Consider the following 129499-nt stretch of genomic DNA (forward strand, 5'->3'; position numbering starts at 1 on the left):
AGAGAGGAAGGTTGTGTCGGCTTTGGCGAGGTGGATGGTTGAGTTTTAGAGGGGTTTGTCTAAAGCTTAAAAAATAAGGTTAGAGTTTGAATTGAAATCAAATTAAGAAAAAGAAGGAGGAGGAGGAGGAGGAGGAGGAGGAGGAGGAGGAGGAGGAGGAGGAGGAGGAGGAGGAGGAGGAGGGGTACTTTTTGATTTTATCTCCTTTTAAAATTTTTGATAAAGATTCTATCGGGAATTCTGTCGTTAATTTGATACATCAAAATATCTACAAAATTGATAGTGAATTTTTCAATTGTTTTCTCTAGAAATTATAAAAGAAATTTTTTTTTTATATTTTTCATTGATAAACAACAACGAAATATTTTCTATCGATGTTTTCATTGTTTTTTTTCCTTTAATTTTATAGTAGTGATCTTTCCAAATACACTATACATATATAAATTATATATTAGTTATAATTAAACCAGATGTGAGGGGGGAGGGGGGGTACCTTTTGATTTTATCTCCTTTTAAAATTTTTGACAAAAATTCTATCGGGAATTCTGTCGTCAATTTGATACATCAAAATATCTACAAAATTGATAGTGAATTTTTCACTTGTTTTCTCTGGAAATTATAAAAGAAAATTTTCTTCTATATTTTTCATTGATAAACAACAACGAAATATTTTCTATAGATATTTTCATTGTTTTTTGCCCTTTAATTTTAAAGTAGTGATCTTTCTAAATACACTATACATATATAAATTATATATTAGTTATAATTAAACCAGATGTGAATTTGCAACAATGATTAATGGTTTCAATTTGTCCTGAATTTCGACTTCCGTGATTGAAAATCCTCATTTGTTTTTTTCCTCCGAGTAGAAACAATAAGGGGTTTAGATATAACATACATTAATACAAAATAAATCAAAGAGATAATTAAATCCAATTAATAAATAAGGATTTCTTGTAGGAAAGGGATAGAAACCAATTAGAATTTCTTAGAGAAAAATAAGAAAAAAAATGAAAAGGTGGGTTTTGTAGCTATTTAAGCAACCATTGATAACCTTGAGATTTTAGGCATAATATTAGAAAATTCAAGCGACAAATTAAGAGGGCATCCTTTTATTCCGAAGGACGACACACCAAGAGGGTTTTCTTCTCGAATATTTTATTACACAACAGCAATAGCAGGAAACTAAGACACGATCGAGCTGCAAGAACTGGGAACCCCAGGCTGAAACTGGCTACGACATGCCAGCAACAAGAAAACATGTGCACGTCTGACATTCATTCCTTTAATGATTAAATTCTTCTTCTTCTTCTTCTTCTTCTTCTTCTGCTTCTTCGCTCTCTCTCTCTATGATAATCCAACATTCCTCGATTCAAATCTCTTCATGGTACCTGGCAAGAGCTTGCACCAGGCTTTAACTTCTGCTCATATTTCTGTCTGTTTTTAATGGATGAAAATCTTGCTCATAAAATTATTTAATTCATTGTGGTGCTTCAGATTAGATTTCACCAACTTTAATTCCGATTGCTTTAAGTAGTTTGATGCGTGTTTTTTGTAAGTTAGTTTTTAAGTTCGAGTCTCATAAATAAAATATATTATTATTAGGAGAACTTTATTTTTTAGTAGGTTCTTCCAGCTTGACAAGATTAGTTGGAATTCAGTGAACTTCTAAATACCAAAGTTTAAATAAATAAAAAACATTTTTTATTGATTTTATGGTTGCAAGAATATACAGGCTCTCGATAATATTAAAAATAAAAAAAATATTATTTTAATATATTTTTAAATAAAAAAATATTTTGAAAAATAAAATTTATCAATTGTCAACAACACGCACCCCCTTTAAAATTGATTTTTATTTTTTTTCTTGTTATTACTCGGATATATACTGCATGTCTATAGTCTCGTTAGTCGTTACTTATCACCCAATGAACAACAAAATATTTTATAATTTGTCAATAATTATTTTATTTTATTTTTGAAGAATTATATAGAATTATTCAACTGGCCCAGGAATGACAAACCAATAAGAAAAAAAAAAATTAAACTGGAAAGCCTAGATTTATTTATGAAGAATTGGGCTAAAACTCAAATCAAAATCCATGTCAGTTCAGACTCAGCCCAAAAGCCCACGTTACTACATCTCAAAAGGCCCAAATAAAAACCGGGCGCGGAGTCCCTGCTCTTGCCTTGCCTGTTGAACAAGAAAAGATTATAGCTTTAATAAAACCCAGCAATCCAATTCTTAAGCTTGAAATCCAGTAGCCAGTAATCTTTCTCGATCTCTGCACAGATTCTTCTCTCTCTTCCTAAGGTACATTACATCAATTTCTTAGGGCTTTGCACTCCTAATCACATTTTAGCAACGTTCAATTCGATAATTCTTAGCTTTATATGTTTTTGAATTGATAAAATCTATCAGATATGAGAGATTAAGGTTTGTGATCTCATGTTTCATAAATTATGTGGTTACTTTTGACGGATTGGTTTTTCAAAACCGAAATTAGGGCTAGGTTTTCTTCTTTTCTTTGCTGTTAAATAAATTATTGAATTGTCGTGGTCCTTGGTTTTTTAGATAATGAAGTTTGATACTAGCGGTCTCGAGTCCACTGCTTCGGTCTTTGGAACGGCCGGCAGTGAGCTTGATGATGGGTTTTCTGCTGCTCCAGCTTTTGAGCTACCCACTACTACAGATGTGAGTTTTAGTTTTGTTTGTTATGCTTTGCGATTTGTGTGGGAGGGAGAAAGTCAGAATTGTTTATGAGTTGAGTTTTATTTGGCGTTTTGGTTTCAGTTTGATGGCTTCCAGAAGGAAGCTGTACAGATGGTGAAGCCGGCCAAGGGGACAACTACGCTTGCCTTTATCTTTAAGGATGGTGTCATTGTTGCGGCTGATTCTCGTGCTAGCATGGGAGGCTATATTTGTATGTTTATTTTATCTTTTTTTGTTTCTGGATAAGTTTTTGGTTTATTGTTTTGTTACGTGGTATGTGTGGGAGGCTATGTTTGTACGTTTATTTGATTCATTTTTGGGTAAATTTGTGGCTTATTGTTTTTTTATATATATGTGTGCGGCGATGTGCATGAAATCGTATGTTATTTTTCATATTAAATGCTGCTGGTGTAAAGTGCTCAATCAGATCAACTGGCCTGAGTTATAGGAAAATCTGGACATGTTGCAATTGTTGTTGCAATCTGGATATGCGTTCCACTTAGTGTTGGTCCTTGTCATGGTTTATCAAGTTATGTTGTGCAGCCGTCTTCATCACTTGCATTGGTATTAATCGATGTCTGGAGCATTAATATTGCTGTTTTACATGGTGTATCCAGCTCTACTTTTTTAACCTTTCCTCAATTTTTTTCAGCATCACAGTCAGTTAAAAAAATCATTGAAATCAATCCCTACATGCTTGGTACAATGGCTGGAGGAGCTGCTGATTGTCAGTTTTGGCACAGAAATCTGGGCATTAAGGTAATATGCTTATGTTGGTCTTTTTACTGTTTTCGCTGCCATGCTAGAATTATTAACTAATATTAGATATTCTCGTGGGCAATGCAAAACCTATGGGCATGAAGATTTCTTAGGAAAAGTGTTCCCCTTTATAAAGAATTTGGAATTAAGTCTCCACTGACCAGGTAGGAAACAGCATATGTGGTATTTTATTTTAAATCTTAGGCACCAGAGAATAATCAGGCCCTAATGGCCAAACCATCTCTTCCCTTTCTCCCTATTAGATGCATTGAGTACTGCTTGCAAGATTGCTTGGTGAAGTCTTGACCGCTTCAGGGCTGTTTAATTTATGTGACATTTGCACTAACATATTTTCTCTTGTTTGCACATTCGATGGTCTTACCTTTTGTTATTAAATTCTTGTTCCTCAGTCACCCAAGGACTGACAAGACTGTAAAACTAATTCAAAATATCTTCTGAAATAAAGTGTGAAATAATAACAATGCAGCTAGATGTTCTCCACAACTAGGCAATCTATATGTCAGGAAAAGAGGGAAGTCAGTGGAAACTCTTATTTGTTGATGTTGTCAATTCAATTGCTGAAAATTTTTATCAATGCCTAATGCAATTTTTTCTATGTCTAATGCAAATGCAACTATGTTATGCTATAAATTCTGAAACTAAGGCCTGCTTTATTTCTCTAATACATTCCTGTGTCATACTAGATGAAGTGAAGTTGTATGACAAGGATATATGTTTTTAACTGAAGTGAGTATTCCATGTTCAAGTAAATTATCTATTGCAAGACCTTAGGGCAATGATTTGTAAGGCCAGGCATAGGCATATCCTTTCAGAATAATCATTGAGTGGTTAAGTCTAATGAAGTACAATTGCATGCTCATCAAGTTGTGGAAAATTAGTTTGGGTCTATGTGCCTGGGTATTATTTTCTGCCTGACATTGATTCTGGGATTAACCATGTAAATTCTTTGATGTTCATTTGTAATTGTGTGCATAATGCTCAGTGCTAATGGAAGTTTTTTGGTATAATTCAGTGCCGACTGCATGAATTGGCAAACAAGCGTAGAATATCAGTCACAGGGGCATCAAAGCTTCTGGCAAACATTCTGTACTCTTACCGTGGAATGGGCTTGTCTGTTGGGACCATGATTGCTGGTTGGGATGAAACGGTAAAGACTTGTGAATGTGACCTTTCCATGTTTTCCTTTAATAAATTGCATAACCTGTGTTTATCTTTTCTATGTTGCAGGGTCCAGGACTATATTACGTGGACAGTGAAGGTGGAAGGCTGAAGGGAACAAGATTCTCTGTTGGATCTGGTTCTCCATATGCATATGGTGTACTAGATAGTGGGTGAGTGCACTTTCTTTTTAATAATTTTTTCCTTACATTTGTGAATTAGATAAGAAACAAGCCCATTGCTTGAGTCTGTCTTTGTTTGAAACATCTCATGGAAACACTTGGAAAATTTGACAATGAAGAAGAAAGAAAGAGCAAAGAAGCACAGGCAAATAGTGAAATAAATGCTTAGATGATGTTGAATACATCTGTAGAATTCATGTATTTTCTATAAGAAAGAAAAATTTGTAAAGATGCTTGTTTGTGTGGACAGTTTTGAAAAACAATGATTGGGAAGTGGATTGTCTATGGCCCGACACATTTTTCTGAAGTTTTATACCATTTCACTTGCATTGCTTTGCTACAAAAATATAGTGCACAGTTTATGTTCAACATATTCTTACACTTATGCCAGGTATCGATTTGATATGTCAATCGAGGAAGCTGCAGAGTTGGGCAGAAGAGCTATTTATCATGCAACTTTCCGTGATGGAGCCAGTGGTGGAGTAGCAAGCGGTACGCTCCCCACCCCCTTCCCTTTCCCCCCTCCGTTTGTTTGCTAGTGCATGTCTGTGTACATGCATGCTTTCATGAGCTAATTTGCGGTATCAATTTGTGCTCTGTAAACAGTTTATTATGTGGGACCTGATGGATGGAAGAAATTATCTGGTGATGATGTCTCAGAGCTCCACTACAATTATTATCCAGTTGTGTCAACTGAAGCTTCAGAACCGGACCGAATGGTTGAAGCATAAAAGAGGGCCTTGGTGCTCATCTTTCCAAAATGTAGCTCTGTTTCTTCAGCATTGTTTTTCGCTGATGACATTTCAAATTACTAATTAAGCTCTCCTTATGGAAGCATTAGAATTTCAAAATTCTCTTGTGCTTAAAACCTTGAAGATGAAATATATTGGATTTGGTACTTGAGGAATGGGATTTTAGATATATGCCTTGTATACAGTTACAAGCAACAACCAGTGTAATTCCTGCTTAGAATGCAGGGGCTCGAAACGTGGAGATAGGAGGTTAAACCGTGTGCATTGGGGGTCTTACGAGGGCTGTTCTTCTATGTTCCTATTTTGGTATGTGTGAACTGACGACTGTTGAACTGAACCTATTTTGGGGTATAAATGGCACCAATGTTTTTTTCATGATCACATTGAATAAAAACCAAATGCTCGTAAGGGCAAGATTTGACATCATGCGACATCAAATGCTTTCCTTCAATACAAAGCAAAGGATCGTGTGATCCTCTCTCCCTCTCTCTGTTGCTTCAGGTCGGAAATTGCGTTCGTAGGCTGAAACAAAGCGTTTCTCCTTCCCGTTTCAAAAGGTAAGTGGTTTCTTACTATTAATTACTCATCTCTACTCTACTCTACATGTCGTGTGTATAAAGGGACCAATTGGTAAAAGTCAACAGCCACATTTTTTTTTTTTTGAGTTCTGACACTAGTACCTGACATGCAACAAATTATATTGCAATTGTATTCAAAATGAAGCTCAATCTCTCTGATTCTTTGAAACAAGCCAGAAGGAAACATTGATAAGCAAACAACAATGGGAGCTGGAAAGAGCATCTGTCTCTCTCTTTGTTAGCTTCTAAGCATGTTTTCATGATTGGGGGTGAGGTGTAATCACTCTTCACTTTCTCACAAAAGAACTGCGAAATATTATTAATAATTAAAACCACTCAGCCTCCACTACAAGTTAATAAATCGGACGAGTACATGAAAACATGAAACAGAAGTGTCAGGCAAGTAATTATTATGCTATTATGCTAGTCTATGTTAATGGTCGAAAGTGGCGTTGGTTACATGAAAGAGATTGATCTGAGAAGGAATGCAGAGGTGGGAAGTTTTGGTTAATTATTGGACGGATTAAGGATTATACTTTGATTAGTGTCCCTTACTAAATGCATCTATTTGATGATAGGCGAGGCCAACCATCCACCAGTCAAATCAAATGTACATCTGGCTATAGTAATTGTGTTCGTTAAGATCAATCTTAATAACTTAATGACACACATTACCTCTCAAGGTCTGAATATTGACTTATCTTGCAAGAATGTATCTGGATAATCGCCTGCAAGCTCATGAACTGATCTTGTCCATCTATTAGGAATATGACTCGATGAGATCCCCAGGCGATCGATGGATATGATCGATTCACATTCATCTGCGTGAAGTATCTGTAACTTAACGAAAATTCCTGCACCCTGTAGATTTAGTCACTTGTTTGAGTCTTATCTCTTCTCTTCTTGACAATGATGGGAGAGCAGAGAAGGTCTTTGTCAGGAAATATACACAGAGACACGGAAACCTGATGCAATGCCATTTTCCTCAGGAAAGAAGACTCCAAAATTCTTGCAAACCCCATCAACAGTGCTTGCTTCGGCTCATTACAGGAATAATGGAGACCGGTACTTCAAGCGACTTCAGAGTGCAGAGAGAGGAGTCATCAGGTTCTGTTCTTTCATATTTATAGCTAATGTTTTTAATAAAGATCTATTCACCAAATAAATGTAAGATAATTTTAAAGTGAATTTTTGTATTTTTAAAATGGAAACATGTATCCACTCTTCATTTTTTTTGTTATGAGATGAATAAAGAAAAATTCTATAAATCTTTTACTTGTTGCTAATAAACTTAAATATGAGAAACTTAGACCGGATATATCTAAATCCTCCCTCAATTCTCATAAAAATGGACTCTTTTTTTAGCTCCATTAAGAGATTAAAACAATTAATGATCAAAACTAATAGGAGATCGAGCAATCAAAAACAGCAGCTGCTCATCAAGAATTAATCACATCTGTAGTCTCTTAACGATCGCCTTTTAAGGTTTTTTTCCGGATGAATTCTATCAACCAAGTCACTCGAGGACAATCCATTATTGAAGCAACTCGTGATTGTTTAATATTATGATAATGATTATTTTTAAAGTATTTTGTGTTTGTAAATATATTAAATAATATTTTTTATTTTTAGAATTTTAATCTTAATATTAATATATTAAAAAATTCAAATTAAAAAAAAATAATTTTTAAAAAATAAAAATATTCAAAAACACTTTTTAATAAAAAGCAAGCCATAAAAAAGCGGAAAGACAACTATTCCAGTTATAGATTATCCGAGAAGAAAGGGAAGTTTCTAACGTTGCCGAGGTTATATAGACAAAAGGAAAGACATTTCAGCGTAAAAACAAACGTCAACATCATGCATAAGACCAAACTCTCCGAATCACTTGCAATTACTTTGCTTCTACTCCCCTCCCTTTCTCTCTTATAGAAACTCCCTTTTCTGCTCTCTCTCTCTCTCTGTTGGCGGGAGGTGGAGCCCATTCTGATCAAAATCTCGTCTTTCTCAAGTCTCTTTCCCCTCATAAATCTCTCACACCCAACCACCCCACACCTTCCACCACCACTTTTCTTTCCTTCCTTCCCATATCCTCTCCTCCTGTAAATCCCCCTCCTCTCTCTCATTTCTACTCTCCAAAACAATAACAAGCACAATGAAGAAAAACCTCTTATTAACGCTAGTCTTTCTCTTCTTTCACTTCCTTGCTAACACCGAACCAAGCCACTCCCTCACACCTGATGGACTCTCCCTCCTATCCTTAAAATCAGCCGTTGATCAAACATCAACTGGCTCTGCTTTCTCTGACTGGAACGAAGATGACCCCACTCCATGTCTCTGGACCGGAATCTCCTGCATGAACATAACCGGATTGCCAGACCCTCATGTTGTAGGCATTGCAATCTCCGGCAAGAATCTCCGCGGCTATATTCCATCAGAGCTTGGGAACTTAATTTATCTTCGGAGACTTAATCTTCACAACAACAACTTCTACGGTCCAATACCTGACCAGTTGTTTAACGCTACTTCACTTCACGGTCTCTTTCTCTACGGTAACAATCTCTCTGGTTCTCTCCCTCCTTCAATCTGTAACCTCCCTCGTCTCCAGAATCTTGATCTTTCCAACAACTCGCTGTCTGGTTCTTTGCCTCAAAACTTGAATAGCTGCAAGCAGTTGCAGAGATTGATCCTTGCGAAGAATAAATTCTCTGGTCCAATTCCAGCTGGGATTTGGCCTGACTTGGATAATTTATTGCAGCTTGATCTCTCTGATAATGCTTTCAATGGATCCATTCCTAATGATGTTGGTGAGCTTAAGTCTCTGTCCAACACTTTAAATCTTTCTTTCAATCATTTATCGGGTAGGATTCCGAAATCACTGGGAAATTTACCTATTACTGTCAGTTTTGATCTGCGAAGCAACAATTTCAGCGGTGAGATACCTCAAACAGGGTCTTTTGCAAACCAAGGACCGACTGCTTTCCTTAACAACCCTTTGCTTTGCGGGTTTCCGCTTCATAAATCCTGCAAGGACTCTGCAAAGAGCTCATCGGGAAATCAGAATTCAACTCCGGTTTCTGATAATAATTCTAAAAAGGGATTAAGTCCCGGTTTGATAATATTAATCTCAGTAGCTAACGCGGCTGGTGTAGCGCTTCTTGGTCTCGTAATAGTATACATTTACTGGAAAAAGAAGGATGATTCTAATGGTTGTAGCTGCACTGGAAAAAGCAAATTTGGTGGCAATGAGAAATCACACTTGTGTTCGCTATGCTATTGTGTTAATGGACTTCGAATTGAGGAGTCTGATTTGGAAGATCAGGAAAAGGTGGAAAGAGTGAAACCAGAAGGAGAGCTTGTGGCAATCGATAAAGGTTTCACCTTTGAGCTTGATGAATTGCTAAAAGCATCTGCTTATGTGTTGGGGAAGAGTGGGTTGGGGATAGTGTATAAAGTAGTGCTTGACAATGGCAGCCCTGTGGCTGTGAGGAGGCTTGGCGAAGGAGGAGAGCAGAGGTATAAAGAGTTTGTAGCAGAGGCGCAGGCTATTGGAAAGGTCAAGCATCCAAATGTTGTCAAGTTGAGAGCTTATTATTGGGCTCCAGATGAGAAGCTTTTAATCAGTGATTTCATCTCCAATGGCAACTTGGCTAATGCTTTTCGAGGTATTCTTCCCTTTCTCTTTGTTCCTATGTTCTTTTGCAGAATCTTTTATCCTCCATGAAAAGCCATTGACCTTGTATTACACCAAAGTTTTTATGGTCAAACCGAATGCTGTAACGTTCGGTTCAAGTTGAATTATCCTGTCTAAGTTTGAACCATGGTTGCGAATCCGGTTCGAGCACTAACTCGATACGTTTGTCTTTGAACACGATGTGCTTGCGGGCTAACCTTAAGGCTCACTGTTGTCTTAGCCAATAGTTATTGTTCCTTTCTCTTGTGGGAATTTCAATTAGATGTCATAAACGGGCTTAGTTAATGGACGTGGGAATGGTCATTATGACTCTGGACATTAGTGGGTCATGTGACCTACCTGTTATGATGCATGCCACTCCCTCAATCAACCATAGCCAGGTCCCAATTGTGGTGCTTTTTCTGGACAATGCCTTATGTAGTCAGTACCTCTCACTCACCAGTCCCTTTCCCTTTTTAATGCAATGCCTGGTCTTTCCTTTCCTTTCACAAATAGAAGGGGGAATTTCGTTTCATTGCTATACCAAGCCAGGCCCCGACTTGCTGGATTTATAATTGGAAGAAGAATTTATTTAGGTTAAAAAAGAGGGGTTGCAGGTTTTTTTTCGTTCTCTATTCAGGTACATTTTTCAGCAGTCAATGGAATAGGGGAAATCACAGATCTTGGATCTGAATTTAAAAAACTACTCCATAATTGACTTCGTGCATTGAGCTTGGGGAATTTAGGGAGAAGCCTAAAGGAAATGATTGGACTGCATACTACTACATTTAGTACTTGTATTAGTAGGATATGATTGTCTTCACACAAAGTATTTTTATTTATCGTGAATGTCCAAAGTCAGACTCGAATTACTAGCTGCTTGGCCTGTCAGATGATTATTTTAATTCAAAAACTTAAATTACTGGGTAATGCTTCAATAATGGTTTTATATTACTCGCGAAAGCTTAGGTTAGTTTGACACTGTAGCTTCCGAACAAGATGCAATGAATTGGTAGGTCCCTCATCATTGGCCACCCATTACCTGGACCGGTGCATGGTGAATTGTGATGATGATGGAAGGTCTTGTAATTCCTGGATCTCCAATCACAATGAGAGGCATTAGTACAGTTTGTCCCCACGAATTCTTCTCTTAGGTGAGCATTCATTGAGATGAGTCAATAAATGCTAGCTGCAGGCAAAACTACAGAATGTCCTTGCTTTTTACCTCCCTGTGCCCTGTAGGATCTTTTCTGTTCGAAACATAAGCGTGTTTGTTTAGGGAAATCAATCTTGATGCCTCAAGCTTCGTTCGTAGGTGCACGTTTCAACTTTTTCCCTCAGTTCTCGTTCACTTTCATCTGGATGTTAAAGTTTTACAAAAAGAGTGAGCTTTACAATCTTTTTGTCTTTTCTCCAAAAAATTGATAGAAGGCCCCTCACTGTAAATTTTTTTCTGTTTCTTAGTATCGATCATTTTCTGAATCCTTACCATTTAACCATGAAGGTATAGCCACTAATAAACAGCATTTGTTTACAGGGAGAAATGGACAGCCATCAAGTCTTTCATGGTCAACCAGGCTGAGAATCGCCAAGGGAACAGCCAGGGGCTTAGCCTACCTTCACGAATGCAGCCCAAGAAAATTTGTCCATGGAGACCTCAAGCCATCTAATATTCTCCTCGACAACAAATTCCAACCTTACATTTCTGATTTTGGCCTGAACCGACTGATCAACATCACCGGCAATAATCCCTCCTCTTCAGGTGGCTTTATAGGTGGAGCACTCCCTTACTTAAAATCAGTTCAAACAGAGCGACCAAACAACTACCGTCCTCCAGAGGCCCGTGTTTCTGGTAACAGACCAACCCAAAAATGGGATGTGTATTCATTTGGAGTTATTTTGCTTGAATTGCTTACTGGAAAATCTCCAGAGCTTTCACCATCAGCATCCACTTCGATAGAAGTTCCAGACTTGGTGAGATGGGTGAGGAAGGGTTTTGAAGAAGAAAACCCTTTATCAGACATGGTAGATCCATTGTTGCTCCAAGAAGTGCATGCCAAAAAAGAGGTAATAGCTGTTTTTCATGTTGCCCTTGCTTGCGCTGAAGCTGACCCTGAGGTCCGTCCAAGGATGAAAACTGTATCCGAAAATCTTGAAAGGATTGGAACATAGGAGGAATGCTGGCTTTTCCAGCAACTAGCTGCCACATTCTTCTGGGAAAAAAGTTGATTTCTCAACAGGCACTCCATTTTTGGCCATGGTTGAATTTTTAAAAGGTCAGGTGGCTCAAAGATTGCTTCGGATCAGACTCACTGGCTCCGAAACCTAGCCTAAAACTTTTGGACAGGTCCAGCAAGTTTTCATGGTATAGCTGGAATGAGGATACAATTTCTTTTCTTTTGTGGGAGGTACGGAAGTAGCTTCGTTTGTAACTCAAATTTCTATTTCCAGTTTCCATGGGAGATCTCTCTCTCTACTTTTCACAGCTTTTCTTCTTTTCTGGGTTCCTTTCTTGGTTGAGATCAAGAGAATTTAGTAGTGATAGTTGATTCGTTTGGTGTCAGCGTTGGGTTATGTAATAAGCACCGAGAAAAAATCAATCCATGCAAGCCTTCAATACCAGAGGCTGTGCTGTCCTATAATACTATAAGAGTATCAAATCTGACGCGTATCTGAGATTTTTTACGCTATTGTTTTTATTGTATTTATCATTTATTATTAAGATTTTATAACATTTGTCAACTTTTTATTTAACAAGGGAAGTGGTTTAATAGGAAACTAATATTAGTTTAAAAAACTTTGTCAAAATTAATTAAACAATTTAAATGGATTGACGGATGCAATAAGAATTATGTAGTGTTTGAGATTTATAGTTATTAGTTTTTTCAAAGTATTTTTTGTTTTAAAATTTATTAAAATAATAATTTTTATATATTTTAAAATTTATTTTCAATATTATTACATCAAATTATTCAAAATTATAAAAAAATTAATTTGAAATAAAAAAATTTAAATTTTCAAAAACTATTTTTAAATATAAAAACAAACACTCTCTTAAATAAGGTCAAATAAACATAAATATTTTAAAAACATAAATGTTTCTTCCCGTAGTAACATATATTTATTGTCTGGATTTTACCTTTTTAATTTATTCCTTAATTCAAACATAAAAAATCAATATAAAAAAAGAAAAGTAAATTGTCATAAAAATCAAGATAAAAATAATTGATATATGATAAAAATAATTGATACATGATAATGTAAAAATAAAATAAAAAAATTGAAGTAAAACAGTTCATTAATAATTAACCTACTTAGCATGTTTGAAAGTGTGATTGTAATTATTTTTTAAAGTGTTTTTCATTTGAAAATATATTAAAATAATATATCTTTTATTTTTTTAAAATTATTTTTGATATCAGCGTATCAAAATAATTTGAAAATATCAAAAAAATATTAATTTAAAGCAAATAAATTTAAATAAAAAATTATTTTTTTTCAAAAACACTTTTAAAACACAAAATAAACAAAAACACAATTTAAACTTCACAAAATCAAGTCTATAAACTTACTCTTCCACAATACATGAGCCGATCAATCCACCTTTCGAACCCAATAATATTAACCACAATTATAAAAAAATTCATATATATTAATCGATCCAATTAAACAAAAATTAGCATGTGAAAAAAGAGTTCAAGGATTCGTTATCGAAATTAAGAAGATCATGGACCAAGTTGTTATTTTGAGATAAAACTAATTTATTGTAATTTTGTTTCTTATAATTTCTCAATTACAATGAATTGATTCCACACATTTAAATTAATAAAACAAAAACTCAAGTTTCTCGAGAGTGACCAGATATCAATTACCAGCTGGAACGCTGGTTCAAATTTTACTACCATCTACATCAAAATTCAAAAGAAGAGTTTAAGAATAAAGTATAGGGACTAGAATAGAATAAGAATGTAACTTCACGGACCAAAATCTCCCTTTCCGTTTCTTAGCATGGACTATTTACTAATATTTTTCTGCTGTAGTGCAGAGCCAACAATCTTGGCTCGAATCAAAGCAAGAAAAGCGGTTCTTGGCGATTTTTCATTGGCGAATCCTGAAGACCCAAAATCTGGAAAACTTGCAAGGTAATTTTAACTCTACTTTCTCTTTCTGACGAAAACCTAATCTGTCGAAGGATTGATTCGATTTCCTTATGCTCTTCGTTCCTTGATTTAGTTTGCTAGGCAGGTGCATTGTGACTTGTAGATTCGAAGGAAGAGAAGCCATCTTCATCATAAGAAGAAAGAAATGGTAAAAATTAAATCAAATTCTGTTCTTATTAATCTATGATTGTTTGTTTTCTTGACGTGGGTTTTTTTTTTCATTTGCCTTTTGCAGTCGGCACTGTTCAATTTCCATTCGTTTCTGACAGTTGTGCTACTGGGGATTTGTACATGCACTTTTGTGAAGATGCACTTTCCAGCAATCCTTGAACAGAGAAATGGGTATGTCCAGTTCTTCCCTTAATTTTTTTCAGTGGATCCATATGTGTAGCAGATGATTGGACTTGAAAGAGGGCATTGCTGATTGCTTATAACAGTAAAACAATAGTTGCACTGTACCACAACGTTGGTTTGCTATGTTTATAGTTAAGAAAACTTAGCTTTTCCCTTTCTTTTTCACCATTTTTTAGAAATCCAGGTTTATGCATGTGCTTTTTTTTTTTTTTTGGTAATGAGCATTTCTATTTTTGCTAATTAGTCTCAAGTGGGTGGCATTAACATCCTGAATTCTATGAATTGTCCTCATCAATGGCATAAAATTGTTTGATTTCAATGTTTATGAAATAATACCTAGGTTTCCACCACTCATTTTATGCCGTATAAAATAGATGATGCACACATAGGTGAGATTCTCTAAGCTTTGGATGCTCTTTTGTGCTAAACCTTTTCATTTAGCATACGATAGGATTTGGAGAAATTTAGCTGCACCAATCTTTTCTGTAGTTTTAGCAAGACCCAAACCATTGATAGCCCGCTAGATCTTCCAAACTCAATGATGTTACCGGCTTTACAATCTAACCATCCCCATCTTGCCGCTGTATACTCTTGTGCTGCTATTAGGTTTTACATGGTCATCTAAGCTCACAATAATCATGCTGGCACTCCAACAAAAATAACAAGGGTTGAAGAGGACTTTTAAATCATCTAAAACTACGCCTCCTGAAATGCCAAACACTATGGCTTGTCATGTTTGCATGCACAACATCACTGTTGAACCTTGGAGATACCAATTCTATGAGGTCACTGCCTAAGGGACTTCTAGGTTCTAAGATCCACAAAGAATTTATATCTGTGGCATCACTTTGAAAATGTAAGGCCTTCCCAGTGTTATTTTTTAAGTTGTGCTATGTTCCTCAGTGAAATATGTTTAGTAGCATTGGTCAACCTGCTGATTATCAGCTCTTGTGTGGAACACTTTAAATCTTCTCTTCAGTAGGGTAAGTTTCAGTGAATGGAAGCCCCATTAGTTACTTCCTTTCCACCTGTCCATAGAACATGAAAAAATAAGTGGGTTTGTTCACATGTTGTGAATGGTCAGAGGCGGCTCTCGCATCCTTGCTGTGAATCAAAACAAGAGGTGAAGTAGGAAAAGACATTTCTTTTTTAAAACACTGTGCATTAATCTGTGCTGTTCAAGTTCATTCATGTATAGCGTTGTATGAAAACGGGTATAACACCTTGTCCCCCCTGATTAAAAGTCTACCAATGACCACAGTAAAGAACAAAATAAATAAATAAATAAAACTTGTGACAACATCAACCAATCATATACCACCACTAAAGATGGTCTGGTTATTATCAAATCTGTGACGAGATTAGAGGATTGCTACTGCAAACAAAGCAACAGCCAAAGAACATATTTTATGTGACTGGCTTCCAATTTTCTGTCATTATCAACAACATAGTGATCAAAGCATTTGGAACCGCATAATCAGGCATGTGTCATGGGAATGAATGATTACTCTTGTTTAAAGTTAAGTCATAGTTATCCATGCTTGGCTTTGGAACATTTAAACCTTGCCACCCCCACCCCCCCTAACACACACACACACTAGAATTTAGGCATGCTAGCACCCCTGGGAAAAAAACTATCTTCTTTATCTCATTGTTTAGCTAAATGTATAACTTTGTGAAACCAGTTATCTATAATCCTTCCAGGTCATCATTTGTTTGGCATGACTTGTGAGTTACTATTAACAAGAGATATTAATATAAACAGGACTATTGTTGGTGTGTGACTGATATGTATTGATGATTATGGAACTAACTGTTGTCATATGCCTTTTGACAGATTTCGTGGTTTCTTTTGGAAAGCAGCCAGAATTGGTAGGCTTTCTTACCAATATTCTTTGCCATCAACACAACTCATTTAGCTTCCTTTGGGCATATCATCTAATTCCTTTTATTTTCCTCCCTTTGAAATTAGTTAACAGTGTGGACTTAATTTGTCAAGAGAAGTTCCAGAACACACACATACATATATAACTAAGGCCATAAAGAAATTACCGTTGTTATTACTTTATTCTACCAAAGATGAACTGTAACTTGCATCATGTGCATATTGGACTTTGGATGTGAAAACAAACTGCCCTATCAACATTTTTTTAATTATGAAAATAATCGAAAGATTTTTATTTTTGCAATAAATAAGAAGGGGAAAATTAATTTTGCGGAGGGTGACAGTCCCCGGGTATTGGTTTACCTGGTAACAGTTGGGTGTGAGTAGGGTTAGGACTGGTAATGAGGATAGAAAGAGAGACAGACACTTGTAAGATTGTGGTGGGGTGACCAAGGAGTCTTGGACCAAAAAAGAGTAAAAGGGGATTCCTGATATATGGATCTCTTAGAAGTTTGTGTCAATTGAAGCAGGTTTTTAAACATGGTTGTTAAAATTTATCACGTTAAAAGCATTTGGTGTGGGATTAAAATTAAATGTCAAATTTAAAGGTTTTAACTTTGAAGTTAGTTACTGTGGAGTTGTACATTTAAAAAAGAATGAAGGAATATGACAACATAATTCCACTTTTATTTAGTGTTGCTGTCAAACTAACACACATAAACCATGAAGAAGAAAATTAGAATGGAAAACATTTCATTATAGATCTTTGGTAATTTAAGATGTGATCAACTATCTGACATTCTGGTGCTTTCTCATTTGATTGCTGAAATAGGTGAACGCTTGAGCCCCTGGGTTGCCGTAGGATGCTTCACAATGGGCGTGTCGATAATTTTTTTCTGAGATAGAAATTTGTTGTCTCTGTATGTGGAAGTAAGCTCCATCATTCTTTCTTGTGGTTAAATATGTCACCCATGTGATGAAATGGTTTGTGTCATAAAATTGAATTGATAACACTGTTTGGCATCATTTTATGAACTTGTTTTCAAGGCATTTTTTGGCAAACATGTTTATAGATGGTGCATTCTCTTTCATGACCTGATTGATCACCAGATTCCAAAGGATTCTCTGCTGGAATTAGCTATAGAAAAGCATCAGTGTATGCCATATCACCTCGGGCTCTTTCTTTTGTTTTGTCGACATTATGCCTTGCCTGAGCAGGAGGGGATTGGAGAAAGTGACTTCACCTGAAAATTTCATCTTCTGATGCTGTTAGGTATATGATAGCTCATGTATGTTAGCCAAACGTATTCTGAGATTTTCTCTCACTGAACCATGCTGATGTGTGGATTTTCTTTCTTTTCCAGTTTTCTTTTCATCTATACATGAACGATTGAGAGAGAGTCTGCTAGTAGTGAATAGAGGAACCCTGTTTTCTGCCTTTTTTGAGAAATTAGAAATTCTGTATTGATATATGTAACTTGTTGCATGCATATTATATATTTTATGCGAACAGTACAGTTTTGAAGAAGACAAAACAGAAAATGCTGGAGTTAAATAGAAATTAGTGCCGTAGGGGGCTTGAAGCTGATAGGCATACAAGCTATGATATAAACCTGGAGCTTATGCTTAAATTTCCTCAATATTAGAACCTTTCCTTCGCCCCAGTGAATTACTGCTAAGAACATCCTCCTGATGGGTTTCCTCTCAGTATCCTTTTTTGTGGCGCTGACCTTCTCTTCATTAGTGTTCTCATCTTCTGCTCCAAAAGGAAGAGGATAGCTTCGCAAGCCACCCTTCTATTGTTGTAGTCTTCAAAACGAAGGCTCCTTGTTTTCGTCACCTGGAACTTATCCTTAAATTTCCTCAATATTAGAACCTTTCCTTCACCCCAGTGAATTACTGCTGAGAACATCCTCCTGATGGGTTTCCTCTCAGTATCCTTGTTTGTGGCGCTGACCTTCTCTTCATTAGTTTTCTCATCTTCTGCTCCAAAAGGAAGAGGATAGCTTCGCAAGAACACCCTTCTATTGTTGTAGTCTTCAAAACGAAGGCTCCTTGTTTTCGTCACCTGGAGCTTATCCTTAAATTTCTTCAATAGTAGAACCTTTCCTTCACCCCAGTGAATTACTGCTGAGAACATCCTCCTGATGGGTTTCTTCTCTGTATCCTTGTTTGTGGCGCTGACCTTCTCTTCATTGGTTTTCTCATCTTCTGCTCCAAAATGAAGAGGATAGCTTCTCAAGAACACCCTTCTATTGTAGTAGTCTTCAAAACGAAGGCTCCTTGTTTTCGTCCCATTTTCCTCCATATCTTTGCAATCCATGCTTATGATGTTAATGGCGGCAAAGGTGGCTTTTATAGGGTTTTCATGAGAGCAGGGTGAAAGTGGGAGAGGGAGTGAAATGTCAATAGAGGACAGGATGATTCTAGGAGTCGAGACATGGGAGTCCGATTAACTTATTCAAGCAGTGAAAATGATGGTGGATTGTTGCATCTCTCTTCAACGTTATCTTATCATCGATAATGGCTGCCTTCCGTTACGATATTTTGGTATAGCGTCCACTCTGAATGTCTTTATTGATAGGCTTTCCGTATCGCCGACATCCTGGGAGTCCTAGGTTAGGACCTGCCTGGATTCTGCTTCAAGCTTGTCATCATGCAAGGCAGAATGACATAGAGACAACGCTTGAATTATTTCTTTAATTTACTTTTTTTTTGTCTGTAATGGAAGTTTATCTGTTGAATATGCTCCCTCATTGACTCTTGACAAAAGCTAAGCGAATCACTCTTGTTTTCGTGGAGATGGAAGTTAATCCAAGAAAAATAGAGTGGAGATTGAATAGAGTCCAAGGTTTGAGATATTTTCGTGGAGATTGTTTTTTTTTAAGTGTTTATTGTTTGAAAATAATATGTTTTTTATTTTTTAAAATTTATTTTTAATATCAATAAATTAAAACAATTCAGATATGTAAAAATAGTATATTAAAACAAAAAAAATAAAATTTCATTTAAACTCCTGTGCAAATCCAGCTCTAAATGAGCATAATAATTTGGAAAGTATTATGCATTTAATAATTTAAATTACTCAATTTATGCAGTTATGAAAACTTTAGCTACATGTTGAAGAGATAAAAATATAAAAATAAATTTATTTTAAAAATAGTTTTAAAGTTAATTTATATATTTTCAAAACATGAGGTATAAAAAAAACATATCTTCAGATATAATATTTATTATTTTTTATTTTTAAAATATTATTATAAAAAACTTTCAATTCTAAAATTATTCAATTAAGACGTATAAAAATAAAAATGATTCGGAACAAAGTTCAAGTCACGAGTTAGGTTGACCCGAGCCATATTATAATTTTAAAATCCAACTCGAGTCTTGTAATTTTATTTTTTTGTTCTATTGTTTCAAATACAATATCTATAATAAAATACAACAACTTACGGGCTCATGTATTGTTTAAATTTATAAATATTTACAAAATTTAATACATTTTTATTTTGTTTGAAGTTACAGTACCTTTACATAGACGATGAATAAACTACTTTTGGCTAAGTTCTAATAGGTACATGCTCTTTACTCAACAACTAAACTTTCTAAAACTCACCCTTCAACGGTGCTTGCAAAAACTAAATTAATTTTACCTGCCCCTCGTGTTTATTTCAATCATATGTATTATTAAGAGGGTGTTTTTCTTATAAGATCTTCAAACTAATTTGGGTTTAAAGATCGGCTCCATATCTAATTTGATGAAAAATTCTTTTTTTTTTAAAGGAATTTGAAATATCCACAAGTCATAATATAATAAACTAATTATATGACCCGCGCGATGCCGCGAGTTAATTTTTTTTATATAAAAAATATCAAAAAAAGTTAAGATTTAAAAGTGTTAGGTTTTTCTGCAAAGCTATACCTAAGAGTCTTGGGTTTGACTGCAACGTCTGACCTGGTAGTAATATTTATAATATTAATAATAGCATTAAACTTGCATGACTTAAGTTTAAATGGGTTTGGCTGCAATACCAGACCCAATAACCTTGGATGTGGGTCTGACTAAGATCGTGTCATAAAAGTGTGATAATTAAATAGATTAATTAAAAAGAAAAAAACAAAAAAAAGAAACCAATAGGAAAAAAAACTAATGAAGAAAAATAAAAAAATCTGAATTAGCTGGGTTAATCCTTCAAACCAGGTAAACCCGTCAAACCTGGGATTCGCGTCATGAAAGTTTGATAACTAAATAGAAAAAACATTGACGGGTTTACCCAAAATTAACTGGGTTAACCCGTCAAGCTCAGAATACGTGTCATGCAAGTCTGATAATTAAATAAAAAGAAATTTAATATTAACAAACTAAACTAAATGGCAGAAATTAAATAAAAAAAAACACAAATTTCAGATTAACTTGTCAAATCAGTTAACCCATCAAACTCAGAAACTGTGTCATGAAAATCTAATAATTAAATAAAAAAAATTCACATTAAAAAACTAAATTAAAAAATAAATCATTAAAAAAAATTAAAAAGAAAAAAATTACAGTATTTTTTAGGATATGTTATAATAGAATAGAATAATATAATATAATATAATTATGATATAATAATTATAATAATATAATATATTAATAATAAGGAAATAATTATAGAATACTCTAAAACGCGTGGGATATTCACTGTAGCAGCAGTTTTTTTTTTTTTTTGCTTTTGGTTTTTTTACATGTTTTTTTTTTCTTTTTTTTAACCCAAAATTGATTTCTTCTTCTTTTTTTTGTTTTTTTTTTAAATTTTTTTGTTTCAAAATTATCTTTGCTAATTTTTTAAAATATTGAGCTGGTTGAAAATTTAACTATATAGTTTTTTTAAAAACATTGTGGATTGCTATAATATTCTCATACAATGTTTTTTTTTTATGATTTCTTTATTATTATTTTTTTTAAAATGGTCTTTGTAGATTTTATTTTTTTTATATTAAGTTGGTTGAGAATTTAGATTTGAAGTTTTTTTTTTTAAAAAAACAATATGGATTGCTATAGTGTTTTCCCTACATACTTTTTGCTTTGCTGCAGTGTTTTCCCATATATTTTTTTTTAAATTATCTTTATCGAATTTATTTTTTCAATATTGAGCTAGCTGATAATCTAGCTTTAGCTTTCCCTATATGTTTTTTTTTTCCAAAATTGTCATTTTTTACATATTTTCTTTTTTTTGTTTTGTTTTTTTTTCAGAATTATTTTTGTTGATTTTATTTTTTACTATTGAGCTGGTTTAAAATTTAGTTTTTTTATTTTTTTTAAAACACTGTAGCTTTCCCCACGTGTTTTTTTCCGCTTTTGTTTTCTTTTTTGTACATTTTTTTTCATTTCTTTTACCCAAAATTAACTTTTTCTTTTTTTTAGATAGCCTTTGTCGGTTTTTTATATATTGAGCTGATTGAGAGATTAGCTTTACAGCTTTTTTTTTTAAAAAAATACTATGAATTACTACAGTGTTTTCCTTACATGGTTTTTGTTTGGCTACAGTGTTTCCCCCACAAGTTTTTTTTTTTAAATTATCTTTGTTAAATTTATTTTTTCAATATTGAGTTGGTTGAGAATTTAGCTTTAGCTTTCCCCACTTTCTTTTTTTATTTTTTTAAATTTTCCCCATGTTTTTTCATTATCATTATTATTATAATTATTATTGTATTATATTATATTATATAACTGTTTTTTTCTTTTGTTTTTTGTTTTTATTTTTTTTAATGAATTTTTTTTGTTTGATTTAGTTTGTTAATGTTAATTTTTTTTATTTAGTTATCAGATTTTCATGATACGAATCTCGAGTTTGATAGGTTAACCTGAATTAACGAGTTATTTTTTTCATTTAGTTTATCTTGTTAAAGTTAATTTTCTTTTTATTTAATTATTAGACTTTCATACTTTCATGACACCTATCCTAGGCTTGACGGGTTAACTTGGTTTAATGGGCTAACCCGGTTAATTCCAGGTAAACCCGTCATTTTTTTTTCTATTTAGTTATCAAACTTTCATGACGCAAATTTCAGGTTATCCGGGATAACCTGGTTTAAAAGGTTGACCCAATTAATTCTATGTTTTTTTTTTCTTTTTCTTCATTAGTTTTTTCCTTCCTATTGATTTTTTTTCTTTATTTTTTTTAATTAATCTATTTAGTCATCACACTTTTATGACACGACCTTATAACCAACCCCACATTCAGTATTCTTGGGTCCGGTGTTACAGCCAGATTTACTTAAACTTGAGTCATCCAAGTTTAATTTTATTATTAATATTATAAATATTATTCTTACGTCAGGCGTTGCAGCCAAACCCAAGATTCTTGGGTATAACTTTGCAGAAAAACCTAAAATTTTTAAATTTTTTATATTTTTTTAATATTTGTTATGTAAAAAAAAATGATTCGCAGGATCGCGCAAATACCAAAGCTAATAGAGAAAATTAAAAGGCATGGGAAACTACAATGCTTTTCCATGCCTTTTAATATTAATAATTTACCCCAATTCTTTAGTTAATTAACATAATAACAATAATAATAATAATAATAGAATAGATCATAGATCTCCCACTGGATCTATTGTTTAGTTTGACACCAAAGTCCAAAATGAAAGCGTGGGGCGTAGGTCAAAATGAACCCTAAGGGACTTTCTCGGAAAGGCCGAAAGAAAGGAGACCTAGCAAGCTAGCTCCCTCTCTTTCACGAACCGGAATTAATTTGTTAATAAACGAACCCCTAAATCGGTGGGCAATTTCGATCGATGGGGACACCTGAGACTTCTAGAGAGCCGTGTCCAGACCGGATTCTGGACGACATCGGCGGCGCTTTTGGAATGGGAGCTGTTGGCGGCTCGGCTTTCCACTTCCTAAAAGGCGTCCACAATTCTCCCAGCGGTGCACGTCTTATGGGCGGTACACAAGCCGTTCGAATGAATGCGCCGCGTGTCGGAGGCAGTTTTGCCGTGTGGGGAGGCCTCTTCTCCGCCTTTGACTGTTCGATGGTTTACCTCCGCCAGAAGGAGGATCCTTGGAACTCAATCATCGCCGGCGCCGCCACGGGAGGCTTTCTCTCCATGCGGCAAGGGCTTGGCGCCTCCGCTCGGGCAGCTGTATTTGGTGGCGTTCTTTTGGGTCTGATAGAAGGAGCTGGGATTATGCTCAACAAGGTTATGGGTGATCAACAGAGCATGCCTATCATGATTGATGAAGATCCTATCCCTGCTATGGCTGGTGGTGGGCCAGGAGGGTTCCCCATGGGCCAGGCCCAAGAGGGTGAGTCGGGTTCGTGGTTCGGTGGGTGGTTCGGTGGAGAGAAGAAGAAGGAATCGACGGCGGCTAGTAGTAAGACGGAGGTTTTGGAGAGTTTTGATGCACCACCTGTGCCAACTTTTGAGTACAAGTGATTTTTTTCCCTCCTAATTCCCAATTTATTGTTATGTTAGTAGGTGATGAATTTTTTTTATAACGTGATGAATGCATTCTATTTGCTGTTTTTATATCCATCCATGAATTATGAATGAAATATATATAGATAGTAGCATCAATATAATGTATGGTATTTAATTATTTTTTGATTTTATGGGATAGCATCAATATACAAAAGGTCTTGCTTTTTTAGTATCTCATTTACTCTCTCTCTGTTTTTGATTGTTTGTGTCATTGATTTGTTTGTGTTAGCTGTGTTGGATTCAATTTGGTTGCATGTTGCTTCTATGTGAACTTGAATGAGTGCTTCTTTGGCAGCATTCCATCATGTTTGTGCATTGCCATGCATATTAAGGCTCTAATAAGAGAATATGTTTGTGGTTTAAAAGTTAATTATTTTCATAGTTTAGGCGTGATTTCATTTCTTGTGTACCAGTGGATTTTGTGTTTCCCATACCAGGCTTGGTGCTGTTGTCGCCTTCATTGAATTAGGACTTGGTTAGGGAAGATTTTTAAGCTCTGTAATGATAAAAAAAAAAAGGAGCGGGTGGGTTCAGAGTAGCTGGGTTGCAAACCATACTCTCTGCCCTATCTGTTTATATTAACATGGATATTCTGTAGTGAAAGCTACTAGTAACATGATAAGAAGATGCATCATGTCATGAATCTTCTTTAAGATCCCTTGGAACTCATGCATAACTTGCCCTAGAAATTAGTGTCTGCTTTAGGATGCTAAAAATCATGATTTTTGCTGCACTGACTCGTGCCTAACTGTCTGCTATTTAGCCTATAGAATGTTTTTCATGTCGTGCAATTGTGATAATTTAGCAAGATGATTTTATGGGTCACGAGTCAAGTTTTTGCATGATAACAAGTCCTAGTATCAGAATAAAGCACCGAACTTCCACCATTGGGTGCCTGCCTGACAATTGCCAAGTGGAGGCAGAAAAGGTGGAATCTCAGCTGAATTAGGGCCATAGGGGCATTGAAGCTGACATGGATACAAGCCATGATATAAATTCTGGAGCTCATGCTCTCCTCTATAACAGAACCTACCCTTCACTGCACTCCAGTGAAATACCGTTAGGATTACCCTCTTGTTAGTGGTGCTGACCATCTCTTCAATGGCTGTCTTGTTTTCTGCTCCACAATGAAGAGGATAGCTCTTCAAGAACACCCTTCTGTTATTGTATTCTTCGTAGTGAAAGCTCCTTGCCCTTATCCTAATCTCAGCTATATCTTTGTTATCCATACTTGCAAGTTTGATTTCTGAACAATGTTGACTTTTATGGGATTGTGTTAAGGAAATAGTTGGGAAAGTGTGGTTGGAGGAGAGGGATAGAGATATCAGAAGAGGACAGGATGATACTCAGAGATTCGTAGTATAGATTAAAGAGTAAGAATTGATAGTTCCATTGTTGAAAATGATGGTGCATGTATTGGCTTTTTATATGGTTCATGTGAATAACCTCTCTTCGATTACAATTTCAGCATTGATAGTTCCACTCTAAATTTCTTGATCGGTAGATTTTACTTACACTAGTGCTGGTGACATCCTAGGACCTGCATGTTGCTTCCTTGCTTCACTGCACGCCATAGCAACGACTAAATTATTTCTTAAGTTTTTGTATGCGAGGGAATTTTCCGCTGAGTGTGTTCCTCTTTTTCTCCCCACAAAAGCTTAGAGAGTCATGTTTCCATCCAAGAAATATAGAGCGCAGGTTAAACCAAGTGGCGTTTTAGGTAACAATTTACTATTTTATAATTTAAATGATGGTCTCAATCTGCATGCTCTGAATCAAATTTTGGGTTATTTAGGTTCACACAGAAACTCATTTAAAATTAGGTAAGGTGCTTTTCTTCACTAAAGAAGGCACACAGCCACAAGTGGCAAGTTATCCTATCACAACGTGTAGAAGTGTGTTGGTATCCTATCAGAACGGTAGGAATCATTAAAGTTAGCTTATCTGCACTTTTCAGCAATTCTTACTGTGATATTACTTCCGTCTTTTATATGGCTGTGCCTTTAAGGCAAAGAGATCCATATAAGACAAAACATTGAAACAGAGAGTTTGATGATACAGTCTACAGGAATCCAGATCCAAATAAACTTCCATTCCGAAGTTATGCATAGGAACACAGGTGAAGGCAAATTAGTAAAATAAAAAACTCAATTGTTTTGATAGATTAGTTTGGATGGAGCATTGAGCATTGATTGAAAATCTTAGTATCATGATTCCTTGTTGAATATTTATGTAGTCATCAGTATTTTATGTTCATGTTGTGGATCTTTATGCTCAATCTAGACTAGCTCAGCAGGGTTCGTGAAATTAAAAAAATAAAAATAATGAGACTGAATCTGAAAAATTATTGTCTCTCAAGATTGAAGAGCAAGCCAGAGAAATGGACTCGTAAGATTCGGGATTTTGGGTCTGGAACCGCATTAGATATCCGTTGGTATCAAGATGTCATATGATGTCTGAAAACTTCAATCATTGTTGATTAGCTTTTAACTCAAAATATGTCAACATGCCGCATGCTTTATGCACCAAACCTCCTTCCTTTCCAAAGCAAACCCAAAAGACGAAAGGGAAAGAACAATATTGGGACCAAAATTGGCTAACGACAGAAAAGGAGGACAGCAAACATCATTTTCATCTCATATATATTTGAAGTTATCTTTTCCACCGGAAAGGAATGGCATCATCACTTTGTTGCGTGCTCTTAAATTTCATCACCACCATTCAGGGTTTAATTTGTAGACCAGGTGAAGTTAAGATTAATCTATCCCATATATTAATTCATCCTTCCTTCATCACAATTTACATTGCGTCGTGAAAGACATGGTTGTGTTCTTTTTTTTTAGTAATAGTAGATGTTCGAGTTAATTTACACGTATCTTGACTAATCTCATTCTGAAGTTAATGACTATGTAAGTCTCCAGTGATCTTGAAACTTGTGGCACTTAAACTAGTGACCTCTAAGAAGCAAACTCAATACCTAACCAGTTGAGTTATACCCCTTAAGATTTTCGGTGCTCAATTCTTTTTTATATATATATATTTAATATGAGTGTCCGGGTCAGTTTGCGCACACCTCGACTAATTTCACGGGCCCTGAAGTTAATGATCATGTAAGTCTCAAGTGACTTTGAGATAGGTTTGTGAGACTCGAACTAATAATTTTTAAATATAAACTTAAAATCTGATCAATTGAATCTCCCTCGAGGTTTTTAGTTTTTTTGGTGCTAAATTCTTGAACAGTTAAGATGTGGATCTCTTGCGGACGCAGTCATCACCATTAGCAAGATAGTTAGGTCTGTATTTAGAAATGGTAGCCGACAAGCCAATAAGAGATCCCACTAAGAAAATGATTATTTGGAGCCTCATAACAGGAAAACTACGGCGTGATCTTGGGATTTCTGAATGCCCTGTTCATTTTTTTTAAATTCAGCTAGCTCATGATTGTCATTTCCAAATCCAGATGAATTTCAAGTCAATAAGCGTTCAATAATATAACACCAAAAAAGATCAATAGTAGCAAAAGGGTCTGTTCATTTCAAAGTTAAGATCATGGGAACCACCAAAAAGCAGCTTTTCTTTCCTTGTCTTGCCGCTGCCACTAACAAATAGTGGTGGTGGTGATACACAGTAGAACTAGAAAAGGAAATTACAGTAAAGGGCGGGGTCCCTCTGCAAACGCCATCACTTGGCTTTCAAGACCAATCAACTTTTATCTCAGACTCTAGTTGGAAAGTGACTACCCTTTTCCCCAACAACATTAAGTCCAAATAATGCAAGTTCGGTAATGGATTTATAGAGTATTGTTGCAGACATGGGCAATTGTGCTTCAGTTCAAAAGAAAACAGGCCCTGCTTTGAAACTCAAATGCACCTTTGATTCTCAAGGAAACTGTATCCATATTGAATCACCTGTGAAGGACAGCAGCACAGTGAATGGTGATCACTCCATGACTGAACAACTCAATCCCAAGCCCCAGTCCTTGTCGCCAGTGCCTTATCAAGCCAGTGTTAATGACTTGAGTAAGATTTTAAGTTTATTTTATCATGTAAATTTTCATCTTTCGTGTATACCAATATCCTCTCTTGACATTCTTACCCCCGTCCCTTACACATCCTTTTTTTCTAATCCTGATTTGCTTTCCAATTGAGTGGTTTGTGAGTATGAAATGTTGAGATAGATGTTGATCCTATAAATGTTGAAATGGAATGCAATAGATGTCCCTCATTTGGCTGCGACCTTAATTTTGGTGGCTGCAGCTGGTAGCATCTTGTTTATTGTTAGTGATGGAATCCTTGGCAGTCATGTGATTCGTTGATTTACCTCTTTTCATCTATCCGATGATGAAAATGAAAAGGAACGTTTCAGCTGCAGACTACTTCTTTCCTATACGGGAAATGTATGAATTTCCTTCATGATAACAGTGGGGTTCTGCAGTTTGCTCGTACGAGGACTACATTTTAACAGTCTGAATATATGCTAGGTAGTCTTTCCGAAATCTCCATGTTGTCTGCAAAGTATTCAGCAAACTGCAGTTTAAACTTATGATTTACTCTGAAGAAATGTTGAAATGCATAAATCAGTTAATCAGGTAAAACCTCCTAGAAATTATAGAACTTCATGCTTGAAGATGTTCGTTCGAGGCCAAGGTATCCCAAGGACATTGTCCTTACAAAGCTCTCTGGTTAATATGAACAACCTGACGATCTTCTATTAATCTGTGCCCTATTTTTGTCTTGAACATGAAACACTGATTACCCATTTTCCATTAGCATATAAAATTGAACATTTTACATGTTTACTCATCAATATGCAGCTTGGCATCAATTAAGATCATTATTCTTTAAGGTTCTCGCACCGTGTGCTAACTCCAGCAGTTTTTGTATCCTGTTTCACACCTCGTCTGTACGTGTGTTGCTGTTACTCTTGACCTGCTCTCCTAACCTGCTTTTCGTGTCTCTTGCTTGTTCAGGTAACCGAGAGGATATGTTTTTTGATTCTCATCCCTGGATAGAGTCTGATTGTGAAGATTACCTCAGCGTCGATGGTGGTGAGGTTTCCTTGTATTTCTTTCTGTGGCTTAGTTTCTTCCAAGAAATTTATGTGTTTTAACATAAATCATCGTTAGCATTTCTATGCCTACATCTTTGGTTTAAGATTAGGTTACTTCATTTATGTAGATTTCACTCCATCATGTGGCACTACTCCTATTCACCAAGGCAGCTATATAGAAACTCCTCTTCCATGTGAAGAGTCTCTCTGTAGCAGTAGTTCAGCCAGGTCAATACCTGAACCTTCTCCAGCTGATAGGAAGAAGCAACTAATCGAGCTTTTTCGAGAGAACATCAACGACGATCTGGCTGATGACAACCAAAGTTTCCAAGACACAGTCAACGGCAAGCCTATTGCTGTTTACCTCCCTTCAAAATATACAAATGGAAGTCCATATCAATATGCAGAAAGCTCTGTCCGCAGCAATGAAACAACTCCACACAGTGGTTCCAAATCTGGAAAAGAGAAACCAACTCATTTTTCACATTGCTGCCTTCCAAATATTGTGCGGAGCCTGAGCTTTAGTGAGAGGAGGAAGAGGCTTAGCCCTGCCCATAGTGGTTAACGGTAATAAGCTTATCCACTGTCAAACTTCTTACAAGAAGCACTGTATCGATGCAACTGTGAGGAACAGAAGTCTAAGGTTATTTCACAACTATACTTTGATTTCTTCTGAAGAGAGCAATTCGTGAACTGGGTTCTATATATTAATACATTGTGCAAGAGCTTATTGAGCTTTTCCTCTTGTTTTCCTGTGTTTGTTTTGTTATAAAGGGAAAACAAATCACTGAACAGCTATAATTACCAATAGAAAGAAGCAGGACAGGCATCACTGAATGTCCAACATTTTTCCAGTTTGATTTTAAGTCTTATCCTCCCTGGAAAATAAAGTCGGTCTCTGTAATGTTCAATGAGAGAAAAACACAAGAAGTAGGAACATGACAAGGTTACATATATTACAGATTTGTATCAGCTCCCAGTACAGCAATTTTGTGTATACATAGTAGCACAAATGCAACGAAATGCTCCAGTTTATTCACGACTCTTCCATCACAGTTCCACCCCCCTCGAACAAGTTGCACTCAACATCATGACCAGTAAGACAAAATACAACCAATAGAAATGTCGCCGGAAGTACACACAAACAACCTAGCGAGGAATGATTTGCCTTCCTTTTAGTTCACGTTCTTTCCTCTCAAGCTTGATCATCCATATGATTCGCGTTCTCTATGGTTCTGCAGTACTAACCAAAACATTAACATATTTATAACTTTCAAAATACAATGAAAAAGAAGAAAGGCAAGGAGAAGAAGAGGGTCATTTATTATCTACCTTTGCCTCCTAGTTTCTTGCCATCTTCATTTTAATTGCCAGTGAGCTGTGTGTAATGAACATAAATAGCTTTTCTTCCACTCCATAAAGAAATTTGAAATAGGCATGTCTCCAAGACTTCTTGATGGCCAAGCTTCCACAAACATCCCAAAATCCCACTATAAATCCTGATCCAATGCCCATGTAAAACCATAGATTTTCAGGATCATCTTCACCTTTCGCTTTGTAACTGTTGAATCCAGCTTTCCCATTGTTGGTGATGTCACACATGATTGGCAATGGAGGTCCACAAAGATATGGGTTACCCTCGTAAATTGATGGATCATTGAAGGTATGGAACTGATTGGTGGATGGAATTGTCCGGACAAATTGTTGAACGACAGATTCAGGTTTTTCAAAAAAGTCAACGAAGTCATGCTCGGAGGAATAAGCCAGAATGGTGGTTAGATGAGAGGTCAGGATCTTCTAACTGCTTCAAGCTTCCAATATTCTCTGGTATCATACCAGTTAGCTGGTTCCAGGACAAATTCAGGGTCACCAAAGTTGAGAGATTTGTTATCTCCTCTGGCATCACTCCTGATAGATTGTTGCATGACAGGTCTATGATATTTACCAGAGAAATTATGCTTGTATATTCAACGAGCCTACCTTCCGCGTTCAATTCTGCATGACTAGAGTATGGCACATGCAGGGTTGATAGTAGAAATTTGAAAAGTAATCCTGGCAATTTCAAGGCAGTTAAATTGCGAAGACATTTGTGGATGGGCCCTGATAAATTATTAAGTACAAGGTCCAAAATGTGTACACTGGAGAGGTAACACAGAGTTCCAGGAATATTTCCAACCAACATATTGGCTCTTAAGCCTAAATATGATTAAAAAAAGGAAGAAGAAGGGTTTTTAGCAAACAGATTTGGGATGGCCCCAAAGAATTTATCTCCTCCAAGATCAAGTGCAAACAAGCCTGTGCAATTCTGTAAGGTTGATGAAAGCTCACCATAAAGATTGTTATTTCTCAACTTTAGCCAGATTAGAGACGGTGATAGCCACACGGAGCTAGGAATCCTGCCAGAGTGCCAGATAGATTGTTACAGGATAGATCTATCACCGTCAGACCTTGCAAAGCCTGCCAGTTGGTGGTAGGTAGTGCTCCAGATAGATGATTGCTTGACAGGTGAAGAAAACTTAAACTTGCCATTCTACTCATGGATGGCGGAATGCTACCGTTCAAGAAGTTTTGAGAAATATCTAGTTTTTCCAACAATGACATCTCGTGGCCAATGTTCATGGGAAGTGGTCCAGAAAGTAAATTCTTTTCAAGATTTGGAGGTCCTGATTCTATTTAAGCAGGAAACAAGTGGACTTCATACTCATTCTTTTCGGTCAAGTGCATTTGAATCTTTCAACCACACTTTCTCTTTGTTCTTCTTATTGTATATTCAATTATCTACAGTTTACTTGTAATCTTTGATTAATCACAGCAATCTATCAGGTATCTTTGATATGCTAAACCTAAAGAATGGCTTTTGAAAAGAACAAATGCATCTAGGAAAACAAAAAAGAAAATCAAAATGTCAGGGAAAAAAGAAAATAAATCATTTAAATAGCTATAGAGAAGATAAAAATAGGTTGTCTAATCTTTGATTTCAGCAAACGGAAAAACTAGAATGAATATACAAAATGACAATTGAACTTTCAGTGAACATCATCAAGGAATTAGGTGACCTAGGTTTTTGCAGATTCTCATATACTTGGTGGTTTGGACCTTATAAAAGCAAAGGGAATCTTCCTACCCTAGTCCTCTGAATTTGCTATAATTTCTGCAGATTCTCATTTGCTTGATGGTTTGGACCAACACCATGTTGAGTTCATGGTACAGAATTAATAACATTTTTATACAGACAGTACTATTCGACTAGCTACAGAGCCAATTAAATTTATTGGCAAAGGCATGACGACTGAAAGAAGGATTGTTCTACCGTGGTGGTCCTGGCATTGACCGAGGCCTTAAAGAATGGATTGATATGGAGCCAGAGCTCAGGTTATTATCAAATAGAAAAGGGAGTAAGAGTTATTGGACTTACATTATGAGTAGGTAATGAAGTTGACATCAGGATATATGTTGTTCAGTGATCTAGGAATGGCCACATAGATTTTTTCTTTCATTTCGTCTATGAACTGGAAATTAATAGGCACGTCTCCAAGACTTCTTCGTTATCAATGTTCCCACAAACAACCCAAAACCCCACGGCATTTCACAATCATCTTCATCCTCGACCTCATCATTCTTGATTTCTGGTGCTTCATTACCAGGCGTTGAACATTTGGTTGGTAATGGAGACCCGCAAAGTCATATATAGATGGATCATCGAAGGTTTGGAATTGGTTGGTTTATGGAATTGGTCCTGATAAGTTATTGCGGGACAGATTCAGGTGATTCAAGAAAGTCATGGAAGACATGCTCGGAGGAATAAGACCTGAAAGATAATTGTTTGAGAGATCAACAGTTTCTAACAGATGTAGGCTTCCAATCTTGTCAGGAATCTTTCCAGTCAATTGATTCCGAGATAAATTCGAAGCACCCAAGTATGTGTGATCAGCTATCTCTTCTGGGATTTCTCCCTCCCAAGTATGCAAGATTAGCTATCTCTTCTGGGATTTCTCCCTTTAAATTATTTCATGTCTTTGCAGTAAGGATTGCATGTTCCTGTTGTGTGTGGACGGATAATAAGAAAGAAATGGCAAATAAAGAGCGAGCATTCTCTATATCAGTTCATTAGATGCTAGGAGATCTCTATCTTCTACTCTTATCTTGTTGAAGTGATGTTTTTCTGCTTTCACAATTCATCTAACTGTTTTTTCTTTTTTTAATGTATGATTTGCTTGCCATCATTTTTTGTGCCTGACAGAGTCATACAGTCGGCCATTTTCCTTGCAGATATAATAATTTTATTTCATATTGGCCAGCTGAGCTGCATACGGCTGTTCCAAGCCGACCATTCTTTCCTAGGGGATTTTCATGGGATGAAGGTTTTCATCAACTGTTGATCTGGTCAGGTCTAATTTCCAGTTACATTATAAAGTTACTATATGTGCTGTTGCCAGGCTAACCAAACATGTTTTTGCGGGCATAAGCAGGCGTTGGGATATCCGAATATGTGTGGATATTTTTGGCCACTGGTTAGATTTAATGAACATTGATGGATGGATTCCACGTGAGCAAATTTTGGGTTCTGAAGCTCTAAGGTACTGTGAGTGTATTGTTCAAGTTTTTTAACTGAATTGAAATCTTAGAGTTTGGCTGGCTCCTTCAAAAAATTCTTAAAATTTGGCTGGAAAGAGTGTTTGCCAGATTCATCCTTGAAGAAATTCTGCAATGTCTTTTCTGCTGTAATTGCAGCAAGGTTCCAGAGGAATTTGTTGTTCAGCGCCGAACTAATGGAAATCCCCCCACCTTATTTTTGGGTTTTGGTGGTAAGGCTTTCTGAGATTTCATTTTGATGTTCATATCACTTTATGGTACAAAATTTGCTGCTTCTTTATTGTGTGATAGAATGACTTCAGCTCTGCAAGTCGTAAGTAGATGTGTAATTCGAAGAGACCAACACCCTATCCTTCTAAATGTCAAGAAAATTCTTCTCACTTAATGACAAGTCATCATCCTTAAAGGTACAAATCCTGCAACAATGAAGAAACTTATCCTGCAACAATGAAGAAACTCATCTTCTTCCGCCTCGTATGCTAGATTCTGGGGTTGTTCAAACAAGTTATTTTCATTGTCTTATAATATATGATGTGCTTCTCTATGTGCACTTGGATTTGTTGTTTGCTTTCTCCCCTACCCTGGTAACTACAACAATTACATGCTTCTTTAAAATTGCTGCTCAGTTTAGCTGTTGATATAAAGGAAAAGATAAATATGCCCATAGCTTTCCAAATATTGAAACTCGTTCATGACAAATTCTTTCAGGGTGCTGACACGCTGAGATGTGTATTAAGACATACTTTTAAATGCAAGGTGCTTACTTTGGGAGATTTGTCTTCGTGGATGCAGGGAGAGAGATGAGCAGCTATTGTTGGCACGGGAGAGATGATAGAGCGACTCCTAAGCTTGCAATTCCTCACAAAAGCATCAATCACATTACATGAGCTTGCACATGGTTGAACTACAAACTATTCTTAACAATCCACGAAATAAAGAGCCCTATTAGGGAAACTCCTTCAGACCCTGGCTCCCACGGGCATGAGCTTTACCCTCCGTTGATCAATTGAATCCCCCTCGAAGATTGAGTGGCAGCTGACATGATCCATTTGGTGATGACACCATCACTCCTGATGATGATCCCACAAACAGGCCCCCTAGCAAATTTAAGCCATCAAGGATTGATGAGGAGGGGATAGTGAAGATGGAGGGAGAGAATTTGAGTATGGTTTATGACAACTCTTGTCAGAGTTGGACTGTATTAATCACAGATCACTTGCTAACTGAACCAGTGACAAAATTGCAGCTTGTCAAGGAATGAATTAATCAGCAAGTGCTCCTCGTATCTCTAGCTCAATTATTCTGTCATTTCTGTGCCCTCGGCCATCATAATTTCCATGTCCCTGATGTCTCGCTTCAACACATTGCCAAGCCTTGCAATAGCTTCAGTCTGCTGTTGTAAAACCTGCCCACAAAACCAGTCACTTGTTATCTATTACATGTAAAAATACTATGAGGATCAAACCAAGAGCATTATAATTGTAATTGCAAACTTTATAGGGCCATATAATTCATCGAAATAGAAAAATAATACTCTTCTCTGCATAAAAAAACAGTATCACTGCAGATCCATTCCTTCTTTATTTTTATTGTTATTAACAATTAGTACAATTTGAAGGCTGGTAATTAATATTTTCCCTCCAGCTAAGGGTTGGTCTGGCAATAAGGTTGAAACGTAAAATGCTTTTAGGTGTGCAACCTAAAATAAACAGGCACTAAATGTTACTATATCATGTTGTTCACGCATCACTGGGTAAAGAGAAAGAAACAACGAGCTTAGCAAGAAGGATCATAACTAATAAAGTAATGTCTATATCCCCACATGAATTCTAACTTGTCCCCCTCTTACCTCCTGCATATCAGCAAGACTTTGTTCATGTATTTTGGTTGATCCTGGAAGATAAAGAGAACCTCCAGCACCAATTCCATTTTCTTGAACACGAAATACAGTGAGTAGGTTTTGAACCCTCCTAGAAAGTTCTGTGCCAGATCCTTTTAGCTGAAATGGCATCTACTCGTTAATATCATCCCCTGATGCAGGTTAAGTGATAATGAATAGTGTACAGATCAGAGAGAGGACAGGAAAGACATACCTGTCTAATTATTGCAGCTAACTTCTCAGCCAACTCAGCTTCCGCTTTTGTTAAGGGCAATCGGAAACCCTTACCCTCCAATGTCTCCATTATTCTCATCACCTTAAAGCATATGATAGGAGAAAGTAGATGTTAGAACAAGTTAACGAGAACTGAATGCATGAATTTCCTATACAGTAACGCTCTGGAGCAGAAACAGGCATTATGAACTCCACAGTTGGATTAAAATATCACTTTGGACGTTGTCTTTTCAATTTGAACAATTTTGAATTAAATATAACTTAGTCCCTGTAGTTTATTGGAACTAATTCCCTTCAGTATAAAAAATGACCAAAGTTGAACATCGTCTATTTAGTAGTTTTTTGTTCCAACAATACACTCTTTTCCAATCAAATTTTCTAATCTCATCTTTATTCTTTTTTCTATTTTTCAAAAAAATGAAATTTTACGGAAAAAAAAGAAGGTTGAATTGACTGAGGACTAAGTTATTTAGGGATTTAAAAAACACAAGGATCAAACAATACTTTTTGAAACCTCAAGGACCAATTATTTAATTTCATTAAACTACATGGACTAAGTTACAATTCACTTGACATTTTAAATCTTGTAGCAACTATTGATGCAATGTTAATCGTCTACCAATTCACATAAAACTTGTGGACAGAACAGTTGCATGGAGTTGTGCATCCAAATCAATAGGATTTCTTAAGAAGATTATGGATAAAAGGGCAGTTCAAGGAAACAAACAGTGTCTAATGCAAAAAATAAAAAAAGTTCACCAAACAGCCTGCTCCAATGAATCTAGGGAAGGAAAAAACCCTTGACCTTTCCTAAATTTCTCTTGTCTAGTGCATACTCGCTTTGATAAACAGGTGTCATGCAACTATTTTATGCACAGAACTCAGAGTGGAAATGAAAATAGTGAAAATATACCAAAATGCATTCTCCGAATGTAAAATAAATGTAAAAGCTAAAATGGAATTTCAAATTCTGAAAGCTTATCTCACAACTGTGCACCGTCTATGTTGTAGACTATTCAGAAAATGACAACCATACAAACCACATGGAAAAAATAAATTTAATTTTGTGATTCAGAGAGTGGAGAGAGAGCACTTGTTCTCACCCTTAAAAGATGCCTCTGAAGACTTTGCTCTTTCTGTCTCATTCTTTCAATCCTTGGAAGAGCCACAGCTTGAAAATGCCTTTGAAGCTGAAAAGAATACTTGCATGTCAAAACAGTATCCAGAAAATATGATGTGTCAAGTGGAAAGCAGGAAGACAGTACCATTTTTATGTTGCTTTGGGTCATTCGCAATCTCTCTGCATCTGAAACGATTACTTCATCTTGGAGCTGCATCAAATTAGCAAAAAGCATTACAATGTCAGAAAATTCAGTTAGCACAGTCCATTAGCAGAAAAATCTGATTGCAAGGAAACGTGCACAAAGCACAAAACCTTCCAAGATAAAACCTTAAATGTTTTCAGTTGCATTTGCCTTTTACAAGGAATTGCAATCTGCAGTGGGGAAATGTAGGCCACCTAATCCAGAATGAATTAGACTACACATTCTTGATATATAAATGCATGACCTCGCACTAACAGTCATTAAAATGATGATCCATGTCAGTTCTCCTTCACAGAAACATCTCTTGAGCTACTTTAGCCTTTTCTACAGGAAATTTCAGCATCCGTTTACCTAATTTTTCTGCATTATCCAGCGTATAAATAGGTATACAATCATTGATTGATATTGGTAGGTAGAAACCAATCACAGAACCTTAAACCAACTTTTACATTATTTGAACTCAAAATCCTCTTCAAGTCACAAAGGACAAAGGAGCTCCATGAAATACAGAGCATATTCTTAATAGGAAAATCTTGGTAGAGCATATCAAATTATAACTATCACTAACCACGTTAAGGAAGGTAAAAAATCGAAGTGGATGGCCAGCTGTTAATCACTCAAAAGACAAACTGCTAGATAGCAAATCCAATTCATAACATACACCAATGCCTCAAATTCAGAACAACTACCTTGAGGCGGTGTGAAAGATCTTTGAAACCTTGAACAAGCTGAGGCCAGAGGCGTTCTCTAACTGTACCTTCCATACCCTCTAGCTTCGCCATAGACTCCGCCCACATGATCTAGCAAAAGCAGACTATTCACCAAAATTAGCCAAACACAAACTCAAAGACAATCACAAACAAAAACAGAATAACAAAGTAGCAATAAAAGTAAACTAAAAGTCAAGTGGTAGACTCACGTCTGATACACCAGCAAGCTTTCGTCTATGCTGCGGGTCAGTTACACTTAACAACAAATACTGTCAAACAAAAATGACCGACACAACAGCCATGTCAGCTTCAAAACCCTAATTCATTAATCAAACCATTTTGAAACAGCAAGAAAAATCAAGTAAATTATCAACTCAAATTCAAGAAAACAAAACACCACAGAATTCTACACCTAAGAAACAATTTTATTTCCTTATCTTGTTTTGCAGCCAAACACACAGAGTCGTAAAAAAAACATTTAAAAAAGAAGAGAAAAGAAAAGCAAGGCAATAAAATGAACCTTGAAAGCATACTTAAGGTTCCCAGGGTCCTCTTTATAAGCATCCACAATCGCCTGCAATCATCACTTGGAGTTTTATCTACATATTAAATAAAAAATGATCTTAATTAGGGTTCAGGCCAAGAAAATGGGGGAAACAAACCTGAATGTCGCGATCGGCGAGAGAGAAAGGAAGAGGAGCAACGAGAGCCATCTGAGTACTCAATTGAGGAGGAGGAGGAGGAGGAGAAGGGAACGGTGTCGTTTGAAGCGGCGTAGCGAACGGAGTCTGCTGCTGTTGCTGTTGAAATCCGAAACCAGTAGTAGACGGTTGCTGAAAAAGCGAGGTTTGTTGCTGCTGCTGCTGCTGAGTTTGAGAAGTAAATGGAGTAGAGAATAAAGAAGAACCGAATCCTCCATTAGCGAAAGCTGGCGTTGAAGGAGTGCCGAATAAGGGAGTAGAAGAGGGGGTGCCGAATGGCGGGGTGGAAGACGGCGTGCCGAAGGCGGGGGTGGAAGATGGAGTACCGAACATTGTAGCTGTTGTTGTTGTTGGAGAGAAGAGGTTTTTTATTGATTTTTGTGAATTTTAAATGGATGGCGCCCTGTAGTACTTGTAGCTCGATCATTGGATATCTAAATCTTTTTATTTAAAACTCATAATAATTTGTGATTAGTGTTTTGTTGAAAAATCCAAGTTATATATATATATATATATATATATATATATATATATATATATATATATATATATATATAATTTAGATAATGAATAAAATATCGATATATATATATCTATATAAGTGTAAATATATATAATAGATATTTACATTTTTTTATTTAATAGATAATGAATAAAATATCGATATTAATATTATTATCTACTCTTAACTTCTGAACTGAACTGAAACGTACAGGGGTTTGGACTGTGGAGGGCGAGCAACTCTACAACACTGCTTGTGTATACAAGAAGACTATAAACGTACAGATCGATCCTTGTAAGAGCATCATTTCATGCCTTGATGGTAACGCTGCACAAGCAGCATCCAGAAGGCTTTATCTCAGAAGTACACCATTCGGAACCTGGAGAAGCATTAGGATCATACAGCAGAGTTCGATAGCCTGGCTCTTCCTGTAGAGAGAACAACAGAAGTTTCCCATCAAGGATTCCAAAACGAAAACCAATACTTGTGCTCCCTGTCAATGGAACAGCTACCGTTTTCCAAGAACTATCCTCTGGATTGAATATTGCTAGTTTCCGCTGGTTCTTCCACTCCATACAGAAGAGTTTCTTTCCCAGAACAGCATGGGCAGTAACCATCACACAACCATTCTTCATCTCACACCAGCTGTGCCTTTCTGGATTGTACACGTCCACAGACCTTGAATTGCCTATGCTGAAGGTTGACCTTCCTCCCATGACATAAAGCTTGCCCTCAAAGCCACAGGCAAAGCAACCCCATCTTGGGCGGCGAAGACTCTCTATCACGGTCCATGTGTTAGTGTCAGGATCATACATCTCAACACTGGAGAGACTATCTCCATCCATTCCATACCCCCCAGCAGCATAAACCTTGCCGTTAACCTCTGCACAGGCAAAATCATACCGGGCAACATTCATTCTTGACAATTTACTCCAACTGCAATTACAAAGAAAGTGTTCTGATGGAGAATTCAACTATAGGAAGTTACTGCATTATAAAAATCAGGTATAGACAAAGACAAAACACTGCAAAAGAAGGTACCAGGCCATCTGGCCCACCAGGTACATGCCAACCGCCCTGACCCTGCCCACATTTACGGGGTAAATCTCAGACTTAAGTCTGCAGAGGTGGCCCAGACAATGAAATTCTTTGCCTGTAGCAGTGTTTGGAATCAAATTTAATATATGCCAGGCTCTTGACCCTGACATGAATTATCAACTTCTTTGTTGCGTTCTAGCTCTACAGTTACTTTAATTAGAACAACCTGATAAGGGAGGCCAGTCAATCAGTGAAGTACCTCATTTGCAACCACATGCAAAGGGTTCTGTAAATTGTACAAGTGTTTTGTTGGATTTGAAATGGCAGTTTCTTCATATATCAATAAAATCACTGACCCTGTTGATATCTTAGTGTGTGCGAGTGTGTGGAAGATCCCGGTTCTCAAGATCACAGAAATGACTATAGACTTCAAATGAATTTCCTAGTGAGCAAAACATTTCATGAATCCACCTAATTTAAGATCTTAGAACTACGGAACAAAAAGGCTAGCAGTATATCCACTAGGCTGAGATATCAATCTCAGAGAAATCCAAATGTATTTGATGATAATTTTGAGAGAGAGAGAGAGAGACCCATGATTGACAGAAAACAAACCTGTTGAGGCAGCAATCATATTCATAAACATCTGCTGATGCAGTGCCGGTCCCATCAATCAATGAATGACCAGCCATAACAAGAAGCTTTCCGTTTAGAACAACAACCCCAAACCCAGCCTTCGTAGGACCAGGCATTGGTGGAAGAAGCTGGCGTTTGTGTCCCAAACGGTCCAAAACCACCCAGTGGCTTTCTTTTCCTTCAGAATCCATAGTTAAGACATATAGCCATTCCTCAAGCAAGCCAGCTAATTTTCGCACAGTTATGAACTCTTGGCTTTTAAGAAATGACCTCCATTTCTTGCAAACAGCACCCACAGCTGGGAGATAGCGGCGAGGAACAAGTGCAAGGCAATACTTTGCCACATCATCGGGCAATCCAGGTACAATGAGGCCATCAATATCATGAGCAACCCTTGAATCTACTACAGGGTTGCTCTTTGAATGCACTGGAGGATTATCTTGTGTGATCAAAGTGAAGAAAGACATGCTTGTGTCTAAGAATTCCTTCTTACTCGCAAAACCAGGCATTTTCTATAAATAAATCGACATGGAGACGATTCTTGTAATTCATTATATCTCCGTAGAATCTAGCACAGGACCTTGTAAACAATGAAGACTCGATTAAAGAAATCCATGATGGCTATCACTTATAGGGATTTTAAGGGACCAAGGCATAAAAGAAGTTGCAGATCGAATCACTTGATCGGTAAATGCCAAGGGTTTCCTGTATTTTGTCCAGTTTGATTCCATACCAAAAGTTCTCTTGTAGGAGTTTCTCTCAGTTCTCTTACGTAGAGTATTTTGTATGCCTCTAAAATAGTATCCTCTCTCACAAATTGCACCAATCCCTGCAGGTGATGAGGAGAAAAAAAATCATTAATACTAAAAACACAACACTCATCCATGAAATCAAAATTTGAAAAGCCAAGTAAGTAGTAACAACATGTGTGTATATCTTTTTATACGTACCAGTCAAGGCCATAAAACCTAGGAAGCCTCAGCCTGCTGTGACTTCCACTGTTGTTGAATTTGATCATTAATTACCTGGATCACATATAAACAACATTAGTTGATTCAAAAATTACCGAACATGAACTATTATAGTGAATAAAAGATTATAATAATCCGCGCCTGGAAGCAAGCTCCTTGATGCAAACGCTACCACAGTTTAAAAGAAAAAAAACTTAAATAGAGCAAGTTTACTCTCAAATTCGGTGCAGCAGTTAAATGCACACATCATATTTCATCACCTATAATCGGAAAAGTAGAGAACTGAAATGGAAACAATTAACACTAATCCAAAGACCTTATCCGAATCCATGTATCTTCTAGAAGCACAAGTTTCATCTTTAACTTTTAACAAACCAACCCACCAATTACTTGCTGACAAAACAGTTGAAGGTAAAACATCTATACCAGGAGGGGAAACAGCAATCAGAAGCAGCCCTGATCTCAACAAAATCACTGTATCAAACCCTTCAATCATCATGAAAAGAAAAAATAACAAACAAGAAAGACATTTAAGCAGTATGAACAGATCTAAATATATATCCATCCTTGAATGCAGAAGCGTAAATAATCACAGCTCAAAATCAATAGCTAGAAGATGATGAATAACAGAGCATGAATAGATAGAAAGCAAAGAAATAAACAGAGAGACAACAAAAGCAGGACATGCAGAGGGCAAATGGGGCAACGAAAACCACGTTTTTACCTTAGCTTGGTAATTTAGAGCAGCATGAGATAAGCTAGCTAGCTAGTGTGAGATAGCACATGCAACGAGAATGGAGAATGAAGATAAATATGAAAAGATAAAGGAAACATAACGGGATGGATAATCCAGGATCAAAAGAGGGAAATGCTCGCTAATCTAAGACAATAATATCGGAACCAGATGTGCAGCAAGTGTACAAACAGGTGTTGGACTGGGAGAGAGGAGAATTATTACCCGGCGAAGGAAGGAAAAGGGAATTATATATCGTGGAGAGTAGACAGGGGAGCTGGTTTGAACAGAAAGATTTGGTCTTGAGAAAGAAGCATGAAATGAGGCTTTTTATGCAGAGAGACGCCCGCATTGTCAGTTTTCAAGATAAAAACCGATAGGGCGCCACCACGTCAGGATCAGATTGCCATGCGGACTCACACTGACTACAGGAAGAAATAAGAAAGGACACGGAGACGACTTGCTCTTATTACTGTATCACTCTGTGTGAGATTGATTTTTGTTTGGGTTTTTTTACTAAACTGTGTCCTGCGACCACGGGTTCTTAAATAACGCTAAATTTTATTACATCATTCATTGCATATGTAAGGTGTTCGGTAATTTAATGGGTTGTTTTTAAAAAATATTTATCAATTAAAAATATATTGAGGTAATGATTTTTATATTAAAAAAAATATTTTTAATATTAATATATTAAAAACATCCAAAAATATCAAAAAAAAATTAATTTAATATTTTATAGGCAGCAGCACATTTTCAAATAAACACTAATTAGTTTATGGTGGCGGGATCTATCCAAAAATTGGAACCAGCTTTAACAAATATATTTAATAATTCGAAAAAGATAATAGTAAATATCCTTTTAAGATCAGTATCTAAATAGGTTTATTGAAAAAAATTAAAAGTAGCAATCATATATGAATCGGGTTTTTTAAATTATTCAAGGAAAATATTTATTCTCAATTAATACATACCTGAAAAAACCTTAATTATCTATAAATAAATAAAAATTATTTCTAAAGACTTTGATGAATTCTTTATCAGTTATATTTGATTAGTAAAATAACTCCAAGACGTACATAATTCCAAAAAATACATAAAAATATATTTATTTTATATCTTTTTCTGACCAAAATTTTTTTCTGTCGTCAATTATGTCCTGATTAACCGAATACAATCTATGGTAAAGATTAATTATTAATTCTAGCTAGTGTCAAAAGATTCTAAAATAATTTTTAATATATATATATATAAAAGGAATCTGGGTAGACCAATGTGGAAGATGCGTATTGGTGGACCTGGGCAGGAGATGCCATGGTGCTGTAAATGTCATGGACCACGAGGAGGATTTGTGGTCTAGTTAGCCAAGACGGTCGATTTCGGTGAGATCCATGGACCGTTGCAACTTGCAAGTGGGTGGAGCCAATGGAGGTTGCCCTCTTACATGTCCTGCACTATTCAACGTCACTGACGTGTCTGGTCAAGGATCAATCCCGCAATGTGAGCCGTTGGATGTATCGTTTGGGTTTTGCAATGGAGGGATGTGGCTGCTACCTTTTCAGGCCATGGTTGTTAGATCAAATAATGGCTGGGAGTTGGTGATGCAATATCTTATATTCCAATTTCCTTTTATATTAATATGGTAAAGTGCAAAAGCTTATGTTATAAGTTTTAACTGCGATTTCATGTAAGATTCGAGTGTTTTTTTCTAAGTTTTTATTTTTATTTTTATTTTTATTTTTATTTTTAATGGTGGAGCCTGCCACCACAAACAAAAAAAAACATAGCTTTTGCATTTTATGCCGTGTAAGGTTGTACCCTACAGCAAACACAAGTGTAGAAGTTTAGACAAACACACCAAGATCTGAGAGCTACCATATTGTGTAATTAAATATATTTCAAAGCTTGTATTTATGGATATAGTTGGGTGGAGTTTTGATGTATAATTGTATTCCACTTAACTTGTATTTTATAAATTGTAAACTTCAATCTATTAAAAAAAATGAAACCGAGATAATTGGATATATTAAGCTGGAAAAAATAATGAATATTACATGTATTCATAGATTGAGGCTGCATTGTTAATTTTCATGGATTCGTATTTAGAAATAGACATACGACATATACTATAAGTGTCTTGACACCCCAATGTTGGATCTAATTTTATCACCATTTAAATCTAGTTACTTATCTCTTTGTATGAATGATAATTTAATCTAAACCTGATAAACACAGATCTGAATAAATGAGTTTTTTTATGAATAGTTGTCTTATCTTATAGGCAATAAATGAGGTATGAATATTGTCAAACCTGACACAAACCAACCTAAGACATGTATTTGTGTTTCGTGTTTGTGTGTGTATTACTATTTATTTTTTTGTTGAATAATTAATAATATTCATAAAAGATATCCATTTGGACACCCAAAACATGACGGATAGCATGTGAATATCTAGATTTTTTCCTTGATGAATAATGAGTATGGTGGATGTGCGCGCGCGCGTGTATAAAAACTTTATAGTCAGCATATCTATAAAAAAAATAAAAAAATATCTAATTTACAAATATTAAATATAAAGATAAAATAATTATATTATATATAAGTTGGGTTGGGTTGATTGGGTTTCAAAAACCCTAACCTGCTACCTGACTCATTATATTTATTTCTTGAGTTTTTTTTAACTTACTATTATTTATAATATTTATATTATTTAATTTTGATGGATTAAGTTAGATGATATAAATATTATCTTATCATTAATTAAAAAAAAACTCAAATCACAAAAATAGAATTACTCTTATCATTAATTAAAAAGATAATGCTCTCCACAAACCTAATTTTTCATTTTTTTGGGTAAAGACATGTTAATCCAGCTCATGGTGGATTTTAAAAAAGCCCATGGTGGTGCTGATGATAAGTATGTCTGGGACAGAATACTGTGGAATCGGGCAGAAGTTGACGGCTAGAATAGTGGCTGTCTCCCCCTCGAAATTGAATCTTGGTGGGACACAGACGGTGGATGGAGGAAGGGGAAAGGGGGAAACACCGCTGAATATGGGCAGATTTTTATCTGCATTTTCAATAAATTAAAGAGGCTTGCATCGAGAGGGTAAGTTTCGACTCGGAAAGCGTGATGGATACGTGGCACCCACATCTATAAGCCCCGTCACTTGACTAGATCCAAGGACCAAGTATCCACCTCCATACCTGCATTGACAGGTGTCCGATTGTCAGCGAATCAATCAGCTTATCTTCACTTCATTGGTCATAGCAACCCTCGACCTCCTGCACAAACAATCAATTCCAGCAACATCAAGGCAGCGTACAGAACCTCTTCTGGGAAATTGTAAAACAAGATCAGGATAGATCGGATGGCTATGAAATTTAGGTTAGACTTTTTACATTTTCTTTCTCTCTTTTTTTTAGCTATAGTTTACTATGAGTTGCATTAATTTTAAAAATATTTTTTATTTAAAAATATATTAAAATAATATTTTTTTATTTTTTAAAAATTATTTTTAATATCAGCACATTAAAATTATCTGAAAATATGAAAAAAAATTTAATTTAAAATAAAAAATTTTAATTTTTTTAAAATTACTTTTAAAACATAAAAGTAAAAAAAATCTAAAAATATTTCATCAACCGCTTGCTTTTTCTTTGTAAGTTTCTATTTTTGTATGTAGTTGATGATGGAGAAATTGATTACAATATTATATGAGCGATGCCACATGCTCACTCCATGCAATAAATTACATGAAAAGATGCTAAATTGTTTATTGCTATGGAATTTATCATCCAGAATTATTGAAAAAGGCTAAATGAACACGTTTAGAAAAGTCATAGGAAAATATTTAAATAATCTATTTAGCTATATATAACTTCAAGCTTAGAAAAATATTTAGAAAAAAAATCTGTATTTGAAACGTTCTTCAAATTCCAAAGTGGGAAAAAGTTTTTCATGTTTAGCAAATGAACACATTTTTGGGCAAGATTATTTGGAAACAAAAATAAATACAAAATTTTATTTAAGAGTAAATATGATATTAACCTAATGACCAAGTCACTATCTGTTTTTGCATTTAGATGTATATTAAAAATGCGTTCGGCTTAAAAAAATATAAAATTAATGATATTTTTGTATTTTTAAATGATTTTGATAATATAAAAAATATTTTAAAATAAAAAAAATACTATGCCCCACAATAACTAATGCACTCGATCCTTAACTACCCTGTATCCGTTTCCCCCCTTCTATTACGATGAAAGATAGCTGCATGATCCAAAGCATTCTCTTCTACCTCTTCGCTGGCATGTTATGTTATGCTGTACTCTAGGTGTGTGTTTTTTAATGCAATATAAAGTTTTTTTAAAAAAAATATTTTAAATTAAAAATATATTTATTTTCATAGCACATCAAAACTATAAAAAAAGCACTGGAATAAATTAATTTAAAACCTTCCCATATAAAAAATAATTTCAAAAACATTTTAAAAAATTAATTTAATTGAAAAAAAAACTAAAAAAACAATATATAACGCAACAGTCAATTCTTTGAACTAGGGACGCGTGGTGTGACCATCACAAAGTAGTTACAACATGGAAATAGTAATTCACGCGCTAATCTTTCATTCTAAACCGGAGATGTCAATCATTTATCCACGGCTCTTTTTAGACTCGTGTTCCAGTGAAATTTTTTTTTAATATAAAAAATATATTTAAATGTTAATATCTTTCTAGTACAAAAAAATATATTTAAGTATTAATTTGATATAATCCAATTGATTTTAGGAGTCTAAAATCAACCTAGACTATTCATTAATATATCAAATTCGTGACTTGAATTATAAAACTATAATAAATCCATATAAAACAAATAAAAATAAATTATAAAATCTAATTCTTAAATAACCTAATATTAAAAAATAAAAATAAAATAAAAAAATCAATAAAACAACATAAGTTTATCTATCAAATAATTGACGCAAATCATAAAACCAAAATATTCTTATAAAAAGCATATCTTAGCTTGCAATAAGCCACTGTTGAATGAAGAACAATCCTTTGTGACTGGAGGTCCAGTAAAGCCCTTGTATGTGGCACAAGCAGGCAAAACTCCATACCAGGTCAATGAATTTACATCTTTATACTTATGTTTTTCCTTAAAGTGGTGTGAAAAATAAAACGAGTAGATAGTTGAAAGTATACTCTGCCCTAAGCAGCAAACTGCAGCGAGTTACCGGTTAGAGAAACCTTGCATTGTGTGTTTTACATGTTTAAAATGTTTAAACGCCTATTTTGGTACTTGAACTATAATCACAGACAAGATACGGAATAGAAACAAAGGCAGCCAGTGCCATGGTGATTCCTGTGGCAACTTGGAGCTTATCCGGCAAAAGCTGAACAGAGGCCACACGAGAAACATTCATCTAATAATGGGCAGCTTTTACAGCTGTTGTCTGTGCCTATTCTATGGGTGACCTTTGGGACCAAATACCTGTGGTGGGCTTGGTAGCACATACTTCACTCACCTTGAGGTCATGTAACAATTTACAGCCCGAAGGAGGTTCAAAAATCTTCTATTCTGCTTTGAAATACAAACTCTTAACAGCCTCCTATATCAACTTCATGGGAAAAAAAGGGAGAAAAGTTCAGCTCGACTAACGATTTGCCAAAGATGACGCAACTCTGGCAGCCAGGAAGAATATAGCAGGTCCACGTACAAAACATGGACAAAAGGTTAAACACAGATTGACAAAAATAAATGGGAAGCATCCCCTACATCAATTTTAGACAAATTTTCATCGCACATCACCCAATGTTGCAGTCTACGGTTCTCCACTGTCATTACTTGATAGGCTTTTGCTTCTCATACCATGTATAACCCACTAGTGTCATCTTAAACCATGGTAATCCAAACAATGAATCATGTAGGGGGATTTCGTTGCTTATTCTGGTATCATTTTCCCTTCAGAAAATTATACTGGTAAATGATCATACATTTTCAACCAAACACAACAACCAGTTTCAGCATTTCTTAAAACTATCCAGGAAGACAAATCCTAGAGAGAGAACAAAAATTGTTCAATGTGCTATATGTAGTGTGTATAGTATCCATCCATGTGTATATGTAACAAATCACGATGTATTGCAAACTGAGTGATGCAATTTTAAATTTATAAATCAAAACGAGTTGGATGTCAATACCAGAAACGGAAATCAAATGAAAGAGCAGCATCATGATTCTTCTCAGAGAAATTACATAGCCCTGCCGGACCAGACAGAAGGCATATGACATCATCCAACTATTACGAAAATCAACATTTTCATCACAAATGAAGCTCAAAGGGGCAGTATATGAAGTTAACAAGAATCCAATCTTTGCAACTCTGCTTGGATGGTTATAATGCAACACTTTGTTTCTCAGTTTTCTGTTAATAGCTTCAACAGCTTACTCTTTTCTTAAGATTCTTTAACTGAGATTTGTATCAAACGGGCACCCATTTCAGCCATAGCAGTAGGTTTAGCATTGCTTCTTTCTAGAATGAAAATTTACTCATCCAAAAACTAGAATCAAACAAATTATATACCTCAATTTCATCATTAGGATTCTGTCTTGATAATGAACTCAATTATGTTTAAAAATCAATAGTATTACTTATCAACAATAGTAGCAAGTCCACATAAAAAGCAAACCCACTTCATCCAAAACATAAACAGGATGCATTTCATGCATAACTCTAAGGATCTGTCTCGTATAACACCCCTTTCGAGAGCCATTGGATAAACATTGTCTATCATTTTTTAATACATTTTAGTGATTAGTTTTCAGAATCCAATGGCTAAGAAACATCTGCGCACAAAGGAACTTGTGTTCCGTACAAAACAATAAAATGAATTCAGTCTCATTCTCGTCTATTGAAAAAAAACAAGAAAAAAAGAAAAACTAAATGCAGTACTCTTCACATTGTCTATCCATTCTGGTGAGCAGATTAACCTACTTCTATCACTCTAATAAACCAAGAAAATTATAAGCAGAAAAAAAAGTAAAAAAAAAAAAAAAACTAATCGAAACTCGAATGTAATTGTCCAAGAGGTCTAAATTAATAGCAAAGCAAAGTTATTATATCATCCAATTCATCAAATAACATTTCATCTCATCAATTCATTTGACCAATTAAAAACCCTAGCAAACAAATGCTAAGACTACAAAACCAGTCAAAATCAATAAAAAAAACCTACTTCTTGGATGATTTCTTCTTGTCCTTGGAAGCCACAGCCTGCTGCTGTGGCTTAGGGTGCTTCTCGGCTTCGCTTGGGTCCAACCACTTGAGAGGATGGCGATTGAAGAAAGGCCAATTAGGGACAGTAACAAGTGAGGTGAAAACCACTCCACCGGCGTAAATTAGCATCATTGTTCGAAACGATCCCGTAATATAACCGATAGCGAAAGCCACCACAGCGAAAACTATCAGCAGTACCTGCATCCATAGCTCCGCCAGTTTCTGCCCTTGCCAATCCATCTGATTACCAAAAATTCAACAATCACCCAAATATAATAGTACTTTTTCATACCCTAGATTATGACTAAGAAATTAAAACGCATATCGGATGGAAGCATGACTGAAGGAGAGAGAGGAGGAATCTTACTGGGAATGTGAAGAGATCCCGAAAGCGAGAGGGAGAGAGGATGTCTGAAAGAGGATCGGATCTGCAAAATTACGAAAAAGTGATAGAAGTGAAGATTTTATTTTATATATTAGGAGTATGATGTAATTCCGTTCTTTTTTGACGGATGGAATGTCTTCGTCAAGATGTTTTGGAAACCTTGGGATCAGACTCACGGGACACGTAACGCATAGAGGAGGATGTAACTGAATAATTAACGGCGGAGATGAGGCCGCTCATTGAGAAGGACCCGAAAATTCGAATAATTAATAATAATTAGATTCATTTTTTATACCTAAACCCGAAAAAAGAAATACACGATAAAACGAGAAAATTATAAAATTATTTTTACTTAAGTTGAAAATAATTTTATTTATGTTTACCTCTATTATGAATTAAGTATTAATAATGACTATTCCAACAATCTAAAATTTCTCGAGAAGAGCCCATCATTATATACTAGTTTCAACGCACAAAATTCTCGCGTTTCTTATTTAACTAATTTATTATATTATTTTCTCCTTTTTATAAAGTAGTGTGTACATACTTAAATTAATTTGTTTAGATTCTAACAATACATAACGAATTTTAATGGAAATAGGTAAAATACAAGTCTTAATTTGAATTATCTTTTAAAATTTAATGACTAAATTTGTAAAAATTTAAACTAGAGTCATATTGTATTATTTTCTCCTTCATATGAAGTAGTTCTCTTACTTATAACAAAATAGAGAGCACAGAGCTATTAAACTTGGGAACTAGAATTGTTGGGCTTTACCCCGAGGGGAGCCCTTCCAGAAATTCTCAATGGCCTGAGCCAAACCCAGGCCAATGAGGGGGTTTGGAAATAGTTTTCAACCAGCAATTGACGCGCCTCGGTTAGAACCTCACTAGCTGCGTCATTGCCCCAAGCGCAAAGATAAAGAATAAGGATGCGTTGAGGCATGTTTTATAGTCAGCGCCCCCTTTGACAAAGCTCTATTTCTTCGATGTGGGACACTTAGGAAAGATACGGTCGCCTCCAACACCCTGATGCAAGATAACAATAGCAGGTGCACGAGAGAGTAACGACGGAATGCTACAAGTGCTCTTTAGGTAGATTTACATCAAATATGAAAATAAAAAAGAAAACGAAGATCAAAGCTCAATACTTCATAAAATTAAGCAGATCAATAACCTTCGATGTGACGCCTCGCGACTAATTAAACATTCATCGTGTCCAAATTCTATGTTTCTTAAATGTCCAGTCTTTGGGCCTTCTAGCTTTCTGTTGTTCAAGTTCCTAGATGTTTCAGATTCTGTGGACTTCGCAGTACTGAGAAATCTAAATCTGTCTCAACAAGTTGATGTCCCAGTTGTTAGGATTGGACAGTCTTTGTTTTTTAAGTTAGACTTCGAAGATTTCGTAATATAATGCTAGGTAAGTGACAATCAGCCCAGTTTTAAATTTACACCAGCAATACAATTACTGGAATATTTGATCCAGAGGTTAAACGGATTGTTCCGTCCGGCCAGATAGAAACAACGACAGTTGCATAGCAAATCTTCCCTATTTCTTCACAGCACTGATAAGCATTTTCCTTTAGGAAAGACAACGTCGTAGCAAGTTATATATTGAGAACAAACCACCAGCCATGGATTCCTAAGTTTCAATTGGGTCACCAAAATAAGGATTCACATAAACTTGGCCGGTGGCCAATGTTCTTATATGTTTTTGGTAACGAAATACAAAACATGGAAATCCTTCAGCAGCTCAGGCTTACACTTATTAGTTTAAGTATAGATAACAGGAAAGACGTCAACTATCTTCACATACATGCAACAAACATCTTACATTGCATACTTGTTATAAAAGGAAGCCCGTTAAGTCAGCTTAAGCTTTGCAGCACACATCTCCATTGCAAATCCATCCTTCCTTTCCCTTTTGAGTCCCAGTATTTTCATCATCCTTCAAAACACACTTGGGGTGAAGATCAAATTCACATCGTTTGCAACAGAAAGACCAACCAGATCCCAGATCCCATATCCCTACAGCCATCGCAAATATATACATGTACTGTACAGTTTAGAACGTATAAGCTCATGTTCAGCATGAAGTTCGTGTTTCACTTTCTCTGGCCACCCCTTTGCTTGTTCCTCAAGCTTCTCCTCCAATTGCTTTAGATGTTCCTTGGTGAAGGGAAAAGCATCTGCCCTGTAAGCTGTCAAGTGCATCCGAGCTTCCTTAATAGCGGTCCGGCCACTGGGACCAATTGCTACAGCTGCAGGAATCCCTTGAATTTTGAACTTCCGCACCAGGATTTGTTTCCTTACGTCGCCAAATGGAAGGGCTACCGAGGCATTTCTGAATAGAACTTATCAAAGGTCGGTCACGGTCGCTTGAGATGAAGATCACCTCAAAGGCATTGTCTTTTGCTTTAATTGTGTGGTATGCTTCAATTAGCTCGGGTAAAAAGGAACGACAGGGAGGGCACCGTTGATCTGAGAAGTGGAGAAGAATGTTCTTTCCAACTAGCTCAGACACGGGGACCTAACCAAGAGTAAACCATGTATATGATCAGAAAATACCTTTGCTAATACATTCAATTTGTGATAATATTCAAGTTATTGGTAGCATGTATACAGTAAATTCAATTACTAGATAAAGGATAAGCTTAATTAGAACAAAAAAACATTACCTTGGAACCGCTTTTGTCAGTCACAAAATCATTTTCCCCATTAAGCAAAACTGCTTCCAGTTTTGCCTTGTCAATCACAGCTAACTCATCGAGTTTCTCCAGTGTAAATGGATAGACTTCAAGACCATGGTCTTCAATAACTTCAGCCACACTTGGGTTCAAAGTCTTTCCATCCTGCCAATTATGACTAAAGTAGGAAAGGTTCTAAGCTCAAAATACTGTGCTAGCTTCTTACGGCTCCTGTTCTTAAATGGCAAAGCCAACCAAGGCATTGTCTCAAAACTTTGTTTGAAGTCTTATTCTTCATTGTCTAGAGATATCATAACTACTTCAAAGTTCTCTCCTTTTTCCTTGAGCACCTTATAGAATTCCACTAGTTTAGGAGTGAATTCACGGCACATCCTATGACCATGCGCTGAAAAATACAAGCCAACCAATTTTCCTTCAAGGTCCAACACAGGGATCTGTAATTTCAAATAGCAAAAATCGTGAATTATGGAATCATCAATTTAATATCAAAAGTTGCTAATTGAATAAACCATCTACCTTGCTTCCATCTTTTGAAATCATGTAATCACGTGAGTTTGAAACCAAGAAAGAGCTTATGGTTTGATTCCTCTTAGCGTCCTCCTCTTGCTCCTTGAGGAAATTCAGCCTATCAATGGTGATCAAGGGTGAATGGATATCCATCCACACCATGTTCCCTGATGGTTCTGACACCACCATCACATGAAACCTTCGCATGAGCATCGAATAAAATGACAAGATTAGGAATCCCTCTTACTTTGAACACTTCCTTGAGATGTTTGCAGGTCTCCGTATCAGAAAATGGAATGGCAAGACATGGCATTTTGGAGAAGTACGTATTGAAGGACTCGTCATCTCTGTCAGAAGAAATGAAAACCAATTCATAGTCCCCTTTGGATGAGAGCTGTTCATAGACTTGTATCAACAATGGGGTGAAACTTCGGCATGGTCCGTACCATGCACCAGAGAAATAGAATCCCACGATCCTCCCAACCAAATTGCTGACTTTCACATAAGTAATAAACAATGTCAAGAGTAGAGCTGCATAAAAGAAGTGCCTAATCACCGTTGTTGCGGATGAGCATGTCCCTCTCTACTGAAGAAAGAAGAGATTAAAGGTAAAGAGAAACGTCTTCGTTGGTCATTTTTTTTATTTTTTTTCCTCACTCTCCACTACAAATTCAAGGTGCTATGTAATTGAACCACTTGCAAGCTAGAAATCAAGAATAATTGTGTAAGGTTACTTCCATTTATTTGGACAGCAAGCTTACTTTATTATAATATAATATTGATCAACGATAAGTTCATTGATTGATTGGTGATGACGGAAACATTATCATTTTTAACTGAAAAGGTTACTTTCAACCCTTTAACTTGTGTTTCCAAAATTACATTAACACCATACTAAAATTTTGAGGAAAAAAAATAAAATACCGCTTAATTATTAATTTCTTATTAAATTCTCAACTTTATGCTTACCTTTTCCATTCCCCCCTTTTCTTTTCTTCGTCCTCTTTCCCCTCTCCTCCTACTTCTTTCTCCTCTCCCTCTACATCTCTTCTATCTCCTCTCCTATATTCATTAAAATCTTTTTTCGAGTACGAGGGGAAGGAGGTTAAGTTAGGGATGAGTAAAAAAACCGAAAAACCGAGAAAACAAAAAAAAAATAACCAAAAAAACCGAACCGAAAAAAAAATCGAATTAACCGATTAAAAAATTACAAAAAAATTCCGGTTCGGTTTGGTTTCGGTTTCTAAAGTGTAAAACCGATTAAACCGAACCGAACCGGTTCAGCTAAGCCAGCACTTAAAAAAAAACAGGTATAAATAGCATGTTTTCCTAACCCTAAACCTAAATTAACTTTCCTCTAAAAACAAACCTAGTTGCCCCCTCCCTTACTCTCTGCATCTCTCCATCTTTCTTTTTCATTTGCTCCCTGCACCACCATCTTCACTTTTATAATTTTACCTTTAATTGTTTTATTCCTCCTATAGTTTTATTCTTTCTATAGGAGACATGTCCTTTATTTTTGCTTTTAATTTTTTTATTCTTCTTTCTATTTCTCATATAATCCTGTAATTATTATATAATTTTTCATGCACATGTAACCAAAGAAGATTTTTTTGTGCTCTCTTTAATGTTGGTATTGTGAGAACAAAAATTCAAAATCAGTTTTCATCTGAAGATTATTATGGCAATCCTCGATAGATAGTGAGGAAATGAGGATCTATGAAAACTATTTTTAATCTTTTTTGATCTTCCTTTTATTTTTTTTTTAGTTTTTTTTAGTCAAATGACCTCTGTTCTTTCCTCTTGTTCGTCATACATATCCAACCATTTTAAAAAAGTCATGTTGAGAAGCACAAATATGTGAAAATGAGCACAGATGTGTGAAATTAAAAACAAGACAAAGATAGAATTCCTGAAAAAAAATGATAAGTGAAAAAACTCAGAATAAACACTCAATTGAAATAATTTAATTTAAATTGGTTTGAAAGGAAAAAAAACCGAACCAAACCAAATCGAATATGATCGGTTCGAACCATTTTAACTGATTTTGATTCAAAACCGGACCGAACCGGACTATTTGTTAGGCGACGCATGGTTCGTAAACAAGATATCAGTTAGGCCGATCATTGCAATTATCGAGGACTATTTGTCAAATTATGATACAACAAAACCCTGATGAAAACAGACTTTCATCTAAGCTCTCCAAGAAATTTTTCATGGAACAATGAGCATAGCTCGAAATAAAAAAACAAGCTGTCCACTCAAGAAGAAGCTTGCGACTTCTTTGATTTGCTGGTTGCTATCTGGGTCTCAGGCTGTAATGTCAGTATACATAATTAGAGAAGAAGAAATAAAAACACAAGCAATAAATCATCATACTTTGCCGTCTAGATTACCTCTTTCTTAACTGGCTCTTCCTTCTCAGACAAAACCAACTCAATGTGGCAAGGGCTGGACATGTAAGCTGACGCGAGAGAGAAAAGGATTCTAATGAATACAGAGACAGAAGTGTATGTTTAACCGGTATAGTCTAATAAAAACAAACGTACGATTAATTCTTCCATGTGCCCTATATGTACGACGCCTCTGCTTCTGTGCCTGATTCACCTGGATGTGAGATATGTAGAGTGCATCCACATCCAAACCCTTGACCTGGAAAAGAAAGTCATAAAATCAGCAAGTGAAATGCAGAAGATGATAAAAAAATGAAGATCAAACAGCTAATAGTGATGTACCTCGGCGTTGCTCTCAGCATTCTTGAGCAAGTCCAGGATGAACCTTGCAGACTTGGCAGGCCAGCGTCCTTGGCCGTTTGAGTGCCTGTTCTTTGCTTGAGCAGTTCGCCCAACTCCACCACAGAAACGTCGGAATGGAATGGCCTGCTTGTGAGCCAGGACATCTTCCAGGTACCTCTTGGCCTTGGCCAAAGGCAACTTCCTCAAAGCAAAAGCTGCCTCCCTTGTATTCTGCAAAAACATTAAAAAGGATGCACAAGTCAAAACAAGGTAAAAAAATCTCTGAAAGTGAGAAACACAAAAGATAAAAACAAAATTGCAATCACACTCATCCAATACATGTTGGGATAACTGTACCATCATTTACTGAACCTTCAGCCACCAATAACAACAGAGGTTCACCCAATAACAATGCAATTAATTTCCCTGAAGTTTACGAGAGCCTTGTTCACAAAAGGCAACAAGGCCCTGCTTTTTTCATCAGGTTAACAACTAGAATAGAAAATATGTGGAGCAATTTTGGTTGGTTAAAACGAAAGGATAAAGTGAGGAAGAAAATCATCCAATGCTCTTCATTTCTTACTACTGAAATCCACAAAACCTCATTTAGATATAAACAAAATCGTAACACCAAAATGTGTCATCATTTACTGAACCTTCAGCCACATAAAATAAAACAGAGGTTCACCCAATAACAATGTAACTGATTTCCCTGAAGTTTACGAGAGACCTGTTCACATAGGCAACAGGCCCCTGCTTTTTTCATCAGGTTTTACTAGCAAAATCAATAACAAGCAACGGTCATACAAAAAACGAAACCCGTCTAAACCTTAAACACAATACCTTAAAATGAACTCTGAGGTCACCTCCCCTTGCTTTGCAGGCTGCAACATAAGCATGGACACGTCAATATAAAATTAAGATCTCCTCCAACGCACAGAAAATCCAAAAGGAAAAATATTAGAACACTTACACTTAGTGGGATTATCAGGCTCTCTAGAGTACTTCACCTAAAAAAGAAAGAGCAAGGGACGCAGTGTGATTTAGAGATTAATGCAAGAAACAAAGGAAGAATAGGAAGCAAAAAGCGGAGATGTACCATGGTGGCTTATGCTGCAGCACCTTCTGCCTTGTTGAAGCTAAAGACGTTGATGCCGGTGGCTCTAGCATAAGAGAAGATTTGACACTGCTGAGTGCGGTTTATATATAGGGTTGCTAAATGAGAGAAACCCTAATTCTTGCTGCAGAGACTGCCTTCGACGCTGCTCTTTGTTTGGGCTGGGTTATTTGGGTTTTCAGCTTTTGTCATGTGAAGCCCACAACTCATTTTCAAGAAATAAAAAATAAAAGAAAAGCAGGAAGGGAACTTTCATTGGTCCCTAATGGGCTCTACAGCCCAGCTAAGCTGCAAGATAGGTCTTATTTAAATGACCCAATAGCTGAATAGATAGTTTTTGGTATGATGAACAGTATTGATCGAAAAGAACTGTACAAGCAGCTGACTTATTTTGTGTTCAGTAAATATTGGATGACATCCGATCAATTCAAGACCTAGACTTGTTTATGTTTAAGAAAAAATAAATAAAGAATTGATTATTTCAACAGGTGATTGGATTAACCCGAGATAATTCTCATGATTCGTGACTTGAATCTTATATCGGATTAACTTTTGAGTTGAATTTTAAAACTATAATAATATTTATTTTTATTCTTATGTTGTCTCAAGTTATCCAGGTTGATCATCCCGACTTTTAACTTGGGCTTGGATCCTCTAGTTAAATTTAAAAATTATAATAATTATTATTTTTATTTTTATATTGACTTGGGTTAATGATCAATCTCATTCGTGACTCTAGCTTTGCACCAGGTTGATTCTCGAGTTAGGTTTAAAAAATATATCAATAACCATTTTTATCCTTATTAACCCAGTCCTGACTTGGGCTTGTTCCCGGATTGGTCTTCAAATTGGGTTTAAAAACTATGATAATAATCACTTTTATTTTTATATTGACTTGAGTCAATGGTTAACACAATCTATGACCTAAGTCTGACTTCGAAATCGACCATCGAATCGAGTTTTAAAACTATAATAATAATAATAATTTCTATACTTAATTTTCCCTAGGCAATGATCAACCTAGCTCAGGCTTGGTCCTAGGTCAACTCCAGGTTGAGTTTTAAAATTATGATAATAATTATTTTTATTTTTACATTAACTCAATGGTCAACCCGACTTGTGTTCTTGACCTTACCCCGAGTCAATTCATAAGTTGGTTTTAAAAATTACAATAATGATCATTTTTATTCTTATGTTGATTCGGTTAGTGGTTAACCCAATCCGTGTCCGGGTCATCTCCCTAATCATGTTTTAAAACTATGATAATAATCACTTTTATCTTTATGTTGACCTAGACCAATGGTTGGCCCAACCTAAGACTGGGACCTTGTCTCGGATCGAACCCCAAATCAAGTTTAAAAATTGTAATGATAATCATTTTATTATTGCATTGATCCGGTCAATGGTCAACCTGATCTGTGACCCCATGCCTTGTCTATAGTCGATTTAATAGTTGGGTTTTAAAATTACGATAATAATTATTTTTTTTCTTACATTGACCCAGATCAACTTGGGTTAACCCTTGTGTAGATAACTGAACAAGTTTGTCTTATCTCTTTTAATGACACAAAAAATTCTTCACTAGAACATTATTAATATGACATAAATTAATTTTTGTATCATCTAAAGATACACCAAACAACTTCACATAAAAAATTATATTATCTAATTTATCATTGTTCAACATATTAAACACTACCTTAAGGAGCATGTATTTTTATTATTAAATATTTAGTCGTGGTAATTTATCAAAATAATTGCTTATTTCAGCATAAAAAATAAAATAAAATATATTTTTTAAAATATTTATCACACTTAATTTAGTAGTATTTTATTCTAAAAAAACCTTATTTGTTCAACAATCTTTCTATATTATTTACTTTTTTTCCTTTTCTATTTCTTAAAAGCAAAAAAAGTTTAAAAAATACAAAATGAACAAAAAATAATAATATATATATATATCACTTACTTAGCACTTGCGCAGACAAGCTCCTGGAAGGATACTAGCGAAGCATCCTCTTCAAGAGATCTATAACTGGAGTAGAAATCGATTGAAAAACTGTATCAGGAAACCTCAAATCCTTCCTCGAAACCCCTCAGAATATCCTTAACCGTTTCCCAATTGAATGGAGAAAACCCCACCAATCAGGAAAGAGATATGGCAGTGTACTTGAAACTTGCTCATCAAGAAAACTGTTTTCCCCCCTCTCATAATTAATATCTCTAATCTTTTTATTACATAAAATTCTTTCTAAAATATTACTATTTTTTTTTTAGTTTTTATAGTAATTAATGAGAGAAAATTATCAAGTTCAAGTAAGAAATCAATGCTGATGACGTGAAGAAAAAAAAAAATATTTTTTAACTTACATTCTTTTTAGTGTAAAATAATTATATATATTTGATATGATATATTAACGTAATCAAATTATTAATATAATGAAAAAAATAATATAATGTAATTAATGGGATAATTTATTACATTGGTTGTAAAATAATGAAGGCTTCGGTAAAGTTTTATTTTAGTCGTTATAATTTTCTAAATAATTTATTTTAATCCCTATAGTTTACTTTTATTCACAAATTGCCTTATTTGAAAATATTTGGTCATGATAATTTATAAAAGTTACAATTTAGTCCTTACAATGGGATTTTTTAAATTAGGTCCCTCCTTTATATTATTATTATTTATAAGTCATGAATTTTATTTTCTTTTTCTCACTAATAAGATACTAATACTTACTCCATCAACACTGAAAGATTTTCCCTACTTTTTTGAGAGCCAGGTACTTTAATTTTCTATTTTTACCAAGTGGCAGAGGCTCAGGTTGCAGAACCTGAAACCACTTGAAGCAGATTCTATTCATGTTGGTGCATATAACATTGTTGACATGATATAAATCGTGTTTTTAAAAACTTTAATTTTTTTTTGTTAAAATTTAATATGTTTTATATATTTTGAATCATTTTGATATGCTGATATCAAAAATAATTTTTAAAAAATAAAAAAAATTATTAGTATGCATTTTGACACGAAAAATTATTTGAAAAACAACCACAACTACACTGTCAAAATAAGCTCTACTGGCTTTAGGATTACTGTCATGCCACTTTGCAATCTTTGCAGTTCCAAAACTGAATAATGAAACAATTTAAATTAAGCTTTCAAAAAAGTATGCAAATTGAACTACAGTTCCCATGAGTGTCAGTCATCTGGATCTAAATAATTTTCAAGCCAATGTTTGGGCAAGTTTATGCATTGGCAGTCAGAAAATGTAGCTGGACATAAAGGAAGAATAGGCAATGACATCAGCCCACTCTGGGAAAAGGCCCTTCAACCTCCTTGCTTCATCATCTAAAACTTGGTCTACCACAGCAACTTCCACCCTTAAATCATCAGAACTGCTAGCCTGTACTTTCCAAAGAGAATTTATAGCTCTTTAACAAAATTGAACTATGTCTAAAAAGAAACATCCTCGTAGACTAAGCTAATCAAGGACAGAACCTTACCTCTAACCAGAAAGTCCAATTTCGTTGGCTGTTTCCACTAAGTCTTAGAATGTAGGATGGTGGACCACCATCAACTGTCTCAGGAACTGCCCGATTTCCAGAGTGATTAATTACAGAACAGAGCAAAATACTCACAGACAAGTGGAATCTTAAAATTTCGTACCTGAAAGCATATTGTCTGCAAATGACCAGCTTGATAAAGGACCGGTTATGTTAAGGACTGCTACCCAAACCTCCTCCAAGTCACTAAAAGACACAGCGTATGAAGATTAAAACGATATCTATGTTTTATGATATAACATATGCACACAAGTATTCCACGCGAATTAAAATTAAAATTTTAAACTGAGCTTTTCTTAGTTGTTTCTCTCCTGTGCAGTCAAATAGCATTCCCGATGTTGATACTTCAATTTTTGCCGTGTCTTGGATCTATAGAACATCTACCAATTATCCATTAAAAATACAAACTTCTAAAAGCAAACACGCATATTTTCCACGATATATGTATATGAATGATAGATTTATAATTAATCAGGCAAGAAGCATGTGGACAGTTTGCTCATTAAACAGAGCAATAATCTTGTTAAAGTAACACCACAATCTTCTAACATCGTCCTATGGTTCAAGGCAAGTGGGTGTAGCTGAGCTAGACAGCACACCCTCACCTGGAATAATCCAGGTTTGAATTCCTACCCTAGCAACACTGTGCGCTACTGTCAGAAAATGTTCCAACAGTTTCTTGCATGAGCTGACAGTTGAACCGAGTATTCCTGTATCCTATCCCTCCAAACCGAGGACGCAAAAAACTCAAAGAAGTATATTTTTTAAGCACAAGACAAGTTTTCGCGCACTTCCATGAAGATCAACAGTACATTCTACTCACCCCAAATAAAATTCCAAGTGAACTCTCCGAGATTTGTCGCTGGAGACGGTATGTGGCTTGTAATTAGATATGTGAGGGAAATATCTATAGCGTTTCAAAATGCCATCACTCCTTGCCGGGAACTTTAAGCTTTGAGAAAACAAGAAAGGCACTGGAAAAATTCCCTGCCAAATAAATTTATATAAAAAAACAGAAAGAAAGTTACACAAAATAAGGTTTATCAATGAATTTGATTGATTTGCAACCACTTTAGAACATATAATTCAAGATGAAGTAACTTGCCCTTGATGGGCACCAAAACTAAATCTACCACTCCATTGAAAGATGAGAAAACCTGGCACATGATAGGAAATCAACCCCCCTCCCCCCTCTCTTTAAATGAGGCTGTTATGGAAAATGCCCAGGTTTGGGAGAGAGGAAAGATTAACAAATTGAAAGAAAATTATCACGTGCTTCCAGATTTGAATAAAAAAGGGAATGTTGCCTAAGGACAGGTGCTTGTGATTCAAATACCGACACGAGAAACCAGCCATCTGTTGTGATTGTGAGTTATATAACATGTTATGTCTAGAAAAGGCAAAAGAGCAACCTCAAATCATAGATTTGAGGTAGCATTAGCTACTGATATTAAATGTGAAATTTGCTTACCATCCAAGTCTCTCGGTGAGACATAATAGCAGTTTCAAAAGATAACTCTTGGCCAATATGCAATTCCTTTGCCACTTCGGGAGCATATTTGAAAAGAAACAATAAAGAATTGGAATCTACAACAGAAAATTCGTAGCTGGAGTCCACAATCCTATTTACACCTGTCAATCCACAGAAGTAAAATAAGTTTTCAGACAAGATGGCTGAGTAAGGGGGCTTAAAATCAGAACGAATAAAGAAGCCCATAACAGAGCTAATAATTGAACTGTGTTCATAATTCACACATCAATGCAAAATCTATCTAGCAGTTATAACTAGCTAGAGTTTTAAAAGGCTTTAAATATCAAGTGCTCTCTTCTTCATACCTGTAGTAACAAGTGTATGCTGAAAAACAACCCTCTTTGGTGCAGCATTGCTGTATGGAAAGAATTGAGATGAGAGAGCCAGAGCAAGTACACTAATATGCGACAAGAGCTGCAAGATCGAAGACCGAGCTAACCAATGACTACAAACAGGTATTAGTGGGCCCACACACCAACCAGTTACAACCCCAACTGATGCTGCCACTACAACATCAGGAACATAATAGCCTGCAAGAAGGGATCTGGTAATCATAATCCACACTTTACTTCAGAGCATATAATTGATTGCTCAGTTATAACTGTACAAAACAATCATAATGGTTCTGTATATTATTGACTACTGGAAATCAATATCTATCCTACAGCATACTTGAAAGTCATCGAGAGAAGAGTACAGGCAGAACTTTTAAAGGGATATAAGTACATCATCCTCTTTTAGCCATATCAAAGTTGAAAATACCACCATATGACACATAATGAAGGCAGTCTATATAAAGTCGATCCAATAAAACGAAACATCACATCAAGTATTTTTAACATTTGCACCTCAGATAAAAAACAAATAGAAAGGATAATTCATATAAGAATCGGTTGGAAGTATCTGACAGTCCAATTCTTCTTTTTCCCTCTACACCTGTCCAAAAGTTATCAACAACCAGCAGTGGAAAAAAAAAAACACTTGCTGACAATATTATTTATACAAAATTCAATTTTCCAGTTAAAGTACGGAAATGAGCATATATTGATGCCCATCTCACATTCAGAAGAACAACCAGAAAAAATCCAATTGATATAAACAGCATCAGAAAAAATAGTTCAGGAATACTAACCATAGGGAGGTGGGACGGCACCCATCATGCCCATCTTCTCAATCAAAAATTGGGTAAGAAACCCCCCAAAATATACTGAGTATGCGAGACATGGAATTAGAGGTATTACATAAAAAATTGCTGACCTGAAAGAAAGAGCATCAGTCATACCACTTCTGTTTTTTTGGCTACCATTTGCCACCTTTCTTCAATTAGAAAGTGACTAAAATGCAGCAAAAAAAAAAGAATTTAATGTGAGAAAAAAGAGCAAAGAGACAACAATCTATGTTCCATTTGGCATGTTATCACCCCCATCTCCTGCAAGACTGTTTCAAGTCTCGTAAACAAGAAGAAAAAAGAAAAGAATGAAAACACTTGAAAAAACAATAGGAAAGTGCACAAAAAAATTGTGCTCCCTCAAAATGTTCCAGAACTAGCTAAGACAACAAGCTGTGCTTTGGATCCAATTAACAACACTCCAGAACCCTGTGCAGCAGAAAAAAACATATGATGCATTTCAACAGTCTATTAAGAGGATCACAAGGAGTGGTTCTTGAAAATATTCAGAAGTAGCAAATTCGATGTTATCTTTCAATTAATTGAGGAATCTTTTAAAAAAGTTAAGGACAGCTTGATGGCGGCTGTTGTGTCAGAGTTCAACATGACATGTCTTGAAGAAATCTAAAAGACATTCCAAGTCAACACCTATCTTTCAAGGAAGGCTCCAAAATGATGCTATAAGAACACTAAAATGGAGGTCCAGCATACTTGAAAGGTGGAAAATCAGCCAGAGTAGATATTTTGAGGCAACAAGAACTTCAGTGTATCAAAGTTCATTAAAAAGTCACCAAAGGATAACACCTCACGTATATGGGATATATAAATAGACACAAATCACTGAACGGCTGATATTTTGCAGCATGCTTCAACTATTTATAGCAAAGATAGCATTATAAAGCAGTTCTAAGAGACATTAAAATAGAAGTCTCCATGCACAACATCACAAACCAGCAATGCAACACATGCAACTTCAATATAATAACCAATTGAGAAGAAAAATCCAGCCAACATTCACAAGAAGGAATTTGATTGTGATCCATCGAACCCAGTACCTTAGTGATTGATGATCACTGGACTTGATAGATAGGGAAAAGAGGATCCATGCTGGAAGCATAGATGCAGACACGGAAAAGGTCAAAAACCCTCCACTGAGCCCAGCTACAAGATAAGCCTGTCTTTACTTTAGTTAGCCGTTGAAAATTTTAGAAACTATCAAAATCTAGAAGGCATGTAGATTTTTTCTAAAATAGTAAACTAAAAATAGTGATTACATACTGAAGTTAAGCAAGCATAAAATCCAAATGCTCCCCAAAATCTTGCTTCTTCAGCTAGTGCCTGCAAAATATACTCCATTTCAGATATCTGCTAGCTTCTGTGATGGATGATGCAACTGGACTAGGTTTAAAACACCCAGAAGATGCATGCGAAACTTCATCAAACTCCAAGAAAGGCATAGTGCTACCAAACAATTTAAAAAGGATGTAGAAAAAAATTAGGATTAGCCGCACAACACAAATCAAAGAGTCCAATGAATCAAATCACTAACAGTTGTGGTGGAATTGCATATTTTATGGAAAGTTTGTCTTGGCAATTTGGACCCTTAAAGGGGAGTCTTCGAAAGAGAATTTGGAGGCAATCTTACCCTTCTACCTTTTAACATGGAGTTGCTTGCTGATCTCAAGGCTCAAAACAGCAACCTTGAGGTCGCAAGCCAAAAGGTTTACCTTTACATTGTGCCAAGCAATAGCCCATTGTAAACATACTAAGGAAAGAAGAAAAATTTCTATGAGAGAGAAGTGAAGCATGTCCACCATCCATATGAAGTAGCTGACGTAATTCAAGAAGATAGTTTTCAGCAATTGGTTTTTGGAGAACTTTTCACAATTATCAAATATCCTAATTAGGTCTGCTATTACAATTAATGCTTTACTTTTCAATGAGGCCCTATTAAAGGAGAAGCTCAACAATATAGTAATCAAAGTAAAGACAGTGACCAAAAATTGGTCACCGAACTCTACTAAATGCCATGCATATCAAATGTTTGTCATCCTTATCAACTAGAGGACATCTTGCCCCATTTATAAAAGCAACCCGTCTTATGATCATGTTTGTCTATTGGTTTTCAATTCCTAATAAATTGGTTTTCTATATTGTTTCCTCATATTCTAATGCAGACTTGCATTTGAATCAATTATTTTGAAATTTCTTCTCATTGGTGAAGTCAGTAAAATGTAGCACGACTTGAACACCATATTAAATGGTATATATACTCATTATTATTATCAGTAACCAAAGATGTTCCATATGAATATCATTGCCTAGGATGTACAAATTCCAAGAACTCCTGATTTGCAAACGCTTCTAGCCATGTGATTAAAGAAAATGTAAAAAGCATGCCCTGAGTAAGTGATTTCTCAAAAAAATATATGCTATGTAATTGTACCTCCTCTGATTTCTTGATAACTGAAACATCTTGAGAGAGGGGGAAACAACCCCAAACAGTTCTTGGAATTAGCAAACCAACAAGTGAGCAGGGAATGAACATCAAGAATGCCAGGTATGGATGTGCAAACCTGCATTTGGATATTGCATGTCAATGTGAACCATGACCAACAGTTACAACATCATCTCTCTCTCTCTCTCTCTCTCTCTCTCTCTCTCTCACACACACACACACACACACGCACCCCTCCTCTCACAGTTGAAGCTACAGCTACTCCTAAGATACAGAAGAGATTTATGATGTCTCCCATTGAAGTTCATCATTATAACATCATCATCCAATTGAAGTTCATCTTGTTGCTGAATACAAGGAAACTACTGAAAAAAACCATGAGCCACGGTTAAAGCAGACTCACACCTTGTGAACTTTTTCCCATTCAAAATACCAGGGAGAATAAATCAAATGAACCAGAGAACAAACTCACCAGCTCAAAGCATAACTAGAGAAGAACAGTTGCAAAATAGAAAGGATAATCGGGAAAATAATTGCCAGTATAATCCCAGCAGCATGGAAAAGCAGTCCTGGAAAGTAAACAGGTTCTGAGTATTATCGACAAAATCTTCAATGTGCATGTCTTGTGTCTATTAACTTATCAATGTGGAGGTGGTGTGGGGTATCAAAGCATGGAGATTCAGAAGAAAAAATTCAAATAATAATCAGCAGTAGAGAATCAACCTTTCACAAAATCATAGAAGATTGCAAAACATGAACGTGACCTAGAATCCCAAAAATGCAAAAGGAATGGCATTACAAAAAAGATGGCGATGGGAATACTATGGAGTACCACAGCTACCCTTCTTGAATAGAAAATCTGAAAAAAAAAACATTATAGATAAAAGGACGATGTTATGCATTACTCAAGGTCATAAAAGGTCATATAGTGAGTCATAAATGTGTTAAAATTTAAGAAAGAATAATGAAACATCGGATAGAGAAGATGTCATAAATTTTGCAGCGTACAAGGAACCATGATAAGTAATCAAAGAAAACAGCCCTCTCATCCTCGTAGCCATTGGTTGTGGCTTTAGATTCTCTTTCTCGAGCACTTTGTAGCTTGGAAGAATTTGTGAAGGCTTTGAGAATGCTAAGCAAATTGTCTCCACGAGCTTGAATGCTCCCAGGTCTGGCATGAGTACATTCAAATGTATCAGAGGACACACTCAAGAATAAAGCGACAAAAGAATTCCAATGAAGTATATATATATATACCAAAATGTAAAGCATACAGTAATTTGTCCAATGTATCATAGGATGTATGGTAGTAATAACCACCAAGAAGAAAGATGATATCAAGGCTTGGAATGTTCCCATGATCTTGGGAAAATATTCTGTAATCTGTATCTCCAGGAATCACAGGAAAGATGTCCTACATAGAGAAATAGATCATTTAGAACTGAAATAATTAAATGCAAAGAGAGGACATGCACAGCAGATGGGTATTGGAATAAACCGCACGTATATGTTAGGAGAATTTTAAAGTGGCCCAGGTGAATATGAAACAAAATCATGCAAAAAATATTTGTTTCTTTGTTTCCTTACAAGTAACCACAAAATAAAATACTCATCAGAATGTTTTGAAGTTAAATTTAAAAAACAAGAAAAAGAAAAGAAAACCTGCGCAGCACTATGTGCCATGGGATATACTGCAGACTCTGCATAGACTTGAGAAGGCCAAGACCCGGGTCCAGATTGGCAGACTAAATCTGTTAATACAACAGTATTCACATTAGCATAGAGCAGCAGGACCATTACACAGAACTCTGAATCATTAAGAAAAGTCAAAAACTTATGTTCCCAACTACCAACAAATAAAATTTTAATTCATTTCTTATATTTTCATATCTGGCAGTTTTGGGAGTGATGTTGAGAACATGGTACATTTATTCTGATATAATGTGAATGTATGTTGAGCTAACTTTAAGAGGCTGCCCCCTGGATCAATCATGATATAGGAAAGAAGTTGTATGTTCTGCAGATCACAGGCTGCTTTCTGTTTTCTGCTCTAAATCCAGTTCCCTTTTCCCCAAATCATTGAGTCAATGTTCCATATGCATTCTAAAAAGGTTGAGAAAAGTAACATTGGAATTGGATCATATCCTACCAGGACCAGCAGTCCCGGATGCTTCCACATTTATAGAAGCTCCAACTGAATCACGCCATTTATGTGTCGTCATGAAGCCATGTGAACCCTGAGACATCATAATCAACCAAACGCTTTTAAGATTATAGTGAGAGAAGTTAAATAGAAAATAACTTGATAAATAATGGTCCAGTAAATGTGTTTTGACTGCAAGGAATTTGTTGCGGTTGTCCAACAAAGTAGGAAAAAGAAAGCTGCATTCAGTATGTTCAGAAATATGACTTGTCCATGATGGAAATGTCAACACAACAAACGTTATTTTTTTAACAAAAGTACTCAAATAATAATATTGCTTACAAACGGATACTATACCAGCATAAAAAGTTCTTCTGCGCCATTAAAAAGAAAAATAATTGGCCGGGGGGGGATCCAGCCAGATTCTACCGTAACTCTAGCTAATTCCAGCATTGATGCTGCAAAACAATGAAAACATGTAAACTAACGTCTTTAAGGCAGTCCAAGTGGTTACGAGATACAATGTACTCACCAACACATGAACCACAATCACCAGCTCCTGGTGAACCAAGAGGACTATCAAAATGGCCATTAATTAACACAGATGGGTCAGTTTCTTGCAAATCAGCTGATGATATCCTGTTATCAAGTAGAAGTTAGTCCAAATGTTGTTTTCCAAAAATCTAAGATAAAAATACACTCTTTATTATCAAATAAGGCATACATTATAACCAATTATAATACTGCACATGCAAGATAAAAGCGCAAAGCATATGACACAATCTACTATCATTGTTCTCCTCATCCAATAAGGCACCATTTCCTTATTAGTCGTTTCCTATACATCACTTAGAGCTTCCCTCTAAAATGTAATGCAATACCTTTCTTAATATTTTTTCCAAGGTAAAAAAGAAATGGTTCAGCATTTTCCCTTTCCCTTCACAGGATTCAACTTCCTAGCTTTTGTTCTAGCAGTGAACAATAAAGTTTCATACGACACTTCAGAATGCAATTAAAATTTCATGTGCTGAATAGCTTATATGTAACAAGTCCAGAGGCCACAATTTTTCGACGAAGTTGCGAAGTCCAGTCCTTTCAAAATGGAAGACACATTCTTCTTGGAGGATGTATCCCACCTCCAAGTGAAATCTCCGATCATGCTTTCAGGGGAGTTCCATCTAAAAATAGTGGTCCCAGTAAGCAAGGGAAAAAACACATCCCATTCCTCGATGGTTCTAGCACGAATCGGACGTCAGCACATGAACACAAACTTGAACAGGCAATACCATTTGAGCAAGGAGTAAGGAAATTACCTGGCAACAATATTTATATGGTCTCTATAAGCAAAAGATATGCCGTGGCCTAGAAATATCATATTGAAGGAACCATTAACAGTGGTCTCCTCAACCTCAATCCTGCAAATAAATAAAAATTAAATAAAGTAAAAACCAAAATCATAACTAAATTAAAAATTATCACTTAAACGGTCGACCATACCACCAGCATTACTGAAGAGAGAATAACAACCTGATATTGGATTCAGCTCTCTCCTTCAGCATTTCTAACTGCTCTTTAATATACGCCGCGGCTTTTCTTAATCCAGGACGCCCTTCCTTTTAATTTATCAACATTAAAAGCCAATGAATAAATAAATAAGAAAATTGAAAACTCCGTAACAAAACAAGAGGGACATGCAAGCACATAAATGAGGGCGGGACTGACTTGACGATCGTCTGTGGTTAGAACTGCAACATGGTGGATGGCTCTGGCCTCGGAGAAGCGATCGAGAGGGGCGTCGATCGAGAGGGGCGTAATGAATTTCATGTGAAGTACGGAGTGAACAAGAAGCGATATGATAACGTACATAATCGCTAGAAAGAAGATGAATTTGAATCCAGATACGTCTCTTGAGCTCAGCCTCGACGCCATTTCTGGGTCTCTGTTTTTTCTTTTTTCCTTTCAATTTCCAAGATTGGAACGGGAAATATTATATAGTATGTTGGAGGGAGAGTAGAAGAAATTTTCAGCTCAGAAGAGTGCGGGCGCTGAGTTTTGTATCGGTGCATCAAGTGCCAGTCGATTTTAAAGAACTCCCTCTCCTCTCCCTCCAGTTCACGCTTGGGTGGGTGGGCTCCTTCTTCTGAGCCGAAGCTAAGCTTGTCTAGTTTGTTTGGGCCTTAATAAGTAAATGGACTCCAAACGGAGGTATCTCCTGCTACCTTTCCTTAAAGCTTGATATGCAAATTGCAAGTTGCTTCCCTTTCGTTCACCTTAGAGCCAAAACCCAAAGTACATGTTGCAAGCTTGCAACCACACTACCAGGGAGCGCAAAGGCTTTACAGTGAGGCCTGGACATTCTGATTGTAAGTATGTGAGAATTTCTCGCACAATGCCTCATATGCATGTTGATTTTTTTCTAATAAATTAGTATATATTAATTATTATGATGACATGTGTCTACACAACATGGCAGGCACTCCAAAAGGTACAATTGATGTGGGTTTAGCCACGTAATGAGTTTTGTTATTGAAAAAACATCTCCTGAGATGAAATGAGACTTGTATGCTATACAGGCGACCCATTGTATAAAGTGGTGACAATGATCCTCGTTTCTTAACTAATATAGGATAGTGATAATATCGTAACCTCTCAGGCGAGGGTTTAGATAGCACAACATGATTGGCGTTTCAACAGATGACGCCAATAATGATGTTTGTCCATATCTACACAAAATGAGGTCTCAATAAGTATTATCCTAGTTTCCACATATTAGGTTCTGTTATTGAAAATAAATCTTTTATTGAGATAGGTGACCCTTATGCTATATAAGTGTCTAAAGCCTTTACATCTTAGTTGGTGTGAGATAATGACATCACCATAACTCCCTAAACAAGAGGCATGGGTGGTGCATAATGGTTGGCATTTTCACATTAAACGTCAGTAATGATATGTGTTCACATTCACACATAGTAAGCTTCCCGAGAGATATTTTCTCAGTTGACATAGACTCATCCACGTAGTGGTTTTTATTATTGAAAAAACATCTTTTGAGGAGAGAGGCAAGACTCTCATCCTTTAACAAATATAAGACAATGACAACATCATAATCCCTTAAAGGAGGAACTTGGATAGCGCAACATGGCTGACTTCTCCACTGACAACATCACTGATAATGTACACTCATATTCATACATGACCAACCCCTGAAAAAGTATTGTACCATCCAACATGGGTCTAGACACGTAATGAGTTTTGTCTTTAAAAATGTGTCTTTTAAGGAGAGATGATATTCTCGTACTAAATAAATGACTAACTCCCTTGTTTTTCAGCCGATGTGAGACGGTGACATCTTTATAATCCCCCCAACGATGGCCTTAGGCAGTACATCATGGTTGGCGTTTCTATATACAACATCAATAATGATGTATGTCCATATTCGTACATGATAAGCCTTTAAAAGATGGCCTTATTCCTATTTGATATGGGTTTAGAAACGTAATGAGTTTTGTTATTTAAAATACCTTAACTATGAAGAGAGAGAAGACTCTTATGTTATATAAGCGACGAGAACTCATGTCTCATATTCAATTTCAAAATTATGGTCAAGATAGAACACTATTTTAATCGTAACTCAGCTACATTACCAAATAAACTTTAAAGCAACATTGAGTAATAAGCACTATACATATGAATTAGTGTGTTTAGTATTACAATACAAGATATTTTTTAAACGTATTTTTCAATTTAAAATATATTAAAATTATTTTTTTCTCATTCTTGACATCATTATATTAAAATTATTCAAAAATACCTAAAAAATTAAATCTAATATATTTTTAAACTAAAAATAAATTTAAAAACACCTTTTTAAAAAAAAGTGTGCAACGACAAAATCAAACACACTCACTTAAACTTTCTAATAGCTCCTCTGCGGTCCAGGGTAAAAAAATGCACTGAAGCTCGAGTTTTTTACCTCGCAGTGAAAAGCGTTTTTTATCTCCTATATTACCCGTGACATGCATGTCTTTGTCTTTCTTATATGGCGAAACCAGGGGACAGCATCGAACGAAAATTAAAAAATTACCATTCTTATCTGATGGAATCCACCAATCAAAGCTTCAGACAAACCAGTTCGGACTTCGGAGTATGACTTTGTGAAATTTATCTCCAGCCCAAAGAGACAGGGGAAGGCAGCAGGATCCCCTAGCGCTCTTCTTTTCTTTTTTTTATATATATATATAAAAAAAACTATTGTATACATACAACCCCTCTTACTTTTTCAATCAATTCAATTTAATCCCCATGCCTCATAATTTATTAGAAAGTAGATCTTTTATTTATTTATTTTTTCAAAAATAAAAAACCCCTCTCCCTGTGCGTTATTTCCAAGCAGCAAGATACGCATTATTGAAAATAAACAATATATTTTTATAGCAAGTATAATATTTAAAAGTCACTACAGTGTGATCGCTACATTAAACCATTTAAATCAAATAAGAAAATAAAAAAAATAACTTAATTTATTACTATAATTATTTTATTCTTGATAAAATCAAATCATTGATACATGATCTTGTAAATACCAGCTAGTATTTTTAAATTGTAACTGAAAATATTTTTTAAAATATTTTTTTTAATTATAAAAATAAAAATTAACACAATACTAGACACACCATGATTAATATTTTTATTAATAATTAATATCCTTAAAAAAATAAAAAAAAGTTTCCGAGCCGGTGAGTTACCTAACTATGGATACAATTAAATACTAACACAACATACAATATTATATACATTAGATAATATTTCAAAAACTATTTTTTTTAAAAAAATTATAATCATAAAAATTATCGCTTGTTTTTTTATATATTATTAATAGTTAATATCCGTGGAAAAAGGAACAAGAAGAAAGTTTCCGAGCTAGGAAGTGGCGAGTTGCATTGCTACTGTTATAGCCATGTGGGGAGTTAGGTAGCGTGGGTGACATCCATGATTCTCCGTGTTGGCTTGTTGCCATGCTTTCAAGCCTCCAAAAGTTCCCTCCTCTAAAAAGTTCTTTGCAAAATGCCTTTTCTGCCCTCTCGGAACCCTTGCCACGTGGCAGTTACATAAAATCTGCGATCAGAAGACCAAGCAATAAAGTGTGAGGTAGCAGACTCCAAAAACATAACGTAATTATCCTTGTTTTTGTAGTCGGCCGAACTCCCATTTATCTAAGGCGCTATTCAAGCTCGTGGAACGCACAGCTGCAGTTACTTTTTACCTCAGCGAGGAGGGTGTCGGCATAATTTTGTTAATCGAGTCAAGTTATTTTTTTTAAATTTAAGATTCATAAAAAAATTTAAAATATATTTAGTTATGAATAACTTGTAATTTAATTTATTTATATATAAATACTATGCATAGCTTTTATCATAATTTATTTATAAAAAAATAACTTTTGAATTATGATTCAAAATCAAAAAAATCTAAACAAACTTTTAAATATCTTATGCAATTATCCAGTCACATATATACTCCCTGGTAAAATTAAAATTAATTATTTGATATATAAAAGAAAAAAGGTTTGAACTATGAACCATTTTGCCCTGCTGTGATATTGGATTTTAAATTTAGTATAAAAAAATTATATATTATTATTAGCTACGCTAATATCATGTTAACTAGAAATCTAATATTCTGGTTAATAAGTGATAAGTTTTTTATTTTTTTATTTAATAATTATTATTTAAAAAATTACAATAAACAACTTGTGGTGATCATATCACCTTAGATATCCACCACTTGTTTTTAAACATGATCAGTGAGTAAAAAAAATTGCTTTCACTTATTATGAATAAAAAAAAAACTAAAAAATCTTGACGATAGATAAAATTATAGTAATAATTATTTTTAAAGTATTTTTTATTTAAAAATATATTAAGATAATATTTTTTTATTTTCTAAAAAATTATTTTTTACATCAAGACATAAAAAATCTAAATATATATATAAAAATAATTCAAAATGAAAAAAATAATTCAAAATATATGAAATTATCGTTTGGAATCAGCTCCAAATGTCCCCTCACCAGGAACTCAGAATTTCCTGCTTTTAGCGCGGGGCTTCCACTCTCTTGAACGAGACTGGGCATGGCATTCCCAGATTGTATAGAGATAACACTGATAAGTTTACTCGGGAGTGTTCCGAAAACAGTCTGCCATGTGGAATCTGAAGACTGCTTTAGACTTTTTGTCACCAACCACAGAAGTCTGCCGAGTTGTAGGTTTGCCAAACTACAAACAAGCTAAAAAGTCTGTACTGCCCTTTCGTTGTTATCTACAAATGATGAATCATCCGGATTTTTCTGCAATAATCCTCTTAGATTTCCTTCTCGGCTCGTGATAAATTCTAAAAATGAAAGTACAGGAGCAGCAAAACGAGAAGGGAGAAGGATCTAAAATCATCAGGCATGGGAGGATTTCAAGGATTAAGGGTTCAATTATTTGGTCCTCTTCGAAGATCTGGTTGCTCGAAACAGCAGTAATTGAGATGCTTGGACTATGCACTCCCTCGTGCATGGAACTGGATAGCCATTTTTTCGAATGATACTTCGTAGTGTAATATGATTGGTGTAAACCATTACCTAAAGCAACTAAAAGAGATCCGGGAAAGCTCGTGGAAAAAAATCTAAGTTTTTTTTAAAAAGATAAATGATATCTTTATACTAATCAAGTTAACTTAATCATGTTAAATAATTTTTATTTAATTTAATATTAAACTCTTTGACTTTTATTTAATTTAATATTAAATCCGAGCCATATATAAAGTTGAGTCATGAGATTTATTTCTATCAATTTTATCTTTAAATTTTTTTTGGTGATTGGGTTGTGTTTAGACCGACATAGTTGATCAAGTCACATTAGATCAACTCACATGTGATTTAATTTTAAACTCAAATTAGATAAAAAATTAGATCAGAAGATTTTAGAATTAATCAACAAATTAATTGACGGGTTTAATAGCAATATCAAATAATTATCAATTATAAATATATATTTTTTACATTTGTTTTTTTTATTCAAATCACAACATGTACTTGACATGGTAAACTAATAATCATTTAAACAACATTAATTATATACGACCTGTTTATTTTTGTAGTTGTAAAGTATTTTGTATTTTTAAATCGTTTTGATGTATTATTATCAAAAGTAATTTTTAAAAAATAAAAATATATTATTTTAATATATTTAAAAATAAAACTTACCACGATCCAAAACGGGCCATATTAGATAACTGTCGAGAGCATAAGAATTCGTAATTGATTAACAGCAATATTTAAAGAATAAGATAATAATGTCAATTGAGTTACATGGTATCGACAAGCTGACCTCTCTCTGGGCAATCCGTAAATTCGTCTCCATTTGTGAAACGGGACGAGGAAGGGGCCGGGGTGTTCTCGGCATTTGACAATCCCTTTATCACCCCCCCCCTCAATCACCAAAGTCGGGACCAGAAGGAACCGCTCCCTCCCTCCCTCCCTCCCTCCCTGTTTTGTTTTTTCCTCCACAGAACTGGGTGTATTCAGTGAATTGGTGGATTTCAATAATTTTGAGATGAGCGTGGTTAGGAGTGAGGGCAGCTGCGTAGCCATCCGTAATCTCTCCCCTTCAACATCCGTCAACCGATCATGCGCTCACGGTTCTGCTTCTTCAGGTATTCTCTTTCTCCTCACTCTGGCATGGCGACCTCTACCATTTGATCCCCTTGCATTGATTAGCTCCTCTGTTTCTATATAGCTTCATGTCCCAAGCACACACTGCCATCAACTGCAGTATCAACTTCAATTGACTCGTAGTGTTTTCGATTTCCAGAGCTCTGCGTGTGTTTAATTCTCCATTCATTTGTATTGCAATCAGACACTCTGGATTGTCTTCTCTGTCAAATAATATTCTCCTCCTTGATAATGCAATATCTGATTTGTTTTTTTTTCTTTCACGAATTTTAATCAATGAATTCTGATAACAAAAAAAAAAAAAAAACTCTCTGCCAAGTGTTTGTGTAATTGGATCTAGATCCGTGTTCTACGAGAACATTACTGGCAATATACTAGTGGTGGACACGGTTTTACCATAAATCTATGCATTGCATGCATCGGGAAATGAACACATGCTAAACCACTTGATATTTTAATTTAGGCCAGTTTCTTTGCCGGAAACTTTCTTTTTTTTTAGAAAGTAGTTCCTATGTAAAGTAATTAATTTTTGGTGGATAGTTATTTCATAGAAAATTAGTTAGAAAATAGTTTTTTTATATTTGATCATGCTATGCCATGAAATCAAGCTAAAAATCACTTATTAATTTAGTTTTAAAAAGATAAAATTAAAAAAAATAATCTAATTTTATAAATTACTTTAAATAAATAAATAATAATTAAAAAAATGACCAACAACTAAAAAAGCTATAGGATAATAAAATAAAAAAATCTAATTTTAGAAATTATTCAAATAAAATAAATAGTAATAAAAAAATATGAACAAAATCAAAGAAAAAATAAATTTAAAAAATAAATAAATTGAAGAGTTGTTTTGAGAATTTAAAAGGCTAAGCTTGAAAAAAAAAAAAAAAAGACTATCGACACTGAAAACTAATAGGCCACACATGTTGCTTGGAGATGAAGTTGTCGGGACTATTCTAACCCTATCAAGAAAGGCTATCTTCGAAGACTGCACAGTGTCTAAAGTGTTGTCTAGATGTTGCGGCACGTCTAACATGCTGGAGTGTTCAATGTATGTTTCAATAAATTTTTATTTTATATTTATCAAAATATTAAATTGTTTTTTAGTATTATGAATCTTAGTTTAATAGTTGATTTTAATTAATCATTTCATTTTATTTTTTTTAAGATACAAGAAGTGTTTTTCAAGTTTCAAGAAGGAAAACACTTTCCTATTAAAAAGGCTTGTTTTTTTTATATTGAAAACTATTTTTTATTAATTAATTTATTTAAAGTTAAATAATTAAAAAAAATAGAAAGTTTGGAAAGTGTTTTTTTTATAAATGTGTTTTATAAAAAAAATGCCTCTTTAATAAAATATAATTATTATGTAAATATGATAGGTCATTACAGCAAATTTGGGATTAACGTGGAATGAACCGGTTATTTGTATCTGTCCGGATTCGGCGCAATTGAGACTATCGGAGTAACTAACTGTGAGCGAGGGAGAAGGGGACCAAAGTGCACCGAAAAGGGAACCGAAGCCCATTCTCTTGCGGGCCAGTGACGGTCCTTGATTGGACGGGTGTACTTCCCACTAAAAGGTCGCGCAGGTATAGTATAATTTTTTTTTTGGTAAGTTCAGGTATAGTATAATTGCCAAACAAAGACCTTCCGTTAAACAAATGACCACCTTTTTTTAAAGGAAAAAAATTATGTTTGGGGCCCTTTTCTATTTTTTTTTTACTTAGGTTATTTTTTAAAAAAATACACCGTAAACGGTGGCGGAGAGTGGAGGTTTGTCTCTATTTGCAACTAGGCGCAAAGGAAAAACAACAGCGAACCAGTGCTTTGAGATGATTGGATGGTTTTTTTTTTTTTTTTTTTTTATAAATAGGGCACCTTGACGCACTTTCCATTATTAGTGCGTGTTGGATCGAGTGCTTACATAGTTACATGGATACCATATGTTCCCCATGTGGTCGGATTCGTGGTCCCAGATTTCCTGCTCAGCGCGTGTCTACACTCTCTCTACTGTTTGACTGGCAGCAGGCATTGAGACGAAAAAGATAGTAAAATACCACTGGACTCTTTGTATACGCACGTATTTGTACGAGGACATAGCACAAACCTCCCTAGAATCTCGAGCAAAACTAGAAAAGAAGTTTTTTTAAAATATTTAAGAAATATTATTTTTATGTATATCTGTGAATGGAGTTTTGAGCAATCTTAATTTTATATTTGAATTTTTTATTAAATAAAGATAATTTTTATTTTACAAAGTGTAATTGATAAACTATTACAGCTTTTTTTGTCAAGTGAATCTTGTATCATTGCTAAAGTTGCCCATAGCTTAAGTCAGCTCTAGTTTGTAGGTCCCCACTGCCATTTCAATGACAAAACTGGTTAGGTAGCAGACTGCTCCATGCCTATCACCAGAAATATGTTTCTTTTCATTGTCTTGTGCTGTAATAAGCTTATGTTATGTAGGATTCATCACCTTCTGAAACTTCACTTTTTAGAATTGGGAGCATTGCCTTTCCGTATTGCTGATATGAAATGCTTTGGCGTGGTTGTGAAACCAGGTGGCTAAAGATTGTCTTGCTCTGCGTGTTGGTAGCTTTTTATTTTTCCTCCTTGTTCGTTCTTGTATTTCGGCTAAAATAATGGCTGGAAATATCTTACTAATCGTCATTGGTTGCTGAAGTGATTGTTGTACTTGATAATTGAAGCAAGGATTTTTATGGTTGTATGCAGATGATGATGCAACTTGTGGGACACCTACTTGGATCGGTAAGGGCCTCACCTGTGTTTGCTTCAAGCGAAAGGGAGCATATGAACGAATTTGCATTAACTTGACCCCTCGACAGGCAAGTGAACACCTAATAAGAAACATTTTGTATTGAAGGAATAAAAAGGATGATTTTTGTTGGTTTTTCCTGTTGTTTTTGGTACTATTTTTCTTTTCTTCTAACAGTAAACTCTAAACATCTGGCTTATGTCAAGCCCTACCTGTAAAAACGCCCTCCTTTGTCATTGATGGGCCAAATGGAGCTGAGCTATGTGATGCTCCAACTTGGTCTGCTCTGTCAAACTTGGAAGTTCAGCTTGATAAAGCTTGTTTCAATAGTTTGATCAATCATCCTTCACTGCAATGCTTCTTGACAAACCTAGAGTCCTAGTCCTTGTTGTTTAAGTCTCTTGTCTCTGTCAGGGGTTGCTTGCTCTTCGCAATTAGTTAAGAAGATCAATGATATACGGTCACAAATGCAGGCAAATAGAAGTATAGGACACACTGAGATTTGCTCATTGTCCTCCCATGTCAGCCATATGTGCCGTGCATTACCAATTTCATTTGTTTATTCTTAGAGAGTTTTCCATGCTTGCATTGTCACTAAAATGCCTTTGATTATACAGGTAGTGTAGAAATAGGGCTCAATTTTACCCTAAACTATACCTTTAATCTGGTTTATCCGCAATCATGAAATTGAGAGCTCATAGAAGTTTATTATTGCTTTTCCAGTTTTGTGATCTGTTGCACTCCTCTCCCTCTCCCTCCCTCCCTCCCTCCCTGTTTTTTGTTTATGAAAATCCACCATGATAGATTAGTTTTAAATTCCGCAGGAAGAAAGATTCAAAAGGTTGAAGCATAGAATGAAGGTTTATTTTGATGCGTCCAGACCAGATCACCAGGTATGGTTTTATTTCCTTTTTTAAGTTATTGGAATTTGCATAGGAGCACCTAACTCCTGACTTGACAACTTTGTTTCATATCTTAAGCCAGAGATATGGAATGGGATATCTCATAGAATTAAATTGGTAACTTAGATGCAGTGGTTAAAACTAAAATCCTAAAACTGCATCCTGCTTTTAAATTTTTCTGCCAGAAAACTTGGCCAATTAATAAGTGAAGTTTCATGAGAACAGGATGCTTTGAGAGCTCTATGGTCTGCCACGTATCCTGATCAGGAACTAAATGGATTAATATCTGATCAATGGAAAGAAATGGGATGGCAGGGAAGAGATCCATCTACTGATTTCAGGTTGTTTTTTCTGCTTGTCATCCATTCAGCATATCTAGTGTAATTATTTTCACTTATTTAGCTGAGCATTTTTCCCTGGTGAACAGAGGAGCTGGATTCATTTCTTTGGAGAATCTATTATTCTTTGCAAAGACATTTTCAGTAAGATACTTATCTGGCTATCCAGAGAAGTTTGAATAAATTGGCTGAACCCTTAGCTACATCAGACTGTGTTTCGCAATAACATCTTCTTCTTCTTCTTTCTTTCGTTACAGACATCATTTCAACATTTGCTAAAAAAACAAGGAGGAAAAAGATCTGCTTGGGAGTATCCATTTGCTGTTGCTGGTGTAAATATCACATTTATGATTATGCAGATGCTCGATCTCGATGCCTGTGAGTGTGAAATGACTAGTTTTTCTTCAGAATATCACATCAACTGCATCTTGACAAACATCATGATTATTCTCATCCTTTAATCTCTTCCTAAATCTTGATCTTCCATGGCCTTGTGCTCCTAGAACATCTACACGAACGAACGCATGTCTTTATTTGACCTTAATTTCCTGTATCTTTTACACCCGTTTTAATTTGGCAAACTTATTTGTTTGCAGTGAAAACTAGAAGAACATTTGTAAGATCGGTTTTCTTACAGATGCTATCAGGTAAGAAGCAACAGCTATATCCAGTCAAATATTAAGGTCATACAATCATATATCCCAACAAACCCTATGCAGCTTCGATACATTAGAAAGGCTAGGAATAGGTGTCTTTGTGTAGAGGACAGTCATTTAACCCTGTGATGGTGAAGTGGCTGAAAGTAGAATTGGCTACTTAGCTTTGTCAGTAACCCAGGGACATATAAATTCACTTGTTTATATGGCTGCCTAGTGACTAGTCCATGTGTTTTCAGAAAATGAATGGGCATTTGACCTGCTCTATTGCGTGGCGTTTGTGGTCATGGACAAGCAATGGCTGGAGAGAAATGCTACATACATGGAGTTCAATGTGAGAATCTATACAATCTACTTTGTTTCTTTTGTGTTCATAGAGATACATGGTTTAGTTCTGTTTACCAGTATACCAATACTTCGTGGTCACTTCAATTCAAATTTCATGAATGCCTCAAGACATTATCCTTGCATGTTTATGTATTAGGATATCTTAAAATCTACTCGAGCTCAGGTGGAGAGAGAACTTCTAATGGATGATGTCTTGCGGATTGAAGACATGCCTTCTTATAGCCTTCTTATTTAGCATTAACCTCCTTCAGTTTCAGGCCATGCTGGTTCAGACCACTCATGTATTTATTTAACATTTAAGTTGCAAGTCCTTGTCTTTTTACCTTCATCCAATCCATCTCCTCTCGTGTTAAGTTAATTTGCTATCCCGTTTTTTCGATACATATCAAAATCTAATGGGTATAATCTGTCACTCCAACTACAACATTTTGTTTTAAAGTTGTATGAGTTATGATACTGATGATTAGATTTCTACTAGATTTTTGTCCACGCTGTGGGTTGAATCAAAAAATTTTAAACACGGAAAAAATACATACAAGTGTTACTAACATTTTTTTTAATAGAAAAACCTTGCAGAAATTGATCCAATATGATCTACAATGATAATTGGTAAACTCGAAAAAAATTTTAAAAAAACATTTTTTTTAAATAAATTGAGTACTGAAAGCATAACTTTGAATTCCATCTGTGACATTTGTATTTTCCAGGAAAAGAAAAGAAAGGAAAATTGAGTTTTGGGAGTCCCAGGAGGGATTCATAGACACATTGCTGGGAGAGAGTGACCAGAGATCTCTGATTGAGTATTTGAAATACCATGAATGATGATAAAAAGTAAACTAGAATTAAACTATAGAATAAAGTACAATTCTAAACCTAATTCCTGTATAATTGGTTTTTGCCAATATCGTTATGGAAGATGAGCAATCAAATTAGATGAAAGTTCCGTGAGCAAATAACATGATGCGACCCCAAGGATGTAAAAGAATAAGAACACGCACTATACTGTGAAAATCGCATGCACCAGACGGAAACAATTCTTCTTTTGTACAGTACAGAGAAGCTTTAGGGTCAAACATGTAATCATGGCCTATGTATATCCCTTGAACTCTTCAAATCTTACCGAAAGAAAAGTTCATCCTATTTTTATGGATACCTATGATATATTCTGTACAACGCACAAATCATACGTCTCAAGCATGACTTACTAGCACTATGTTATTCACATAAACCTGTATAAAAAAGCTTGCAATTTCAGTTACAGTTTCAAGCAGGGTGCTGAATAGAGGAAGCTAAAAACAACAATTATATATGAGGAGAAATATTTACATAACCAAAAATAGTGGACCTGTTCCACCTTCCTTGTAGGCATCTGGAACACTGGAGTAACAGTAGAAGTTATTGGACATTTCCCAGCTCCAGTCCTGTTTTCTGGACACGGCAAGAGGAAGCCACCGGTTTATCCGAACATAGTGCTCCCTGATCTTTCCTCCACCAATCATACTAGTCACAATGGAATAACAGCATTCATGACCACCCCAGACCTTGTCGTCAGGATCTGCAGTTTGGCTTCCATCTTGATGAAAGTAGCGGTGCATTGGAGGGCCATTGCCTTTCCAGTAGGGATCAAGATTGCGCCAGTATTCTGGAGCCACCTGTGGGCGCATTGATATTTGTCAAACTAAATGGGCTAATAAAGAAAGGGTAGCAATGAGACTCAAGCAAGATATGAACTAAACTTGAGAAACCAAGTCAAAAGGTTGATGATTGTCCAAATTGAGAATTATTGGTTTAGATGTCATACACAACATTAGATGCAGAAATTATTGGAATGATTGGAAAATCCACCAGAGAAAAAGGCTTTGAATTACCAAGAGCTTTCACTAAGTAGGAAAATGTAGTAAAGCAGGTTATCACATAAACAAGTGAGCAAGGATTCCAAGGATTAATCATGAGAACATGTGCACTGAAACATGACATCCCTCAGAATTGGAATGACAAGGCTGCTTTGCATGCAGGTATTTGTAATCAAACAATAAACAAAATGGCAAAGAGCTTTGGCTTTGTAAACTATAAAATCCTTCCATAATTAACACTTTTTAAGGCCAGCAAGCTTCGCTTTGTTGAATCATCAATGCACTATACTACGAAAATTTAGGCACCATATTGATGGCAAAAAAATTCACAACCTGACTTGGGTTTAACTCTTCCAAAGAGTATAGAAGAAGCATACCTTGGTAAAATGAAAATCCCAGACATGATCACACAGATCATCCTTCGCAATTCGAGTCTGACATAACAACAAACAAAACAATCACTTTGGTCGGGTCTTCCCAAGCACATTCACATGTAAAACATGTATGCACAAGTTTCTGCTTGAGTGAGGACTGTATGAAATGGAAAAGGAGATAGAGAGTGGGGAATAGGGACACAGGTTATTCGATACTCACACGTTTACCGTCCATAACAGATAGTGAATAGGCATCTAACTTAGAAACTCCCCCGACAAGAGACAAGCGCGGTAAGTGTGCCTTCCCATGCCACAATTCCTCACACTAAAACAGACAGCAAAAGTGGAAGTCAAATTTCATAATGGACAAATAAATTATTCCCAACAAACAATACAACAGTTTTTCATCATGAACACAGACAGTAACATGGACCATAGAACTAGAATGGAAGCTTCCTGATAGCACAGTAAAATTCTTTGCTCAGAAAGGAAAGGATGTTCAGTTTGCGGGATTAGCAAAAGGCACCGAGACCCATCAAAATTTCATTGGAAATGGTAGCCTTCTCAACCCTGCATCGAGGTGCTAACCTCAAGGCCCCCCCACCACCACCAACGACTTCGTTCTGTATACTATTCGTTCCACTTACCTTAACTTTACATTCTCTCTACCTTCCACTCTAACTTAACAACACATTAATCTTTTGTTTATTAGCATAAATCATTGACGAAAAGATCAAAGCAAGCAAACTAACAAATAATAATTAATTAAAGACTTAGCTACAACACCTCAAAATTCCCCAATTAAATAAATGATAATCAAACCCATCACAGTATCGGAACAAACATCAATTAAGAAGGAAAGACAGAAGAAAAACACCTTGGAGGTCCAGAGAAGATCACTAGAAGCAACACGGTTCCAGCTACGAGAGACGACGAGGCATCGTGCCACGCTGCGTGCATCGAGGTTGTTCAAAACCCTCAACATCAAGTCCCTACCAAGCAGATCCAATGGGTCTTGACAAAGGGGAAGGCCTCCTTCCTCTCTCATCTTCTTTCTTTTCCTTTCCCGTTCCTTTCCCATCGTCTCCATTGCTAAAGCCAATCCCTCTTCCAAATCCTTACTTTGGTTCTCCTGTAATTCTTGATTGCTGGTCTGTGCCATCGAAGTGGAAGAAGAAAAAGGAGGAGGAATGCGAATCATATTTGTATTTTTTTCCTTTTTAGCATATTTGTAGGTTTTCTTTGTTGTCGTGTTGCCCAATCTCAGTGATTTACATCGCTTTGTGAGTAAAAACACCGTGGGTGGATTCAGACAGTGTATTTACCGTTTTATCTTTTATTCCATTTACTGATTGCCTTAGCATCATATTTTTCATGTGATTTAAATTTTATTTAAGAATTAGTCAGTGATAAAGTTTTTATTCTGTGTTTTGTGTTTTTTATGTACAGTAAAAATACTTTATTACTCTTGAGAGCTCAAAAAATTAGCCTTTGATCAGGGGCTTTGCATCTTTATAAATTTATCTGTACAATTAAATTAAATAATATTTGTGCTCTTCAAGTTTAAAAAATATTAATCTTTAAAAAAAAAAGTTGTTTTGTTTTTGTATATTTTATATACAGTAAAATTTCATTTTTATTCTGTCTTTGAAAAATAAAAAATTGTCCTAGGAGGGTATTTTTGTACTTACATCATTGTTTTTTTTATAATGTTCGTATGCCTTTAGAGTTTTTTTAATAATTTGTATTATTACAATATTAATAAATCAATAAAATAGACTTACGCATGCCACACACGTATAGACGAGTCATCCCCCCTTACATCATTCTAGTGGCGTGTAGGGATAAGTACCGTGACCAAAAAAGGTTGATTGTCTATTTACCCGTGTCGATGGTGGCACATCTTTTAGGGTGGTGCATTTTGTTATTTGAATGGCATTTTTGTTATGATTGGTCTTTTTCATCCCCTTTTTCTTTTTTTTTTCTAGGCTTTGGTATACATGCAAAGCTTTGCTAAATTTAATTGTGTCCTCCAGTTTGTATTTGTTCAGAGCCTAATTCTTATTCTTTTAATTTTTTTTTAAAAATTTGATACTTTTTTAAGTTTGTTTTGTTTTTAATTCCGTCCCTCATCATTTAATTTTATTAGATTTTTTTATCTAATATGATTTTTCATTCTTTTGATAGCTATTTTTTTATCCTTTTCATTATTATTATTATTATTATTATTTCCTTAGGAGTTTAATTTAATTTTATTTAGTTTTCAATTTTGGTACTTATTTTTTTTATTGCTTTTTTTTATATAATTTTCTTCATTTAATTTGTTTTTCAATTTAGTCACTAGTTAATTTCTTTCAATTATTTTTATGCATTGTTTAGTCCTCATTGTTTTAATTTTAATTTTTTATGGTTTTTTCACATTTGTCTTTTACAGGATAATCCTAGTCTCATAATCTGGTCCACTAGTTTCGACGATGAACCTAGTTTAATTTTGATTTTTTTAAGGTCTTTTTTTTTTTATTTTCATCATTTGATATTGAATTCTAGAGCCTTGAGCTTCTTGATTTGTTCTGTTTTTTTTTATTGGGTTATTCTTGCCTCTTATCTCATATCACTAATTAGTTGAATTAACATGAATTGATTCTTTTTAAAAAAATATTTTTTTTTAATTTTATCCTTTGTCGTAGAATTATTGACCCTTGAGTGTGTTTTATTAAGTATTATTTAAAAACAAATGCATGATGAGTTATCTCTGGTACGATACGGTAAAGTTAACCCCAGTTAGTTTGCATTTTTTTATTAAGTTTTTTTTTTAATTTTATCATTTTGCATTGAATAATTTACCCTTGAGTTTTGTTATTTTCTTGTTTGTTTTTCTGTTTGGTCATCACAATGTCGAGTTGGTAAAGTTAACTCGGGTCAACTCAGTTTTTTTTGTTGAACTCTGTATTTTTTGCTACGTGCTTCTTTTGATTTTTTTTTATCTCGATCTCATATCGCGGGTTATGGATTTATAAAGTTAGGCTGAATTGACTTGAATTTACTTCTTCGACATTGTATTTTTTGATTTTTTTTCATCATTGACATTGGGTTATTAGATCTTGAATTTTATGATTTATTTTTTATTTTTTTCTTTGAAATATTTCAATTTTATATTCGAGTCTGACTTAATAAATTTAATCCAATTTATCTTAAATTATCATCCTTTAAATATTATTTTCTGAAAAAATTTGAACTGGTATGCAAAATATAACGAAACACCTATCTAGTCAAGATCTAATGAAAATGATACGTAGTGATGTTATAGATTAGCCAGCACTCTCCATCAAAAACAAAAACAAGAATAAAAAAAGCTAATATTATTTGGATTTAGAGGATATTTGATATTAAGGTGCATAAAATTAGTATATTAAAATCTTTTAAAATATCTAAAAAATTAATTTAATATTTTTTAGATAAAAAATAAATTAAAATGTAAAAACAAATACTCTATCAAATACTCTACACTATATGTTATTTTACTATCCCTTTTGATTATTATATCAAACACTTTCTATTTCTGATTTTGATTAAGAGAGTGGTTGCTTGAGAATATAATATTAGTTGGTTTTTTAAAAAAATAAATTAAAATAATATTTTTTATTTTTTAAAATTTATTTTTAATATCATAAAATCAAAATAATAAAATATATAAAAATAAATCTTAAACAATTTTTTAAAAAAAATTTAGAAAAACTCCGTTTGGAACAAACTGCCCCTAGATTGAAGACTTGTTAATCGTCAGCACAAACAAGAATCAGAAGCTATGGAGTCCTCTATTCCTTGTTATTTCACGCATGTAAGGTACAAAACGACCACACAAAGGAAACGGAGGGCGAGACCCAACACAAGAAAGAACAAACCACAAACAGCTCAAAGATGACACGAAGGCAAGAAGAGACTGGACACAGATCCAGAACCCCGGAACACTGAAGAACACAGATTTTATTATTGCCAGTATAACTGCGATCAGGCGGATGCAAGCCTCTCTTCTCTGTGACTCTTAAAGTAGGAAACAATCCAATCCCAATCCGGAAGGTTTTCTTTAACTGCAGGCAATTGCTTGAAATTTTCAATCCATTCATGCAGGCGAGGAAATTTATGTGCTTCAAATACTTTTATCCCTACTATTTCTTCAATGATTTTCAACCAGTGAATAACTGCACCAAAAGCTATGTCTGCTATCCCTACGTTGTCGCCACCAAAAAATTTCTTCTCCCCTAACCCGTGCTCTTCTACAGTTTGCAACAAATCCACGGTTTCCTTCACTCTCTTCTCAAGTTCTTCACCTTGAGCGAGAGAGATTTGCCACACTGAAGAACACTGCAGCCAGAATTAATCATGACATTAATTGATAGAAACTAACGGAGTAGAGAAAGTTAAGCATGGCAAGTCCGGTTTCATAGTAATATTATATGTAATGTAAAATGATGCCTGTACTCTTTACCTTATCCTCGGTAAATTTGACCCAGAAACGAGCCAGAGCTCTCTCGTAAGGGTCATTGGGCAACAAGGGATTTTGGGGCCATATCTCATCGATGTATTCGACAATAATCATGGACTCGCAAACTGGTTTTTCGCCATGGAGAAGCACTGGGATCTTCTTAAGAACAGGGTTATTCTTCAGAAGCAGAGGACTTTTGTTGGTAACATCTTCTTCTATGAACTCATATGGAATGCCCTTTATTTTTAGTGCCCATATCACTCGGAAAACAAATGGGCTGGACCATGCTCCAAGCAGCTTCACTACCTCCGCCATGACCAAGGGATTTGTATGGTGATTGTTCTTTACCTGCCATAGTCATTTATAGTGCTGATTTAATGAAAGAGTCTTGCTTGGGCAATGGGCAGTACACATTTGCTATTGAGGGCAGCTGGGAATGCATTTCAAACGGTATTTTTTAAAAAAAATATTTTTTTATTATTTTAATGATTCCAAGTTAAAAATACATTTTTAAAAAATAAAAAATATTATTTTAATACAAACTTCCGACCATCAATATTCTTTTGCCTTTGCTTTTTTGTGTGATGGGTCAGCAAATTCAAGATGCAAGAAACATTTTTTTCTATTGCAAGTATTGACTTGACTTGGTCCATAACTTTGATTCCGAATTTTTTTTAATTTAACTTGGACATCGTGATTTGCAAGTAATTCTTGATTAATCTCGGATGTGCACATGATGATGAAACGAGATTCATCAAACAAACAAAAAAACAAAGAAAAGAAACAAGATTCATTTCAAACAAATTTAAAGAAATGTTAAAATTAATGAATATCACAATCTGATTAACTTTTAAAAGTTTTTTATTTTTTTAGTTGAAAATATATTAAAATTAATGGATATCGTTGAAAATTCATACTATGAACCTTTTTCTTTTTCTTTTTTGTCACGGTGTGCAGTTTATTTTCCTGGCAAGAAACACTGACTACTCTGTGGAAAGTTACAGTCTTTGAACGTATTCGTGCCTAGCCTTCGGATTAGGTGGTGGATAAGGACAGACGTAGTCATGAACCTGTCTGGCTTTCGAACTTCGAAGAAATCTCAGTGCCCGTCTCCAAGACCTGACATGCCTACCAATATCGTGATGTTATTGAATTAAGCAAAGCAGGAAAAAACTATCCCTGATTTGACACCCTTTTTCTCTTGTTAACCTCCTGCCAAATAATCCATCGACTATCTGAATTGATCACTAATTAACTACAAACTAAAAGTATCGCTTTTTTTTTTAATATTGATGGTTGTAATTTAACTTCTAAAACTTTAGATTTTTTTAAAAAACTTTATTAGTTTTAATGTTATAAATTTTAAGATTATTATAAATTTATCTTGTTAATTTTAAATCCTCATAAAATTAATTAAAATATACATAATTTGACTCGAATACTTATTATTAACAAAATATATATATATATATATATATAAAATGTGCTGGCAATATTTTGCACTTCTTTATAATTCATTGGAATTGAAGTAGTGTATTTTTAGTAATTTTTATTTTGTGCAATTTAGTTTTTTCAAGTACAAATTAACTTCCAATCACATATTTTTTTAAGAAACAAAAGTTGAATTAAAATAAAGCGAACTAAAGCAAAAGTCTCGGGTGATACAGGGCAGGTTAAAAGTTTCGTTAAAATATTTATTTAATTCTCTCATGTTTTTTAGATATTAAGTGATCAATTTTTTAAATTTAAAGACAACACATTGTGATACCTAACTTTATTTTTCTTTTTTCCAATCATTTTCTATTGGGAGGGGAGAGAGGGAGTCGTCAAATTCTGACTTAGATAGAGAAAATTATCGACGGGAGAGATTCTGACCACTAAAACGATTGATTTTTATGTCAACATATTTTATATAATGAGGGGTTTGTGTTTAGGTGTTTGTTTACTTTGAAAGCACCTCAAACAAAAAATTTAAGCTCGTGAAGAATTTTATTTCTGGTGTTTTCGAGTTTTGTGGTGGTTTATTGGGTTTTTGAAGATCACGAATTGGTGTAATAAGGTTTTTAGAGTGTTTTCAACATGTTTTGGATCAAAATAGGTTGAAAATTAGATTTTGGATGAAAAAACAAATGACCTCATTTTTCTAGCCACCATAGTAGTCGGATTCTAGGTTTTGCATGCAATGCATCATCTTTTATATATATGCGAGATGACATGCCCGCGCGCTGCCGTGGACTTATAAAACAAATGCACTTTATGGTGTTGTAATTGTAAACCAATGCTAGATAAGCAATTGAAATTAAAGGTATGATAGAGCAAATATTTCATGACGGAAAAAAAAGTTGTGTTGGTGATAAAAAACTTAAAGACTGAACAAAATAATTTGTAGCAATCTACAGTGTTTTGTGAGGAAATATACAGTGCTTTCGCCACATGATTTAGCTTTTCAGTTAATAAAAAACAAAAAAAATTACAAAGCTAAATTCTCTACCAACTTAATATTAAAAAAAACCAACAAATATAATTTTGGAAGGAAAAAAACCCAGGAGAAAAAACGTTGCAGCAATTGAAAATGTTTTGTGAGGAAAACTATAGCGTTCTTCCCAATAAAATAAAATAAAAAACCATTTAGAGAAATATTGTAGCAATTCACAGTGTTTTGTGATAAAAACTACAACGCTTTCCTCATATGATTTAGCTTTATTGCAATTATAATTCTTAACTAACTCAATATTAAAAAAAATCGACAAAGATAATTTTGGAAAAAATCATAAAAAAAAAACACACGGGAAAACACTGCAACAATTCACAGTGTTTAAAAAAAATTTACAAAGCTAAATTCTTAATCAGCTCAATATTAAAAAAAAAATTGACAGAGATAATTTTAGAAAAAAAAACAAAACAAACACCAAAAAAAGAAAAAAAAATCATGATGGAAACACTGTAGCAATTCGCAGTGTTTTATGATGAAAACTACAGTGCTTCCCCACATGATTTAGTCTTATTTGTAATGACTTGTAATTGTAATTTACAAACAACTCAATAATAAAAAAAAATTAAAAAGATAATTTTAAAAAAATTATAACAAAAAAAAACTATGCGGAGAGACACTGTAGCAATCCACAATGTTTTATGAGTAAAGCTACAATGCTTTCCCTACATGATTAAGCTTTATTACAAAGTTAAATTTTAACCAACTCAATATTAAAAAAAATAAAATCAACGAAGATAATTTTATAAAAAAATATTAAAAAAAACACAAAAAAAACTGGAAAAAAACCATGTGAGGAAAAACTGTATCAATCCATAGTGTTTTGTGAGGAAAAACTTGTATTTACTTGTAATTGCAATTCTTAACCAGCTTAATATTTAAAAAATAAAATTGACAAAGATAATTTTAGGGAAAAACATAACAAAAACATAAAAAAACCATGTGGGAAAAAACACTGTAGCAATCAACAGTAATTTTCGAGGAAAGTTACAGTGCTTTCGTCACATATTGTAACTATAATTTTTAACCAGTTTAATATTAAAAAATAAAAAATATATAATTTCGGAGAAAATCATAAAAAAAAAATCATGCGGAGAAACACTATAGCAATCAATAATTTTTTAAAGAAAAAAAATTACAAAACTAAATTCTCAATCAACTCCATATTAAAAAAAATCGACAAATATAATTTTAAAAAATAAAAAAATAAAATAGAAAAACTACGTGGAAAAACATCGCAACAATCCACAATATTTTAAAGAAAAATATTACAAAGCAAAAATTTTAACTAGGTCAATATTTAAAAAGTAAAATCAACAAAAATAATTTTGAGAAAAACAAAAGAAAAAATTGATGAAAAAAAAAAGAAAAAATAGGAAAGTTGAAAAAAAAAAGAAAAAAACAAAAAGAAAAAAGAAAGAAAGGAAAAGTTACAAAAAAAAAAAGAGGAGGAGGAAAGCAATGTGGATTACTGTTGTAATCCACGGTGCTTTGTGTGTGGGGGAATAATGATTCCCCCACACCATTTAGATAGTGTTATAATATATATATAGAATTGGAGCGGACAATACATCGTTCGCCTCATTAAACTTTTTTAAAAATAAAGGCCTGCGCGCGGGGCGCTGCTTTACTAGGCCATGCGCTAGGCCTGGCCTGGTTCCTTTTTTTTATTTTTAGTTTTTTAAAAATAGTACATTATTCGTTTATATATTTTTTCAAATAAATTTTGGGTTTATGTTTTAAGAAGATTGCAATTATTTTAAAATGATATTGGGTGCGTTTAATTTTTAGAGAGGTGGATATGATTTATTTGTGGTTTTTTCTTAATTTTATATAGATTAAATTTGTTTTTTTTTTAATATGATTTTTTTATAAGATTTTTTTTACGTGTAGCTTTTTATTTTTTTTTATAATTATTGTTCAGTAAATTTTATGTGTGTGTCGGTTTCTATTATAAATTTTATGTGTTTTTCTTTTACAAATTTATTTTGATAAAGGAATTCATTAGATATAACCAGATAAATTACTCTTATTGTAATTTTAGATATCTTGATTTTTACTTTTAGCTTGGTTTTCTCAAATTCATTTTTGTCCATTGTTGATGATTTTTTTTCATTGCTTTACATAATAGTTACTGGATTATTAAATTAGATGTATGCATAAGTTATTTGATTTACACCTATAAGTTTTTTTAGCATAAAAAAAACACGTTGAAGAACTCTGTATATTCAATTTTATTTATGTTTTAATGTTCAAGATTTGATGTTTATTCTTATGATTTTTTATTTTTTATATTTGAATTTTTTATGAAAGTTTCATTATTTTTAGTTTTATTATTCAGTCAAAGTTTATAATATATTATTTTTTTGCCTTTTTATCTATGTTATTTTGATTTTTGTTCTTTTATTAATGTTTTGATTTTCTTTAATTTAGCTCTCAAAACTAAAATCCGTGGTTGCCTTTTGATTTATTTTTATTACAATTTTAACACTCATTGTTTTTATTTTGGATTTTTTAAGTTGTTTTTATGTTGTGACTCTAACCCTTGTGATTTTTTCATATACAGTGTTTTTAATCTTGTAACCCGGGTCATGGTTTAAAAAGTTAGTAGTGATTAACTTTTTTTGTTTTATTTTTTTATATTCATATTTTTTTATTTTTTTCTATGAAATTATTTTATTCTCATTTAATTTTTATTTTCTTAACAAATAAAATCATTGAGATATTTTTGGAATATTGTGAAGATATATATATATATATATATATATATATATATTTTTTTGATTATCGTGGGGGTCCGGGCCAACTTGCGCGCACCTCGACTAATCCCACGGGCCCTGAAGTTAACGACCATGTAAGCCTCCAGTGGCCATCATATGAGCAGCCACAGGGTTTGAACCTGAGACCTAAGAGGGAGCAAACCCTTTAGTCCCAAGCTCTTACCACTAGGCCACCACCTAGATGTGAAGATATATCTTAATAATATTGGTAAGTGTTCATTTTTTACATTGAATTGTTATTTTTTTTATTTGTTGTTGATATTTTATTTTCTAATAATATTATTAAATTAAAGAGTTTATTAAACTGATAAGCCAAGTATTTAAATATTATTATTTTTGTTTATTTTTATTTTATTTTTGTCATACGATCAAAACAAAATAAAATTGACGACGACTTTAGTTTTTAGTGCCCAGATAACCCGCTGGCTGAATGGGCTTGGACTCAACCCGAAGAACTTCACATCTACCATACTGATAACTGAACTGTGACTTGTGTTCGGCTAAGGGGGCTTTAAATTATTCATTGCAGACTTTTCTTTTCCTTCTCTCTTTTTATTGCAGACTCTGTCCAAATAAATGGAAAATTAGAAGAGGAAGAATCAAAGTCAGGCTGCATGATTTGACGAAGGTTTTTTCCTGCCCCCTCTTATCCATGTCCGCCTCTGTTCAAGCTGAGATTGCCCTTGAAAATCCTAACTAAGATGCACAAATAGGAAAACTCAATTCCATGGCGCTTGAATTTACTCACTGGTCTTTCCAACAGACAAGGAGAAATTGAAAAACAAATAACAATGATCACAAGTTTTATGGATATCACCAAAATGATCTAACATCACTGGATATTCTAAGCTTGCAGTCTGATTAAAATTTATTGACTCCACAACATAAAAGGTCTTGCTTAGATAACCCTGGTCAGGAGAAAAATCCATCCAGCGTTCTCTTGGTCCATACATGAATTTTGGCTAAATGTTTATACGAAATTCACATACAAATTCATGAGCACTGTTATTCTATTCTGGGTGTCCCATTCACAGCAGACCCCTCCCCGTCCAACCAAAATTAATGCCCTTCTGGTCCTTCCGTTTACCTTTCTTGGCTGTCAAGAGGCGTGGCAAAGAAGATCAGCATCGATACCGTCATGCATGGCGTATATCAAAACAGCAACGTCCAGGAGATGATATGTATGGTCAACATTATTAACATTAATAATGCTTATTTAACCCAGAAAAACATGAAGTAAATCTCAAATTGTGAGAAATTGCTGAGAAACTTCTATAGAAAAGAAAGAACATGCATCGCATTTCTTATCTCCATAGTCAAGTCTTCTTTCGACAGAGAATTGAAGTGAATATGATTATGTAAGCAAATATATCAATAATGGAGGAAGAAAAACTCCTTTTCGAGGTATATCCCTTTCATTAACCAAATTCTTCTGAATTTGCTGACCCATCACACAAAAGCAAAGGCAAAAGAATATTGATGGTCGGAAGTCTGTTTGTGTTGTATTAAAATAATATTTTTTTATTTTAAAAAAATTTATTTAATTTTATATCATCAAAATTATATAAAAATATAAAAAATTAACTTTTTTAAAAATACCGTATGAAATGCATTCCCAGCTGCCCCCAATAGCAAATGTGCACTGCCCATTGCCCAAGCAAGACTCTTTCATTAAATCAGCACTATAAATAACTATGGCAGGTAAAGAACAGTCACCATACAAATCCCTTGGCCTGATTGGCTATATTTATTGGCTTGGGCAATAAGTTCGAGTTTGAAAGTTTTGGATGCAAGAAACATTGGGGGGCCATATGTTTTTTTTTTTTTTGGCTTTTGTTCCTTTTTTTTTACATGTTTTTTTTCTTCTTTTTTTTTCTAAATTGACTTCTTGTTTTTTTTTTTAATTTTTTTAGTTTTTTTTCAAAATTATCTTTGCTAATTTTTTAAAATATTGAAGTGGTTGAGAATTTAGTTATGTAGTTTTTTTTTCAAACATTATGACTTACTACAATATTTCTCTACACGGTTTTTTTCTTTTTTTTTATAATTTATTTTTTTAAAAAAAAAATATAAAACGTGTGGGGAAGCACTCTAGCTTTCCCCACGTGTTTTTTTTTTTTTACTTTTATTCTTTTTTTTTACATGTTTTTTTTCTTTTTTTTTTAAATTGACTTCTTGTTCTTCTTTTTTTTGGCTTTTGTTCCTTTTTTTTTACATGTTTTTTTCTCTCTTTTTTTTTTCCAAATTGACTTCTTGTTTTTTTAAAAAAAATTTTAGTATTTTTTAAAATTATCTTTGCTAATTTTTTTAAATATTGAAGTGGTTGAGAATTTAGCTATATAGTTTTTTTTTCAAATATTGTGAATTACTACAATATTTCTCTACACGGTTTTTTTCTTTTTTTATGATTTATTTCTTTTAAAATATATATATATATATATATATATATATATATATATAACCCGTGGGGAAGCACTCTAGCTTTCTCCACATGTTTTTTTTTTTGCTTTTATTTCTTTTTTTTACATGTTTTTTTTCTTCTTTTTTTAAAAAAAATTGACTTCTTGTTCTTTTTTTAGTTTTTTTTAGTTTTTTTTTCAAAATTATCTTTGCTAATTTTTTTAAACATTGAAGTGGTTGAAAATTTAGCTATGTAGTTTTCTTCTTTCAAACATTGTGGATTACTATAATATTTCTCTACATGGTTTTTTTCTTTCTTTTTATGATTTTTTTCTTTTTTTTTTCAAACTGATCTTTGTCGATTTTATTTTTTTATATTGAGCTGGTTGAGAATTTAGCTTCATAGTTTTTTCAAAAATAACATTATGAATTGTTATAGTGTTTCCCCAACATGGTTTTGTTTTGCTGCAGTATTTCCCCACATGTTTTTTTTAATTATTTTTATCGAATTTATTTTTTCAATGTTGAGCTAGTTAAGAATTGAGCTTTAGCTTTCCCCATATATTTTTTTTTATAATTTTTTTTTTCCAAAATTGTCTTCTTCTTTTTTTGTTTTATTTTCTTTTTTTTGGCTTTTTTTTTCAAAAATTTTTTTGTCAATTTTATTTTTTTTACTATTGAGCTGATTGAGAATTTAATTTTTTTTTTTAAAACACTATGGATTACTACAGCCTGCAGTGTTTTCCCGTATTGTTTTTTTAATGATTTTTTTTTCATAATTATTTTTGTCGATTTTTTTTTCATATTGAGCTAATTGAAATTTTAGCTTTGTGGTTTTTTAAAACACTGTGGATTGCTACATTGTTTCCCCATGTGATTTTTGCCTTGCTACAGTGTTTTCCCACATGTTTTTTTGAATCGATTTTTTTTTTAAAATTATCTTTATCAAATTTTATTTTTTCATACTGAGCTGGTTGAAAATTTAGCTTTCTTGTTTTTTTTCCTTAAAACATCGTTGATTGCTATAATTTTTCCGCACATGATTATTTTTGTTATGATTTTTTTCAAAATTGTCTTTATCAATTTTATTATTTTTAATATTAAGTTGGTTGAAAATTACAATTGTAGATTTCCTCATGAAACACTATAGATTGCTACAGTGTTTCCTTGCATGGTTTTTTTTCTTTTGTTTTTTTTTGTGATATTTTTTAAAATTATCTTTATCAAAATTGTTTTTTTTGTGATATTTTTTTAATATTGAGCTGTGAGAATTTAGCTTTGTAGTTTTTTCCTTTAAAACACTGTGGATTGCTACAGTGTTTCCCCGCATGGTTTTTTTTTCTTTTTTTATGATTTTTTTTCTAGAATTGTTTTTGTCGATTTTATTTTTCTCATATTGAGTTGGTTGAGAATTTCGCTTCGTAGCTTTTTTCTTTGAAACATTCTAGATTGCTACAGTATTCCCCCACGTGATTTTTTTTTGTTATGATTCTTTTTTAAAGTTGTATTTATTGTATTTATTATTTTTAATATTGAGCTGGTTAAAAATTATAATATTAAAATTCCCTGTTTTTTTCTATTGCAAGTATTGACTTGATCCTTAACTTTGATTCCATTTTTTTTAATTTAACTTGGACATCGTAATTTGCAAGTAATTCTTGAATAATCTCGGATATGCACATTAACAATATACTAAATGGGTCAATGCTTATGTTATTGTTTACCTAGACACAGAGCACTGTGGATTGGAGCAGTGTAATGGCAACCCAACCCTTGCCACAATGAGTTGCAAGAGTAGTGGGGGAAGGATGGGGTTGTCTTTTTTCGCTGTGGTGCATTCGGCATTAAAGGGATGCTTGGGGAGAAAATTGTCACCACAGGTTGCGGTGAGGTTGCAAGCCATGGAGAGCAGGCACCTAGCGCTGTCACTACCCACGCAAAAATAGCTGGTGCTGAGGGTGCCCGGCCCTTGCGTGGGGCAAACCAAGCACCACATGGCTCATGGGTGGCCCTGCCTTTGCACAGGGCAAACCCGAGCGCTACTTGGCGCTCGGGTCCTGGCAAAAGACCGGATTGGCTATGGAATCCTTAGAGCCACGTGGCGCTTGGAAAAACCCGAGCGCCACCTGGCCCTTAGGCGACTCCAATGCAAGGGGCGAACCCAAACGCCACCTAGCGCTCGGGTTTTGACAAAAAGCTCGATTGGTTATGACAACCCAACTGCCACGTGGCGTAAGGGCAGCCTAATCACCACGTGGCGCTTTCCATTGTTATTATAATATTATTACTTATAATAAAAATAGTGTTATTTATACCATAACTAATAATATTTTTAGTATTCACACTATTAATTATAAATAAAATAATATTATTTATATCACAAATAATATTATTTTTTATACAAATATTTTAAATTTTAATAACAATAATAATATTTTTTTAACGCAAATACAATTCATTATACAAATAAAAATATTTTTGATATTAATACTTTTAATTATAATAAAAATTAAAATATTTATATCACAAATAATACTATTTTTCATAGTAATACTTTTAATTATAGTAAAAATTAAAATATTTAAAATCCTTCATCAGGACTCAATAGAATTGGGTCACATCAAACCCATTGAGTTGGGTATATGATGCCAAACCTAAGACAATCGGGTCCTGCCTCAGACCCAAGATAATATAATAGGGTCATTTGCCATGACCCATGTGCCACGTGACTCTTGGGCACACCAGAGCGCCACCTAGCGCTTAGGCGGCTTCAATGCGAGGAGCAGACCCAAGTGCCACCTGGCGCTTGGGTGGCGCTTGGGTCTTGGCAAACGGCCTGATTGCCTATAGCCGTCCCGCTGCCACTTGACACTCAAGTATGGACGCGTCCGCGCGCCTACCACATGTGTGTTTATATAATAACATGTGTTATAAATATTATTTTTTTCTCTTATAATTCAAAGTGTTCATATCAAAAATATTATTCTTTTTGTTATAAATATTATTACTTTTATTATAACCCGAAGTATTGATATAAAAAAATATTATTATTTGTGTTATAAATATTATTATTTTTATTATAACCCGAAGTATTGATATAAAAAAATATTATTATTTGTGTTGTAATCATCCTTGAAATTCTTAATATAATTATTTATGTTATAAATATTATTATTTTTATTATAATTAACTGTATGAATATTAAAAATATTATCATTTTTATTTTTATTATGATTAAGAGTATTAATATTACAAATAGTATTATTTGTGTTTTGATTATTTTTATTTTTATGATGATTAAGAGTATTAATATTAAAAATAGTATCCGATTTTTTTATGATTAAGAGAATTAATATTAGAAATAGTATTATTTGTGTTATAATTATTTTTATTTTTATTATGATTAAGAGTATTAATATTAGAAATAGTATTATTTGTGTTATAATTATTTTTATTTTTATTATGATTAGGAGTATTAATATTAGAAATAGTATTATTTGTGTTTTAATTATTATTTTTTTACTATGATTAGGAGTATTAATATTACAAATAGTATTATTTGTGTTTTGATTATGATTAAGAGTATTAATATTAGAAAAAATATTATTTGTGTTTTAATTATTTTTATTTTTATTATCATTAAAATTATGGGCACGTTCACGCCCAACCCGATGTTGGGCCTGGATGCTGGGGGTGAGCAAAAAAACCAAAAAACCGATTAAACCGAGAAAACTGGAGAAAAAATAACCGAAAAAAATTAATTAAACCGATTAAAATTTTTAAAAAACCTGACGGTTCGGTTCGGTTTTGGTTTTATAAGTAAAAAACTGAAAAAACCGAACCGAACCGAAAAAAATCGAAAAAAACCCGAGCCAAACCGAAAAAACCGAGCCAAACCGGTTTGAACCGGTTTTTTCCCTAAAAAACCAAACCGAAACCGGTCGGTTTGACCTGGTTTCGGTTCGGTTTCGGTTTTTTTTAAAAAATCGATTTGGTTATTTTTTTTTAATAAAAACCGAATCGAACCGAAAATGATCACCCCTACTGGACGCATCCACGCCCATTCCCAAGTGGGGCTGGACACAGCCACGCCAAAACCCAAGTATGGGCGTGTCCACGCCCAGCATGATGGTGGGTCTGGACGCGTCCACACTCATACCCAAGTCGGGCTAGACATAGCCACGCCAAAACCCAAGTTGGATATAGACGCGTCCACGCCTGACCCCATGTTGGGTTTAGACGCGTCCACGCCCAACTTGGGATTGGGACACACAGCCACGCCCAAATCCAAGTTGGGTTTCGACACTTCCACGCCCACCTCTAAGTTGGGTATAGACACGTACGCACCCAACCACTTCTGTTAATATAATAATGTGTGTTATAAATATTATTTTTTCTCTTATAATGAAGTGTTCATATCAAAAATAGTATTATTTGTGTTATAAATATTATTATTTTTATTATAATTAATAAATTTTAAAAAATATTATTATTAATATTAAAAAAATATTATTTTTTATATTATAAATTTTTACAGTAGTTTTTATAAAAATAAAAAGTAAACCCATCACATATCCCAAGCATTTAACTAGTAATGATGAAATGAAATTCATCAAAAAAAAAAAACAAAGAAAAGAAACAAGATTCGTTTCAAATAAATTTGAAGATATGTTAAAGTCAATGAATATCACAATCTGATTAACTTTTCAGAGTTTTTTTATTATTTTTTTTTTGAAAATATGTTAAAATTAATGAATATCGTTGAAAATTCATGCTATGAACTTGTTTTTTTTTTTTTTTGTCACGGTGTGCAGTTTATTTTCCTTGCAAGAAACATTTGACTAGTCTGTAGAAAGTTACGTTCTTTGAACGTATTCATGCCTAGCCTTGGATTGGTAATCCAGTGTCAATCAACCACGAAAAGTATGAGGGTCAAAGAACTCAGAGATCTAGATCTTCCTTTACAAGGACAATTAAATTCAACAAACAAACAAGACAATTATGGCAGCCTGTCGGTACTATCTTTATAGGACAAAAAACAAAAGGCAGCATTTGTTCCACAAATTTTAGATTTATTAGGTTGATTGAAATCTTATATAATTATTAATTTTAGAGTTGGTAATTTTGAAAGTAGTGAAATTAGTTGAAAAATATATAAATTGATCGGATATCCATGTTAAATGTAAAAATAGAAAAGCAGCACCTTTTATTTCTGGAAACAGCGAAATTATTAGTATTATTCCTAATGCCAGAACAAAAAATTGACTCCTAGCATGGTGGGGTTGGCTCAAAAAACGAATCATGTGTGAAGTTGGCTCGAATGGAGAAGACACGCCAGTCATGAACCTATCTGACTTTCCAAGAAATCTCAGTTCCCATAATGTTATTGAATTAAGAAAAGCAGAAATAAACTATCCCTGATTTCACAACCTTTTTCTTGCAATATATCAAAGATTTTGAAGGTGATTGTCTGAGTAAACAACTTGCAGGCAGCTGTCTTATCTAATGGTGATGGTGGCAAGCATGAGGTGATTTGACGAACATCTCTCTCCTTCCTTTGAAGTAGTCCAAGATTTGATCATGATTCGGGAGATTGTCTTTAATTACGGGAATTTCCCTAAAATTCTTCATCCACGCATGCAAGAGAGGAAATGTATCAGCTTGAACAAACTTGACGCCAACAATCTCCTCCATAGCTGCTAATGTATGAATGATCCATCCCAAGGCAATATCTGCAAGTCCAATTCTGTCTCCACTAAGAAATTTTTGCTCTCCTAGTCCATGCTCTTCTATGATTCTCAAGGTCTGGAGGTTGTCGTTTATTGCCTTTTCCTGTTGCTCTCCAACATACGTGAAGAAACTCATCATCGGTTTAGTCTACAAGCACAAAAGTGGCCAAGTCAATAAAAGTAGGGCTCGAAGCTGGGTTCATCTTCATTGGAAGTTCATATAAAAAAAAAACAGAGGAATAATACTAATCATCTCCTGGACGTTGCTGTTTTGATATACGCCATGCACGACGGTATCGATGCTAATCTTCTTTGCCACGCCTCTTGACAGCCAAGAAAGGTAAACGGAAGAACCAGAAGGGCATTAATTTTGGTTGGACGGGGAGGGGTCTGCTGTGAATGGGACACCCAGAATAGAATAACAGTGCTCATGAATTTGTATGTGAATTTCATGTAAACATTTAACCAAAATTCATGGATGGACCAAGAGAACGCTGGATGGATTTTTCTCCTGACCAGGGTTATCTAAGCAAATACCTTTTTGTTGTGGAGTCAATAAATTTTAATTAGACTGCAAATTTTCAAACTCGAACTTATTGCCCAAGCCAAAAGTCGCTATAAGAAGACTTGGCACAGCAGGAGACCTTGCATACTGATCTCATTGGAACGATGACAGATGTGAAGCTGCATGGTTTCTGGGCTAGCCCTTTTTGTTACAGAGTTATATGGGCTCTGAAACTAAAGGGCGTGGAGTTTGAGCATATTGAAGAAGACCTCGCCAATAAAAGTGAACTGCTGTTGAAGTATAACCCAGTTTACAAGAAAATCCCTGTACTCGTCCATGGTGGCAAGCCAATTGCGGAGTCTCTTGTTATCCTTGAATACATCGAGGAAACATGGCCGGAGAATCAATTGCGGAGTCTCTCTCTCCTGGACGTTGCTGTTTTGATATACGCCATGCATGACGGTATCGATGCTGATCTTCTTTGCCACGCCTCTTGACAGCCAAGAAAGGTAAACGGAAGGACCAGAAGGGCATTAATTTTGGTTGGACGGGGAGGGGTCTGCTGTGAATGGGACACCCAGAATAGAATAACAGTGCTCATGAATTTGTATGTGAATTTCGTATAAACATTTAGCCAAAATTCATGTATGGACCAAGAGAACGCTGGATGGATTTTTCTCCTGACCAGGGTTATCTAAGCAAGACCTTTTATGTTGTGGAGTCAATAAATTTTAATCAGACTGCAAGCTTAGAATATCCAGTGATGTTAGATCATTTTGGTGATATCCATAAAACTTGTGATCATTGTTATTTGTTTTTCAATTTCTCCTTGTCTGTTGGAAAGACCAGTGAGTAAATTCAAGCGCCATGGAATTGAGTTTTCCTATTTGTGCATCTTAGTTAGGATTTTCAAGGGCAATCTCAGCTTGAACAGAGGCGGACATGGATAAGAGGGGGCAGGAAAAAACCTTCGTCAAATCATGCAGCCTGACTTTGATTCTTCCTCTTCTAATTTTCCATTTATTTGGACAGAGTCTGCAATAAAAAGAGAGAAGGAAAAGAAAAGTCTGCAATGAATAATTTAAAGCCCCCTTAGCCGAACACAAGTCACAGTTCAGTTATCAGTATGGTAGATGTGAAGTTCTTCGGGTTGAGTCCAAGCCCATTCAGCCAGCGGGTTATCTGGGCACTAAAAACTAAAGTCGTCGTCAATTTTATTTTGTTTTGATCGTATGACAAAAATAAAATAAAAATAAACAAAAATAATAATATTTAAATACTTGGCTTATCAGTTTAATAAACTCTTTAATTTAATAATATTATTAGAAAATAAAATATCAACAACAAATAAAAAAAATAACAATTCAATGTAAAAAATGAACACTTACCAATATTATTAAGATATATCTTCACATCTAGGTGGTGGCCTAGTGGTAAGAGCTTGGGACTAAAGGGTTTGCTCCCTCTTAGGTCTCAGGTTCAAACCCTGTGGCTGCTCATATGATGGCCACTGGAGGCTTACATGGTCGTTAACTTCAGGGCCCGTGGGATTAGTCGAGGTGCGCGCAAGTTGGCCCGGACCCCCACGATAATCAAAAATATATATATATATATATATATATATATATATATATATATCTTCACAATATTCCAAAAATATCTCAATGATTTTATTTGTTAAGAAAATAAAAATTAAATGAGAATAAAATAATTTCATAGAAAAAAATAAAAAAATATGAATATAAAAAAATAAAACAAAAAAAGTTAATCACTACTAACTTTTTAAACCATGACCCGGGTTACAAGATTAAAAACACTGTATATGAAAAAATCACAAGGGTTAGAGTCACAACATAAAAACAACTTAAAAAATCCAAAATAAAAACAATGAGTGTTAAAATTGTAATAAAAATAAATCAAAAGGCAACCACGGATTTTAGTTTTGAGAGCTAAATTAAAGAAAATCAAAACATTAATAAAAGAACAAAAATCAAAATAACATAGATAAAAAGGCAAAAAAATAATATATTATAAACTTTGACTGAATAATAAAACTAAAAATAATGAAACTTTCATAAAAAATTCAAATATAAAAAATAAAAAATCATAAGAATAAACATCAAATCTTGAACATTAAAACATAAATAAAATTGAATATACAGAGTTCTTCAACGTGTTTTTTTTATGCTAAAAAAACTTATAGGTGTAAATCAAATAACTTATGCATACATCTAATTTAATAATCCAGTAACTATTATGTAAAGCAATGAAAAAAAATCATCAACAATGGACAAAAATGAATTTGAGAAAACCAAGCTAAAAGTAAAAATCAAGATATCTAAAATTACAATAAGAGTAATTTATCTGGTTATATCTAATGAATTCCTTTATCAAAATAAATTTGTAAAAGAAAAACACATAAAATTTATAATAGAAACCGACACACACATAAAATTTACTGAACAATAATTATAAAAAAAATAAAAAGCTACACGTAAAAAAAATCTTATAAAAAAATCATATTAAAAAAAAAACAAATTTAATCTATATAAAATTAAGAAAAAACCACAAATAAATCATATCCACCTCTCTAAAAATTAAACGCACCCAATATCATTTTAAAATAATTGCAATCTTCTTAAAACATAAACCCAAAATTTATTTGAAAAAATATATAAACGAATAATGTACTATTTTTAAAAAACTAAAAATAAAAAAAGGAACCAGGACAGGCCTAACGCATGGCCTAGTAAAGCAGTGCCCCGCGCGCAGGCCTTTATTTTAAAAAAAGTTTAATGAGGCGAACGACGCATTGTCCGCTCCAATTTTATATATATATATATATATATATATATATATATATATATATATATATATATATATATATATATATATAATGGTGTGGGGAAATCATTGTTCCCCCACACACAAAGCACTGTGGATTACAACTGTAATCCATATAGCTTTCCTCCACTTTCATTTTTTGTAACTTTACCCTTCTTTCTTTTTTATTTTCATTTTTTTTCAAAATTATTTTTTTTTCAACTTTCCTATTTTTTCTTTTTTTTCATTTATTTTTTTTATTTTTCCTAAAATTATTTTTGTTGATTTTACTTTTTAAATATTGACCTAGTTAAAATTTTCGCTTTGTAATTTTTTTCTTTAAAATACTGTGGATTACTGCGATGTGTTTTCACATAGTTTTTCTATTTTATTTCTTTATCTTTTAAAATTATATTTGTCGATTTTTTTAATATGGAGTTGATTGAGAATTTAGTTTTGTAATTTTTTTTTAAAACATTGTTGATTGCTACAGTGTTTCTTCGCATGGTTTTTTTTATGATTTTCTTTGAAATTATCTTTTTTTTTTTAATATTGAGCTGGTTAAAAATTACAGTTACAATATAGGAGGAAAGTACTGTAACTTTCCTCGAAAATTACTGTTGACTGCTACAGTGTTTTTTTCGACATAGTTTTTTTTATGTTTTCCCCTAAAATTATCTTTGTCAATTTTATTTTTTAAATATTAAGCTGGTTAAGAATTGCAATTACAAGTAAATACAAGTTTTTCCTCACAAAACATTATGGATTGATACAGTTTTTCCTCACACGGTTTTTTTCCAGTTTCTTTTGTGTTTTCTTTTTTTGTAATATTTTTTTCCAAAATTATTTTCGTCGATTTAATTTTTTTTAATATTGAGTTGGTTAAAATTTAATTTTGTGATAAAGCTTAATCATGTGGGGAAAGCATTGTAGCTTTATTCATAAAACATTGTGGATTGCTACATTGTCTCTCCGCATGTTTTTTTTTTTATTATAATTTTTTTCAAATTATCTTTTTTAATTTTATTTTTTTAATATTGAGTTGTTTGTGAATTACAATTATAAGTCATTACAAATAAGGCTAAATCATGTGGGGAAGCACTTTACCTTTCATCACAAAACACTATGAATTGCTACAGTGTTTTCAACATGATTTTTTTTCTTTTTTTGGTGTTTGTTTTGTTTTTTTTTCTAAAATTATCTCTGTTAATTTTTTTTTAATATTGAGCTGATTAAGAATTTAGATTTGTAATTTTTTCCTTTAAAACACCGTGAATTGTTGCAGTGTTTTCCCATGTGATTTTTTTATGATTTTTTTTTAAATTATCTTTGCCAATTTTTTTTAAATATTGAGTTGGTTAAGAATTATAATTACAATAAAGCTAAATCATATAAGGAAAGCGTTGTAGTTTTTCTCACAAAACACTGTGGATTGCTACAATATTTCTCTAAATAGTTTTTTATTTTATTTTATTGGGAATAGCGCTATAGTTTTCCTCACAAAACATTGTCAATTGTTGCAACATTTTTTCTCCTGGGTTTTTTTTCTTCCAAAATTATATTTGTTGGTTTTTTTTTTAATATTAAGTTGGTAGAGAATTTAGCTTTATATTTTTTTTTGCTTTTTATTAACTGAAAAGCTAAATCATGTGGCGAAAGCACTGTATCTTTTCTCACAAAACACTGTAAATTGCTACAAATTATTTTGTTCATTATATAAGTTTTTTTATTACCAACACAACCTTTTTTTCTGCATCATACCTTTAATTTCTATTACTTATCTAGCGCTGATTTACAATTATAACACCATAAAGTGCATTTGTTTTATAAGTCCGCGACAGCGCGCGGGCATGTCATCTCGTATATATATAAAAGATGATGCATTGCATGCGAAACCTAGAATCCGACCACTATGGTGACTAGAAAAATGAGGTCATTTGTTTTTTCATCTAAAATCTTATTTTCAACCTATTTTGATCCAAAACATACTGAAAACACTCTAGAAACCTTATTACACCAATCCGTGATCTTTAAAAACCCAATAAACCACCATAAAACCCGAAAACACCAGAAATAAAAATTCCTCACGAGCTTAAATTTATTGTTTTAGGTGTTTTCAAGGTAAACAAACACCTAAACACAAACCCCTCATTATATGAAATATGTTGACATAAAAATCAATCGTTTTGGTGGTTAGAATCTCTCCCATTGACCATTTTCTTTATCCAAGTCAAAATTTGACGACTCTCTCTCGCCTCCCAATAGGAAATGACTGGAAAAAAGAAAAATAAAGTTAGGTATCAAAATATGCTGTTTTTAAATTTAAAGGATTGGTCACTTGATATCTAAAAAACATGAAAGAATTAAAATGAATGTTTTAACAAAACTTTTAACCTACCTCTTATGTCACTGAGATTTTCGCTTTAGTTTGCTATATTTCAATTCAACTCTTTCTTTTTTTAAAATATATGTAATTGGAAGCTAATTTGTATCTGAAAAAACTGAATTGCACAAAATAAAATTTTAAATACCAAAATAAAAATTACTAAAATACACTACTTCAATACTCAATAAATTAAAAAGAAGTGCAGAATAATTCTAGCACATTAGAAAGCTGATTTTTTTTGTAAATATGGTGCTTATTTAACTTACATGCACTTTAATTAATTCTATAAAATTTTAAAATTATTAATTAAACTTTTAATAATATTGAGATCTATAATATTCAAACCAATAACTTTTTTAAAAATAAATTAACAATTCTGAAGTTAAAAAAAAGCTGATACAATTCTCGAAGTTAAAAAAGCTGATACTTTTATAGTTAATTAGTGATCAATTCAGATAGTCGATGGATTATTTGGCAGGAGGTTAACAAAAGAAAAAGGTTGTCAAATCAGGGATAGTTTATTTCTGCTTTCCTTAATTGAATAACATCATGATATTGGTAGGCATGTCAGGTCTTGGAGATGGGCACTGAGATTTCTTCGCAGTTCGAAAGCCAGACAGGTTCATGACTCCGTCTGTCCTTATCCACCACCTAATCCGAAGGCTAGGCACGAATACGTTCAAAGAATGTAACTTTCTACAGAGTAGTCAGTGTTTCTTGCGAGGAAAATAAACTGCACACCGTGACAAACAAAATAAAATAAAATTCATAGTATGAATTTTCAACGATATCCATTAATTTTAATATATTTTCAACTAAAAAAATAAAAAACTTTTAAAAGTTAATCAGATTGTGATATTCATTAATTTTAACATTTCTTTAAATTTGTTTGAAATGAATCTTGTTTCTTTTCTTTGTTTTTTTGTTTGTTTGATGAATCTCGTTTCATCATCATGTGCACATCCGAGATTAATCAAGAATTACTTGCAAATTACGATGTCCAAGTTAAATTAAAAAAATTCGGAATCAAAGTTATGGACCAAGTCAAGTCAATACTTGCAATAGAAAAAAATGTTTCTTGCATCCAAAACTTATTGCCCAAGCCAAGAGTCGCTATAAGAAGACTTGGCACAGCAGTAGACCTTGCATACTGATCTCATTGGAACGATGGCAGATGTGAAGCTGCATGGTTTCTGGGCTAGCCCTTTTAGTTACAGAGTTATATGGGCTCTGAAACTAAAGGGCGTGGAGTTTGAGTATATTGAAGAAGACCTCGCCAATAAAAGTGAACTGCTATTGAAGTATAACCCAGTTTACAAGCAAATCCCTGTATTCGTCCATGGTGGCAAGCCGATTGCGGAGTCTCTTATTATCCTTGAATACATCGAGGAAACATGGCCGGAGAATCCATTGCTACCGACAGATCCTTACGAGAGAGCCATGGCTCGGTTTTGGATTCAATATGGAGCTACCAAGGTAACGAGATCCATCTTCTTGTATATATTTTGTAACTGTTCATGAGGCCCACAATGTTTAATTTGATCTGATAGCAGTCCTGGAAAAAAACAATTGATTCCAAAAACATTTTCTTCTTCTTGTTCTTAAAGTGGAATAATAATTAAAAATTTCTCATAACTTGCCTTCTTTTATTTTTACTCTCCCAAGGCTAAACACCTTCCAATATCTATCCATTTATCTCTGTTCTGTTGCATGTAAATTGAATTCTTTCATTGTTTAGACTGCTGCCTTTGGTGCCCTTTTCCGAGCTAGTGGAGAAGAGCTAGAGAAGGCAGTGAAAGAAGTGGTGGAAGTGTTGAGAGTCTTAGAAGAGCAAGGTCTCGGGGACAAGAAGTTTTTTGGTGGTGACAACATAAATCTAGTTGACATCTCATATGGACTCTTCGCTTATTGGCTTGCAGCCATTGAAGAAGCAGCGGGTGTGAAACTTCTTGAACCAAGCACACTGCCTCGATTGCATGCTTGGGCCCAGAATTTCATTGAAGTTCCTCTGATTAAAGAAAACATTCCCGACAATGATAAGTTGCTACTCCATATGAAAGGTGTCAGGGAGAAAATGATGAACAAGTAGCCTATATTATGCTTTTGGATGCGAAATATTCCATGCATGTCTCTCCTTTTTCGTTTCCATAATTCCATGGATGGTTTTTCTCTTGTAGTTGAGCTTGTTTTTCTACTGGAACACTCAATAATGGTTGATGCAGAGCTATTGCATTAATTCCGGATTGGTGTATAAACACTGTTGTATTTCTTTTATATTCCTTTCCATTTACTTTTTTTCCCGCAATCAATTTTATTAGAACAGCTCGGGCAGTCAACCTAATGATTCATCATCGATCATGAACTAATCAAATCAGCAGAACCCAACTTTTTTTTAAAGCCCAGAACTCGTTTCAAGTATTTATTTAAAAAAAATAATAAGAGCTTGTTTGATGTTATAGTAATAATTAGTTTTTAAGATATATTTTTATATATTTTTAAATTCAATATGTTAAAAAAAAAATTAATTTTTATTTTTTTTATGTTTTTATCATTACTACAGTATTAACAATAACAACAATAATAAAGGGATATAAAAATATGATAATTATTATTTTTTAAAGTGTTTTTTACTTAAAAATATATTAAAATAATATTTTTTTATTTTTATAAAATATTTTTAATATTAGTATATCAAAATAATATGAAAATAGTACAAATTATTAATTTAAAATAAAAAATAAAAAAAATAATTTTTTTAAAAAACTTTTAAAATACAAACTTAAAAAAACAAAAACCTCACCAAAACAAAAGTTCTCACAGACGTCATTTTAAATGCAGCGGCAAGTAATATTGTCCCACACACCCAACCCCCGAATCCAAACTAAAAAACAATGAGTATTAAAATTACAATAAAAATAAATTAAAAGGTAACAACGGATGTTAGTTTTGGGAGCTAAATTGAAGAGAATAAAATCATTAATAAAAAAACAAAAAAAATAATACATTATAAATTTGAATTGAATAATAAAACTAAAAAAATGGAACTTTCATAAAAAAAAATTCAAAGAAAAAAAACTAAAAATCATAAGAATAAACATAAGATCTTTAATATCAAAACATCAATAAAATTGAATATACAGAGTTCTTCAACGTGTTTTTTCATATTAAAAAAACTCTCAGGTATAAATCAAATAAATTATGCACGCATCTAATTAAACAATTCAGTAACTATTGTGTAAAGCAATGAAAAAAAATAATTATCAATTGACAAAAATGAAATTGAGAAAACTAAACTAAAAATAAAAATTAAGATATCTAACATTACAATAAGAGTAATTTACCTGATTATATCTAATGAATTACTTTATCAAAATAAATTTATAAAAGAAAAACACATAAAATTTATAATAGAAATCGACACACACATAAAATTTACGGAACAATAATTAAAAAAAAATACAAGACTACACATATGAAAAATCTTATAAAAAAATCATATTAAAAAAACAAAATCTATATAAAATCAAGAAAAAAATCACAGATGAATCGTACTCACCTTTCTATAAATTAAACACACCCAATATCATTTTAAAATAATTACAGTCTTTTTAAAATATAAACCCAAAATTTATTTGCAAAAATATACAGCATAATGTATTTTTTTAAAAAAAACTAATTTTTTTAAAAAAGAACCATGACAGGCCTGGTGCATAGTCTAATAAAGCAACGGCCCGCGCACAGACTTTTTATTTAAAAAAAAAAGTTTAATGAGGCGAACAACGTGTTGTCCGCTCCAATTACACACACACACACACACCACCTGTGAAACCTATAATCCGACTACTATAGTAGTTAGGAAAATGAAGTCCTTTGTTTTTTCATTCAAAATCTCATTTTCAACTTCTTTTGACTCAAAACATATTGAAAACATTCTAGAAACCTTATTAAACCAATTCATGATCTTTAAAAACCCAATAAACCACCACAAAACCCAAAAACACCAGAAAATAAAATTCTTCATGAGCTTCAATTTGTTGTTTGAGGTGTTTTCAAGATAAACAAACATCTAAACATAATCTCATCGTTATATGAAATATTTTGACATAAAAATCAATCGTTTTGATTGTCAAAATTTTTTTAGCGACAACTTTCTCTATCTAAGTCGGAATTTAACGAATCTTTCTCTTTCCTCTCAATAGAAAACAACTAGAAAAAAGAAAAATAAAGTTAAGTACCAAAATGTATTGTATTTAAATTTAAAAGAGTGGTCACTTAATATTTAAAAAACATGGAAGAATTAAATAAATATTTTAACTAAACTTTTAACCTGCCCTGTATCACTCGATATTTTTGCTTTAGTTCGCTATATTTCAATTCAACTTTTGTTTCTTAAAAAAATATGTAAAATATATAATTGGAAGTTAATTTGTACTTGAAAAAACTAAATTGTATAAAATAAAAATCACTAAAAATACACTACTTCAATTCCAATGAATTATAAAGAAGTGCAAAATATTTCCAGCACATTATATATATATATATATATATATATTTATTTATTTTGTTAATAGTAAGTATTCAAGTTAGTTTATGTATATTTTAATTAGTTTTATAAAATTTTAAAATTAAAAAAATAAATTTTTAATAATCTTAAAATTTATAACATTCGAAATAATAAATTTTAAAAAATAAATATAAAATTATAGAAGTTAAATTACAATCATAATATTAAAAAACTGATATTTTTAGTTTGTAGTTAATTAGTGATCAATTCAGGTAGTCGATGGATTATCTGGCAGGAGGTTAACAAAAGAAAAAGGTTGTCAAATCAGGGATAGTTTATTTCTGCTTTTCTTAATTCAATAACATCATGATATTGGTAGGCATGTCAGGTCTTGGAGATCGGCACCGAGATTTCTTCGAAGTTCGAAAGCCAGACAGGTTCATGACTACGCGTGTCCATATCCACCACCTAGTCCGAAGGCTAGGCATGAATACATTCAAAGAATGTAACTTTCTACAGAGTAGTCAGTGTGTCTTGCCAGGAAAACAAACTGCACACCGTGACAAAAAAGAAAAAGAAAAAGGTTCATAGTATGAATTTTCAACGATATCAGATTGTTATATTCATTAATTTTAACATATCTTCAAATTTGCTTTTTTTTTTGTTTGTTTGATGAATCTCGTTTCATCATCATGTGCACATCCGAGATTATTCAAGAATTACTTTCAAATTACGATATCCAAGTTAAATTAAAAAAATTCGGAATCAAAGTTATGGAGCAAGTCAAGCCAATACTTGCAATAGTAAAAAATGTTTCTTGCATCCAAAACTTATCGCCCAAGCCAAGAGTCGCTATAAGAAGACTTGGCACAGCAGGAGACCTTGCATACTGATCTCATTGGAACGATGGCAGATGTGAAGCTGCATGGTTCCTGGGTTAGCCCTTTTAGTTACAGAGTTATATGGGCTCTGAAACTAAAGGGCGTGGAGTTTGAGCATATTGTAGAAGACCTCACCAATAAAAGTGAACTGCTATTGAAGTACAACCCAGTTTACAAGAAAATCCCTGTACTCGTCCATGGTGGCAAGCCAATTGTGGAGTCTCTTGTTATCCTTGAATACATCGAGGAAACATGGCCGGAGAATCCATTGCTACCGACAGATCCTTACGAGAGAGCCATGGCTCGGTTTTGGATTCAATATGGAGCTACCAAGGTAACGAGATCCATCTTCTTGTATATATTTTGTAACTGTTCATGAGGCTCACAATGTTTAATTTGATCTGGTAGCAGTACTGGAAAAAAACAATTGATTCCAAAAAAACATTTTCTTCTTCTTGTTCTTAATGTGGAATAATAATTAAACATTTCTCATAACTTGCCTTCTTTTATTTTTACTCTCCTCAGGCTAAACACCTTCAAATATCTATTCATTTATCTCTGTTCTGTGACATGTAAATTGAATTCTTTCATTATTTAGAGTGCTGCCTTAGTCGCCCTTTTCCAAGCTAGCGGAGAAGAGCTAGAGAAGGCAGTGAAAGAAGTGGTGGAAGTGTTGAGAGTCTTAGAAGAGCAAGGTCTCGGGGACAAGAAGTTTTTTGGCGGTGACAGCATAAATCTAGTTGACATCTCATTTGGACTCTTCACTTGTTGGCTTGAAGCCATTGAAGAAGCAGCGGGTGTGAAAGTTTTGGAACCAAGCACACTGCCTCGATTGCATGCTTGGGCCCAGAATTTCATTGAAGTTCCTCTGATTAAAGAAAACATTCCCGACAATGATAAGTTGCTACTCCATATGAAAGGTGTCAGGGAGAAAATGATGAACAAGTAGCCTATATTATGCTTTTGGATGCGAAATATTCCATGTATGTCTGCACCTTTTCGTTTCCATAATTCCATGGATGGTTTTTCTCTTGTAGTTGAGCTTGTTTTTCTACTGGAACACTTCATAATGGTCGATGCAGAGCTATTGCATTAAATTCTGGATTGGTGTATAAACACTGTTGTATTTTTTTTATATTCCTTTCCATTTACTTTTTTTCCCTCAATCAATTTTATTAGAACAGCTCGGGAAGTGTCTAATGATTCATCATCGATCATGAACTAACCAATCAGCAGAACCCAATGTTTTTTTAAAGCCCAGAACTCGTTTCAAGTATTAATTTTAAAAAACTAATAAGAGTTTGTTTGATGTTCTAGTAAAAATTAGTTTTTAAGATATATTTTTAAATTTATTTTTAAAATTAACACAAAAATAATATATAAAAAATTAAAAAATTAATTTAAAATAATCTTTTTACATTTCTAATTACATTTCAAGGTATTTTTTATTTAAAAATATATTTAAATATTATTTTTTTATTCTAAAAAAATATTTTTAAAATTAACATATTAAATAATCTGGAAAAAAATTTATTAATTAAAAAAAAAAATTAATTTGTTTTTAAACTTTTAAAATACAAGAACAAAAACCTTACCGATGGAACCAAAACGAAAGATCTCAGAGACGTCATTTTAAACGCAGCAGCATGTAATACTGTCCCACGCACCCAGCCCCCAAATTATAAACTCGTAACGTAAAACACCCAAAAAAAAAAAAAAACAGAGAGAGGAAACAAAGGAGATCTGCTGGACCTGCCTGCAGGGCTGCACCCGCAATTTTATTCGTGCACGCAACAAACGGCACTCTTCCCCTCTCTCTCACCCGATCAAATCGGACCTCTTTTTTTTTTTAGGGGGGTCCGTACACAAACAAGATTCTAGGGTTTCCTCGTTCCTGACAATTAATTAAATTTCTAAATCCGGATTCACTCACCATTAAACTTTTGGAATTACAGATTTCACTTAATTTATTTATTTTTGATCTGGATCCAATTTTCAATTTCTTTCTTTTTTATGGTGATTGGTGAGTGCTACTCTTTGATGAGAAAAGAACAAAAAATTGTGGATAATTAGTTTAATCGGATGAGCATTGGGGATTTCATTTTCTGAGGGGTAAATGGCGTCGGCTCAGGTGTTGCCGAGCTCACGGAAACTGGAGCATCTCGAAGCAGGAAAGCGACGGGTATGTAGAATTCTTTGATTGGTTGATTTCATGCAATTGATTAAGTTTATTTTGATATCGTGGATTTTCTTTTGCAAAATGTGCAGGAAGAAACATGCATGTGTCTATCTAGGCCACTGATTTGAGATTGTAATTAGATAACTGAGGCGTATTTTTTTTTGGGAATTGAGTATTTTGTGGTTGTGATGAAATAAAATTGTTTGTTCTTGTTACCTCTGTGCTCGTGATCCGAGTTAAACATGTTGCTGCGATTGCCTTTTTTTTTTGTGGCGGTAGGGGAGTTGATGTGTTTAAGTTTTGTAAATATGAGATTATTGGATTAGAGAAAGAACGTAGAATTATATACTGGTTTTATTGTTTTTGAGGATTTTGTTATGATTTTAAGCATACCTGGTCTGGCTGGCGAGCCAGAAATAAAATGCAATTCTTTAAAGATGAAAAATTTGTATATCTCCATGATTAGTGCTTATTATACATAAACAAGTGGAAGCAGTCAGGAAAGACTAGAAACCAATTTTGTGATGATGATTTGCAGCTGAATGAGTTGGAATTAACTTTAAGCCGATGAAAGACATGATTCTCTTCATGCAACTCTTCTTCGGATGATTATTGTGGTCCACTAGAATTCTAAGTGGTTAATCCTTTGGGGTAACAGTCAATTGGGTTGCTTTTTGATGCTTTTGGTGTTGTGCCTTTTCATCTAAAAAGCACTTTTCCAAATACCTCCATTGCAATACAAAAAAACACACATTGTGCACATCCGATCTCTTTTTGAGACTCTGCTTTGGTGAGGGGTCTTTGATGGCCTTCTCAGGTTTAGAAGCAGAAGTTGTTTATTGCCCCTTGCGTGTTTATATGTTTGCATTTATTTAGAGGTGCTTAGACTACATATTTGGCTGACATCTGGTTAAAACATAAAGCTTAACTTGTAAGAGTGTTTTCCCTTTGTCTACGTGCTCTTTTGCAGTTGGAGGAGTTCCGCAAGAAAAAGGCAGCAGAGCGAGCCAAGAAAGTTGCATCCACCAACCAACCTCATGCTTTGGATGTGAGCCTAGATCAGAAGCAATCATTAGAGACTGAACACGTACAGCTAACAGATTCAGATGGAGTTGGCATGTCTGATGGACCTGGCAGAAATGTCGAACCCACTGGTGTATCTATGAAAAATGGCAACCCAATTGATATTACAGAGAGAGTTGAAAAAAGTTCTTCACAAAATGCAGATCCTAATATTCCTTCTTTGAGTGAATATAGTACATTTTTCTCAGGTATAACACAGAAACACACAAATAATTATGATTCTAACAGGCATGACGCTTCAGGATTTACTGGATCACCCAATGTTAGGTATGGCCAAGAGACAGAAAAAATGAACAATGACTCTGGATTATATTCAAGGAGCAAAGAGGAATCTCCATATGGGATTTCATCTGACCATTATATTGCTAGTAGTTTTCATGGCATATCTAGTGAATCTAGCCTTTATGGAAGGGAATTGTTCCAATCAAAAGTAGATAACACCTCTTTAAAGGATTCCGCGGTTATAAATGATAGTTCTCGTTTTCCTACTTCACTTCCAAGTTCTGCCAGCTTTGAACAGCAAGCCTTTAAGCCCAGTTATAGTAGCATCCTTGCCAATGCTGGTATGTCTCTTTCCTATTTTTGGATTGCATTTTTTTTTCTGGATTTCCATGTCTGCCTGTTTGTATAAACAGCACATTATAATGTTTAACTTTGTCAAATATTTATTTGATGGGGAAAACCAAGTAAATAGTCACTTTCTGGTGTTTTACTGTGAACCCTACTCTACCAAATACCAACCCGAGAGATTCTAATTCTGAAGTCGAGCAAGACACATGTTTCAATTATCCCAAAGAATTCTGATCTTGAAGAAAGAAATTTTAGTAGCTTCACTAGTAATTTGCGGTCTGTGCATGATACAGCTTTGCAGACATCTGAATCCACAGGTTTCAAATCAGATGCCAAGATCTCCTCTAATCATGTGCCTCAATATTCAGTTACATCTGAAAGTAATAATAGGAGATCTCGTCCATCTTTCCTTGACTCTCTTAACGTGTCTAGATCATCTTCCCAGAGTTCTTTCCGACATTCTGAACCAGAGAAGTCATTTATAATCAATACTTCAAAATCCAATGACATTGATGCTCTAGGATCATCTGCTTTCCAGAAGCTGCCAGTGGAGACTGAAACTGCCAGGAATTTTTCAGAGTTAATGCCTTCAAGTATGCCTAGTTCATTTGATCATGCAACACCTTTTTCAGTTTCGTCCACTAAAGGGGTCACTAATGCTAATGAGAACAGTATGGAGAGAAATCATGAGTTTTATTTGCCCAAGCAAAATGAAGATTTTTCTGGTCTGGAACAGGTATCCCTATTTTGTGTTATTTAATTTTCAGTGTATACTTCTTTCTTGGCTATTCTCTTTTTGGCTTTGACTTGGAAGTTTCTGAATTTAGCTTCTGGAAGTGTAATCTTTTGAATATTATAAAATCAAGTATTTAAGTTTCAAAACTTATTAAATATATGTTTGTCAATGACTTGGTGGTATCTTGATGCACAAATAAGAAGTTCTCTAGACTATGTTTTGGGTCCTTTGAAATGCTATCCAAATGGAATGGTGCGGAAAACATCACATTACACAGCCCCTGCTTTGACAGGAGTGGTGGGAACAATAATACTAAACTTGATTGGAAGGAAGATTATATGTAGGAATTGTGGTCAAGGTACATTCCATGATGCAAATGACCCTTTAGCTTCAACAAGTTTTTTGGTTGTTATAACTTGTTTTCCAGTGAACCATGAGTATACTATCAGATTTTCTTTCATCATGTTTTGCTGGTTATTATAACTTTTTGTTGTCACTTGTCTGAGATTATTGCCATGGATTCATTCCATTACAGTTGCAGTCTTGTTTCTGTTGGTCTTGTTATTGCAGCATATTGAAGACTTGACGCAAGAAAAATTCTCTTTGCAACGAGCTCTTGAAGCTTCACGTGCTTTAGCAGAGTCCTTGGCTGCTGAAAATTCATCGTTGACAGATAGCTATAACCAACAGGTTGGCTCTCAAAATCTGTTTCTGCTGTTCTTGCAATCTCATTCTTTTTAATGGTTAAAAGAGGATAAATATCTGTCGACCTTTTTGTTATTCCTGTAATTCCTATCATACATTATTTAACATCTTATGTAGAAGAATAATATGCTAAGTTGAATTTTTTGTAAGGATGGGATGATTTTTTCTTTGGATAGCATCCGTGAAATAATGAAGGAAATCCTACAAAAGTCTTTTCTTTATTTTTGTTTTCCATTTTGCTAGTTAGGTTAATTAGAAAATTTCAATTTTGAGTGAAACATAGTTTTAACAATTGAGAAACATTATCAGGCTCTCTTAGGGATGTTGGGTTTATGCCTTTCTCATCTTTTGTATGTGTTTACAAAGGTGTTTCTGTAAAGTTCTCATTATATTCTTTACTAGAAATTTCAATGTTTAACTTTGAGACTTGAACTTTACCGTCACAATGTAGAATTTGAGATTGGAATTTTCATTGCTAAACCAAATATATCTCTTGAAGTTTCGTATATATTTCAATTCCGAGCACAATATTTGTGGAACTTGAGATTAGAACCATTATTGATAAACCAGACATCTCTCTATGTTCTTTATACATTTCAAATCTGAATAGAGGATTATACTAGCTCTTTGTATGGATTTTGTTGTGAAGAATACACCACTTGACATGCACTTTAATGCAACATGTATTGTTGCATATAATTTTTCAGTTCCCTTGGATGCAAGTGGCAAAATGTTTCCAGAAAGCTTAAAGTAGTTCATCATGAGTGTATAAATTGTGTCATCAGGTTACACTATATTTTGCTCATACCACAACATCAAAGCTGCTTGGTTGCTAGCTAGTTGGTTTGTGTGGATGTTGAAATTGGCATCCAGTTCCAGAATGTTATAACAATTATAGTGTTGTGGTTTCTATAATATGCCAGTGGCTGTTTGATTACGCCTGACACTTCTTTTGGTTTATTAATTTAATTTGTTAGTACTTTCATTGAATTTTTCACTAGAGAGGTGTTGTCAACCAACTGAAATTTGATATGGAGCAGTTACAGGAAGAAATCAAGGCCCATTTGGTTAGAAGTGATTCTCCCTTGCTTATAGCTAGTTATGCTAATATCCATCTTGGTATCTGTGGTCGTTTACATTTCTGTTGTTTTTATGCCCATTGATGTTATCAGGTGGAACTTGAGTCTGCCAAAATTGCATGTGCAAATGCACAGCTTGAGTGCAATGCTGCTGATGAACGATCTAAGCTACTGGCTTCTGAGGTTATTGGTTTGGAAGAGAAGGTATTAAATTTTCTTTTTATTCTTGGCTCTCCTTCATCTTGCTCTCTTGTCTTTTTCAAGATGATAGTTCCAATCTTCCCCCACCTTTTCATTCTTGGTGAACAATATGTGATTGAAATGGAATATTTTAATGTAGGAATGCAACTCAAGTTTCATTCAGACGTGATAGATGATAACATTGTTTCAATTGCATTTAACCCATTGTTTTTTGTCTTATGTGCATCTTATTCATGGCTCACTCATAATTTTGTAACATTAGTTTCTGTCTACCAAGTAATTATCTCTCTATCAAAAATTGTTCTTTACGGAGGCACGGAAATTAAATTTTTGTGAAGTTAAACATCAAAATCGTCTATTAAATTGCTGGAATGATAACACAATGTTCTAATTTTACTAAAACTGCACTACATTTGGGTGCTTTAAGTTTTTAATTTTCCAAATATGAAAAAGAATCTCTGCAATATATCAGTCAGTTAATGTTGTGGTTCCTTTTGATACCAATTTCATGCAAATATAACATAGTGACTACACTATTGGCCTTGGCTACTTCTCTCTTTCCCTGAAGTTTGTTCTGTAACTTGCTTGTGTAGGCACTCAGACTAAGATCTAGTGAGCTAAAGCTGGAGAGGCAATTGGAGAGCTCACAGACTGAGATAACTTCTTACAAGTATGCTTTATCCTTTCTTGACTGAAGATGAAGGATTTCAGATGCACATCTTCAGTTTACTTGATCTTCTGGTAGTGTTTTTTGTGTGCGTCTTTATGTTGGTGGACTTTTAATTGGGTTTGTTATAAAAAATGATATAAAGGAAAATTTTGTGCAACTAGCAAGATTTTGTTTTATATGAATTCTGGAACAGTTATCCCATTTAATTGGAGTTTAGCTATGTTGGGAGATAGCAGTAACCATTTTTTGGGAGATAGGGATTCTGTGGTGCAAGCAAACCAACCACATTTCCATGATTGAATGAAATATGCATGCCAAAAAAACGAAGGCTTTATCTTCAGTTCCAAAGGGACAAAATGGCAGCAGTTAGCCAAAAGTTTTCCCTTTAGGGTAGGGATTCTTATTTTTTATATATTAATGATGTACATACCTCTGTTGAAAGAGAACTAGGGACAGCCATCAAGCAAACTAGGATGCCACACCTCCCACTCTCGTGAACATGGATCCTGAAATAGATACTTGGATATCAAGATCATGAGCAACCGTTTTTTGATGTAGATGTTTTGGCACTTGGCTAGAGGAGTGAAAATAGTTGTAGTTAGGGGTAGCTTGTTTGCGAAGCCTGTATGGTTTCTTATCTTGGTGCCATGTCTCTTTCTCTTTCATTTTCTTTTGACCTAAATTTTCTTCCTCCCAAATAAATTTTACAGTCTTTTTTATATATGCTTTTGATACTTGAGCAATGGAGAAATTGAAACTCCTGTTTAGCTTGTTCCAGTATATTTGCCCTCTCCTTTTACTGGACAAAAAATTGCATTAATCCTATATTATCCTTTCCTATTGCTTTTGTTTCTCGTATGTTTTCTGAAATTAAAGAAGATTTGACAGTTGCTTTTCAAATTGAATCCTGCAGAAAGAAAATGTCCAGCCTGGAGAAGGATCGTCAGGATCTGCAGTCAACAATTGATGCTCTCAAAGAAGGTAGTCTCACATTAATTTTGGTTCGCTTTGGAAATTCGTATTGCTATATATATATTGACCATTCTAAAATGAGGTTTAAAAAGACTGGGAAGTGACAAAAGTGTGGGATGAAGAACTGGATGGACTAATGCAAAAGAAATATTTGGTCTAATTCAAAACTGAAAAAAAATATGCCTTGCAACTTCATACCCAATAGGGATGAGAAGTGTTTGTATATCAGATGGAAGAGACCTCAAATAGATTTTTTTCACCTTGTTTGGCTGGAAAAGGGATAGGAATCACCGAGGAAGACATTTCTCCTATACCGTTTTATAAAGTATCCTTGTGTTATAAAATTTAGAGAACTTGTTTTATCTATAAAATTAAATTGAATCAGGAATGGTGTTAAAAGAGGGACATCGTGCTGTAGATCCTCCTATATTTGCATGCACAAAGGGAACCGACACACACACACACACACACACACACACACACACACACTCACAGTTCATCTTATAGTTCTCTAAAAACTTGTGACCCAAAACCTGTCTTAGCATAGAGTGTGCCTGCATGTGTGTGCTTGTGCCTTGCTATGAGAAGGAAAACCTAGAAACGTGCTTAAACTTCCTCAAACTATTTTGAAAGGACCTTCTTATCATTAATAAGAATTACAGCTATTCTATTCTTCTGTTGTCACTGTTTTCTTTGTAATCTAGACGAACAGTTATTCTGTTCTTCAGTTGTCATTGCTTTCTTTAAAATCGTAAATGATAACCATTCATACTAGAGACAGGTTAATGAAAGATTTGATAATAACCATATTTTTTTGTCATGACATTTTATGATGCCATTGAATGCATATTTATTGCATGGGATTCTGTAATCATCTCCATGTTGATTATGAAGAGACAGCATTTCTTAAAACTGGTATAGCTAATTGGTACTTTATTCATCTTAGGAGGCCTTTTCAATTTCAAGATAACTGTAATAACGAATATGATCTGCATAATTATTTTGCATGATTTAGGAATATACTTATTATGTTTTCTTTTTAATGCTACGTTTCAGATCAATTGATAAGTGGTATGGTGACTTTTTTTACAGTTCTATCAGACAAGTATTTCCTCTAATGAGATTTATTTTTGGGTGAAAAAAATGAAATTATCAATTATCTCACATATATTGATTATTCTTTTAATGTTTTCACCCAACTCATCATCATTTTCATGTCACAGAGAAGAAACTATTGCAATCCAAGCTTCATAAAGCTTCTGTAACCGAAAAGTCTGCTTGTGTTAGCAGGAGTGCAGAGAAAAAAAATGTAGCAACATCCATGGAAGATTTAGGTAACGAGGGTTCTCTCTAACAGAATTGATGTTATGCTGATCAGAATGCCACTGAATGGTGGATATCATTGCTTACATTGGGGGGGGGGGGGGCGTCTTCATTAACATAGGAGGAGAGGGGGGTCTTCTAAATGGAATGTATCTGTTTTTGAAATGATGTATTGATCTCATTTTTGGTGGTTCAGTCTTTCAGCCTTTTGTTATGTAAAGGAAATTTGAGAAATTCCACAACTATGGACCATTATGGGGCTGTTTGGGAACGCGTTTGAAACATCGTTTCCCAAAAATTTGATTTTGTTTTTGCTTAATTTTTTTTTAATCGTTTTAATGTGCTGATGTCAAAAACTATTTTTAAAAATAAAAAAAATATTATTTTGATGCATTTCCGAGCAAAAAACACTTTGAAAAATAACCGCTACTATACTTCCAAACAACCTCTATGTCAGCGCCCATTTCTTGGAGTGTGTTTAATTTACTTGCCAGCACAATCGGTCCTAAAATTTATATATCCTCTTGATTTCTGAATTTGTTGTATTCCTGTTTTTGGTTATTTACTTTATCTGTCAATCAGAGATGGTTAATTAGTTTAAATGCTTTGATAGACTTTGTAGAGACAAGAATTCAGACACTTTGTTGGTGTGCTTTTGTTAAATTTTTTGCTGCTTCCTTGAGACCTATTGATCTCCATGACCTCCTGGAAATTGTGTGAAGGAGTTTTTAGCTTAAATAGAAGAACAATATGGGATTTGATCAGGATTTAGCCTCATTAGTTGATGCTAAAACATTTTTTTTGTTTCCTAATCGTAGTATTCTGAGACGGATAAATTTTACATGTTAGAGATGTAGGGGGTCATCTATTTGTTCTTGTTTTCATCTATAGTTTATCCTTGATGACTATGCTTGAGCTTCGATTTTTGTGTTGGGCATTGGTTTCTTGGTGCATTCTATTTTTCTTGTAAGACCATTGTACAACTAAGCGGTTACAGATAATATACTGGTTATTGCCTTACTGCAGCGAATACCTCTGCAGTTTGTTCTTTAAAGTCTTTTCCTTTTCCTATTATTCATGGTTTCCTTCCTCATTTGAATTGCAGGTGATATCCCAGAGACTTCCGGCCAGGAAACCCATGATGCTGCATCATTTCCTGGAAGTGATGCCTCTGATTTTCTCAACCTACCTGACAGTGGTCAGTTGAATCTTGAAGCTTCATCTGTGTATATTCCACCAGATCAAATGAGAATGATTCAAAACATTAACACAATAATATCCGAGGTATGTTTTTTTATGTTCTGTCAATTCCTTGCAAGCCTAAGCGCTCTAGGCATTTGGCAACTTTTGTCCCCTTCTTTCCTGTTAAATAATGAAAGAGCTTATGAAGTGACTGAATAGAATACATAAATGTAAAGTCTCCAATGGTCCTCTTTTGGTACAGCTTGCATTGGAAAAAGAAGAGTTGATGCAAGCTTTGACATCCGAGTCATCTCAGTGCTCCAAGCTAAAGGTAACTCTGAGCCCAAAATGAACAATGGAGTTAGCAATCTTGTAAGAAATTTTTTTTTGTTGGACGTGAACCTATTAATGACATAATTTTATAAGAAGTGCATGGAAGCAGCTTGGGCAAGGATTTTAACTATATTTAGTTTTGAGAAAAGAGGGGAGGGTCTTGGTCAATTTTAGTTTGTGTATAGAAGAAGCAGCTGTTTCTTGTTTACTTTTAGTTTGTTTGTGTCGGAATCTTATGGTTTATGGTGTTTGGTACCTTTCCTTTCCATTGAGCTCTTTCAGGTTCAGAATCTTCAGATGATTAGGGACTAAATGCTTGGTGAGGGTTTGGTTTCTTTGTACATTTGTACAGGAAAAAAGAGATACAGGGTGAATTGCTCAGTAAGGTTTTGGGTTTTTGATGAAAGGAGCAAAAACAAAAGAGCTTTTAAAGGGGAAGAGTCTGCTCTCAGCTCTTTGAAAGATTTTTGGATTACCACTTTTTGGGTTGCTGAGTAGTTCTTGATCTCGTAGATCACAAATTTTGCAATAAGTGGTACTTTAAGTTGTCAATGAACCTTTTTTTTTTCCTTCTTGAAAATAGGTGGTACCTCCTACATTATTTGGATGTTCAAACTTATTTCATGCTAAAAGATTTTGAAAAAGGTTGTATATTATAGGACAGACACTTGTGAAGTTATGCCCACTCCTAGAATAGTAGAAGGGGGTATTGTTTTGCTATAGATGGTATATACTTGAAGCTGTTTCTGGTGCATTTTACACATTCTTGGAATCAATGTCTCACTAGATCAGGAAATGGATTTGGATAAGAAATTGATAAGGTTGGTGAGTGTGTTATTCTAGTGATCTGGTCTAAGTCGAATTATTTTCTGAATAATCAAATGTGTTTTTAGTATTGATTGATTTCCAGTTCTCGATGCTGATGTAAATGCAATTTTTTTCTTCTAGTTTTCTTATATAATTTATTGGTATTTTTGTTTCGAATAAATGAAGGATTTGAACGATGAATTGGCGCGTAAACTTGAGATTCAAACTCAAAGATTAGAGCTTTTGACTGCTCAAAGTATGGCAAGTGAAAATATCCCAGCAAGGTTACCAGATTCACATACTGTGCAAGACAGCACTGCATATGCAGATGAAGGTGATGAGGTATGATATCTAACACCAAATATTATAACTATTGCTGTAATAATTTGAAGAGTCAGCAATGTCTGATTAGAGTGGAGAAATTGCGTTTTTCTTTTTTTGTGTTTAATATTGCAAGTGGCTCTTTGGAGAAAGGATGGAAATTAACTCACGGGAGGTAACAAGGCAGGGTAGCAAAATAGTACATGTTGGAAGGGATCTTTCTTTGGGCCTATCCATCGAACAAAACAAAGGAAGCATATCCCATCCCCTCTCCCCCATTTATTATGCCTACATCCTGAACTAACATAGTGTTGAGAGATGTTCTTTAGGAAATAAAAGGTTTTTTGCTCCCCATTTATTGGTCGCTGATGAGTATGTCTTTTTTGCCCCTCAAAATAGGTGGTGGAAAGGGTTTTAGGGTGGATTATGAAGCTCTTCCCTGGAGGACCATCCAGACGAAGAACAAGCAAGCTGCTTTGATACATGACAGACACCCAGTGCGTGCGTTTCTATTGCTGCTGCTCTGCTCCCCCTTATTTTGGCAACTCAACGGAGGTCGTAATCTGTATATTTTTGAGTCAGTTATACTACCATCCATTCTTTTGTAACGCATGAAAAATGTGATTTTGGGCGATTCCCATTGATTGGGAAATCCAGTTTTCATTCTTTGGCATATGACAGTAAGGGAGACCTCTGGCTGTAATTTTGTGCAGTGAGAAACTTTAGCAGGGATATCTTTTATACATGGAAAGTTAGAATTGAGTAACTGTAGTGTGAATTTGTTCTTTTCAGGTTCTGCCCACATTTATTGTATTCATGACCGAACTTACGCCTCAAACCCCTGGAAATGAAACAAGTGATTTTGCATCCCTTCAATTTCGGTTGTGTTTGAAATTGTCATTCAAAATATGTATTTTTTATTTATAAATATATTGAAATATTTTTTTATTTTTTTTATATCAAAACGTTAACAAAATTAAAATTCGGAAAATTTTAATGATGATATAACATGTGAGAAATCCTAAAATACATCTAATTATTAGATTCGAAACAGTTGAAATTCTGCAAAAAAAAAATCAAAAATCAAAAGCCTAAATACCTAATGTAAAAATCACACACAAAAAATCATAATTTAACGAAAGTATAATTTAAAAAAGGCTTATTTATGTCCACAAAGCATTAATGAGCTATGATTTCCATACGGTGTCGTTACTAAGTAGACCTGGGAGCATGACAAAAATGTAACCAGTCAATAACCTCTTTTAAATCCTCCATATATGATATTATAATGTGGTGCAGAGCGGGCAATTAGAGCATTCAAAATAAAAAAAATTGAAAAATTATCATAGTAGTAATTTTTATTTGGTGAAATAAAATATTTTTAAATGTCAAAATTTTAAACTGAATCGCGATATTAATTAAATATCATGTTGGGATCACGATAAAATTTTAATTCATGTTACCATTTACAATCATTATATTTATTAAATTGAAAATTAACTCATCAATGAATTTATAATGCCAAGATTTTATAAAAAAATTTACGTGCCATGGTATGAAGGCTTGTTTTCTTAGAAGTTGGCTAATTTAGCTATACTTCTGGTAGCATTAGGTATTCAAGTGATTTGAATGTCTGTATTGTTTGAAGAGCACATTAGAACTATTGTTGGGTAACAGCAAAAATCCATGATCACTACTTGAAGCATCAGGTCATAAGCTTCTACTTTCATTTCTTTTCTTCGTTTTGACTCAAATTATTGTAATGCACAGTGGTTTCGTGAACTGCAGCGTTAAGATCTGTGGAGCAACATTTGAACTTGGACAAGCTTCTGGGCACCAACTGTGGTAATCAAGAGCTATATATATATATATATATATATATATATATATATATATATATATATATATATATGCAGTTAGTTATTATTTGAATTCGAGTCTGTCAAGATTGTTTTACTTTCTGGCCATCAAGCCCAACCCTGTTATCTGCTATTCAAGGAACAAAATCACGCATTTCTGGAGCGGCTATGAAATTATGTTTGGTACAGCTTAATCAACTGCAAATACAGCTTACGAGCACTATCAGAAAATTACCTGCTTGATTAATAAAGAGTGTATTACAACATTTAAAACTCCATTTTGCAGACCTGGTGATGGAGCAGGCCTTAACATTTCTTTCTGATTTAAGTTAATGCTCTATCCTAATGGGTTTGATGATACTTGAAATAATCTAAATTGCAAGTAACTCTCTTATTCAACAGTGGATAATGAAACTCGAAAAGGGCTTGACAAGTTTCTAGAGGTTGCCAGTGATGAACCAGAAAGTGTTCACTACAAGGTTTGTGCTGGTTAATTATTTGACCTGGACAGATTTGTCTTCTTCAATTGGATTTCATATGAGCTATTTAAAAAAAAGATGTTACATCCCACGGGAAAGAGCAAAATGCAAACTTAATTAAGAGATTTCTTCTATGTCCGTGGGATATTCATGTAAACAATTTATGAGCATGTATGTTGTATAAAACAACTGTACCAGCATGCCTTTTACTATTTGGATGAACATCTTGTTATTATGATATCTATTTTCCATTGTTAAGAGAGGAGAAAAGAAGAAAGAAAGAAAATACTATTCATCAATCTCTTCCTAAAGAAACTGGTTTGAGTATGATGGTCTTACACACACAAAAAGCCTCGTCTCTGAAGAAGAGGAGAGCGACCTCACTTGCTTCTGACCAAACTTATATGTGTGTGTAATGATCAGCTCTACGAAGCTCCCATTGCACTCTGGAAGCTTGTAGCATTGGTCCTGATAAACCCCAATTTATTGCTCCCTCTGTACTAACAATACCTATTCCTTCAACTCTTATATATATATATATATAAACACACACACACACACACATTGCGTCCAAAGCTTGAGTTCTTTGTTGTCCATTTGAAGCACTTGGATGGCCATATTGAAGAGGTTACACATTCTCTCTATGTTCTGCTTGGCCCAAGTCTCACAATTCTTGCTGTTTCATGTCTTTCGAATATGTACTAAAGCAGGTTCCTTATTTCTGTCTACCAGCGAACGAGTTAGCTGATGCTATTGCTCCATCTTGCTAGAGGTAATTTACCTGTCTTAAGATACAGTGTTATTGGACATTGAAGTATATAAAACAATATAGAGACAAAGAAAACAGGACAACTATAATAATTGTGGTTATTGTGACTGCAAGCATAATTTTTTATTAATGAAATCACTCTTTTATAGAAGAGTTTTAATAACAAACTATAGAAAAATAATGACGAAATCTTAACAAACAAAGAGCTATTCTATAACAGCTTTATTTGTAACAAACATGCTAAGATAATGGAAAGCTAATCTTGACTAAAACTTCTCAGTCTTCTTAGCATCGAAGACCTCTTCTTCAGCAGCAAATGAGGCAACTGTCAACACTCCTCCTTGCATCTTTTGCTGCAGACACCTATCTTGTTTCTTAATATTTCAAACCTTGTTTTTGACAATGGCTTGGTTAAAATGTCAGCAAGCTGGTCTTCTGTCCTGCAATAAATAAGTTGTATCTCTTAATTTTTCTGAACCTCTCTCAGAAAATAATACTTGAGCTTGAAATGCTTTGTTTTGCCATGGAAGATTGGATTGTTGGATATTGCAATTGCCGCCTGATTATCAACAATGACCCTAGTAGCTTTCTTCTGCTCCATGTCCAAATCTGCTAAGATTTTTCTCAGCCATAGAACTTGATTTGCAGCTGCTGTAGCTGCAACATACTCTGTCTCTGCTGTTGATTGAGCAATTACCTCTTGTTTTTTTGAACACTAGGAGAAAATTCCTGATCCAAAACTGAAACAATATCCAGAGGTGCTCTTCATGTCATCACAACTGCCAGCCCAATCACTGTCTGCATATCCTTGGAGATCAAAATTTTCAATACAACTAAACTGAATGCCATAGCTTAGTGTACCTTTGATATATCTCACAACTCTTTTCGCAGCCTTGAAGTGAACTTCACTTGCATAATGCATAAACCTTGATAACAAGCTTACAGCATGCATGATATCAGGTCTTGTAGCTGTGAGGTACATCAGACATCCAATCAAGCTTCTGTAAATTGCTTCATCAACTTTATCAGCTCCATCATCTTTACAGAATTTTTCTTTCACGTTCATGGGAGTAGTCATTGATTTACATTCTTCCATTTTGAATTTCTTCAAAATCTCTTTGGCATATTTCTGTTGACAAATAAAAATTCAATGCTGGTTTTGTTGCACTTCCATTCCAAGAAAATAAGATATTTCACCAAGATCTGTCATTTCAAAAACCTTCATCATTTCTGCTTTGAATTTGTTTATCATGCTTGGATTGTTTCCTGTAACAAAAAGATCATCCACATAAAGTGAAACCACAATGTAATCAGAATTTGAATTTCTGATGTATAAGGTTGATTTACTCAAACTTGACTTAAAGTCAAGTTTGAGTAAATGTTCATCAATCCTGCTATACCAGGCCCTTGGAGCTTGTTTCAGTCCATATAAAGCTTTCTTCAATAAGTAAACCTTTCCTTCTTTTCCTCTTACAACAAATCCCTTTGGCTGTTCAACGAAAATCTCCTCCTGCAGATAGCCATTCAAGAATGCAGATTTCACATCAAGTTGAAAGATTTTCCAACCTTTTTGAGCTGCAACTGCTAGTAGAATTCTTATGGTATCCAGGCGTGCAACTGGTGCAAATGTCTCTGAAAAATCAACACCAAAAATCTGTGCATAGCCTTTGACCACCAATCTAGCTTTGTGTTTGTTGATAGTGCCATCAGCATTCAATTTTGTTCTGTAAACCCATTTTACTCCAATAGGTTTTTTGTGCTCTGGCATGTCCACCAATTCCCACGTTTGATTCTTCTCAATCATCCTCAACTCTTCATTCATTGCATCAATCCATTTTGGATCATTTTTTGCTTCTTCGAATTCTGCAGGTTCTAACACAGCTACATTGTAGCTTTGATAAATATCTGTAAGCAACTTAGTTCCTCTAACTGGTGCTTCATCAATATCATCAACATCCTGCACAATCTCCATACCTGCACTTGCATCTTTGAAGTTCCACTTTTCAGTTTCAATGAATTTGATGTCTCTGCTCACTATCACCTTTTCTGTTTGAGGTTGAAAAACTCTGTAGCCTTTTGTAACATTGCTGTAGTCGACAAAGATGCCAGCTTCAGCCTTTCTATCAAGTTTATCTCTTCTTACCTGAGGAACATAGGTGAAACATAAGCAACCAAAAATCTTTAAATTTTGGAGTGAAGGTTTGTAACCATGCCAAGCTTCATATGGAGTCTTGTTTTGTAATGCTCTTGTAGACAGCCTATTCAACAAGAACACAGTAGTGTTCACAGCCTCTGCCCAAAACTTCTTGGGTAAATCTTTCTCAAATAACAAACACCTTGCCATCTCCATGATTGTTCTGTTTTTTCGTTCACTTACACCGTTTTGCTGAGGAGTGTAAGGTGTAGTATATTGATGTTCAATCCCTGCATCATGACAAAACTTGGCAAACTTGTTTGATGTGTATTCGGTGCCATTATCAGATCTTACAACCTGAATTCTGTGACCACTTTGATTTTCAATCCAGTTTTTAAACCTCATAAAAACACTTGCTACCTCAGTTTTAAACTTTAGGAAATAGACCCAGCACATTCTTGTATA

The 129499-nt window shown here is 34.1% G+C and overlaps 16 protein-coding genes, 2 long non-coding RNA genes, 3 other non-coding genes and 1 pseudogene across 32 annotated transcripts; 10 read left to right on the forward strand and 12 right to left on the reverse strand.

The window, feature by feature from the left end:
- Positions 1-2159: 2159 nt before the first annotated feature.
- LOC133704479 (proteasome subunit beta type-5-B-like) lies at positions 2160-5736 on the forward strand. Of its 2 annotated transcripts, none has more exons than XM_062129308.1 (8): positions 2160-2314; positions 2576-2695; positions 2795-2924; positions 3366-3472; positions 4506-4640; positions 4721-4824; positions 5225-5325; positions 5440-5736. In XM_062129308.1, exons 2-8 carry the CDS (start codon positions 2579-2581, stop codon positions 5562-5564), a joined length of 819 nt encoding a protein of 272 aa, XP_061985292.1. In that variant the 5' UTR covers positions 2160-2314; positions 2576-2578; the 3' UTR covers positions 5565-5736. The 2 variants fall into 2 exon arrangements, with proteins under 2 accessions (XP_061985292.1, XP_061985293.1); XM_062129309.1 differs by lacking the exon at positions 2160-2314 and adding an exon at positions 2335-2437.
- A 2400-nt stretch (positions 5737-8136) lies between these two features.
- LOC133704191 (receptor protein kinase-like protein ZAR1) lies at positions 8137-12526 on the forward strand. Its single transcript, XM_062128966.1, has 2 exons — positions 8137-9828; positions 11374-12526. Exons 1-2 carry the CDS (start codon positions 8319-8321, stop codon positions 12006-12008), a joined length of 2145 nt encoding a protein of 714 aa, XP_061984950.1. The 5' UTR covers positions 8137-8318; the 3' UTR covers positions 12009-12526.
- A 1330-nt stretch (positions 12527-13856) lies between these two features.
- On the forward strand, positions 13857-17707 carry LOC133704487 (uncharacterized). 3 transcript variants are annotated; one of them, XM_062129319.1, is made up of 6 exons: positions 13857-13978; positions 14070-14144; positions 14232-14338; positions 16188-16222; positions 17068-17165; positions 17309-17707. In XM_062129319.1, the coding sequence occupies exons 2-5, from the start codon at positions 14142-14144 to the stop codon at positions 17133-17135; spliced, it is 213 nt and encodes a 70-aa protein (XP_061985303.1). In that variant the 5' UTR covers positions 13857-13978; positions 14070-14141; the 3' UTR covers positions 17136-17165; positions 17309-17707. The 3 variants fall into 3 exon arrangements, with proteins under 3 accessions (XP_061985303.1, XP_061985302.1, XP_061985301.1); XM_062129318.1 differs by having other exon boundaries at positions 17346-17707; XM_062129317.1 differs by lacking the exon at positions 17309-17707 and having other exon boundaries at positions 17068-17297.
- A 5120-nt stretch (positions 17708-22827) lies between these two features.
- Positions 22828-23750, forward strand: LOC133704475 (mitochondrial import inner membrane translocase subunit TIM17-2-like). Its single transcript, XM_062129304.1, has one exon. It carries the CDS (start codon positions 23016-23018, stop codon positions 23655-23657), a length of 642 nt encoding a protein of 213 aa, XP_061985288.1. The 5' UTR covers positions 22828-23015; the 3' UTR covers positions 23658-23750.
- Positions 23751-27101: 3351 nt separating this feature from the next.
- Positions 27102-29497, forward strand: LOC133705531 (uncharacterized protein At3g27210-like). Its single transcript, XM_062130789.1, has 3 exons — positions 27102-27721; positions 28672-28749; positions 28880-29497. Exons 1-3 carry the CDS (start codon positions 27514-27516, stop codon positions 29314-29316), a joined length of 723 nt encoding a protein of 240 aa, XP_061986773.1. The 5' UTR covers positions 27102-27513; the 3' UTR covers positions 29317-29497.
- A 201-nt stretch (positions 29498-29698) lies between these two features.
- On the reverse strand, positions 29699-30770 carry LOC133705533 (uncharacterized). Its single transcript, XR_009844288.1, has 2 exons — positions 30084-30770; positions 29699-29986 (listed from the first exon to the last, which is right to left on the reverse strand). It is a non-coding gene; the product is annotated as an uncharacterized LOC133705533 (long non-coding RNA).
- Positions 30771-31679: 909 nt separating this feature from the next.
- Positions 31680-34306, forward strand: LOC133705532 (uncharacterized). Of its 6 annotated transcripts, none has more exons than XR_009844284.1 (4): positions 31680-33134; positions 33221-33556; positions 33647-33751; positions 34137-34306. It is a non-coding gene; the product is annotated as an uncharacterized LOC133705532 (long non-coding RNA). The 6 variants fall into 6 exon arrangements; XR_009844286.1 differs by lacking the exon at positions 33647-33751 and having other exon boundaries at positions 31687-32668; positions 32774-33134; XR_009844287.1 differs by lacking the exon at positions 33647-33751 and having other exon boundaries at positions 31690-33134; positions 33221-33328; positions 33423-33556.
- Positions 33985-38656, reverse strand: LOC133705530 (nuclear pore complex protein NUP54-like). The gene is made up of 9 exons (XM_062130788.1): positions 38155-38656; positions 38013-38066; positions 37702-37761; positions 37472-37582; positions 36723-36788; positions 36561-36647; positions 35438-35539; positions 35194-35343; positions 33985-34749 (listed from the first exon to the last, which is right to left on the reverse strand). Exons 1-9 carry the CDS (start codon positions 38524-38526, stop codon positions 34642-34644), a joined length of 1110 nt encoding a protein of 369 aa, XP_061986772.1. The 5' UTR covers positions 38527-38656; the 3' UTR covers positions 33985-34641.
- Positions 38657-38839: 183 nt separating this feature from the next.
- LOC133704144 (F-box/kelch-repeat protein At1g67480-like) lies at positions 38840-42587 on the reverse strand. 3 transcript variants are annotated; one of them, XM_062128902.1, is made up of 4 exons: positions 42299-42587; positions 41320-41394; positions 40349-41198; positions 38840-39631 (listed from the first exon to the last, which is right to left on the reverse strand). In XM_062128902.1, the coding sequence occupies exons 3-4, from the start codon at positions 40876-40878 to the stop codon at positions 39004-39006; spliced, it is 1158 nt and encodes a 385-aa protein (XP_061984886.1). In that variant the 5' UTR covers positions 40879-41198; positions 41320-41394; positions 42299-42587; the 3' UTR covers positions 38840-39003. The 3 variants fall into 3 exon arrangements, with proteins under 3 accessions (XP_061984886.1, XP_061984887.1, XP_061984888.1); XM_062128903.1 differs by having other exon boundaries at positions 42065-42587; XM_062128904.1 differs by lacking the exon at positions 42299-42587 and adding an exon at positions 41657-41734.
- A 6570-nt stretch (positions 42588-49157) lies between these two features.
- LOC133704749 (signal peptidase complex subunit 1-like) lies at positions 49158-49921 on the reverse strand. Its single transcript, XM_062129709.1, has 2 exons — positions 49726-49921; positions 49158-49598 (listed from the first exon to the last, which is right to left on the reverse strand). Exon 2 carries the CDS (start codon positions 49596-49598, stop codon positions 49314-49316), a length of 285 nt encoding a protein of 94 aa, XP_061985693.1. The 5' UTR covers positions 49726-49921; the 3' UTR covers positions 49158-49313.
- Positions 49922-50513: 592 nt separating this feature from the next.
- Positions 50514-50664, reverse strand: LOC133706093 (U4 spliceosomal RNA). Its single transcript, XR_009844438.1, has one exon. It is a non-coding gene; the product is annotated as a U4 spliceosomal RNA (small nuclear RNA).
- A 660-nt stretch (positions 50665-51324) lies between these two features.
- On the reverse strand, positions 51325-54057 carry LOC133704072 (probable nucleoredoxin 1; annotated as a pseudogene).
- Positions 54058-55057: 1000 nt separating this feature from the next.
- Positions 55058-56942, reverse strand: LOC133704673 (large ribosomal subunit protein uL22y-like). Its single transcript, XM_062129583.1, has 7 exons — positions 56793-56942; positions 56667-56703; positions 56537-56577; positions 55694-55924; positions 55508-55610; positions 55355-55422; positions 55058-55273 (listed from the first exon to the last, which is right to left on the reverse strand). Exons 1-7 carry the CDS (start codon positions 56793-56795, stop codon positions 55220-55222), a joined length of 537 nt encoding a protein of 178 aa, XP_061985567.1. The 5' UTR covers positions 56796-56942; the 3' UTR covers positions 55058-55219.
- LOC133706108 (small nucleolar RNA snoR74) lies at positions 56043-56171 on the reverse strand. The gene has a single exon (XR_009844452.1). It is a non-coding gene; the product is annotated as a small nucleolar RNA snoR74 (small nucleolar RNA).
- Positions 56327-56456, reverse strand: LOC133706107 (small nucleolar RNA snoR74). Its single transcript, XR_009844451.1, has one exon. It is a non-coding gene; the product is annotated as a small nucleolar RNA snoR74 (small nucleolar RNA).
- A 2995-nt stretch (positions 56943-59937) lies between the features above and the next one.
- On the reverse strand, positions 59938-69747 carry LOC133704666 (uncharacterized). The gene is made up of 21 exons (XM_062129573.1): positions 69403-69747; positions 69208-69293; positions 68994-69095; positions 68213-68319; positions 68038-68138; positions 67687-67774; positions 67200-67288; positions 66812-66951; positions 66546-66708; positions 66261-66396; positions 66010-66106; positions 65526-65655; positions 64358-64417; positions 64135-64253; positions 63044-63168; positions 62217-62441; positions 61852-62012; positions 61204-61367; positions 60484-60566; positions 60321-60406; positions 59938-60220 (listed from the first exon to the last, which is right to left on the reverse strand). Exons 1-21 carry the CDS (start codon positions 69607-69609, stop codon positions 60077-60079), a joined length of 2613 nt encoding a protein of 870 aa, XP_061985557.1. The 5' UTR covers positions 69610-69747; the 3' UTR covers positions 59938-60076.
- Positions 69748-75162: 5415 nt separating this feature from the next.
- LOC133704742 (uncharacterized) lies at positions 75163-80751 on the forward strand. 2 transcript variants are annotated; one of them, XM_062129686.1, is made up of 9 exons: positions 75163-75378; positions 78137-78253; positions 79008-79072; positions 79307-79422; positions 79509-79563; positions 79677-79797; positions 80016-80066; positions 80315-80409; positions 80560-80751. In XM_062129686.1, the coding sequence occupies exons 1-9, from the start codon at positions 75279-75281 to the stop codon at positions 80656-80658; spliced, it is 819 nt and encodes a 272-aa protein (XP_061985670.1). In that variant the 5' UTR covers positions 75163-75278; the 3' UTR covers positions 80659-80751. The 2 variants fall into 2 exon arrangements, with proteins under 2 accessions (XP_061985670.1, XP_061985669.1); XM_062129685.1 differs by lacking the exon at positions 75163-75378 and adding an exon at positions 77582-77964.
- A 788-nt stretch (positions 80752-81539) lies between these two features.
- On the reverse strand, positions 81540-83924 carry LOC133704803 (uncharacterized). The gene is made up of 4 exons (XM_062129799.1): positions 83528-83924; positions 82871-82975; positions 82654-82710; positions 81540-82075 (listed from the first exon to the last, which is right to left on the reverse strand). Exons 1-4 carry the CDS (start codon positions 83849-83851, stop codon positions 81746-81748), a joined length of 816 nt encoding a protein of 271 aa, XP_061985783.1. The 5' UTR covers positions 83852-83924; the 3' UTR covers positions 81540-81745.
- Positions 83925-86444: 2520 nt separating this feature from the next.
- LOC133705023 (glutathione transferase GST 23-like) lies at positions 86445-87477 on the reverse strand. Its single transcript, XM_062130118.1, has 2 exons — positions 87137-87477; positions 86445-87012 (listed from the first exon to the last, which is right to left on the reverse strand). The coding sequence occupies exons 1-2, from the start codon at positions 87446-87448 to the stop codon at positions 86659-86661; spliced, it is 666 nt and encodes a 221-aa protein (XP_061986102.1). The 5' UTR covers positions 87449-87477; the 3' UTR covers positions 86445-86658.
- A 19857-nt stretch (positions 87478-107334) lies between these two features.
- On the forward strand, positions 107335-108521 carry LOC133705907 (probable glutathione S-transferase). Its single transcript, XM_062131346.1, has 2 exons — positions 107335-107723; positions 107986-108521. The coding sequence occupies exons 1-2, from the start codon at positions 107415-107417 to the stop codon at positions 108334-108336; spliced, it is 660 nt and encodes a 219-aa protein (XP_061987330.1). The 5' UTR covers positions 107335-107414; the 3' UTR covers positions 108337-108521.
- A 2902-nt stretch (positions 108522-111423) lies between these two features.
- On the forward strand, positions 111424-112767 carry LOC133705908 (probable glutathione S-transferase). The gene is made up of 2 exons (XM_062131347.1): positions 111424-111966; positions 112231-112767. The coding sequence occupies exons 1-2, from the start codon at positions 111658-111660 to the stop codon at positions 112579-112581; spliced, it is 660 nt and encodes a 219-aa protein (XP_061987331.1). The 5' UTR covers positions 111424-111657; the 3' UTR covers positions 112582-112767.
- A 484-nt stretch (positions 112768-113251) lies between these two features.
- Positions 113252-124559, forward strand: LOC133705086 (protein BLISTER-like). Its single transcript, XM_062130176.1, has 13 exons — positions 113252-113814; positions 114782-115457; positions 115758-116200; positions 116771-116890; positions 117907-117972; positions 118078-118188; positions 118779-118855; positions 119769-119836; positions 121051-121161; positions 122256-122434; positions 122595-122663; positions 123659-123814; positions 124193-124559. The coding sequence occupies exons 1-13, from the start codon at positions 113749-113751 to the stop codon at positions 124271-124273; spliced, it is 2223 nt and encodes a 740-aa protein (XP_061986160.1). The 5' UTR covers positions 113252-113748; the 3' UTR covers positions 124274-124559.
- Positions 124560-129499: the final 4940 nt, after the last annotated feature.

Source organism: Populus nigra, chromosome 10 (genome assembly GCF_951802175.1).
Source record: "Populus nigra chromosome 10, ddPopNigr1.1, whole genome shotgun sequence".
In the NCBI taxonomy this organism is placed as follows: domain Eukaryota; kingdom Viridiplantae; phylum Streptophyta; class Magnoliopsida; order Malpighiales; family Salicaceae; genus Populus; species Populus nigra.

Bases quoted from the DNA above. Each gene is read 5' to 3' on its own strand.
- LOC133704479 (XM_062129308.1), top strand. From the start codon at position 2,579: ATGAAGTTTGATACTAGCGGTCTCGAGTCCACTGCTTCGGTCTTTGGA. The intron at 2,925-3,365 runs GTATGTTTATTT...AATTTTTTTCAG, and splicing joins TAGCATGGGAGGCTATATTT to CATCACAGTCAGTTAAAAAA. The intron at 4,825-5,224 runs GTGAGTGCACTT...CACTTATGCCAG, and splicing joins TATGGTGTACTAGATAGTGG to GTATCGATTTGATATGTCAA.
- LOC133704191 (XM_062128966.1), top strand. From the start codon at position 8,319: ATGAAGAAAAACCTCTTATTAACGCTAGTCTTTCTCTTCTTTCACTTC. The intron at 9,829-11,373 runs GTATTCTTCCCT...ATTTGTTTACAG, and splicing joins CTTGGCTAATGCTTTTCGAG to GGAGAAATGGACAGCCATCA.
- LOC133704487 (XM_062129319.1), top strand. The intron at 14,339-16,187 runs GTATGTCCAGTT...GCCTTTTGACAG, and splicing joins ATCCTTGAACAGAGAAATGG to ATTTCGTGGTTTCTTTTGGA. The intron at 16,223-17,067 runs GTAGGCTTTCTT...TTGCTGAAATAG, and splicing joins TTGGAAAGCAGCCAGAATTG to GTGAACGCTTGAGCCCCTGG.
- LOC133704475 (XM_062129304.1), top strand. From the start codon at position 23,016: ATGGGGACACCTGAGACTTCTAGAGAGCCGTGTCCAGACCGGATTCTG.
- LOC133705531 (XM_062130789.1), top strand. From the start codon at position 27,514: ATGGGCAATTGTGCTTCAGTTCAAAAGAAAACAGGCCCTGCTTTGAAA. The intron at 27,722-28,671 runs GTAAGATTTTAA...TTGCTTGTTCAG, and splicing joins AGCCAGTGTTAATGACTTGA to GTAACCGAGAGGATATGTTT. The intron at 28,750-28,879 runs GTGAGGTTTCCT...TCATTTATGTAG, and splicing joins TTACCTCAGCGTCGATGGTG to ATTTCACTCCATCATGTGGC.
- LOC133705530 (XM_062130788.1), bottom strand. From the start codon at position 38,526: ATGTTCGGTACTCCATCTTCCACCCCCGCCTTCGGCACGCCGTCTTCC. The intron at 36,648-36,722 runs GTACTGTCTTCC...TATTCTTTTCAG, and splicing joins CCCAAAGCAACATAAAAATG to CTTCAAAGGCATTTTCAAGC. The intron at 34,750-35,193 runs GTAAGAGGGGGA...TTTTGTGGGCAG, and splicing joins GTCTTGCTGATATGCAGGAG to GTTTTACAACAGCAGACTGA.
- LOC133704144 (XM_062128902.1), bottom strand. From the start codon at position 40,878: ATGCCTGGTTTTGCGAGTAAGAAGGAATTCTTAGACACAAGCATGTCT. The intron at 39,632-40,348 runs GTTTGTTTTCTG...TTGTAATTGCAG, and splicing joins TATGATTGCTGCCTCAACAG to TTGGAGTAAATTGTCAAGAA.
- LOC133704749 (XM_062129709.1), bottom strand. From the start codon at position 49,598: ATGGATTGGCAAGGGCAGAAACTGGCGGAGCTATGGATGCAGGTACTG.
- LOC133704673 (XM_062129583.1), bottom strand. The intron at 55,423-55,507 runs GTACGTTTGTTT...CTCTCGCGTCAG, and splicing joins GGCACATGGAAGAATTAATC to CTTACATGTCCAGCCCTTGC. The intron at 55,274-55,354 runs GTAATCTAGACG...CTGACATTACAG, and splicing joins AAGAGCCAGTTAAGAAAGAG to CCTGAGACCCAGATAGCAAC.
- LOC133704666 (XM_062129573.1), bottom strand. From the start codon at position 69,609: ATGGCGTCGAGGCTGAGCTCAAGAGACGTATCTGGATTCAAATTCATC. The intron at 66,709-66,811 runs GTATGCTTTACA...TACTCATGCCAG, and splicing joins GATACATTGGACAAATTACT to ACCTGGGAGCATTCAAGCTC. The intron at 66,397-66,545 runs GTACGCTGCAAA...TTTTTTTTTCAG, and splicing joins ATTACTTATCATGGTTCCTT to ATTTTCTATTCAAGAAGGGT.
- LOC133704742 (XM_062129685.1), top strand. From the start codon at position 77,805: ATGCCTATCACCAGAAATATGTTTCTTTTCATTGTCTTGTGCTGTAAT. The intron at 77,965-78,136 runs GTGGCTAAAGAT...GGTTGTATGCAG, and splicing joins TGGCGTGGTTGTGAAACCAG to ATGATGATGCAACTTGTGGG. The intron at 79,423-79,508 runs GTTGTTTTTTCT...CCTGGTGAACAG, and splicing joins GATCCATCTACTGATTTCAG to AGGAGCTGGATTCATTTCTT.
- LOC133704803 (XM_062129799.1), bottom strand. From the start codon at position 83,851: ATGATTCGCATTCCTCCTCCTTTTTCTTCTTCCACTTCGATGGCACAG. The intron at 82,976-83,527 runs GTGTTTTTCTTC...TGTCTGTTTTAG, and splicing joins ATCTTCTCTGGACCTCCAAG to TGTGAGGAATTGTGGCATGG. The intron at 82,711-82,870 runs GTGAGTATCGAA...TTGTTATGTCAG, and splicing joins CTGTTATGGACGGTAAACGT to ACTCGAATTGCGAAGGATGA.
- LOC133705023 (XM_062130118.1), bottom strand. From the start codon at position 87,448: ATGGCGGAGGTAGTGAAGCTGCTTGGAGCATGGTCCAGCCCATTTGTT. The intron at 87,013-87,136 runs GTAAAGAGTACA...TTCTGGCTGCAG, and splicing joins TCAAATTTACCGAGGATAAG to TGTTCTTCAGTGTGGCAAAT.
- LOC133705907 (XM_062131346.1), top strand. From the start codon at position 107,415: ATGGCAGATGTGAAGCTGCATGGTTTCTGGGCTAGCCCTTTTAGTTAC. The intron at 107,724-107,985 runs GTAACGAGATCC...TTCATTGTTTAG, and splicing joins TTCAATATGGAGCTACCAAG to ACTGCTGCCTTTGGTGCCCT.
- LOC133705908 (XM_062131347.1), top strand. From the start codon at position 111,658: ATGGCAGATGTGAAGCTGCATGGTTCCTGGGTTAGCCCTTTTAGTTAC. The intron at 111,967-112,230 runs GTAACGAGATCC...TTCATTATTTAG, and splicing joins TTCAATATGGAGCTACCAAG to AGTGCTGCCTTAGTCGCCCT.
- LOC133705086 (XM_062130176.1), top strand. From the start codon at position 113,749: ATGGCGTCGGCTCAGGTGTTGCCGAGCTCACGGAAACTGGAGCATCTC. The intron at 115,458-115,757 runs GTATGTCTCTTT...TGCATGATACAG, and splicing joins TAGCATCCTTGCCAATGCTG to CTTTGCAGACATCTGAATCC. The intron at 122,435-122,594 runs GTATGTTTTTTT...CTTTTGGTACAG, and splicing joins TTAACACAATAATATCCGAG to CTTGCATTGGAAAAAGAAGA.